At 44.1% G+C, this 144,179-nt stretch overlaps 2 protein-coding genes and 1 non-coding gene across 4 annotated transcripts; 2 read left to right on the forward strand and 1 right to left on the reverse strand.

Moving 5' to 3' along the window:
- Window positions 1-8,574: 8,574 nt before the first annotated feature.
- Window positions 8,575-41,765, forward strand: COPB2 (COPI coat complex subunit beta 2). The gene is made up of 22 exons (XM_006069968.4): window positions 8,575-8,824; window positions 14,223-14,360; window positions 19,876-19,962; window positions 20,166-20,292; window positions 21,216-21,364; window positions 23,179-23,325; window positions 24,269-24,368; window positions 25,028-25,170; window positions 25,415-25,614; window positions 26,963-27,073; window positions 29,075-29,163; window positions 29,256-29,362; window positions 30,619-30,762; window positions 31,627-31,757; window positions 32,015-32,222; window positions 36,704-36,814; window positions 37,804-38,018; window positions 40,337-40,429; window positions 40,515-40,695; window positions 40,881-40,949; window positions 41,092-41,163; window positions 41,401-41,765. The coding sequence occupies exons 1-22, from the start codon at window positions 8,822-8,824 to the stop codon at window positions 41,491-41,493; spliced, it is 2,718 nt and encodes a 905-aa protein (XP_006070030.2). The 5' UTR covers window positions 8,575-8,821; the 3' UTR covers window positions 41,494-41,765.
- Window positions 41,766-42,316: 551 nt separating this feature from the next.
- On the reverse strand, window positions 42,317-56,512 carry MRPS22 (mitochondrial ribosomal protein S22). 2 transcript variants are annotated; one of them, XR_006641311.1, is made up of 9 exons: window positions 56,328-56,512; window positions 52,117-52,280; window positions 50,859-51,023; window positions 48,917-49,060; window positions 48,525-48,608; window positions 47,163-47,308; window positions 45,864-45,979; window positions 43,414-43,522; window positions 42,317-42,445 (listed from the first exon to the last, which is right to left on the reverse strand). XR_006641311.1 is itself a non-coding variant. In XM_006069969.4 (8 exons), the coding sequence occupies exons 1-8, from the start codon at window positions 56,497-56,499 to the stop codon at window positions 42,350-42,352; spliced, it is 1,080 nt and encodes a 359-aa protein (XP_006070031.2). In that variant the 5' UTR covers window positions 56,500-56,512; the 3' UTR covers window positions 42,317-42,349. The 2 variants fall into 2 exon arrangements, 1 of the variants encoding a protein (XP_006070031.2); XM_006069969.4 differs by lacking the exon at window positions 45,864-45,979.
- Window positions 56,513-104,357: 47,845 nt separating this feature from the next.
- On the forward strand, window positions 104,358-104,430 carry TRNAG-CCC. The gene has a single exon. It is a non-coding gene; the product is annotated as a tRNA-Gly (tRNA).
- The last annotated feature ends 39,749 nt before the right edge of the window (window positions 104,431-144,179 follow it).

Raw genomic sequence — 144,179 nt, forward strand, 5'->3', positions numbered from 1 at the left:
CAGATTTTAAAACCCAGGCTTCCATCTTCATGGAAATAAATAATAACCATGGAAATAACTATTCAGAGACTATGAAAAATTGCATACTATATCTGAAAAAAAGAACCAAACTAAAAATAAAGATAATAATTGAAATTTTAAACTCAATGATCACATTTACAACATAGTGACACTATGAGGGAGAAATGAAGAACTGGAAGGTGGGATCAGAGGACCTTATACAGAATGCAGGACTGAGAAAAGAAAATGGAAAAAATTCACACTGGCAAAAGAAGTGTGCAGAAGCCATGGAAAATGTGGTACAAGGTTGGTACAACATTGGCATGCTAGGAAGATATAAAACAGTGAAAAGCAGATGGGATTGAGAAGTTTTCAGGACTTATAAAAGAGACCTATTCTCAGATTTAAGAGACTCAGTAGATTCCAGCAAAATAAAACCCATTCCTAAACAGCTCATACTAAAACTTCATAAAATCAAGACATAGAGAAAACCTTAAAACAATCAGAGGAAAAAAAGATTATCTTCAAAGAAGGAACTGACAATGGACTTTTAACAGCAAGAGGGAAGACTGATAGAGCTTTAATGTGCTCAAAGAAAATTAGTGCTAAACCTATAATTCTATACAAAACCACAAATGAATGAATTTGGGAAGAAAAGAAAAAAATGAATTTGGTCCCTTTCCCTAGAATGTGGTCCCCCATAAAATTCTTGACACTCAGAGAGGGGCCTGAAAAACCCATGTTGGTTGATTGCACTTTAATATGATGGGCTAGGTGATGAGTTTTGTTTGAGAAAGTCATAGAACAAGGCCCTGTAATGGCACACAGAGTTGGTGGGAAAGGGAGGAGAGGATACCTGAGAGGCTGAAGTGGCTGCCAAAGACCATCCAGGCTTACCTTATAATTTAAAATACCTGCTTTCTCCTTTCATTGATTCCTCAAATAGATGCAGCAAGGACCAGCTCATTATCCTTACCTTACAGGCAGAGTTGATACTCAAAATACTAAGGCATCAGCACTCATCAATCAGAAGAGATGCCTAATACCAGACTAGCTGCTGGCTGTTGCATAAGTTCAGGGGTGTATGTTGTTACTCCTTTAGTGGCTACAATAGGGAAAAACCCAGGGGAGACACTTGATCAGCTTCAGCTAAGATGATAGAGACATTCAAGGTAGCAGCTATCTAATAATTGGTATATTAATACATTTGTTGGTATCCTAATATGTACCTGTTAAACATAACCCTTCTAGCCCTTCCACCAGGCTCCTTAGTGGGTCTCATTCTTCCTCTTCTCCCTGATCACTGCCTCATCTTGCCCCACCCCTGCCCACAACTTCAAACGTTTCAACAAAGCTGCTTCCCTGTATTCTATGAGGAATATCTTAGCAAAAAAACCTTTCTCAAAACCCTGTCAGGTATTGCATATTCTGCTTTGGCAACTGCCTGGATATGACTATACCATTTTGTTGCAACTCAAATGGACTTTATAAAATGAAAAGCGAGATTTATGCAGAAAATAAGAGGTATTTATTTGCTTTATGAAAGTGAAAATGCAAGTGAAGTCGCTCAGTCGTGTCCGACTCTTAGCGACCCCATGGACCGCAGCCTACCAGACTCCTCCATCCATGGGATTTTCCAGGCAAGAGTACTGGAGTGGGGTGCCATTGCCTTCTCAAACTAAGGTTCCTTCATATGACAAGCTCTTTTGCTACATTATATATTTGCATAAAGTAATTTATTTTCTTTATTATACAGTTTACATTCATATAAGTTAGAAAATATAAATAACCAAAAACACCTGTAATTTTTTCTATCTCCCTCAGATATTGACTTTACCTCTATATGTACATACATCTGTATATATACATGGATACATATATATATGATTCAATTAACATTCACTTTATATGTAAATCTTTTCAGGATAAAGTTATATCTGTATTCATTGTCAGTGTCAGAGGCACCAAAGTATGGCCATATTTAGCAAAGAAAGCACTTTCTTCTTCTATTTGGATTTTAGTGAACGGATCAAGCACTATCCATGTGAAGTTGCTTTGACATCAAATGCAAAGTCCTGTAACAGTGTGGCTCAATGTGATTTGGGTAATCATCTTCAGGTACAAAAACATATCATGAGTTCAGAGCCCAAGGACTTCATTTTTAAACCTTGGGGCTTGAACTACATTTGAATTCAAATCAAGTAATGCCCTTAGATCAACTTGAGCTGACAAATTCTTTAGAAGAAAGTGCAATAAGGCAATTTGATGGAAATTATACTGTGCAGTGCCTTGTCACTCCAGATATTTCACCTTTACATTAATTTTTTTTTCAATTAACTTAAAGGTAACTGCTATATGTCTGATATTCAGGCTATCTGTCATTATTATTCATTTATTTATAAGCAGAACTGTCATTTACAAGGACTTAATTCTTAAGGAAACATAATTGTTCTAAACTGATCAGTTTGCTTATATAAAACTTTGTAAAATCTTTCCTCTGGAAAGAAAGTTAAACATTGGTTGTCAAAGCATGTTCCCTGGGGATCCTCAAGCTTTTACAGCATAGTTCCAAGCATAATAAAGCTTCAACAAAAATTTGCTGACTTAAGGTGACTTCCTGAAAAAAAAGAGCAATGCATGCCATAAAATATGCAGAAAGAGCTACTTCACTGGCACCCGAATGAAGTAAAAAAAAAAGTCTATGAATATATCCTGCACCCATTCCCTTCACCCATTTCATTTGAAAAGAATAGAGAATCACAGACTTAAATTTCTAAAGAAACTAAATAGAAAGGGAGTTTAGAGTTCATTTTTCCAAAATAAATGTATTTTGTAGGTAACAAAATTGAGACCCAGAGAGTTCATTCCACAAGACCACCCTGAGACAAAAAGAGTCTCCAGAACCTGCTGGTCATGACTTAACCATGGGTAGTCTTAGCACCCCACATATGAAGAACTGATAGGAAGTCTAATGTGTGGACAGCTGTACAGATCACTAAATGACAAACTCCCAAAACTCTGCTGCCATATTTTCAATGTCTAGCAATTCCCACCTATGAAATCACCCCCTTTATTCATTTAAATCTCACTTTAAACTCTGCCTCCTCTAAATATGTTTATTAAAAAGATTTGAAAGTGAACTCACTTGGTCGTGTCCAACTCTTTGCAACCCCATGGACTGTAGCCTACCAGGTTCCTCCGTCCATGGGATTTTCCAGACAAGAGTACTGGAGTGGATTGCCATTTCCTTCTCCAAGGGATCTTCCCAACCCAAGGATCAAACCTGGGTCTTCCACATTGCAGGCAGACGCTTTACCATCTGAGCCACCAGGGAAATCTAAAAGATATGAGGTTAATGCAATTTTTTAAAAGGTAAAGCTATACTTGTATCAAAACATGACTAATGATCTGGATATTTATGCTTTCAGGTAAACAAAAGAAATCATTCCATCTACTCCAAATCCCACAACAAGCTCACATGGAGTAAATTTAATAAGTTTTAAAATTTTGGAAGGTAATCATACTAAGTGTACAGCATATTGTAGTCGAACAATGCTTTTGTAATCAGTGAAAACTTTGCCTCTAGTGTCAGGCAACCATAAGTTTCATTCTTCTGAGAAGACAAGTCAGTGGTTCTCCAACTCAATTTAGTCTCCTGCTGGTTAGTATGTGATTATGTGGTCAAGACTCTCATTCACTTCATGAAGAAATCCACCTGAGAACCTTAACATTTCCTTTAATAGGGAAAGTAACTGACATGCAATGATGAATCAGTAATAGAGCATGAAGATTACCCTACTTGACATTCTTCAATGGTTCCCTAGAGCCTTCAAGGTAAAGTCCTGACTTCTTACACTGGCAGTCAGGGACTTTCAGGATCTGAGCGTCATCTATCTTCCTAGTCCCATTTCTCAATCCTCTCCCTTCTTACTCTTTGGCCCAAGCATGCTTAACTACTTTTAGTTCTCTGGAAAAATCGAACTCTCAAGTCCTTCCACTTAAAATGCCCTACATATACCCTTTTGACATTTGTCTTGCTAGCTCCTACGCAATACCGTAAAGGTTTACTCTATCCGTGTGGAGTAGTTATCACGAGGTAATTAATGTCAACTACACCCCAAATACAGAAACAATCAATCCACTTTCAGTGAGACATCAACATTTGTCTTTTCATGACTAAACTTTTGGTAAAATATTTTATACTCACCACTTTCACTGCTTTATCATCCAATCATTTCTTAATCCTTTGCAAACCTATTCCCTCTAGCATTACTTGACTGGAAAAAAATTTTTTTAAGGCTACTGCTGCTGCTGCTAAGTCGCTTCAGTCGTGTTCGACTCTGTGCGACCCCATAGACGGCAGCCCACCAGGCTCCCCCGTCCCTGGGATTCTCCAGGCAAGAACACTGGAGTGGGTTACCATTTCCTTCTCCAGTGCATGAAAGTGAAAAGTGAAAGTGAAATCACTTAGTCGTGTCCGACTCTTAGTGACCCCATGGACACTGACAATAGTTTTTCTCCCCCCAAACCAAGTTTCCTTAAATTCTCTAAAGCCATCTAGACTATTGTCAATGAATTGAATGATTATGAGTCACCCTATTATATTCTATCTCCCTTTCCTTCTGTAGCATACAGCTTTTCTTGCTGTCTTATTCTAATTGTGCCTTTTCTGTATCATTTTCTGACTCCACTTCTTCCTATAATTAAAGATATTCCTCTTGGTTCACGAGATTCAAAATATTAGCATTAGAATATCTCCCAATCCCTTAACTTCAAAACAAAGTCAAATCATTTGTGTATCTTGTTGATTCTAACTTCTCAGTGAAAAAGAAAAAACTCATCAGATCAGATCAGTCGCTCAGTCGTGTCCAACTCTTTGCGACCCCATGAATCACAGCACGCCAGGCCTCCCTGTCCATCACCAACTCCCGGAGTTCACCCAGACTCATGTCCATCGACTCAGTGATGCCATCCAGCCATCTCATCCTCTGTCATCCCCTTCTCCTCCTGCCCCCAATCCCTCCCAGCATCAGAGTCTTTTCCAATGAGTCAACTCTTCGCATGAGGTGGCCAAAGTACTGGACTTTCAGCTTTAGCATCATTCCTTCCAAAGAAATCCCAGGGCTGATCTTCAGAATGGACTGATTGGATCTCCTTGCAGTCCAAGGGACTCTCAGGAGTCTTCTCCAACACCACAGTTCAAAAGCATCAATTCTTCGGCGCTCAGCCTTCTTCACAGTCCAACTCTCACATCCATACATGACCACAGGAAAAACCATAGCCTTCACTAGACGAACCTTTCCAGTAGAAAAAGCAGTCATTTTGGAAATAAACTTGCGTTCAGATCTCAAGTATGTCACCAGCTTTTGAGCAGTGTGGCACAGAGCTTATTATTTAACCCATTTGGGCTTCATCATCTCATATATTGGGGGCTACCCAGGTAGCATTAGTGGTAAAGAACTGCCTGCCAGACATAAGAGAATGGGTTCAATCCCTGGGCTGGGAAGATCCCCTGGAGGGCATGCTAACCCACTTCAGTCTCATCTATTGGGCTTCCCTGATGGCTCAGACAGTCAAGAATCTGCATGTGAAGCTACAAATTGAAGAAAATAATGACTATATGTTAGTATTACTATATAAATTGTAGCATGCAAAGTGCATATTTCAATTACAAAAGTAAGCACTCAATGAAATTTATTCAATATTACTGTTATTTCCATACCCACTTCCCCCAAACTTGTCTCACTGTTCCAATCCATTTCTTCTTACACAACAATGAAAGATAAATCTTACAGACTGCATACATAAACATGTTTCTTTTCTGGCTTAATTGTTACCAACTGCTTACTGAATCAAAGTCCAATTCCTATTTCAGTAAATTTTCAGATTTTAGCACCATCCTTTCTTTTTAGCCATCTGCTTCATACACTACTAAATGAATACCATTCTTCAGGCAAACTAGACTTTTTGTGGTCCAAAAGTCCAGCTCAAATTTTGCCTCCTTTATAAAAATTATCTCCCCAGTTGGATATTTTATGCTGAGTATTTTCACTCGTACTTCTTATAAATTTGTAATCCCTTTTAGTTTGGCCACACAGCATGCAGGATATCTCAATTCCCTGATCAGAATTCAAACCCTTCACCCCTGCATTGAAAGTACAGAGTCTTAACTGCTGGACTTCCATGGACGTTCCTTAAATTGTACTCCCTTTGAAGGGAGAAACTAGGCTCTTATTCTCCTACTCACCACTTTGCTAAGTGATGAGACATGTATATATTTTAAAAATACCAACTAGATTTTTCCTCAAGGAATTATTCTCACTTCCTCAACTTTTAATGAAGGGGTGGCAACAGAAAAAGGAGGAAAGGATGTATGTAGGGTATTAATAGAAGCACAAGTGAGCTTCCACTTGGAAAAAGGAAGAGTTGAAAAGTCACCCTAGAAATCCAGTTGTGTCCAATCTTTGGGAAACCATTTATCAATTTGCTAAGCTTGTTCCTATTTATTTTCTTCCCCAGAGTTATTTTCTAACCTTCTAGTCTTCTCTAAACCAAAGAGTAAATGGTTTTACTCTTTACTTTTAAACCCACAATTGAACATACAGGGATACACACACACATAATGTAATTTTATGTATTGGTTCATATTTGAGAATCTTATTCCTTTAAAATGAAATTTCTTTCAACCCAAATCCAAGAGGTATAATCTTCAGGCAGCACCTAGTATAGTGCTTTGGATATAGTACAAATTCAAATTCAGTATGTACATTACATGAAATAATGTATAATGCACAACTACAGAACTTAATGGGAAATATATAGTCCAAGTGAGTGTGATACTTGGGGCTAAGCCTCTCATCAATACCAACTGGGTAAACTCTTGGGTGCCTAGTGATGTACAAACATTTTTTTTTTAAGGTGAGGAAAACTAAGACCCACAAAGAAATTACATTAGCAATAAAGCTACTACTAAAAGCCAAATTACTTGATGCAGAGTCTATATGTCTCCCTCTGAATATTACTTTCTACACACACACACACAAACTTTTTTCCTTTCTGATAATTTAAAGGTCTACAAAAGCTCTAAGGCTACTTTCAGGCTTTGCTACACATTTATATGTAGCAAAGGGTCAAAGTTATTTGGCCCACTGTGTTTAGAAAATTAAAAACTAAATTTATTTTAAAAAGTGGGCACTCAGAAGGTGGTGGTAGGCAAATGCTCTAGCAGTTCATTTTGCAATCCCTATGGCTCAGGTCCTTATGCTAGAGTTCAACTACCTTAATGAAGATGTATTTCAGTGAAGGAGAAAGAGCACAGGACTTTGAGGACATATCAAATCCTAACTCTACGATTTACTGTGTGGCCTTGGCTGGGATACTTCTTTGAACCTTAGTTTCCTCATTGGTTTCCTGAAATTCAAAGACGCTTGCTCCTTGGAAAACAAGCTATGACCAACCTAGACAGCATATTAAAAAGCAGAGACATTACTTTGCCAACAAAAGTCCATATAGTCAAAGCTATGGGTTTTCTAGTAGTTATGTATGGATGGAGGGTGGACCATAAAGAAAACTGAGCACCAAAGAACTGATGCTTTTGAACTGTGCTATTGGAGAAGACTCTTGAGAGTCCCTTGGACTGTAAGATCAAACCAGTCAATCCTAAAAGAAATCAGTCCTGAATATTCATTGGAAGGACTGATGCGGAAGCTGAAACTCCAATACTTTGGCCACCTGATGTGAAGAGCTGACTCATTGGAAAAGACCCTGATGCTGGAAAAGATAGAAGGCAGGAGGTGAAGGGAACAACAGAGGATGAGACGGTTGGACGGCATCACCGACTTGATGGACATGAGTTTGAGCAAGCTCCGGGAGTAGGTGATGGACAGGGAAGCCTGGTGTGCTGCCATCCATGGGATCAGAGAGTCAGACAGGACAGGGCAACTGAACTGACTGAACTGACTTCCTCATCAGTAACATGGAGGTAATTCAGATTTGATGTGAAGATGAGAGGAAAGTATTCTGGCACATAGCCGAAGATTGATATATAATTATAAATGAATGAACAATGAGGTCGATGCTCGACAAAAGGAGATCCTGCAGGCCCTGATGATACTCCTATCTCCTCAGTCAGTTCAGTCGCTCAGTCGTGTCCGATTCTTCGCGACCCCATGAATCGCAGCCAGGTCTCTGGGGAGCTCCAAAGCTGAAGACTCTTCGCTGCCCTTCGATCTCAGAAGTATGAAGCTCAGCCCTGAAAGCCGCCCACATCTTTCCAACAGAAATCGGTGCCCCGAGCAGGGCCGGGAAAGGACTACATGGGCCTCATTCTCAGGCCGACCAAGATAAAAGTGGGCTGAGAGCCTCGCTTCATCTTCCCTTCTCTCCTCCGCCCTCTCCCTCTGACAGCACTTCTCTGCTCCTGTGACACAACTCCACTGTGGGGGAGTTTCTCCGGCCGTTAGCACTCGAAAGTAGCATTTCGCTTTTTCTTGTCTTTTTTAACTCACAGTTTGTTTCTACTCCACTGTGAGCTGCCCCAGGGCACTGCAAAGGATTCTAAAGGCCACACCCCGCTTTCTCCGGAGGCGCCAGGTCGGCTTGGGGCAGTTTGGAGGCCCTGTTGCCTAGGAAATTGGGGCGGGGCTTAGGAAACCAGCCCTGTGCCGACTTTGCGCAGGCGCTCGCTCTGGTCTTTACTATCGCGAGAACTCCTCCCGGAAGTTCCACGTCAGTCAGTCGCCTGGTCAGCGGGTCGGTGGGTTTCTCCAGGACTTCTTGGTCTGTAGCGAGTGAGGGCGCCCGGGCTCGGACCGACGGAGCCATGGTAAGTCCAGGCCTTGCAGGAGGCAGTGGGGCCCCATGTGGCCAAGGCCATTTCTTGGGGCTCCTGGCCTGGGACCCGCAGTTGTCCGCGGCCTGGGTTCCTGCTGCAGCCACCGCCTCAGGCCTTGAGGGGTCCTGGTCCAGTTTGAATTCTGGAAGGGAAGAGGCGGCAGGTCGTTTGGGGAGACAGTGCCTGGAGGGTCCCTGATTTCGGTGCTTACGACGTTTGCTAGAGCTTCTGCGGTCTGCAGTGTAGGGAAATATAGGAAGCCGAAAATGTTGAATTCTGTAGAAGGTTTTGATGAAACTACCTCATTGTGCCTTTAAAACGGTGACAGCTGATTTTGCACTCTTCTGCTTGTTTTGGTATAGTATGCCGCAAACTACGAACTTAAACAGGCAGGCGCCCCCATCCCCCCGCCTTTCTAAATGTGAATGGATCCTATAGAGTCAAAAGTGGAATTTCAGATGCTTTGGAATCCCAGCTTAAGTGTCAAGGGAGAAGCGGAGAGTTGGGACGTATTTTATAAAACTGGTTGGCGTGCTTGTCTGCATTTGCAAATATAGTGACTGAAGAATGACCCTGAAAAGATCCTGATGCTGGGAAAGATTGAAGGCAGGAGGAGAAGAGAGCGACAGAGGATGAGATGGTTGGATGGCATCACCGACTCAATGGACATGAGTTTGAGTAAACGGGAGTTAGCGATGAACAGGGAGGCCTGGCGTGCTGCAGTCCATGGAGTTGCAAAGAGTCGGACACGACTGAGTGACTGAACTGAAGAATGACAGTCACACAGCATTTTTGACAAATGACAAATCATCGCACCGTTTTTTTATTATCACCCCCAAATATGCGCTAAAATATTTTTGCACTTAAGTTATAATAGTAAGAAAAACAGTGTGATAGTGTGAGAGTTTCTTTCCAGAAACATGTAAGAGATTGTGTATTTCGTATTTAAACATTTTCTTTCTTTCTTTCTTTCTTTTTTTTAACTTGTTAGGCAGCACAGATTCAGAGATTTTGGAGCTTGAAGGCCTTAGGGATTAATAAGTCCAGGTCCCTCATCTTGCAGTTAAAAGAGGGGGAAAAAAAGTTTAAGGCTAATTGCTGCAGAGTTTTAACTGCAACAGAAGTTGATTCCCTGGGGAAACTTGTGAACATTATGAATATTTCCATAAAAATGCATAGAGAAACACAACATTGCATAAAAATTTAATGGGCTCACTCACAGATACTCTCACCCACCAATGCTCATTCATGAGCTTTCTTGGGTCCCCAGGTAAGAGCCCCAGAACAAAACTTAAGTCCTGCTACCTTGTATTACCAAGGACCTGCTCTGGAGTGTGCTGTGGTTTTCAAAATGGACATTTTTGGAAATAGCCCCTTGCATCTGCCTAATTTAGTTTTCTTTTGCGATTTTTAAGAGTATTTTTATAATTAAATATTTCATTCTTTAATACATTTAAAATCTTTTACAAAAGATTGTAAATTTGTTCACTCATTTACCATAGAGCATTTACTGTGTGCCATGGATTTTGCTAAACATTTGCTTCCTAATTCTCATAGCAGGTGGGAGAGTGAGTTATAAATGTTCATGGAGTGGTTAAAATAGGCAAGGCACTGTTCTTACTGCTTAATACTGAATTTAATTCTCATTACACTAAGGGATAGATAATAGTCAATAGTTTTATATACAACAAACCTGAGGGAAGTTAAGTAAACTTGCCCACTGTCATGCATTTGAGATGAGCGGTGGAACTAAAGCTTGAGTCCATCATGATTCTTTAGATCTTGATTATCCTATCTGTTCTTAAACCTCTTTTGTTGTTGTTTAATCGCTCAGTCACGTGACCCCATGGATACACGGAGGCTCCTCTGTCCATGGGATTTTCTAGGCAAGAATTCTGGAGTTAATTGCCATTTCCTTCTCCACGGAATCTTCTCAGTTCAGGGATTGAACCCATGTCTCCTGTATTGGCAGGCAGATTCTTAAGTGCTGAGCCACCACGGAAGCCTCCCATACCCAAATATATAAAGTGCTGAATATTGCACATGAATGAGCTCTTATGGCACCCCACTCCAGTACTCTTGCCTGGAAAATCCCATGGGCAGAGGAGCCTGATAGGCTGCAGTCCATGGGGTCACTAAGAGTCAGGCACGACTGAGCGACTTCACTTTCACTTTCCACTTTGATGCATTGGAGAAGGAAATGGCAACCCACTCCAGTGTTCTTGCCTGGAGAATCCCAGGGACGGGGGAGCCTGGTGGGCGGCCGTCTATGGGGTCGCACAGAGTCCAACACGACTGAAGTGACTTAGCAGCAGCAGCAGCAATGAGCTCTTAAGGAGCATCTACTCTAGAAACCAAAAAGAGACATGTGCATAAATATTAAACGTTAAATTCTGTAGGATCCTGTAGTAAAGGATACTTCTAGTAGGGTAATCCAAAAGATTGTATGATGGCAGTAACATTTAAGCTAAGTCCTAAATGCCTTCAGCCTTGGGGAGATACAAGGAGATGTTTAGAGTTAAGGCTGCAATATGAGTATCTTTCCTGATAGCTCAGTTGGTAAAGAATCAGCCTGCAATGCCGGAGACCCCGGTTCGATTTCTCAGTTGGGAAGATCCCCTGGAGTAAGGGAAAGGCTACCCACTCCAGTGGAAAATTCCATGGATGGAGAAGCCTGGTGAGCTACAGTCCTTAGGGTTGCAAAGAGTTGAACACAACCGAGTAACTTCACTTTCATTTTCACCCACTCCAGTATTCTTGGGCTTCCCTTGTGGTTCAGCTGGTAAAGAAGCCGCCTGCAATGCTGGAGACCTGGGTTTGATCCCTGGGTTGGGAAGATTCTCTGGAGAAGGGAAAGGCTACCCACTCCAGTATTCTGGCCTGGAGAGTTCCATGGACTGAATAGTCCATGGGGTAGCAAAGAGTCAGACACGACTGAGCCACTTTCACTCACTTTTATGAGTACCTTACTCATCTTGGTATTCCACAGTCCCTAGTACGATGTCTCATTCAAAGTAGGCACTAAAATATTGGGAGAAATACAGCAAGAACCCTTGGCTCTTGAGATTGTGCACTAGGGGCATGTTGTTATACTGGTGTTGCTTTGTACCTTGGGCCACCTTCACTTTTACTCAGTAATCAATCATTTAAAACATTTTTTAATGGTAAAATATGCATAGTTTAAAAGTGTACAATTTCCTCATTTGCTGGAGAAAAAGTATGAGATATGCTGGCTTATGTTAAACTCCCACCATGATTCCTGGCATATAATAGACACATCATGTTTGCTAACTATGGAGAGACCAGAAAAAAAGTTAATATTTGTGAAGGTAATGGGGCAAGATTCAGAAATAGATGAAGTGAAAAAGTCCTGCTTTAGGAAGGAATGTGAAGATAATGGTTTGAAAGTAGAAAGTTTGAGATGGAGAAGATATTTTTGTGGCGATTGTGAAGAGCCAGAGAACTTAGATCTTTTAAAGGAAAGTAAGAGGTGGAGGTTGTTGCCAGAAGTAGGGGAGGCATTTATAGAAGTGAGAACAAGGTTTGAAGTAGTGACCCAGATTTGATAGATGTCCAAAACAATAAATAAGAGCCTTGTAAGGTGTTTGCTATGTCTCAGGAAATTACCTCTGCTGAAATCATTTAGCAGGCTTCATTTGTGTAGAAAAGTAATGTTAAATTTCTCTCCCATTCATGAACATCACAGAAGATGGCAAAAATAAAAATTTGGTGGTAACTCAACTTGCCAAGTAAACTCTTAGGTTGTGTTTAAAACTTGCTGAAGGAGAAACATGTTTTAAATCAGTCTTCCTCATATCTGCTTCCAAGAGAGAACTGAGACTACTGCCATAAGCCATCAGTCGTATAATGAATTAACTTTTCTCCTAAAAAGCCATCCTTGGAAAAACTGAGAAAATAGTTATTCAGATCATTTTTTTTTCCTGTGGTTTGGATGACAAATCCAGGTTGAAAAACGCTGTTTTAAACTATTAGTATTTATGACAAGAGAGTATTTTAGCTTTGGTTCAAAATTCTTCTAATTTCCATTTGGTTATTATAACTTAAATCCATTAAAATATTATAAACATTCCCATTTGACTCCAGAGCCCTTCATGGACATGGCTCTTATTGATCCCACATTACATTGTCTAGCATTTACTATTAATAACACTATTGCCAAAATAAATCTACTATTCTCTGAACTCAATTTAAAAAAATAGTAAAGGTATAATTGACATATTATTATGTTAGTTTTAGGTGTCTAATATAATGATTTGATATTTATATATAGTAAAACAATCACCACAATAAGTCCAGTTAACATTTGTCACCATACATAGTTAACAAAATTGTTTGTTTTTGTGTTTTTTTCTTGTAATGAGAACATTTAAGATCTACTCTCTTAGCAACTGTCAAATATGCAACACTGTAATACCTGCTTTCCTGTACATTACATCTCCATGATTTACTTTATTTATAACTGGAAGTTTGTACCTTTTGACCCCCTCTACCTATTTCTCCCTCTTCTACACTCCACCTCTGGCAGCTACCAGTCTGTTGTTCTCTGTATCTATGAGCCAGTTTTTGTTTTTTGTTTTTTCTCATATAGTAACCAAAACAACATATCACAACATATTGAGGGCCAAAGTAGATACGAGAAATGAACTGTCTTGTTAAGTCAGAATTTACAGAGTTCTGCACAACTGTAAACATTGCTACTCTTATCACTAAATTTCTTTCAAAACTGTATTTTGTTTAAGTTAACATGAATAGGTTTAGTTTGTTTTTGAAAATGAATTAATTCATGAATATTTTAAAGTTGTCTCAGTTTTAATTTTTAACATGATAAATATTAATAAATATAATCTACATAAATAAGGTGGCTCAAACGGCAAAGAATCTGCCTGCAATACAGGAGACTCGGGTTCAATCCCTGAATTGAGAAGATCCTTTGGAGAAGAGAATGGCAACCCACTCCAGTATTCTTGCCTGGAGAATTCCATGGACAAAGGAGCCTGGCAGGCTACAGTCCATGGGGTCGTAAAAGAGTTGGACACAACTGAGCAACTAACCCTTTCACCTTTCGCCCTTCACATAAACAGAAGCTTTTTAGTGTCCTCAAAAATTAATACTGTAAAGGTGTCTGTAAACCAAAAAGTTTGACAAGTGCTGCTATGAGTTAAAGTTTTTTAAGTAGTCGTGTGTTTTGTATGTATGAGTGAATAAGTAGGTGCTTTAAACTTTAAACTGTGGCTACAGTTTCGCAAAGTAAAAACTGAATTGTTTTGTATGCATGTTAATGCACTGTTTTTACTCAAGATCGCAAACATGTTTCATCTGACATGGCAATATAACATTTTGTTTGCTTGTTTTTCATGTTTGTCCTTAGCCTCTGCGACTTGATATCAAGAGAAAACTTACTGCTCGATCCGATCGAGTTAAGAGTGTGGATTTGCATCCTACAGAGCCGTGGATGTTGGCCAGTCTTTACAATGGTAGTGTGTGCGTTTGGAATCATGAAACACAGGTAGAAATTTTTAAGGACTTTATTAGAAATACTGTCTTAGACTAATAATTAAAGAAGATAAATATAATGGTAGTATGTATGTGTGTGTGTATATATATATATACTGCTTTTCCAAATAAATTGGTACAAAGTATTTTTAATAAAAATAAGCTAACATTTATGAAGATAGAGCTTGTGGGAGAAACTGTCCTGGGCTCATTATATCCAATATTGAAGTATTAAGTTCTCATGTAGGTAGTATTAGCTCTTCTTTGAAGAAACTGACCAATATAAGAGCACTTGCTCTAGATATTAGTATTTAATGGTACTTACTTTTCCATTCAGTGAGTATTCTAAAAATCTTAAAAATGGGATTTTTACTTTTACTAATTTTCCCCCACATGCTTAATATAATGTATGGTGCAGATAACTTTCAGGCAGCCATACAAATTATAGACAATATCAGAGAGATGTTTGCAGTCAGCTTTTCATTACATGTGGAAATATGTCTTTTACAGATTATCTGTCTTAAATGCTTTCCTCTGAGTAAGTAATATATTACTTTTATATTCAACTTAGTTTATCTTTTCCAGTCTTTTTTGGCCATCCTTAATCTTTTTCTTTCAATGTATAGAACATATAGTCAGCACTATACTATACAGTTTTGTGTCTATTTATACAGTAATTATCCCCAAAATCCAAGGTTAAGTTTTTAAAACCCAGATAAAATTCACATTTGAGGGGTTTAAGATGGCAAAAATAGGCCTTAGGAGGAACCAAGTTCAAAAATAAACTTAAAACCACCCTTTCAGCTTATATCATTCTAATGAAACAGTAAGGACTGCACATTCAACCAGGACCCCACCAGTGATATTTTATTCACATTAACATTTTGTTTTCTGCTGTATCCCAGTGCCTATGACGTTACCTGACACACAATAAGTGCTCAGTAACTATGTGTTGAACGACTATGTGTTGAATAATAAACTTTCCATTTATCAGTATATCACTAATTCAGAATTTCTATCCTCTGCAGTTTCAAATCTTGTGAATTCCTTTTGCCTTGATGTGGAAAGGATGCTTGCTAACTGCTTTTGGTGGGGTAGTCTATTCTATCCAAATGTTTAAAATCTTTCTGATTTTGTGCTTAACAGATATATTGGTGCCTCCCCCATCCCTGCCATGCTTCCTAGGGGTTCCCTCTGTCAGCTCCATTTCACCATCTCTCACTCTCCTTCCTCTCACTATGGTATGCTCTAAAGCCCAGGTGTACTTCCCTTACTTTTGTAATGTAAGATGTATAATGTAACTGCTTGATTCAGGTCATCTACTTTGCTTCATCTTTGTGTTTGTACCCTTCTGTGCCCTTCTGCAGGGCCATCTGCTTCCCCCTTCATAATTCATCTCATTGGTAATTTTTAAAATTTCCTTCTTTCCTTCAAGAAAAGAAGGTTCTGTGAGGACAGGGCTTTTCCTAGTGTTAATTCCCATTGTTATTTCAAGTGGGCACCTGACAGTCAGGCTCGCAGTCGATACTCAGTAAGTCTTGTTGAATGGTTGATTTGTCTTGGATGTCCCTGCTTTTCTTCCTTTATCACCAACAGAAGTTACTTGGCACTCATGTATATGGAGAGTAAGATGCTTGAAAGAGCCGAAAAGGTTTTAGGGAGTAAATTCAAATGTTCTTGAATTTCAAATGAGGAATTATATACTCTTTGTGGTGATGGGTACAGCAGTTAAAAAATCAGTATGTTAGAATTTGAAGCCATCCTGCTAATTAAATGATGTGGGGAAGACTTAACCGTGTTGATGCTTGATTTACTTACCGAAATGAAAATGATATGTTGCCTTTCTTATTTCACAGGATTGTCAGAATGATTAAATCAAATTAGATTAAATTGTGTATGAAACCTGTCAGGCACCATACAAGTATTTCTTTATTTACTTACTTCTCATTGGTGATTTATATGTTGAGTGTGTAGTATTTCATCCTCTTTATCTTGTTTAGCTTCTGGAGTAGGAAGACCATCCCTTAGGTCATTTGTATCAGCCACAGCACTTAACGTAGACCTGAACCATGACTGTTGGTGCTGTGGCTGCTTTATTTTTTACTGCTCAGCAGATCCCTGAGTTTGTTGCCTCCTTAAGAGGCCTTACAAATAGCTGTGAAAAGAAGAGAAGTGACAAGCAAAGGAGAAAAGGAAAGATATACCCATCTGAATGCAGAGTTCCAAAGAATAGCAAGGAGAGATAAGAAAGCCTTCCTCAGTGATCAATGCAAAGAAATAAAGGAAAACAATAGAATGGGAAAGACTACTGATCTCTTCAAAAAATTAGAGATACCAAGGGAATATTTCATGCAAAGATGGGCTCAATAAAGGACACTCATGGTATGGACCTAACAGAAGCAGAGGATATTGAGGTGACAAGAATACACAGAAGAACTATACAAAAAAAGAACTTCACAATCCAGATAATCACAATGGTGTGATCACTCACCTAGAGCCAGACATCCTGGAATGTGAAGTCAAGTGGGCCTTAGGAAGCATCAATATGACAAAGCTAGTGGAGGTGATGGAATTCCAGTTGAGCTACTTCAACTCCTAAAAGATGATGCTGTGAAAGTGCTGCACACAGTATGTCAGCAAATTTGGAAAACTCAGCAGTGGCCACAGGACTGGAAAAGGTCAGTTTTCATTCCAGTCCCAAAGAAAGGCAGTGCCAAAGAATGCTCAAATTACCGCACGGTTGCACTCATCTCACACTCAAGTAAAGTAATGCTCAAAATTCTCCAAGCCAGGCTTCAGCAGTACGTGAACTGTGAACTTCCAGATGTTCAAGCTGGTTTTAGAAAAGGCAGAGGAACCAGAGATCAAATTGCCAACATCTTCTGGGTCATTGAGAAAGCAAGAGAGTTCCAGAAAAACATCTATTTCTGCTTTATTGACTATGCCAAAGCCTTTGACTGTGTGCATCACAATAAACTGTGGAAAATTCTTCAAGAGATGGGAATACCAGACCACCTGACCTACCTCTTGAGAAACCTATATGCAGGGCAGAAGCAACAGTTAGAATTGGACATGGAACAACAGACTGGTTCCAAATAGGAAAAGGAGTATGTCAAGGCTGTATATTGTCACCCTGCTTATTTAACTTCTATGCAGAGTACATCATGAGAAACGCTGGGCTGGAATAAGCACAAGCTGGAATCAAGATTGCTGGGAGAAATATCCATAACCTCAGATATGCAGATGACACCACCCTTATGGCAGAAAGTGAAGAACTAAAGAGCCTCTTGATGAAGGTGAAAGAGGAGAGTGAAAAAGTTGGCTTAAAGCTCAACATTCAGAAAACTAAGATCATGGCATCTGGTCCCATCACTTCATGGCAAATAGATGGGGAAACAGTGTCAGACTTTATTTTTTTGGGCTCCAAAATCACTACAGATGGTGACTGCAGCCATGAAATTAAAAGACGCTTACTCCTTGGAGGGAAAGTTATGACCAACCTAGACAGCATATTCAAAACCAGAGACATTACTTTGCCAACAAAGGTCTGTCTAGTCAAGGCTATGGTTTTTCCAGTGGTCATGTATGGATGTGAGAGTTGGACTATAAAGAAAGCTGAGCACCTAAGAATTGATACTTTTGAACTGTGGTGTTGGAGAACATTCTTGAGAGTCCCTTGGACTGCAAGGATATCCAACCAGTCCATCCTAAAGGAGATCAGTCCTGGGTGTTCACTGGAAGGACTGATGTTGAAGCTGAAACTCCAATACTTTGGCCACCTGATGCAAAGAGTAGACTCATTTGAAAAGACCCTGATGCTGGGAAAGATTGAGGGCAGGAGGAGAAGTGGACCACAGAGGATGAGATGGTTGGATGGCATCACCGACTCAATGGACATGAGTTTGGGTAAACTCCGGGAGTTGGTGATGGACAGAGAGGCCTGGTGTGCTCCGGTTCCTGGGGTCACAAAGAGTTGGACACAACTGAGCGACTGAACTAAACTGAACTAAGAGCTTTTGTGCATTACCATGTCATCTTGTAGGTTGCATGTTCTGCCTGCTCAACGTGTGTCTGTATCACAGTCAGCTGGTAATGCTTGTGCAGGTTGGAGCTCATGTCCCCACTTATTCAGTCTTTTCTGAAGAATCTTTGAGGTCTTGCTCGGGAAGCCAGATTGGGCTCAACAGTTCTTACGAACCAATTCCTATTTTTACATTTGGTAGACATGGTTAATCAATCATAATATGCTCTTTTCACTATTCTCTAGTACAGAAACAGATATAGAAAAGTGATAGTTTGGGGCTTCCTTGGTGGCTCAGTGATAAAGAATCCACCTGTCAATGCAGGAGACATGGATTCGATCCCCGATCCAGAAGCATCCCACATACCGCAGAGCAGCTAAGCCCGTGCACCACAGCTATTGACTCTGTGCTCCAGAGCCTAGGAGCAACTACTGAGCCCATGTGCCACAACTGCTGAAGCCTGTGCACCCTTGCGCCTGTGCTCTGCTTTAAGAAAGGCCACTGCATTGAGAGGCCCATGCACAACAACTAGAGAAGAGCCCCCACTCTCCACAACTAGAGAAAAACCTGTATAGCAGTGAAGACCCAGAACAGCCAGAAAATAAATTATATACATATAAAAAGAATGAAATAATTTTTTTAAAGGGATAGTTTGACTTTCAGAATTTTAGAGAACAAAGTATCAAAGTGGGAGGACAAAATGCATTCATTGCTGTTCTTTCTGGCACGGTCTTCTAGTTTTCCACCTTTATCCTGTGTGTATAATTCTTTTCTGAGCAGCTTTCTATCCTGTGTGTATAATTCTATTCTGAGCAGCTTTAAAGGACATCTTAATCACTGTGAAGAATTAGGAATCACTTAGTTCATCACTAAAAAGAAACAGCTTCTGTATGGAAGTATATTGCTGAAGTATACAAAAGAATTGTATATTGTTTATAAGTTTATTTTATGAGTTTATGGGTTTAATTTTTAAAAGAAGAAAACTAAGAGCTAATTCATTCAATAAATACTTATTACACATGGGTTGTTTTTCACCCGCTGTTCTTAGGCTCTAGGTATACAGTGGTGAACAAGATTCCCACCCTCAGGGGGCTTAGCAGGAAAGACTGACATTAAGCATGTAATTATGAAAGTGCTGTGTTGTGAAAGTGGAGTATAAGGTTCTTTGGGTGGGTTTTCATGTGGAGGGAATGGGAACAAAGGTAAGGCTGAGAGTAGCTAAGGATGGGGCTAGAGAAGTAGGGAAGGACTGGAGCACAGAGGATGGGGAACTTCATCTTGTGGATATTTGCTTTCTTTTTTCTTTTATAAGTATTTTAGGTTTGAATCTGTTAAAGAAAAGATGATTGGTTAATGTTTTCCATTTGACTGCTTTTATATTTTAGCTAGAGAATATTTTTAAGATTAGAAGTGATCTAAATAATTGGATGTTTTAAATATAACAGAATAGATTTTTCACTTGTTTTTTCATAACTCAAAGTGGTATGTTCTTGTTACATTTTTAAGACACTGGTGAAAACATTTGAAGTATGTGATCTTCCTGTCCGAGCTGCAAAGTTTGTTGCAAGGAAGAATTGGGTTGTAACAGGAGCGGTAAGTAAGCATATGAATTTCTAATCCCATTTCTGAATTGGTCGGTGATTACCTAAATGAGTTGCAGAATTTTGATTCTTGCTTTCTTTTGTTAATTAGTGCAGTGTTTTGAAGCCTGGACTTTATACCTTGAGCCTATAGTATATTTTTTTGTGCAATTTACCTCATAAGAATAATGATGGTTTTTAAATTTTCATTTCTAGGATGACATGCAGATTAGAGTATTCAATTACAACACTCTGGAGAGAGTTCATATGTTTGAGGCACATTCAGACTACATTCGCTGTATTGCTGTTCATCCAACCCAGCCTTTCATTCTAACCAGCAGTGGTAAGAGATGACCCCTTTTGGTCGTGTAGGTCTCTTTGGGTAATTCATTTTCATTTAGTGAGACATGCAATTCATTTACTGCTGTTACAAGTAGAGTTCTGATTCCAAGCAGCCTTTAAACTATTTAAATCCATTAACATGCTATCAGTGCTGCTTGCTTTTGTATTTTAATGAATGTCAGCTCTACTTAGGATTTGTGTAGCAGTTTCTCTGATTCCTGTCAGGGAAGACCTGAAGGTCTAGATGCTGGCACATCTGCTGAACAGAAAGCTAATTTACCTGCTGAGTGAGTGAGTTTTTGGCAGATTGCCATACACTCTAGTCAGTTTTATCTTTATATTCAGACTAGTTTGCACCTTGGTATTATGTATAAAGCAGTGGAGCTTTTTGGAAGGCAGTTAAAACAAGTTGCACTAAATTGGTAATAGCTCTTTGAAACATTTTTAAGTTAGAAATTGAGAAGTATTTCAGAACTTTTTTTAACCAATTGAAGCCTGACGTGCTGCAGTCCATGGTGTCGAAAAGAGTCAGACATGACTAAGCAACTGAACTGATTAAAAGAGAAATGCTTGGTTCTGAAATAGTCATTGTCATCATTATTCAGTCATACTTAGACTCTAATTAAACTTGTGTTACTCTTTTATCATTCTGTAAAACCCATTGAGTCTATTTTACATTTTTTCCATGAAATTTGTATATTTGCTATTAGTAATCTCTTTTATCTCCATTCTTCAGAAAGTTAAAATTATTCTTAGAATAAGCATTTTGAAAAATCTGTTCAATTCTGATTTGGTGTCTGTAAGTCATGGAATATATGATTTGTGTTAGATTTTCTTCCTTAAAAAGGCACAGAGATTCTGCACCTTAGTTCTGAATGAAAGAAATAGATATAGCAACTAAGTGGAGACTTTCTTTTGGTCTAGATGACATGCTTATTAAACTCTGGGACTGGGATAAAAAATGGTCTTGCTCACAAGTGTTTGAAGGACACACGCATTATGTAATGCAGATTGTGATCAACCCTAAAGATAACAACCAGTTTGCCAGTGCTTCTTTGGACAGGACAATCAAGGTAAGGTGCCCATTGTTTGTGTCACTTACGCTCGTTGGTGAGATATATTTGTGTTAGGTATTTTACTGCTGGCTTCCCAGAAAGTTATTCCTATCTGAGAAGTTTCCCTCAAAAGCTCATTTTGAAGTAAAATAGGACTTCTTATTTTGATTCAGAAGGGCATATTCTGTTTAGAAAAATGGTGTGGCAACTCAGTGCTCTTAATGGAGGGGTGTTTCTCCATGTGGAAGCAATATATTGTAAGAGTTTTAAACCTCTGCAAACCCAGAATAAGAAAATGCCTGTGTCTTCTCTAGGTCATTGTTTTCCTCTTTGTTAGTGTATTTGCTATTTCCTTCTGCTGATTATTAATCTATTTCATTTGCCTCCATTCTCTTTTTCTTACTCCATTTCTCCATACCACTGCCAGTTATCTTTCTAAAACATGGGTTCCGTCTTGTCAGTTCCCAATCTAAGGGTAAAGTCCAGATGCCTTGGTGTGGAATACAGGGTTTGCAGGACCAACCTTAGCTAATGTTACGAGTCATGTCCTGTAAACCTGGTCTCCTCACCATTTTCTCGAGAAGCCATGAATGTTCACGGAACCTTACCTCATTCAGCTGGTCCCTCTGCCTACAGTATTCTTTATTCTCCCTTTTTGATTTCTTTCCTCTGGAGAATTACTCATCTTTCAAGGCTTAGCAGTTATTTACTCTGAGAAGCTCCCTTCAGACATCCATTTCACCCCTAGACAGAGCCATTCTCATCCCATTCCTTCCATTCTTTTTGGCCTCTATTATGGCCTTCCTGCTGAATAATGGGAAATCTTTATTCCTGAAATGTTGATGTTTGGGGCAGGAACCGTATGTTACCCGCCTCCCACAAGCAGACACACATTGGCAGGCAGCACAGTGCCCTGTCTGTATTAGATGCATGTTGCAGTGAGTGCAGATATATTCCTTTTCCCACTATAGTATTTAAAATATTTCCATATGCATAGATTTAACTTTGCTTACATGAACAGGCTTACATTTATGTAACATTTTTATTAGTTTTCCTTTAACTTATGTAAACTGTTATCTTCTGTTTGTCTGGCAACTTATTATTAAATAGTACATGTTGAATATCTTAGGGCTTTGAATTACTTTATTATCATTTTTCTTTTACTAAATTATCCTTGTTTTTGACATAGGTTGAAAACTTTGAAATTAGTTTCAAACTTTCTTCACTAAATTACATATAACTTGAGGACAAAATTGTCTTACCTTTGGCTCTAGTCAAGTTTGTTTACGTATCTTTATACTCCCCACGGGGCCTCCCATGTAGTAGTCATACAAAATAAATATTTGTAAAGATAAAGCTCAATAGCAGTGCTGTAGTAATATTTGACTGCTTTTTCATACTTTAAAGTTTTTGATTAAAGCAGTAATTTTTTTCCTTTTAATACATCTTACTAAGTCCATTTTCATTAGCTTTGTGTTATTAATAACTCTCTCATAACATCATTTCCTACCCTTACAGTAGTGTTTCTCAAAGTCAAGACACCTGGGGTGTCTGTTGAAAATCTAGATTCCTGAATTTCATTGTAGTTCCACTGAATCATAATCTCTAAGGATAAAGCCTGGAATTTGGCATTTCAGAGAATGCCATAGTGATTCTGCCCTCTGGAAATTCAAGTAAAGTGAGAAAGAACCCAAACACGTGGGTGAAAAACTGAGCATTCTTCAGCTTCTCTGCTGGGCTTTGGCATTTCTGTGACCTGTCAGGGGTGTGGTGAAGCTGCCTTCTGAAATGAAGGCCCCATGTTGACTGGCAGATGCTGTTGCTCTCTGAAGGTGTGGCAGCTGGGCTCGTCGTCACCAAACTTCACTCTGGAGGGACATGAGAAAGGCGTGAACTGCATTGATTACTACAGTGGTGGGGACAAGCCATACCTCATCTCAGGAGCAGATGACCGTCTTGTGAAAATATGGGACTATCAGGTACAGCTTTTTCATTGCTTACTTGCCTTATGTTAGATGTACGTCTCACTGTTTCTTACAGGACAGTTCGAACTTGGGTTGTTGAACTCTGTTTTGAGCATAATAATAAGGCATCAGGAATTGCACCTAAACTGTGGTCTCAGAATTCCCCATGAAAATAACAACAAATGCTTATTAAGAGTTTAAAAATAAAATGCCATCATGTTCATTTTTCATTTACTACTAGAAATGAGAAATTTCAAGGTTTTAATTAAAATGAATTCTTATATCCTTTAGTATCCTCATTGGCAGACTTCCATTTGTATTTCAAAACTAGCACACTAGTGACCAATGTCAGACATCACAATAGTGCTATCATTTTGCCACATAAACTCTTGTAAACCTGATTATGAACTCTTGTTTCTACACTTTTTATCTCCAAGATTTTAAATTTTTATTTTTTTGTTTCTCACCCACTCCAGTGTTCTTGCCTGGAGAATCCCAGGGACAGGGGAGCCTCGTGGGCTGCCATCTATGGGGTCGCACAGAGTCAGACATGACTGAAGCGACTTAGCAGCACATCAAAATAACCACGAATAGTTAATAAAATGAGGCCTAGAAAACCACTTATAGTGAGATACTCAAATCTGTGTTTAAATGCAGGATACAAACATTAAAGACATCTTAGGAAATGGGGGCACTGATACTTAGATGAAAACCAGCTCTTTCAGGGTGTGTGTGTGTGTGTATGTTTTCTTCTTTAAATATGATAGTTACTTTTGCCTGTACTATCAAATAATGAGAAAACATGTACACAATAAGATGATTCTCTTTCGAAAATCTCTGTATTGAATATTGTTTAGATTGTTACGACCATTATTGATTGTGTATCTGTGCTCTGGGAAAATTAAGGATGAGTTATTGTTTTCCACTAATAAAAGTGTTTTCTGTGTATTGACTATAGAATAAAACTTGTGTACAGACACTGGAGGGACATGCCCAAAATGTGTCTTGTGCCAGTTTTCATCCTGAGCTGCCCATTATCATCACAGGTTCAGAAGATGGTAAGTTAGAAATGTATATTTATTCCTATGCTTATCATTCATTGCTGAGTGGATATTTAAGCCAGCTTAGTGCCCTACACTTTCATTGGAAGTTTCAAAAGATTTTGCTGTTTTTATTCGAGTAGATTACTTAAGCTATAGTAGAGTACAAGGACATTGTTACTGTCATTATCATCATCATGATCCTGATGTGTTTTGACTCTGTTAGGTACATAAGAGGACACCTAGAAGTGCTAGGGGAAGACGGAAAAAGCCTGTGCTTTGGAGTCTGAAATCCCGGGATCAGATTCAGGCTCTGCCACTTCATAGATGTGTGGTTTGGATACATTATGAAATGGGAATAGATATACCTGCCTCATAGGATCGTAGTGATAGGATGTGGAGAAATAACATAGAAAGCATCTGGCATGTAGTAGGCACTGTACCCAGGAATCCTGTCATTATTTCACACATAAAAATGACATTTCTTTGTTTTAGCTTGTTATGTACTTTCTATTATATGTTTATGTTGCTTTATAAAGTCACAGACTACAGATCAAAAATGAAGCTTCCAGGAAGTGTGTTGTGTTTGAATATAAAGACTTCCACGTGGCTAGTCCACCTGACAGTTCACTTTTGGGTATTCAAGTCAAATGGCTGATTCACATTGTTTTTTTCAGGAACCGTGCGTATTTGGCATTCAAGCACCTATCGCCTTGAGAGTACTTTGAATTATGGAATGGAGAGAGTATGGTGTGTGGCCAGCCTGCGAGGGTCCAATAACGTTGCTTTGGGCTATGATGAAGGGAGCATTATTGTTAAGGTAATCTCTCATTGCACTGTCTCTGAATAGGGTATACAGGGGGAGCAGTTTTCTTCTAAGTCACCAGCTTTGTTAAACTGGCACTCTGTCATTGAGCTATGTATTTAAAAGAGATTAGTTACTGGCGAGGAGAGTTAAGTTGAAGAAAGGAGCCCTCCATTAAATGAAAATAGAAAATGTTTATTTTGTTGTAGTTTCATTTGTTTTCCTTTTTGTGGCTAAAAGTCATTTGTCATTCCTCCAGCTTGGTCGGGAGGAACCTGCCATGTCCATGGATGCCAATGGAAAGATAATCTGGGCCAAACATTCAGAAGTCCAGCAGGCCAACCTAAAAGCAATGGGAGATGCTGAAATTAAAGATGGAGAAAGACTGCCACTGGCAGTAAAAGATATGGGCAGTTGTGAAATATACCCTCAGACTATTCAGCACAATCCTAATGGGCGGTAAGCCACCACCAGAATCTCCCTCCGGGCCTCTGTGTGTGTTTGCTTATCCACAGCTTGTCCCAGCCCTGCCCGTGATGCGCATTCCTCATGGAGCTTTTGCCCTGGCCTCACAGTCCTCAACACAGTGGCAGGCAGCCAGGCTTGTTGATCTTGTCTGCATGCATGGTGAAGCATAATTGCCTTCCTGGCCTTTCCCACTACCCAGTTTTGAACAGTGGAATAGTTTTGTGTTGACTCTATTTCATATGTGTTGGTATGCATCCTTATGACATGTCCTTATGCTCCTTCAAGGGCAAGAATCCTGTTTTACCCGAGACTTAGTAGGTGCTCTCTAAATATTTGCTGACTCATTGCTCTTAAGAAGAGTTGTGAGGTCTTTGTCTTTTGAAAAGTTTTGGGAAAGGTAATAATTCTGCTTCTTCTCTGTAATTTGTATCATCAGCTTTGTTTCTCCCTTAAGATTTGTAAAGCACTGAATATCTTGTGAAAGAAAAGTTTCTCATACAATGAGTTTAAACGTGTAAGCTTTAAAAATTATTTTACAGTAGATCTGAGCATTTTATAATGCTGTCCTGAGTATTAAAAAAGACCAAGTATATAAACCAAGTATGCTGCCTTGTTCAGTAAATGGTCTCCATAATTACTTGCAATAAAGTTTTCTTATGAAGAGTAAGAACACATTACATATTTTCCCCTTAATATCATAAAACAATTTTTGCTTAAGTTTTACATTTCACCTTTGGCAGTCTAATAACAGCCAATATGTCTGTTGAGAAAGTTTTGACTATGCAACATTCTTTTTTTCTTATCAAATGTTAAAAATACCCTGTTTATTATAAATATCATAAATTTAACAGTCACTGAAAAGTGGGGTAAGATATTTTCATTTATTTGAATGATCAGCTTTAAAATGATGGTAGCCTTGCAAGAAGGTCATGCCTTCTTATTGTGTAGATGTAATGAGCAAAATGCCAGGTATCTGAGTACTCAACAAATGCTAGTTGATTTATTGGAGTCCTCTCCTATACATCTCCAGCCTTTCTTATCTTCGTGACCCTTTGTTTGTAAGAGAGGCCATTGCAATAATATTTTCAGCAGTAACCCCATCTTCATAATCTGCTTTTGATTTGTTGGGTGTAATATTTATGTCTAGCTCTGTATTCCAAGAAATATATAACTTAAATTATATAACTTATAAGTTATTAGGTTCATTTGTAACAGTCAACTGAAATAACATTTGTTACTAGAAATATTTCACCATATTAGAAACAAGATAAATCATTGTTTCTTCTGCATGTCATTGGTCCTCTGTACTTCTCCCCACCCTGGCTTTTCTAACTTGTAGGTTTGTTGTGGTGTGTGGTGACGGCGAGTACATCATCTACACGGCAATGGCACTGAGGAACAAGAGCTTTGGGTCTGCCCAGGAGTTCGCGTGGGCCCACGACTCTTCAGAGTAAGTTTTGTCTGTGTCATATCAGCTGCCCCTGATAACCAGTGGGCATTCTGTATGCAGCTGTATTGAAGAGGTCTGCAAGGCTCAGTAGGCTGTGCTCCATGTTGAAGACCAGTTCTCACCAGACCTGTGTTGGAGGATTAATCAAGGGCAAATGTGCAGCATGAGCTGCGTTTAACATTTTATACTCGGTTTTGAGCTGGCTCACTCAATCTGACCCAATAATAAACTGGGGACCCAACACCTATTTTTCCTTGGTGGAGCCCATGGCAGGGCTGAAGGCAGAGTAGTCCCTCAGATAAAAACCTTGGCAGGTCCCACCTCCCCCAACCAGAACCTGCATCCTGAGCTGCTGCTGCTGCCCTCATCTGAACCACTTGGAGAGATACTAGATTCTAATGTAATCATGATAAAAAACTTAATGAATCTGTGATAAAACATCACAAAAATGAGTTTTCATGATGTTACTTATCTCCCATTCTTAAATTCTGTCTGAATTCAAATGTTCATAAAATTGTCTCATTAAAAACAGAAAAAAATCTACCTCTCAATATTATACTAGATATTTACTGACTGGTTCCTTTTTGATTCCTGTTTGGTGCATGTAATAAACATGGGGATTTTGTTTTTTTCCAGCCTACACACTGAATTACATCTTCATAGTTTTCTTGGTTTTGTTTTTCCATATTTTGTGTTGCCTCTTCTGCCAGCAGTGGGCAACTTAGGCCTCAGCATTGCTCAGTAAGATGCATGCTTTTTAGTTTTTAACAAAAAGGTCCCTGAGAGGTAAGATCTTTTCATCAATTTCCTAAATAAACTCATTTATGCACAGTTCCATATGCTAAAAAGTACTTTGTTACCGTGAGCACAGTTACAGTTCGTGAATTGCCATACCTCTCTCAGCACACGTCTCCCTCTGTTTTGATAGTTCCCTCTTTTCAAGTTTATCCAGCCCAGACCCTCCCTGTTCAGCATCTTTCCTGTTGGAGCAAAGTACTTATTCCATCCCTTTCTCATATACTCTTGAATATCCAGCCATAGCCCCCTTTCAAGAGAGAGGCCCAAGTATACACAATTTATTAAGTTGTTGCTAAGCATGACTGACCTAGTAAGCCACTTATAAAAGTTTTTGTTTTTTTTAAGTTACTTTTTATTGAGGAATAATTTATACAAAATAAAAGGCACTGCTTTAAGTGTATCTTCCAGCGAATTTGGGCACATGGATGTAACCTGTAACCACCAGCACGGTCAACATTTCTGTCACCTCAAAAACAATCCCCTTGTTTCTCTTATAGGCAGCACCCCACCCTTGTTCCCCACTAGATTAGATTTGTCTTCTTCAGGATTTCGTCAGTGGAGTTGTGCGGTATACACTTGTCATCTGGCTTGTTTTGCTCAGCATAATGTATTTGAGCTGCATCCATGTTGTTATGTGGGCTTCCCGGATTGCTCAGTGATAACGAATCTGCCTGTAATGCAGGTTATGTGCGGGTTTGATCTCTTATCTGGGAATATCCCCTGGAGAAGGAAATGGCTACCCACTCCAGTATTTTTGCCTGTGGAATCCCATGGACAGAGGAGCCTGGCGGGCTACAGTCTGGGGTTGCAAAGAGTCAAACACGACTGAGCGACTAAACAGCAACTTGTTGTTGCATGGATCAATAACTGGTTCCCTTTTTGGCAGAGTAGTATTCCATTGTATGCATAGACCACAGTTGGTTTACTCATTCACCTGTTGAAGGACATTTGGATCTTGTAAAATGGTTTGTAAGCCCTAGTAATTTGTGTAATAGACATTGTGAAGTCTGTTCATTATTTGTCCAACTGTAAGCAGTTCACTGATCTCTTAGGAAAAAAATATATTAGTGAATCTTCAGATATTAATTTTATATTTTTGTGTAATTCACTACTTAAATACATTTGAAGATACTTGTAATATTTGGTGGAATTACAGTTTAGTATATATGTAATACGCTATGATTGCTTTCCTTTTCCCCCTAGATATGCAATAAGAGAGAGCAACAGTGTTGTAAAGATATTTAAGAACTTTAAGGAAAAAAAATCATTTAAACCAGACTTTGGAGCTGAAAGTAAGTGCTGTTTATATATGATACAATTTTAGAAACTTCGTAATGGCTCAAAAACATCTAAAGATCTGAAAATATTTTGTTGTTCTTTGTAGGTATCTACGGAGGTTTCTTACTGGGAGTCAGGTCTGTAAATGGTTTAGCTTTCTACGACTGGGAAAATACGGAACTCATACGCAGAATTGAAATTCAACCCAAACACGTGAGCTTCCGTCTTTGCTGTTTTTGGAATGTACCTCTTTGTGACAAACTCTGGGTCCCTGAGGCCAAGAAATACCCTGGTACCTTGCTGTCCCTGTCCCATTGTGCTAGACATGGGGCCATTTACCTCAGGATTGCTTTTAAAAGGAGGATTGGGGTATTTGAATAAGGTAGTAGATGTTGGGCTTTTTGAAAAGTATAAAGAGTTGTACAAATGCCAAGTGCTAGTCGTATTTTAAATGGCTTTAATGCTTTGAAGAGGAAAAGTCAATGAGTTCTTCACGTGGCAAGACCTGCAAGTCTCCCACTCAGTTCAGAAAGCCTTTGCCTACGTTACCTGATAACAGCTGTTTAAACTTTAGGTGGCCGTTCACCAGTGAGGGTTTTCTACCTTTAGATCTGCATGCTTCTTTGAGAGCTTTCATTGTCAGGAATTTATCTCTGGAGACAGATATCTCCCAGGATCCTGGTTCTGATTTCTAGTGTCTGCATTGTCTCAGCAAGGGGGGCGTCATCCTCAAGGCGGCAGACATCGGTTCCTGAAACCAATTGATGAGAAAAAGTACTCTATTTTATCTATAAAGCATAGATGTTCATATGTTCATACATGTTATGTGTTTGTATACTGTGTGTATGTTTATGTATTACATCATGTATAGATGGATAGTGGGTGTCCCGGGCGGCTCAGTTGGTAAAGACTCTGCCTGCAACGTAGGATCCCTGAGTTGAAAAGATCCCCTGGAGAAGGGAACGGCTACCCACTCCAGTATTCTTGCCTGGAGAATTCCAGGGACAGAGGAGCCTGGTAGGCTACTGTCCATGGGGCCGCAAAGAGTCGGACACTACTGAGCAACTTTCACTTTGAGATGTGTAGTATCTGTGATATTAAAACTTCATAAAGGAAAGTGGGAAAAAATGCCTAAAAAAGGTTTGGGGTGGGGGTCATAATGGGTGTGGGGGGAGGGAGAGACACTGTTGTAGAGCAGCTGGAAATAGTCTGTACTCCTCTGAATCTCACTTACTGCCAGCACTTACTGCCAGTGCTCCTTCCTGCCTCCCTAGGGCTTTCCATTTCTGTAAATAAAATAGCAGTGCCCTGTCCAGCCTCCCAAATGTGTGTGTGTGTGTATCAGATTAAGTGCTTACTTTTTATCCTAATGTAAGAAGATAAATCTTGTAGGAAACAGCATATGCAGTTTGTCACATTCACATAGACTCCAAAATCATTTATCTGTGTTTTTGTTTGTCATGTCACAGATTTTCTGGTCTGACTCTGGAGAGCTAGTCTGTATTGCAACTGAAGAGTCATTTTTTATCCTTAAATATCTGTCAGAAAAAGTCTTGGCTGCACAGGAAACACATGAAGGAGTTACTGAAGATGGCATTGAAGATGGTTTTGAGGTAATTGCATCAGTGAAACTTTAGCTTTGTTTTTAAATGAATTATGTACTTACAGCTGAACTTCACTCAATGTAACATTTTATTATAAATTAGGTTTGGGAAAACTTAATAAACACTTAAGGAGTTATGGTAAAATGTGGAAATTAAAGTCTTGGCTCAAAGATCAGCGTCTGAAAGTATTTGTTAAAAGAGATTTGTGCTTTGATTATAGGAAATCTTTAGACCAGCTTTGACAGTTTTTCAGTAAGGAAGTTAGAAGTTGTTACGGTCCTAAGACAGTTTAGCTAGAGTTATTTAAAATGGGTTTTCAAGCAGAGGGAGCCTATCCTGGTACTCTCTGATGACTTAGAGGAGTGGAACTTGTGGAGGAGGGGATGGAAGCTCAAGAGGGAGAAGATATATATATTTATTATGGCTGATTCACTTTGTTGTACTGCAAAAACCAATACAATATTGTAAAGCAATTTTCCTCCATTTAAAAAATAAAAGAGTCTATAATTATCTTTAAAAAAATAAATGAACTTCCAAATATAAAGATAAATCATCCATGGTGGAGGTGTCTTAGAAGATTTTGTGAAATACTTATTATGCCAGTCTCATGTATGTTAGGGATTTCAATCAGCACTTTCTTAGATTATAGCTTTAATTCAGTGGTAAGACTTTATAGATGCTCATTCAGGAATCTGTTCTTCAATGAAGAAAGAAGATAGACATTCCAAGAAAGATTTTCTTTCTTGAAATAGGATTCTTTCTTTGCATCTCTTTTTCTATCCATCACCCCTAATTATATTCAGTTTTTTGTTATTGAAAGTTTGTTATTTGTTGTTGAATAAGATAATAACAGGCTTCATTTTCTTTCTGTAGGTTCTTGGTGAGATTCAGGAAATTGTGAAAACAGGGCTGTGGGTAGGCGATTGCTTCATTTACACAAGTTCTGTGAACAGATTAAATTATTATGTCGGAGGAGAAATAGTCACCATTGCCCACTTGGACAGGTAGCTGACTATCGTTTTGCTTTTGTTTTTAACATCCTAAATTTAAAAGTATACTTTAAAAATAAAACCAGTTGCTGGCTTGTAACAATGATAGGCCTGGTTTTTCAGTGTTACGGTTTTAATAGGTGGCAATTTGCTAACTAAAACTGCATCAATCAAATGAAAAGATTTTGAGCAAGAGGCAGAGGGAAGGAGGAAGGGAGAGAGTATGTACTGATCTGGGCTTAATTCTAAATTAGTTTCCATTTCTCTTACAGGACGATGTATCTCCTGGGCTATATTCCTAAAGACAACAGGCTTTATCTGGGGGATAAGGAACTGAACATCGTTAGCTACTCCCTACTGGTTTCAGTGCTGGAGTACCAGACAGCCGTCATGCGGAGGGACTTCAGCATGGCCGATAAGGTCCTCCCGACCATCCCGAAAGAGCAGAGGACCAGAGTTGCACACTTCTTGGAAAAGCAGGTAAGGGGGGTTGTTTGTTTATTTATGTGTGTTTTTAAAGCCAGCAATTTGAAAGAATGTTTGTATGAGTTTGAACTTTATTTCTTAATTGTCACTGTAATTGTTTCCTTATGGCAGTGGACTTTCTCTTATAAATTTAAGTCACTTATTAATATGCTTCCTTCTCCTTTCTCATTGTCCTTCATATCCCCTTTATATGTTGAAGGTGATTTATTAGTCTTCCCTTTCTGTAACTTCTTTTCCATTCTATCAGTATTTTCATTTCTATGCTGTATTTTTCTCTATCCTAGCTAGCTTCTCTCTTTCTGTAAAATACACATAAAATTTATCATTAGTGATGAGCGTTTTCCTTAAAGTAGCATTTTTATAATCAAAGTTTGTTTATTCTTGAAACATAGTTGATTTACAATGTTGTGCCTGTCAGCTGTATATGACTCAGTTATACACATATATACATTCTTTTTTTATAATCTTTTCCATTGTGGCTTATCACAGAATATTGAGTATAGTTCTCTGTGCTATACAGTAGGGTGTTACCTATCCATTCTATACAAAATGGTTTGCACCTGCCAACCCCGAACTCCTAGTCCATCTCTCTCCCTCTCCCCTCCTTGGCAACCACAAATCTGTTCTCTATGTCTAGGAATCTGTTTCTGTTTCTTAAATACGTTCATTTGTGCCATATTTTAAATTCCACATATAAGTGATACTATGTGATATTTGTCTTTGTCTTTCTGACTTACTTCACTTAGTATGATAATCTCTAGATCCATTGGCATTATTTCATTCTATTTATGGCTGTGTAGTATACCATTGTATCTATGTACCACATCTTTATCTAGTCCTCTATCGGTGGACATTTTGGTTGTTTCTGACTCTTGTGAAAAGTGCTGCTTTAAAATCCAAGTTATGTGCACAAAAGCTTTGGAAGGCTTAGGAGAACACAGCCCTCTCCCTTCTCTCATTTACACTCCCTAGTGGTAATCACTTAATTCTTTTAGCTGACTATTGGCATTTATTTCCACATGTCTAACGTGCTCATTATGGAGAAGGCAATGGCACCCCACTCCAGTACTCGCCTGGAAAATCCCATGGACAGAGGAGCCTGGTAGGCTGCAGTCCATGGGGTCGCTAAGAGTCGGACACGACTGAGTGACTTCACTTTGACTTTTCACTCTCATGCATTGGAGAAGGAAATGGCAACCCACTCTGGTGTTCTTGCCTGGAGAATCCCAGGGACAGAGGAGCCTGGTGGGCTGCCGTCTATGGGGTCTCACAGAGTCGGACACGACTGACGTGACTTAGTAGCAACATGCTTATTGAATTGCTGTTTCTCAGTTTTAGGTATTTTTTGGGACCTCCCACTCTGTAGAAAATGAAGAATTTATCTTTCTTTCACTCCCCCTGCTTCAACAACCTACATGCCACTTAAATCGTTACATCATAATTTTGATTAGATCAGTATCCATTGTTTATATTATTATGACTATTTAAACCCTGTTGACAGCTGAGCCATATTATAGCTTCCCCTTTTTTTAAGTTGTTTTCCCTGAGTTAATAACTGATTCTTTCATTAACATTGCTTATTTCTCTATGTGTTTAGGGTTATTCTTCCTACTCTGCTGCTTCTCCAGATTTCCTTGCTATCTCCTTTCAGTGTGTTCAGTCTCCTTCAGGCTCAGCTGACTTTTTCCCTCATCATGAGTATCCCCTCCCCATCATGTTGGGGCCTCCCTTTGGCTTGAGCCATTGTTTCCTATATCCCCTATCTTCTTTCCTGGTTTACTCCCTCATTTTGCTGGAGTATGTCCTTCAGTAGTTTTCTGAGAAAAGGGTTTTTTATTGATAGGAAGTGAATGTTTTTGTGACCTTGAATATCTGAAAGTGCCATTGTTCTACCCTAGAACATATTTGGCCACTTAACTGGATATAGAATTCTAAGTTGGAGATAGTTTTCTCTCAGAATTTTGAAGAAAAAATTCTATTTTGTCTTCTAGTTTCTAGTTATTGTTGAAGTCTAAACCATTTATATTCTTGAGTCTTGGTGCCTGATCTGTTTTTTCTCTTTGGAAGCTTTTTGGATCTTGCTCCTGTTGTTCTGTAATGTTATCATGATGGTGGGCCCTGGCTTAGGAGTCAGTCATCATTCATTCTGTTAGGTAATAGATGAGCTCTCTTAATTGGAAGCTCATTCCTTCATTTTTGAGAGATTTTGTTGAATCATGTTTCTGTTGATTCCTTCCTATGTTTTCCATATTCTCTCTGTGGAACTGTTATTCAGATGTTGGACTTCTTGCACTGGTTTTCTCATTTTGTTATTCTTGGACTTTTAAAATCTTGTTTATGGATCAGAGTTTCTCTTCATACCCTCTGTTAGGGTATAAGTGATAGTTGAAGTTTTCTTTTTCCCTTATTGGTATGCTTTCTTCAGATTACTGTTACTGGTCCTGCTATTATTGGTTTGATTTCTGTCTTTCCTTTTAAAGATTTTCCTCAGGTATCTGATGATCTTTGAGCACTCCTTTAAGAGTGGAGGTCTAAGAAGCAGGTCAAAAGATCTGAGTTCATGGGTGAACTTATTGAGTATGAACTTAAAATATGTGATGTGGCTGGGCCAATTGATTGGGAAACCTCAATGTCAGTTTCTTCATGTAATGAATTTGTTCATTTAGTAAATTTAATGAGCACTAAATATTGTACCAAGCACTGCTCAGGCTGGCATATAACCCTCATTGACATTTTAGTATTTTTAAGTCTAGCCCCTTTGACTGGTTAGTTTACAGAGAAGCTCCCCAATCACCATCATTCTGGGGGTGGCGGGGGGGGCAGTGGGTAGAGTACAGCTTGGTGTCTCAGTATTTAGTATTTCAAACATTTAGTTAAGTATCCATTCTCATAATCTCCTGTTTTCCTTTTGCCACTCAGTATTCCTTCTGGGTGTGTAGGTATCCCTCAGGCTGGAGACCCTCTAGTTTACCTTCTCTAGAAATCAAGCCTCGTCTTCCATGTGTGTTGAGAGGATGTGGGGAGGCGTGAGGACCTGGGGTGTCTAACTGCTTCTTATATAGACCTAGGCAGTTTGATTTCTTTGCTGGCTTTAACACTGCCCTTCACGAGACACAGCTGAGGTGTGAATTGAGTTATTTCTATGCTGTCTTGACTTCTGATTTAGTCTTCTCTGGTGTTTTAACTGAATGTTTATTTCAGTAAGTTTAACTCCTTCACCAGCTTTCAAGCTTCACAAAGTGTTGTTATTAAGACTGATTTCTCCTCTGCCTTTTTATGTGTCCTTGGGAGTTTGTGCTTTAAAGAAGAATCCCTTTAGTGTCATTTCAGTGGGGATTTGGCGGAAAACAAAAGTAAACATATATAGTCCACCTCATTTCATTTGCTTTGCCCTCACCTATATATGACTAGTACTATAGATTATCTATCCTCCACTCTTGGATTGTATATTGTCTACATTAGTGCTAGGGGAGAAAAGGAGTAATGCAGATTATTCAGAATTTCTTGTTACCTTGTACCTCAGGGGTGAGTGGAGGGAGGGGCAGCTTGTATAGTCTGGGAACTTATTTTGAACACAGTGATACAGCCATGCTGACTGAGTCTTTAGTGAGACAAAACTGTCCAATTTCTGCATCCTGACTTAACAGCATTCGCCCTCAGTCTGAGGAAGTCTTCTGCAGCTTGAACTTCTTGTCTCATTATACCAATCCCCTGGAGCTGAAGAACTTGCCCATAGGGCAGACCCCATCAGCACCGTCTTGCGGGAGAAGCCAATGTAGTGATTATAGTGGTTGGCTTAAAAGCTTGTTTCTGATGGCTGACTGGAGCATGGGAAGGAGGTTTTAGACTTCTGCCCTCTGGAATACTTGCTGAAGAGTAAATTGGACATGAGACCAACAGTAAAGGCATAGGTAACACCCAGGCAGTGTCTGGACCTGAAGGCAAAATGTTTGCTAAATGACCTGCGGATGATTGAAAATCGTAAAGTTTTACATTTGATTTTCCTTTCTCTGAGGCCCAGGACTAGATCTCTAAGGCCCAGCTTGGGCAATTACAGACAGCTAGGTGTACACTACTGTGCCTTTTCTTTTTTAAATGGTTCTTATCCAGTCAACTTTCTAGAATCATTTTTGATATTTACTTTTATACTTCTGAATTTTGCTAGTTGTTGTTTTACTTGAGTTTATCAAGCATTGGTCAGCTTCCATGCTTAGAAAACAGGCGTGCAGCTGAATTTTGTCTTTCCTGTATGTTCTTACCAGTTGATTTAACGGCTCCTTAATTTTTCTGTCTTCTTATTGAAGAGTAGTTGTTGTTATTGTTACTTTTGTTTAAGTAACAGGGCTTCCAATGTCAGCAGCGTATTTAGTTTTGAGGGGAAAATGGATTATTTGCCATGTGTGTGCACTGTATATGTAGACTACACACACAGGTTTTGCTGTACATAAACACACACATATATCTTATCTGTTCAGGGCTTCAAGCAGCAAGCTCTTACAGTTTCCACAGACCCTGAGCATCGCTTTGAACTTGCTCTTCAGCTTGGAGAACTAAAAATTGCATACCAGTTAGCAGTGGAAGCAGAGGTATGTACTAATTTATCATTTTTTGTAACTGATGGAAAGGTCAGTAGATATTTGTATGTGTTTAGTGTAAGTTGTGTTATTCAACTTTTCTGAAATGCAAATTAGTAACTAATTTTGGTGAGGTTATTGCCTCTCTTTGGTCTTTTTAAAAATGATTAATTCTATATTCTTATTAATATATTCTTAGCATTCTAATTTAAGCTAAAGGTTTTTGTTTTTTTAATCTTAACATGGGATCTATTTTGGAAGAGAAGAAAAGCTGGAAGATAGTAGATAAAGGAATCTGGAACTCTCAAATAATGCAGACACAGCAGTAATGTGTCAGTATCCCAAACTAGTGAGGAAGATGTTAGTTTTAAAGAAGGGTTATGACATTTTGAGACAATTTAATGACATTTTTATGGATCGTATATTGAGGGCTCCAGTTATGGTTTCAGTCTAGCTTTTACAGGTGAATTCATTTCAGATGTACTAAAGAAATTTTAGCTATGTTAAGATTATCCAAATGAGCAGCATTTTATTTGATTTCTGAGACACTACCAAATGACAGAAATAATATTTATTATTAAATATTTAAGGACATAAAATCTTTTTTTCCATTCTTTTTAAAAAAGGGTTATAAATCATTCCTTAAATTACAATCTAATCACCTGAAAACTTATTAGTTTTAGTTTCACTATATAATTACAAAATAAAAATATAATGGGCTAATTATTCATACAGCATTAAAATTGATTTGTGTTTGAATTAATTTTGTGTATGTGAATAATTTCCATTTTCTAATTACATATTTTGTCATTCCGTTCTTATTTTGATTGACAGAACCAACTTAACAAGCACAGCTCAGTATACATAAAACATGTATTTTATAATTATAGAAAATATAAAATTGTCAGCACAGTAATGCTCAGATTAACAGAATAATGTTGGTATTGGAAATTCAGATGTTGATTTAAAAGATATTTTAATGTGGAAACTCTTTCTTACAGTCAGAACAGAAGTGGAAACAGCTTGCTGAACTTGCCATTAGTAAATGCCAGTTTGGCCTAGCCCAGGAGTGCCTGCATCATGCACAGGACTATGGGGGTCTGCTGCTTTTGGCCACTGCCTCTGGTAATGCTAGTATGGTGAACAAGCTAGCAGAGGGCGCAGAGAGAGATGGCAAGAATAATGTGGCATTCATGAGCTACTTTCTACAGGGCAAGTAAGTATTAACCCATGGTCTAAAGGCAGGCAGAGTAATGAGAAGCACTGTCTGCACTGACTTTTGAGGGTGGTCTTTCAAGAGGAACGTGAAGAGGAAACCCTGGAGAGTGCACTGATGCCTGGCCAGGGGATATTGCTGGTAGGTGCAGGCAGGGGGACAGGGCTGCTTCAGCAAAGGATGCTTTTACCACAGTTTGTCTAAATGTTTGAGCAGAGTTGAGCTTCAGAGAAGAGAAATGTTAAACCCCTTTCTCAATAGCCCTGCCACTTCCTGGCTAAGATATTTTATTTAATGACACCAAGAGGCTGTCATTTGGTACCTGAATGGCAGGTGATTTTGCCCAAATTGAATAATTCTGATCTGTTTACAACAAAAAAATCCAAAAGGGGGATCAGGATGCTAGTTACTAGTTACTAGCTAGTTACTTTTAGATTTGCATTTAAAGCATTAAAATGTCATATATTTTCAAAAGTGTAGCAGTTAGTACATATCAGATCTTTTCATTAGTTGACCATTATGAAATAAAATGCAAAAGTATTCATTAATTTTGCCTTACAGACTTTCTGAACCTCACAGTTCATCATAAAAACTTTGAATATATATGTATAAAATACATATACATTCAGTATATTCAATGTATATGTATAAAATACATATACATTCAGTGTATTCAATGTATTCAATGTATATGTATAAAATACATATACATTCAAAGTTTTTATGATGAACTGTGAGGTTCAGAAAGTCTGTAAGGCAAAATTAATGAATACTTTTGCATTTTATTTCATAATGGTCAACTAATGAAAAGATCTGATGACACCCTACTCCAGTAAGTATTCTTGCCTGGAAAATCCCATGGACGGAGGAGCCTGGTGGGCTGCAGTCCATGGGGTCGCTAAGAGTCGGACAACTGAGCGACTTCACTTTCACTTTTCACTTTCATGCATTGGAGGAGGAAATGGCAACCCACTCCAGTGTTCTTGCCTGGAGAATCCCAGGGATGGCAGAGCCTGGTGGGCTGCCGTCTATGGGGTCGCACAGAGTCGGACATGACTGACACGACTTAGCAGCAATAGCAGCAGCAGCATGCATACATTTATATACCTGTGAGAAAAGGTCTGGGCTTCCCTGGTGGCTCAGTGGTAAACAATCTGCTTGCCAATGCTGGAGACATGGGTTAGATTCCTGGGTTGGGAAGATCCCCTGGAGAAGGAAATGGGAACCCACTCCAGTATTTTCACCTGGTAAATCCCATGGACAGAGGAACCTGGTGGGCTTCAGCCCATGGGGTCGCAAAAGAATCCGACACACCCGAGCAACTTAACAAGAATAGGTCCACTGTTTTTTGGCTGCACTGGGTCTGTCGCTGAGCAGGGGCTTTCTCCAGCTGCAGTGAGTGAGGACCACTATAGTTGTGGTGTGCTAGCTTCTCGCTGTGATGGCTTCTTTCACCGGGGAGCAGGGACTCGAGAGCATGGGGGCTTCAGTAGTTGTGGCACATGGGCTCAGCTGCCCTGCAACACGTCCCCCCTGCATTGGCAGGCAGATTCTTAACCATTGGCCCACCAGGGAAGTCTGGTTCTACTCTTCTTATCAATTATTCAAAAACCCAAAAAATTCTGAAGAGAGTATCTGGTGGCATAATCAGACCTAAACTCTTAAGTTGTTAGTTGTTTTTAATGTTTTTATGCCACTTGGTATGTTTTTATTGTATTTAGTAGTCACGTGTTTTTTGCAGAATATTAACGTTTGTGACTTTGGTGCTGAGGATGTTATGTAATATATGGCATATTACTTTGTAATATCTAAGTATTACCTTTTTAAAATAAAAAAAATTCTTAATTCTAAAATACAGTATCCACTTTATCAAACTTACACAGGAAAAAACTGAAATAAAGAGAATGGACACTTGGATATTTTCCTACTGGGCACCACTGCATTGTCTAGCACTATTAATCTTAGAGATGCTGCCCTCAATAATATACTTGAGAAACGAGTTTCTCCTCTGTATCTCCTGAAGCCCTTAAATGTGTGCATATCAGCTACCTTGTCTTAAAAAGCCCCTTTAGAGTCTGCCTAGGACAGTTAAGCAGATTGAAAATGGTCACAAAAGCTATCTTATTTCTCACACTCCTGGAGTCCATTATGTAACTCACAGGTGATAAGTTAATGGCTCAGTGACAGAAAAGAGTATACATGTGGGAGCTGGAGAGGGAATGCTGACTTTGCAGCACTAAATTCACATTTCCCTAATGTGCTAAGTGCCATTATTACGGCGTTTATTCGTGGTAACAGTGCCTGTCTTTAATCTGTAGGCTTGATGCTTGCCTGGAGCTTTTGATTAGAACTGGACGACTGCCAGAAGCTGCCTTCCTGGCACGGACTTACCTACCCAGTCAGGTTTCAAGGTACAGACTTTGCATTTTGGGAGGAAATATTTCAGATAAAAACAGAGTCCTTACCAATCTCCCTTTGATTCCATATCTGTAACAGGGTGGTGAAACTCTGGAGAGAAAACCTCTCAAAAGTCAATCAGAAAGCAGCAGAATCCCTTGCTGATCCAACAGAATATGAAAACCTTTTCCCTGGATTAAAGGAAGCCTTTGTTGTAGAAGAATGGGTGAAGGAAACGCATGCCGACCTGTGGCCAGCCAAACAGTACCCACTTGTCACCGTGAGTGCCTGGGGCGCCTGATTTTGCGTAACTTCAAGTAGAAGGGCATTCACAGCTTAAGGTTTTAAACTGTACCACATACGTTCTGGTTTGATTGAGAGCTAGTATTTGGGATTTGGGCTAAGTTCATACATGAATTATGCTTTCAGAATATTTCATTCCATCATTGCTTCATTCCCTGATAGCCAAATGAAGAAAGAAATGTTATGGAAGAGGCAAAAGGCTTTCAGCCCTCAAGATCTACAGCTCAGCAGGTCAGTAGACTGCTACACAAGATAGTCTGGTTGAGATTTGTTGATTTTAAGTACCATCTCCCACTTCCTAATCCCGATCAGTCTTCCATTTGGCAAAAACTTCGAATTCCTGAACAAATTCCTTTGTTTTGTGGATTTTCAGGAACTTGATGGGAAACCTGCTTCTCCTACTCCTGTTATCGTGACCTCCCAGACAGCCAACAAAGAAGAAAAGGTACTGACATCATACCCAGCTTCCCGTTGGACCCCAGCCTCACCCTGTCTCCACGTGAATGTGTGCTAGCTGCGCAGGCCTGTGTTTTAAGTGATGTAATCAGTTTCAGAGCAGGGGCTTTGAAATGGAAAGATACCCCTTTCCGACTGTTGGTTTAGTTCTCTTTGGATCATGAATCACAGGTAACTCTTCGTTAACACAGTACTACAGAACTCACCCTCTTCCTTTTGTTTGCAGAGTTTACTTGAGCTGGAAGATTTGGATAATTTGGAATTAGACGATATTGACACAACAGATATCAACCTAGATGAAGATATTTTGGACGACTAAATAATATTTCCCGTTTACTCAACTAAACAGATCATTATTATGGACAGGTATCAATCGTCACCCTGACCACCATGCTTTGGACTCTGAGAAACTCCTTACATTTTTTATATGTAGACGCTGTCGCCCACTAGGAGCACAATGCCCTCATCTTCGGAGGAGTTTATGTGCAGCATCTAAATCACTGTTCCCTTATTAACTAAAACAGCTGTGGGCTTTGATTTTTTTCATACTGTCATTGGACCGTATCTCATAAAATCTTTTGAATTAATGAAGATACTTCAGTTTCCTTTCTGCAAAATGAAAACAGGATTCCAGTTTGGCTGAGCCAAAACTACACCTCTTCTAGGTATTAGCCCATGTTCTCTTCTCTTTGAATAACTATTTTCAAATAGCATCACTCATATTTTTCTTAGTATTGAGTATCCGTGCTAGACCTCACTGCATTATTCCCCTTATTCTATATAGCTTTCTTATGCCTTCCTCTGACTTTGTCTGGTAGTACCTATTTCTAGAGTCAGGTCCCCTGACCACATTAAGCTGGGCTCTGTTTAAATTACCAACTGACCCATTTGGTAACACAGAGACATAGTACTTTTATTCTTTCTTTTTACACTGTACTCATCATCTGACATGATTAGAGAAATTCATAACCAGGCATTTAAATATACTTCAGTTATCCTCTCATAGCCTCGGAAAGTGAGTGGAGTAAACAGTTTTTTCTTTGTATTTCTGATAGAGGCACTATTTAGAGTCTAAAAAACAATTTTATAAGGAACTCTTAATTTTGACATTTTTTTCAGTATTGACAGAAAACCAGCTAGAATTTAGTAAAATGAAGTTTATTTAAAAAATATTTTTAGGAAGCTGCAGAACTGCTAATGAATGCTTCTTGGTAAGCTTGCAGTGTTAATTCTATATATGCTCCCTTCTGTGCTTCTGTTTTTGCAAAGACCTGTTTAAAAAAAAAAAAAAAGTTTTAAAATAGAGAATATACTATTGATAAAGTTCCTAGTGAAGTCCCAGTTTAAAAAACCCTCCACATTTCACAATATTTTTCTGATTACCAAACAATAAGCATACTACATGGACAGAAAAACAGTATCACAGTTAAAGCAACCTAATTCCAAACACCAGAAGTTGCCGAACATGACTGTCATTTTTCAGAAAAAAATTAAGAAAACCTGACACTGCTGGATCAAAATGAGAAGCATTAGGTTCAAGAGAAATCCAGAGGATGGAAGTTAGCAAGATGATTTTTCACTTTAAAGAAGGGGCTTTTCCTACTCCACCTATAATGTCATCACTGGTTGTTTTTATCCTCAGTAAGCTTTATAACTGCTTTGCAGTAGCATAAAGTAATATTGGGACAGAAGCCAGATCCACAAATACATGTCTATTCTGAGCATTATAAAAGATGAAAATCATACAACGGTTTCCCCGCATCCTGAAAAAAATCATCGCAACATTTACAGAGAAATCTGTGTGATCCCATAGTTTTGAGAGCGATACAGTTCCAAAATGAGAACGCACTATCCTCCCTGCTTCTGGACAGGAATGTGACCAAACTGGGGGACATGTGCTCCAAAGAGCACAGGAGCTGCCACCCCACTATCTGAACTCCTTGGACTCCAGTGGCAGCTGTTTCTATTGTCCAGGCTGAAGAAATACGGGGCTCTAATCACTCTGGTTTAAGACCACGAATCTGTGTGTGTGTTGGTCACTCAGTTGTGTACTACTCTTTGCAACCCCCACGGGGTGTAGCCCTCTAGTCTCCTCTGTCCATGGAATTCTCCAAGTAAGAATACTGGAGCAGGTTACCATTCCCTTCTCCAGGGGATCTTCCTGACTCAGGGATTGAACCCTATGATTTCTTCACTTCACTATGAAAGTGAATAATGAATGTCAAAGAAGTCCCTTTACCTTAATTAACTGTAATCCCTCAGCAGCCTGCTCTTTGGCCTCTTGAGCTGACTGGCCATCAGGATGGAGGATGTGATAGAGCTGGACCAAGCTGGCGGCATCATCAACTCTGGAGGGAAAGGGTTTACTGTTATAAAGGGTTTGTTGTTTTCGTTTTCTTTTTACATATTTAACTTTATAGTTTTCTTCTTCGGCTTCACAGTCCTATAAAAGTGTATGCTGAACTTTAAATTACATTTCAAACTTCCTTTGGGCCAGAGGGAAAAAAAAAAACTTTTTTACAGCCTTCAGTTTCATATTTTCAAAGATTTTCAGGAATATTGGCTAGTTTAGGTTTCACAGGACACGAGTCGATACAGACGGGTACCCAGATTATGAAAGTGAATATATTAAAAATGTGGCTGTATCCTTCCTGAAAGCAAAGCATCATTTCTCATAGAAACAGTGTTCTAACAGTGGGTGATTTCCAGGCTGGCCCGCATCACCAGCAGATAGTAATACAACTCAGAGGGTGGGTCTGTACTCTCATCCCACATAAGCCAGAGGCTGGTGGACATGGGGATGCTCAGTCCACTTGCCTTCAGGTGCAAACTAGCAGTGACATCTGCTGAGGAGTTTTCATTGAGACTCTGAATTAGTGGATAAATGCCTCTGAGAGGCATCTAGAAGTCCAAGGAAAGACTCCCAAGCCACCTGTCAATTCACAGGATCCCGTTAGTTAAAAACCAGCATCCCAGGGAAGCAAATTTGAAATTATGCACTCTAGATAGAAGAGAATTCAGGTTCTTCCTCAGCAATCTGTCTTGTCTGTCTCTTGTCACACAACTACCCATGATGAAGCCAGAACAAGAGCTCAATTCTTACAGTTTGTACTTAACCTTTTGAGAAACCTACAGGCAATTTTTATCAACATTAAAACTTTGCCTTCCCCAAACTAAATATCACACAGTCAACAACTTCCTACCATTTGCCACCTCAAAGCCCTTCTAGAGTGGAGTGGGAGTGGGGTAGAGAGTTTCTTAAGCCACGGTGACCTTAGAGAAATGCTCTGGGCTCATCCCAAAGCCCGTTCACCCTAAAGGTCATCTCTTGGTAAAACTGAGAAAACTAGAGCTGAGAAACCAAACTTTCCAGAGGAAAAATATTTGTTTAATGTTCATTATCAATCTATTGTGTTTGTTGTACTCTAATAGTTCAACAAACGTGGCAACAAAAGATAATATTCTCTTAAAAGCTAAGCATGTGAGTCCATAAAGAGCTTAACTGGGTTTCTATATCTTGGTCACAGCAGGGCTTCTTTACGTTCATGCTACCGTATAATACCTGTTTCACAGAACGATTTAGCTTCAAACCCAGCCTGTATTTGAAATTAAAAGCAAGTAAATCCTCATGTAAAAAAATGTTTTAAAGCACCTCAATTCAAGACCAACAGCGGAACTTGAGCGTGAAATCTGTGCAGAATTCTGGCATGGGCTCCATTTGCCAAGGATATGCACCCTCTACTGTTTAACCTGGGATTTGCAGCACACTGTCCTGAGAATTCCCACAGGAAGTTTTACTCACACAGAGCAGGAAAGGTTAAGTACTCAAAATTCCCTCCCAGTATGCAAATACGGCCACCCACTCCAGTACTCTTGCCTGGAAACTCCCATGGACGGAGGAGCCTGGTGGGCTGCAGTTCATGGGGTCGCTTAAGAGTCGGCACGACTGAGCGACTTCACTTTCACTTTTCACTTTCATGCATTGGAGAAGGAAATGGCAACCCACTCCAGTGTTCTTGCCTGGAGAATCCCAAGGACGGGGGAGCCTGGTGGGCTTCCGTCTATGGGGTCACACAGAGTCGGACACGACTGAAGCGACTTAGCAGCAGCAGCAGCAGCATGCAAATGAACTGCTTCAGATGTAAAGCTTACATGTGATAAGTATTACTATAATAACTTATGAGTACACATTAATAAATAACTCTAATTTTCAGCGAAATACATTCTGTGTTGCTCTAATTTCTTGCAAAAAGCGTTAAATAATTTCGGAACATTTACAGCTGAGAAGCTTTAAATTCATTCACGGCTAATGTACCTAAAGGCAAGTCATTTTTGAACATGCTCATGATCACCAGCAGCCTCCTGCTTATGTGGGATGAAGGCATATTTCTGCTCTCTGAATTGGATTACATGATTATACACACATGCTGGTGAAGAGGGCTGGCCTGGAAATCATTTCCCATTATGAATGTTTCTACGAGAAATGATGCTGTTTCCATATGGACTTTCTTAAGACAATATGGAACTTTCTAGTTCCAAATGCCTTGCCTTTGTGTGAATGGTTCAGATTACATGGAGGACAGATAGACTGAGTCAAAACTCCTTACATTCAAGGTGACAATAATCACTAACCCTTCCTGTGACCTTCTTACTAGAGCCATGATTGTTTCCTTTCCTTGCCATTCTGACCTTTAACTCAACCAATGGAAAGATCCTCAAAAGACAGCTTTCTCTTCAGTGTCAGTGTCATCACAAATCATCAAGTAGTATTTCAGCTAGAAGGCAGGGCACACACCACTTGTGTACTAAAATACAATAGAAATTCTTTGTTTTATTCAACTTTGAAAAAAACCTGTAACCTTTTTAACACCTTAAAAATCTTGCAAAAACAAGGAGGATCAAAAGCAGGAGTATTTTCATAAATGATAACTTTTACTGAAAAGCACCCAGCAGACCTTATGTCTACTTCTTTGCATTTCCTGTCTAATCCCCTTGTTCACTGGCAAGTTCACTGGTACCCAGAAGCACCAGCAAGGCTAGGGATAAGTAAACATACAGAGTATACAGCACAGGTCCAGAGTCATTTACTCTTTGAAAGAATCTAGCCATGTTTACATGACACAGAAGCAAAGACAGAAAACTGGGTTATACTGGAAAAACAAATCCATAAATAAACTGAAGTAAGTGAAAGCTGTCACTGGGCGTGCACGTGTGTTCAGTTGCTTCAGTCATGTCCAAATCTTTGAGACCCCATGGTATTCTCTATCCATGGTATTCTCCAGACAAGAATACTGGAATGAGTTGCCATGCCCTCCTCTAGGGGATTTTCCTACTCCTGGGATTGAACTCATGTCTCCTGTCTCCTACATTTCAGGCAGATTCTTAACCACTGAGCTACAAGGGAAGCCCTTATCACTGGGCAGTACACTGTTATCACTGGGAAAATAACATAGATTAAATACAGGTTTGCCAACAACAAAGGTCCGTGTACTCAAGGCTATGGTTTTTCCAGTGGTCATGTATGGATGTGAGAGTTGGACTATAAAGAAAGCTGAGCACCGAAGAACTGATGCTTTTGAACTGTGTTGTTGGAGAAGACTCTTGAGAGTCCCTTGGACTGCAAGGAGATCCAACCAGTCCATCCTAAAGGAGATCAGTCCTGGGTGTTCATTGGAAGGACTACTGTTGAAGCTGAAACTCCAATACTTTGGCCACCTGATGTGAAGAGCTGACTCATTGGAAAAGACCCTGATGCTGGGAAAGATTGAGGGCAGGAGGAGAAGGAGACGACAGAAGATGAGATGGTTGGATGGCATCACCGACTCAATGGACGTGGGCTTGGGTGGACTCCGGGAGTTGGTGATGGATAGGGTGATGTTGCGGTTCATGGGGCTGCAAAGAGTTGGACACGACTGAGCGACTGAAATGAACTGAAATACAGGTTTACTGTAATGATAGAATTTCTTTACTTACTAAGATCATACTTACAAATCTCTCTGAATCTGGTCAATCAATAAACCATCAATCTTTTTCTTATTTACAAAATACCAAGCCATTCCACCGAAGTGTCTTGTTGAACGTAAAAGGTCATACTTTCCATATTTATCTATATCTTCATAGGTCTGATGATGAACCTATCCATACAAAATGCAATTTTTCAGAAATACAAAAGTAAAAGTGAGCCAACATTACTGGATATACATCCACTAGCATGCGAGCTGTCCAAGAAAGTATTAGTAAACCAGGTCTCCTGATCCTGCATCCACTATCAATCATTAACTAGCAGGTATGATTAAGGACAGCTCGCCACCGGAAGTGTGTGGAACCTGGAACAAGTCTGCCAGACATTTATAGCCAGATCAATTGCTCTTCAGCAGCCATGCACTATATATGAAGCACCTACTATATATATGGACCACTGGAAATAACGGACTTCCACTTCTCCTTTCCCCTACCCAGTCAACTATCCCATTCCATCTTACTAATTAATGTTCCTTCAGTTCTTCCAGACTGATCTTAAATGAGGACTCTGATGAGGGCATTCCTATATTAAAAAGGCTGCTGACTGAAGTCCAGATTTGTCAGCCTAGCGTCTGAGGTTACCTGTGATATGGCCCCATCTACCTTTCTAGCTTAATCTTGAACCACTTCCCTAGGTATTCACCGCGTGTACAAGCAAAACAGATGACTGGCCATTTCTCAAGTCTACTTTTGTGTCCTGCCTATTGTTCGTACTTTCCTCTCTACCTGAAATACTTCTCCATCCACTTGCCACAATGTTCCCTATCCTCCTAGAGCCCTCTTAGGCCTTCCCTGAGAGCATGTTGCAGCCTTCTCTTAGCAGCTAACATCTTAGACCTATGGTGGTGATTATACTTCCCCACGATCTTTCCTGGACTGCAAGCTTCGACAAGGCTCCCTATCCTAGTTCATGTCATCACCTGTACCTCCACAGTAACACCTTACACACAGAAGGTACTATATGATTATTAAATTGCAACATAAGGCACATACACTGCATTTTGGCAAGCTTTAGTAAATAACTTTCCTGTACAATAAACTGAAGAAAAAATCTCTGCCATCAAGTTTGGGTACTAACTCTATCACTTTTTAGCTGTGCAACTTTCAGCGAGTTACTTGACTCTAAGCTTAAGTTCTCTCATCCTTAAGGGTTGTTGAAAGGATGAAAATATCTATTTTGTGTACATCCAGCACTGGACAGGTGCTCAGGCATTTCCCTTTTCCTCCCCCTGTATTGAAGTTTATAACCTAACTCATTGTGTTGGACTAAAAAATCTTACTCATAACCATACTGACACCCATACTTTAGAAACTATAAAATATACTCACTTTGATATAGTCAGCAGAATCTGGCTCAAACTGGGCAACGCAGAGATTGAGGACATCAACATGCCGGTCCTGACTGTACATGGTCTAAACCCACATAGCAGAGATGGAATTAGATGAGAAGAAAAGAAAGTGCAACACCTGTCTGGACACCATGACAGCCCTGCCCCTCCACACACAGGCCACATCTGTGCCCAGCACGAGGGAAGCAGAAACCACACACAAACCATATGTCACACCTGGATTCAAATCCCAGCTAACCCAACTACAAGACAATGACCCTACTTACCATTAGAAATGCCTGTGTTTATCAAAGCAAAATACCCAGCAGCACCAGAGCCAACAGGTTCAACAAAGAAATCACCACCGCCTCTATGACCCCAAAGTCATCTTACCTGAAGATTTTCTTCCCTGAAAATTACTGGTGTTAAAACTCTACGGCCTTCTTTGGGGAAATAAATTTGAATCATGCGGTCCCGTTCTTCCCAAGAGGCTTTGCGTAGTGTGCCACTTGGTTCTCTGACAACAATAAAACGCTCCTGAAATAGAAAACACAAGGATGAGTTTGTGAGGGCTGATTTTTATTTCCAGTGTCCCACTAAGCACCATTGTAAGAATAACTTGCAATCAGCAATATAAAATGCAACGGGCAAACAAAATGCAATCATGTGTATGATCTCAATAATAATTTTAAACCTCAGATTTGGCGAGATTTGATACTTCCTTCACTAATCATCCCTGATAGCTCAGTTGGTAAAGAATCCGCCTGCAATGCAGGAGACCCCGGTTCAATTCCTGGGTTGGGAAGATCCCCTGGAGAAGGGATAGGCTACCCACTCCAGTATTCTGTCCTAGAGAATTCCATGAACTGTATAGTCCATGGGGTCGCAAAGAGTCAGACACGACTAAGAAACTTTCAGTTTCAGTTCAGTTCAGTTCACTAATCACTGCAGTGCCTCTGACAATCAAAAATCTAATGAAAGTATTCACTATGAACTACAGTCCTAAAGTGAGTTGAATGCATAAAATGATTCAACTAAAAAAAGTTGATTTAAGATTCATCTAAATCCATTTCAGAAAAAAGTGCTATAAACCTTTTTAAATTGTTTTCTTATCCTAAAGTCTCACCCAGATAAGACTTGACTATTTTATGGTCCATATTTAAAGTCACAAGGATAAATGGAACAAACCCAAGAATGTGGAATCTTACTTCCACACCTCTGCGATTCCTCATTCTGGCAAGAGACAAATGTGTCAGAGAGACTGACTGGTGCACCTGCCTCTGGTCTCTTCACTCTTAACTGCCAAATCCCAGGCCAAAGGATGCTTCCTTCACCCACTGGGTGAACTCCACTCACTGTCTGTACCACTCAACTGGCAATCTAATTTAGCACAGGCAGCATTCTTGACACCTCATAGATACTGTTAACATTGTTTCAGAACTAGAAAAGGTCAGGAACTGGATTATAATTCTTTACAAAACCCAGAAGGACTTACACAGAGTTTTGCACACAGCTGATAAATGCTACACATCTGATTAATGTTTAACCAGATGGTAGTGACTCTCAACTCTTCAGAACTTTAATAAGAGTCTCTGAATGTGTTTTAAGCATAATATAATTAAAACTTTCATCAAGCACTGCAAACAGGAAAAAAAAAAAAATAGATGGTAAAGTAACACAATTGTTCCTCAAACGGATTTTGGCAATTTGAATTCCAAGTTCCTTTCTCCCTTTCAGGTTATAGAATGCTCCCATAACCAGCCTTCACAGCACTGCAAACATATATTAAAATACTTCAAAGCAAAAATTCTAATAAAATGAAACTCTGATCCCATTCATTATGTCAGATATACAGGTGACTGACATACAGACATGGACACTGCTCACATCGCGTCTTCTAACCATAATCAATATGATAAAAATATTAGCATGGGGTGGCCCTTTTTTCAACCCTATCACTATTCAATATTCTATTGCAGTTTGTGGGCTAAAATGCAAATTACTCTTTTCACTCATTAATTGAAAAGGCTCAAACACAAAACTAATTATTTTATTTTATAAGTGCTAGAGTGTTCTTTTGGAACTACCAATCAAGTGAAGAGGAGCTAGACAATAAAAACTACAGCAGATGAAGTGGTACCTAAAAATTATCTGGGCAAGTGGGATATTTTTACTGCAAATTCTGAATTTTTACTGCAAATTCTGAAAAGTGAAAATCCTTTGAAAAGTCTGAGCTTTGGGGCATCAGCAAGCATTCCATCTTCTCAAAAAGCTTGAGCTTTTTGAAGTCAATCTAGCTTGGGCAGAATCATTTTGCGATTAGACATATACTTACCCGATGTGGTATGCTGTACGATATATCAGTAAACACATATTTGGCTGTTTCGGTTCCTTCCAAAATTTTATCTTCGGCTAACACATCATTTATTGGTGTTCGCTCTTCCAGAACTGGTGGCATTTTTAATCTGACTTTAGCTGCCTCAATCGCCTGTCTTGTAGCCTAATGAAATAAAATATATCTTAGGGAAAGCCACAAAGTTACAGACCAAAAGGATCATCTGACAAAAGCAGATACTAATAAAGAAAAGTGCTAAAGACTTCAGACAGAACCTGTAGGTACAAATAAGTGAGTGAAAAGCCAAACTTGGGCTCCTGGGCCCTGGCCTTTGTCTCTGTGATGAGAACATCCGTCACAGGCTCAAGCACTCTCAAAAACAGCAAAGGGAGGCTCTGAGACAGAGCCAGGCCACAAGAGCCACCCAAAACAGGACAGAGGACTTCACTTACTGGGTGCTTACTACGTTCCAGATATTGCTCAAATACTCTGAGTGCACTTGGCTCCTTTAATGCCACAACTACCCATATGAGCCAAGCGTTACTATTTAGAGGTCATTTTATGAGAAAGAAAATAGAGGCACACAAATGTTAAGTAAACTGCTAACAAGCTGCAGCACTACAATTTGAACCCAGGCAATTTAACTCCAGAGCCCATGCCCTTAACCACTGAGCACAGTGCTCCATGCCATACCACTGACAGTGGTTCTCTGAGAGATGAAAGGGGCCTTTCACTCTTCATGTGCTATATACTTTTGGGTATTTGAACTCTGCTATGGCTCTCAATGATTTTTGAGTTGAAAGAAAAGCAACAATATTTCACATATTCATACATGAAAGGGTTTTCACAAAGCACTCAATACCCATGACTGCAGGAGGACACCTGCCTGGAACAGAATACTGTTCAGAGGATCTCACAATCTCACCAAGCCTCAGCCTTAAAGCAGCTCACAACCAATGTTTCTACAGGAAGGAGGCTGGAGCAGGGAGGACAGAGGAAGGATGCTAGGCTGGTTTTGGAGCAGAGGTGGTTCCTCCTGATAGCCCGACCTGACCCATATGAGCAGTCTGTCTAATTCTGGCAATCTTCCCTACTCCTCTCTGCCAGACTGCACAAGTTTCTTTTCTCAGTTCTGTGCCTGGAACTCCCCCTCATTAGTACCTGTAGAAGAGCAACTATCAGAATCTGGAGGGACCCTGAAAATTTTGTTTAATCTTTTAAAGAAAGATATTCTACCAATATTCCTGCATTCACATACCTCTTCCAACTGTGCCTGGGTCATTAGCTTGTAAGTTGGTGGCTTCGTTTCTTGTATTGCTGGCTTAAAAATCTTCAGTAAATCCAAGCCTGTCATCTTGATGAGTATGCTTTGGACTTCCTCATCCATAAAAGTAGGTTTCTTGATCTTTGGGTTACCATATTCTGTTAAATAAATTTTAGTAAATAAGATGGCAAAAATGACAAGACAACAAGACATCTAAATGGAAAAAGTCAATGATAAAAATGATTAACACCATGTCTACCTCAGTATGCACAATGCTAATATCTACAAAACTCATTCATTCATTTAAAATTTACTGGACATTCACAATGATCAAGATACAGTTTCTGCCAAAAAGGCACTCAAAGTCTAGTGAAGGAAGCAACAGGATAAAAGTAGTTAATGCAATATTAATGACAATAACAGTTACTGCCAACCAAAGAATTGTTTCCTATCTGACAGGAGTTACACACATTTTCAGGAAGGCTTACAACAAGCCACAAAGTATGTATTGACATCCCAGTTTTGTATATGAGGATATTGGAGCCTTGCTAAAGACAATTAGCTATTAAATGATATACCCAGGATTTAAACCAAAGTTTATCTGATTCTAGAACCTAGCTCAATTTCAATTTACCATCATGTTCCTCAGAGTAAGTGCTACATACAAGGGAGGTACAGGGGGTTGTGTGATAACAGAGACTGAAACTAAACTTAGCTTGGGAGCAGAGAAAGGCATGGTAGAGTCAAAGAATGCTTCCCAGGGGCCCTGAATAGGGCAGAGAAAAAAAGGGAAGGAAATTCTAGGCTGAGGGGTTCCAGTAGGAAAGAGAGGCCTGGATCACTGGACACGATACTGAAAAGGTCATGTGATGTTATGGAAGAAAGCTGGACAGGAGCGGAGATGCAGATCTCAGCTCTGCCCGCCCTAGTATGCCTATCCCTTTGCCCAGCCTCCATTGCCATTGGGGTGGGGGAAGCCATTCGTCCCAACCACCTCGTCCTCTGCTGGTCCTATAAATGCTGGTGTCCCACAGGATTCTGAACTACATTCTTCTCTCCCTTCTCACATTCTTGATGGATTACCTCCTAACCTTCTGTAACTATTAATTACCTAGGGACTCTAAAAGCTGAATCTCCAGCCAGATCATCTTCCATCCAACTACCCAACGGACATCTCACATGTACTTCAATACTGCCAAAGCAGAACTCATAACTTCTCTTCTGTCACAAACCTGCTTTTCCTCCTATCCTTAGCACCATCCAATAGGTCACATGGGCCAGAAACCTACAGCCATTCTTGACTTCCCCACTACCCTCCACATCTAGCCAATAGCATCAGTAATAAAAACAGTAATGTTAACAGCTAACATCTGTTAGATATTTACTATGTGCCAGTACCTACTAATACTTTTACATACTTGGTACATTTAACCCTCATAACAACCCCGTAAATACTATGATTAGTCCCATTTTTACAAGAGGACACTGACACAAATCAATTGCCTGTTACATCTTATAAATCACTCTTTAACTCTCTATTTCCCACTGCCACTACCATAGTCAAGGCCATCCTATCTCTTGCCTCAGCCTTCTAACCTGTCTCCTTTCCTCCATCCTGACCATTCTCCACAGATCAATCACAGTCATCTATTAAATATGTAATCCAAACAACAGAAAAGATTAACAAAATAAAGAGGTGGTTCTTTGAAAACATAAACAAAACTGACAAACCTTTAGCTAGACCAAGGGAAAAAGAGGACCCAAACTAACAAAATTATAACTAAAAAAGACATTACAACTGATACTACAGAATTACAAAGGATCATAAGGGGCTACTATTAGTAACAATATGCCAGCAAATTGGACAACCTAGAAGAAATGGAAAAATTCTTAGAAACATACAATCTACCAAGACTAAATCAGGAAGTAACAGAAAATCAAAGCAGACCAATTACTACTAAGAAGACTGAATCAATAATAAAAAATCCTCCAGTGAAAACAGGCTCAGGACCAGATGGTTTCACAGGAGACTTATCAAACATTTAAAGACAAATTAATGCCAATCCTTCTCAAACTCTTCCAAAAATTGAAGAGCAGAAAGCACTCCCAAACTCATTTTATAAGGCCAGCAGTATCCTGATACTGAAATCAATAAAGGATACTAACAGAAATCTACAGGCCAATATCCCTGATGAATACAGATGCAAAAATTCTCAATAAACTACTAGCAAACTGATTCAGCAGAACGTTAACAAGATCATTCACCATGATCAAATAAGATTTGGGATGCAAATATGGCTCAACATACTCAAACGAATCATTATGAAACATATTCATAGAAAGAAGGAAGATTTCTTTGATAGATGCAAACAAGCACGTGACAAAATTAATGATTTTAAACTTCTAACAAATTAGGTAAAAAGGAACACACCTCAAAACAATAAAGACCATAAATGACAAACACACTGCTAACATACTCAGTGAGGAAAGGATGAAAGTCTTTTCTCCAAGAACAGAAACAAGACAGAGCTTCCCACTCTCACCACCCTATACAACCCAGTACGGGAAGTTCTAGTCTGAGTACTCAGCCAAGAAAAACAAACAAAAGGCATCAGAATTGAAAAGGAGTAAAATTGTCTCTCTCTGCAGACAACATGATGTTATCTATAAAAATCCTAAAGACTCCATCAATAAACTATTACATTAGATCAACAAATTCAGCAAAGTTGCAAGATACAAAATCAATATCCCAAAACCAATACCATTACTATACACTAACAACAAATTACCTGAAAAAGTAATAAAGTACCAAAAACATTATAATATTTAGTACTAAATTTAACCAAGGAGGTAAAAGATTGCTTTGCTGAAAACCACAAAACGTTGATGAAAGAAATCAAACATAATAAATGGGCAGGTACCCTGTGTTCATGGATTAGAGAATTAATATCACTAAAATGTCCATACTACCCAAAGCTATCTACAGATTCAATGCAACTCCTATTGACAGTTCAACAGCATTTTTTACAGAAGTGGAAAAAAACACTTGACAAATCTGTACGGAATTGAAATCACAAGACACCATGTGATTGCCAAACCAATCCTAAGAAGAACAAAGCAGGAGGCATCACACTTCTAGACTTCAAGCCATTAACATGTAATCAAAACAGTATGGTCCTGGCATAAAAAAAGACACATAGACCAAGAGAATAGAGAGTGCAGAAATAAACTCATGTATATACAGCCAACTAATAATTGAAACTGTGTCCTCAGAAGACTTTGTGCTCTCCCAAGGCGACAGCCCTGTCTTGTACTGGTCTCTGGCACCCACGGTCTCTTACAGTGCCTGACACACAATAGCGCTCAGCACCACCTCTCACCTCAGACCACCTCACCCATTCCCCCCAGCTTCTGTTAACATTTTTACTCCAGTGTTTCTCACCTTATATGTAACTGCATATCTGACACCTCCACTTGAATTTCAAAGGCATTTCAAATTTCAAATGTAATGCATCCAAAACAGATGTTTAATTCCACTCCCTTTCCCATCTCATTTCTCCTACCTCCAAAATGGGTTCCCAAACTACCTGGGTTCAGTCTCATTTCTGGACTTTTGCTTATGCTGTTTCCTGCACTTGAAATGTTTCTTGTTTTCTCAACACGATTAACCAAGTTTCAACTGTGGTCACATTTTCTAGGAAACCCCCCCTGCCCTTCCAGCCTAGTTTAAGCGCCACTCTTCTCTCCATTGGAGAAGGAAATGGCAATCCACTCCAGTATCCTTGCCTGGATAATTCCACGGACATAGGAGCCTGGCAGGCTACAGTCCATTCGGGCGGATATAGTCGGACACTTCTGAGCGACTATTATTCACTCACTCCTCTCCATCCCCAATCACAGTCCAGGTCACACTGCACTGCCTCTTCCCACTGGACCACGACTTCCCTCGAGCAAAAACCGGTGTCGGTCTTAGTTCCCCTTAACCCCTAAACTTAGCTTGGTGCTCTACGAAGAGCGGAGCTCAAGCAGTGCTGCTTAGGCGAGGGAACGAATCAACAAACGCGGGTGACGTCCGACAGGATAGAGCCGCCTGGGTCTAAGGACGCGCCACGGGAAGAACTGGGGCCCCCGCGTGGGTCTCGTCATCTGAAGGGCTCTAGATCTCCCAGAAGAACGCCCCAGGGGACGCCTAGCAGGTCACTCACCGGCCTCAGAACAGAGCCCACGGCATGGCGTTCCCGCCCCGCAGACCCCGGGCAGAGGCTGGAACAGGTCGCCGGGCCGGGGCCGAGCGCGGGCCCGGAAATAGACTCGCCCGGCACCCCGAGAACCTGCATGGAGATTCCACAGCGATAAAGACACTCTGAGGGTCGCCATGATTATCCGGGTCACTTACCCCGGAAACGGCTGAGAAAGAGTCTGGGTCTCACGCGGTTCGCACGGCACCCTGGGAAATGTAGTCTAGAGGAAGGAGGAGGAGGAAGCGACGCAATTCCTATTTATAAAACAATAAACTTGTTTACAAAACAATAGATTGTTTCTTGTAAACAGCTCGTTCACACGTAAAAGGTGTTTATATGATCTTTTTTCTGGACCTTTCCTTCGTTTCCATGGCTCTAAAAAACAAATTCCCACTTCCTGCCCAAACCTTTTCTCCCAGCCCCAGGTTTAAATCCAACTGCCTCAGCATCCTACTTTTCCATTCAAAAGTCTCACGTCCCCCAACCCCGCCCCCACCCCGCCCCACTGCTGCTACTGCTACTGCTAAGTCGCTTCACTCGTGTCCGACTCTGTGCGACCCCATAGACGGCAGCCCACCAGACTTACCCGCCCCTGGGATTCTCCAGGCAAGAACACTGGAGTGGGTTGCCAAATAACACCTGATTCCAGACCCCGATTGCCATGGCACCTATCATTCCCCTTCAACTCACACACCTTTTTCTGTCTCAGAATCTTAAGTCTCTTTTGCAGCTCTTATCTTAATTTGTGCTCAATTATTTTGCTCATTTATCTACTTGCTTATTTTTCTCATGCCACGAAATCAATGACATTATATATTGTGTTATAAGATCACCCAGCCTGGTACATATGCACACAGGAAACATTTGTTGAATAAATGACTAAATGAACGATTAGAGGATCCTGTTATGTTCTTCCCAGTTGTCCAGATGTGCAGGTTTTATCCTCCCCTAGCCTGGTGCCCGTGCTAACTTATTCCCAACATCTGACTAAAAAGAGGCATTAAGTAAACGACTATTTGAATTTGCTAGACAGATAAACTCATCTTCTAACCTGACCTCATCATTGCCCAGTTAAGAGCTCTGTTTATGAACTCATACCCTATTTGGGCAGGGAAAGAGAGAGCCCTAGGCTTGGTGCTGCATTCAGGCATGACTGCTGCCCAATATGTCCCAACACTTCCTCTCACACCTACAAGATAAAAGGTGTCAGGGAGTGCTAGTGGGATGCATGCAAGTGTCTCCCAGCCGTGTCCTTTCTCTGAGAATATACCACCTACTTTCCCAGAGGATAGGCTTCTGTGGTTGTGTTTGTCTTATTAACATCCTCCTAGATAAAACTGATTGGACAATGAGTGGACACCTAATGCAGGAGAAATGACTCATTGGATGTTGCATTAGTTCCCTATACTTCTGTAGCAAATTATGACAAATTTGATTACTTAAAACAACAGAAATCCTCTCACAGTTCTGGATACCAGTCATCTAAAATCAGTATCAGTCAGCTAGGTCAAAGTATTAGCAGAGCTGTGCCCCTTTCAGAGGCTCCAGGGGAAAACCTGTCTCCCAGATTCTTGTGACTGCAAACACTCCTTGGTTTATGGCTGCATCACTATAATCTCTGCTTCACTGCACCTTCTGTTGTGTGTCCAACTGCATTTTACCTCACTCTGTAAGGTTATACATATGATTGCATTTAGGGCCCACCCAGATAATCCAGGATAATCTCTCCATCTTCAAATGCTTAATCATTTTTGCAAAGATCCTGTTTCCATATAACGTTCATAGGTTACAGGAACTGGGAAATAAATATCCTTCCAGGAGGAAGAACATTTTCAGCTGACCACAGCTGTGCAGGCACCAAGCAGATTTTATCTCAATATTTAAAACTCAGAAACATAGTTGATGGCAGAAGCTTAAAATGGGTAACTGTTTAGAAAAGTTTGGAGCAGACTTTTCCAGCAATATGCTCACTAATCAACAAGCAGAGAGAATGCCAGTCTACAGAGAAAGGCAGGAAAAGGGATCAGAAACATAAATGGCAAACTAGGGTGCTTGAGGAGAAGGCAATGGCACCCCACTCCAGTACTCTTGCCTGAAAAATCCCATGGACAGAGGATCCTGGTAGGCTGCAGTCCATGGGTCGAGAAGAGTTGGACACGACTGAGCGACTTCACTTTCATTTTCACTTTCATGCATTGGAAAAGGAAATGGCAACCCACTCCAGTGTTCTTGCCTGGAGAATCCCAGGGGCGGGGGAGCCTGGTGGGCTGCCGTCTATGGGGTTGCACAGAGTCAGACACGACTGAAGCGACTTAGCAGCAGCAGCAGCAGCAGGGTGCTTGAGAAAGAGAAGAAGGGAGGGGTGTGCTATCTTGCCCAGAGATGCTCCCACCTTCCTGTATTAACCTCCTTTTCTTGGGCCACACTAAATTACTGATGGATTACCAAGATTCTTAATTTCAGCTGTAACCTTGGGCAGATGCCCACATCTTTCAGAGCCTCGGTCTCTCACCTGAAAACTGGGTATGATGATAGTACTTATTTTGCAGACTCTGAGGACAAAGTATGTTCAGGATCTAATGCCTGGTGTTTCCAAAGGGGATGCAAGAAGCAAAAGGTCATGTGGCAGCAAGTTGGTGGCTTTCTGAAGATCTTCACAGGGAAAGCTTTACAGCATTATATGGTTATCAGTTAAGATTCTCTGGTTGCAAGTGACAGAAATCTTTCTTACAAAACAGAGACAGAAGTGATGGGAAGGATACTTAATATCTCACAGAGTTAAAGAGAAAGCCGAACAGCCAAGTCTCAAGAAAGACTTGAAGGATGGAAGCTCCAATGTCCCCAAAGGCAAGAACTTAAGAGAAATTGCTTCAGGATGTCAGAATGACTTGATTCCAACTCAGTTGGCCCTCTGAATCCACGGATTACAAATCCACAGGTTCAACCAACTGTATGTCAAAAATATTAAAAGAAACAACATTTTTAAAAGTTCCATAAAGCAAAGCTTGAATCTGCCATATGTCAGCAAATATTTACATATCATTTACATTGTATTTACAACTATTTATATAGCTTTGGACAGCAAGGAGATCCAACCAGTCAATCCTACAGGAAATCAACCCTGAATATTCATTGGAAGGACTGATGCTGAAGCTGAAACCCCAATACTTTGGCCACCTGATGCGAAGAGTCAACTCATTGGAAAAGACCCTGATGCTGGGAAAGATTGAGGGCAGAAGGAGAAGGGGGTGACAGAAGATGAGACGGTTGGATGGCACTACCAATTCAGTGGACATGCATTTGAGCAAACTCTGGAAGATAGTGAAGGATAGGGAAGCCTGGTGTGCTGCAGTCCATGGGGTCACAAAGAGGTGGGCACAACTTAGCACAATACACAACAACAATATAGGATTTACGTAGTATTGGGTATTATAAGTAATCTAGGGATGATTTAAACTGTGAGAGTGTGTGTATATTATAAGCAAACAGTATGCCATTTTATGTAAGAGACTAGAGCATCCTTATATTTTGGTGTCTGAGAGAGTCCTAGAACCAGCCTTCTGTGGATCTTGAGGGATGACTCTACATGCTTCCCACCAAATTTAAGTTCCTGGTGAGAGAAGCGGATTGCCCTGGTGGGGCTGTTTACTTGGAAACGGGAAGTTGATCCTCCGACAGTTCCAAGACAACCTGGCTGCATCTAGCAGTAGGATTCATCAGGTAAAATATGGGAGAGGGATCACCAGCTCTGTGGAGCAAGAATGAGTCCTATTATTTGTATAGCAAAAGCATAGTGATGTTTCAATTACTCAATTGTGATTTTACAAGGTCTGAACTTTTCATTATTTCTCTAAAGGGACTAGGATTTTGCCCTGGTCTTTTAGAATTCTTCAAGATAAGGGTGTGAAGATAGATGTCAGGGAGAGGGATGACAGAGACTGAGGGAGAAGGGTAACAGTTTGGACAATCCAAGAACCCTTTCAATCTTTAGCAACACCCTTGCAACTTCCACATAATCTTCAAAACCCTATCTTTGAAGCTGTCCCTAAGGGCCACATGTGCCCCCATTTTTTTCCTCGCCCAGAATGTTTTCCCCTGCTCCTGTTCAAGGTCCAAATCTCCAAAAGTTTCCCCCACACACAAATTCCAAGGCCAAAGCCCTTCTGTGCACTGAGAAGGAACCATTAGCAAGGGAAAGAGTAAAGTGAGAAGAGGTACATGATGATGGGAGGTTCCCAAAGAAGCTGCAGCAAATAAGGTCTAAGTGGGGACAATGGCCTTTGATGGGATGGGGCCTTTGTACCAGGAGGCAGGGAAGTAAAGATGGTGGAGTGTGGATAGGTTTTGAGTGGAGAATCAGAGGGCCTTCCTGATTCTCAGCCTCTCTTCTCTGAGCAGTGGAAAGCAAAGTCATTGGCTGAGAAAAGGCAGGGTTGTATTGGGAGCTGCAGGAGTGAAAAGTCTGAAGGAGCTGGTGGGGGCTGTGCACAAGGCTCTGATGTTAGAACTTGAATCCACCCAGTCCACCAAGTAGTGGGAGGGTCTGAAGCAGTGCTAGAAAGGAATCAAGATCTGGAAGCCAGGAAACTATTCCTGCTAGTTCTGGAGGAAAACGGAAAATACTTGAAGATGTGCCTGGAAGCCTGTGCAAGGCTGTACCTGAGCAGAAAAACCATGAGCAATGGTGAGGATGTTATCAGACATGACAAAGCACCTTCCCACTCACTCAGACCACCTTCCCACTCACTCAGAGCACAGACTTCTCATTAGTCCTGTGTGTCCTCATGGCAGACTGATGAAGTAGACAAGGCAGATACTGATATTCCCATCTTCTATACATAAGCTGAGATTCTGCAGAGTTAAGGGTCTTGCCTAGGGCCACCCGATTTAGAGACAAGGCTATAAACTTTGTGGTCCCTGGCAGCCGTTACAATAGAAAAGCTCTGCTTCAAGTGTGTTTAGTAGGGTGAGGAAAAAACACTGATAGTTGCAGAAATAATAAAGACTGAACATGGCCCAAAAGAGAGCAGGTGGGGAGACTGTCCTCCCCCACAAGATGATGGGCTGGATGAGTCAGTTCTTCCAACCCTGGAATTATCTGTTGATCCTCAACTTTCCACATGACACTCTGTCTCTTTCTTCTGACAGCACCTACTGAACTACAATTATACCCCAAACTGAACACTCGAAACAGAAAATGATTGCCCAAAGCCAAGGCTACATCTGTCTGTGATGATAGGCAGACTCTCTGTCCTATGGCACAAGGACATGGATATCAAAGGCACTTAGGCCAGCTTCTTCCTGCCATTCTGGAGCCCCACCATGATGCAGGCCCAGAGGATCACCGCCTGTCACAGCCACAGTGGATATGATCTATGATAGCAGACACTTGGCTCCCCTACTCGTGAGAGCTGGCTGCTGTCAGGTTTGGTATGTGGAACATTTTGTCTGAGGGATATGCTGGCCTGGGTTGAAAGTAATTCCCATCAGCTCAGAACCGGGTGGTCTGTCACAAGGTTATTTTTCAGTTCGATCTGGACTCAGGAAGTCTTTCGGACTGAGAGCTGATATTTTCAAAGGTTAATAAGCCCATCAGAGATTTCTTTCATGGGAAAATGTGATGCATCTGATTGCCCTGACTTGCATGCGGTTCCCAGATCAGGACCTGAGCATTATTTCACTTCAGACTCAGGACTGCAATGTCCTCAAGATGCTTGGGGCCCAGGATGGGAGAAGCATTGGCTGTTACTACTGGAAAGCCAGATAGGACAGAATGTATGGTCTTAGGACGGCCTTAGTGTGTGCCTGTGTGTATGTGCACATGCAGTGTGTGTGTGTTTGGCTATATGTGTCACACAGATGTTTATGTGAATGTTTGTTTGTCTTCAGGAGACATGTGTTTGTGCATGTGTGTATGTCAGGGTGGCCAATTGGTGTGAAAGTACGTGTTCAAATATGTGTATACATGCATGTATGTATATGTTATTTTGAACATGTGTGCATTTGGGTGGTCTTGTGTATGCACTGATGCACATTTGGTTCAGTTCAGTTCAGTTGCTCAGCCCTGTCCAACTTTTTCCAACCCCATGGACTGTAGCATGCCAGGCTTCCCAGTCCATCACCAACTCCTGGAGCTTACTCAAACTCATGTCCCTGGAGTCGGTGATGCCATCCAACCACCTCATCGTCCATCATCCCCTTCTCCTGCCTTCAATCTTTCCCAGCATCAGGGTCTTTTCCAACGAATCAGTTCTTCACATCAGGTGGCCAAAGTATTGAAGTTTCAACTTCAGCATCAGTCCTTCCAATGAATATTCACAACTGATTTCCTTTAGGATTGACTGGTTGGATCTCCTTGCAGTCCAAGAGACTCTCAAGAGTCTTCTCCAACACCACAGTTCAAAAGCATCGATTCTTCAGCACTCAGCTTTATTTATACTCCAACTCTCACATCTATACATGACTACTAGAAAAACCATAGCTTTGACTAGATGGACCTTTGTTGGCAAAGTAATATCTCTGCTTTTGAATATGCTGTCTAGGTTGGTCATAGCTTTCCTTCCAAGGAGCAAGTGTCTTTTACTTTCATGGCTGCAGTCACCATCTGCAGTGATTTTGGAGCCCAAAAAAATAAAGTCTGACACTGTTTCCATTGTTTTCCCATATATTTGCCATGAAGTGATGGGGCCAGATGCCATGATCTTCGTTTTCTGAATGTTGAGTTTTAAACCAATTGTTTCACTCTCCTCTTTCGCTTTCATCAAGAGGTTTTTTAGTTCCTCTTCACTTTCTGCCATAAGGGTGGTGTCATCTGTGTATCTGAGGTTATTGATATTTCTCCTGGAAATTTTGATTCCAACTTGTGCTTCATCCAGGCCAGCATTTCTCATGATGTACTCTGCATATAAGTTAAATAATCAGGGTGACAATATACAGCCTTGATGTACTCCTTTTCCTATTTGGAACCAGTCTGTTGTTCCATGTCCAGTTCTAACTGTTGCTTCTTGACTTGCATACAGATTTCTCAGGAGTCAGGTTAGGTGGTCTGGTATTCCCATCTCTTTCAGAATTTTCCATGGTTTGCTGTGATCCACACAGTCAAAGTCTTTGGCATAGTCAATAAAGCAAAAGTAGATGTTTTTCTGGAACGCTCTTGCTCTTTTGATGATCCAGTGGATGTTCGCAATTTTATCTCTGATTCCTCTGCCTTTTCAAAAACCAGCTTGAACATCTGGAAGTTCACGGTTCACGTACTGTTGAAGCCTGGCTTGGAAAATTTTGAGCATTACCTTGCTAGCGTGTGAGATGACTGCAAGGTGTGGTAGTTTGAACATTCTTTGGCATTGTCTTTCTTTAGGATTGGAATGAAAACTGACCTTTTCCAGTCCTGTGGCCACTGCTGAGTTTTCCAAATTTGCTGGCATATTGAGTGCAGCACTTTCACAGCATCATCTTTTAGGATTTGAAATAGCTCAACTGGAATTCATACATGTGTTCAAACATCTATGCTGGCCTGGAAATGGGATGGTTTAATGGTTAGACGTTGGAATCAGACAGATATGGGTTCAAATTCTAAGTCTACAATTTACTGGCTATATGAGCCCTTGCTATTCACCACCTTGGCTTTCTCCTCTCAAAGTTGGGATGAGAACAGCTTCCTCACAGGCCCAGGGAGAGGGTTACCAGCCATAGAACAATACAGCCCTGGCACATAGTCAGTGCCCAGCAAGTGGTAGATAATATTACTGCTATGCCTATCATCACCTCCACCTTCATCATCATTCTTGCCTCTTGCCATTTTGTTCCCTGGTTGTGTGGCATTCTTTTTGTCTCTTTAAAACCCACCCAGGGCTGCAAACATTTCAGATGTAAATGAACTGACTTGAACTAGAAGTCCAGAGAAATGAGTGACCACATCAATTCCCCTCACCCACTGTGACTCTGGCTACATCAGTAAATCACAATTTCCCTATCAGCCAAGTGGGACAAGTAACGATCTCCACTCAATGAGTTTTTTTTCTGTGCTGGTACATCTTGCAGAGATGAAGGTAATTAAATGGTTGTCAACTGCTTTCTGCACACCCAGGCCTGGCATAGGGCTCCATGGAACCTATGAAAAAGGAATACACATATCCCTGACGTTAACAATTTCCAGTGGAGTTGCCCTGTTGTTTTTAAAAAATAAACAAACAGACTTATTCAGGAATAACTGGTGTCCAATAAACTACACACAGTTGAACGATTTCAAATCCTGAAAGATGATGCTGTGAAAGTGCTGCACTCAATATGCCAGCACATTTGGAAAACTCAGTAGTAGTCACAGGACTGGGATTTCATTCCAATCCCAAAGAAAGGCAATGCCAAAGAATGCTCAAAATATCACACGATTGCACTCATCTCACACGCTAGCAAAGGAATACTCAAAATTCTCCAAGCCAGGCTTCAGCAATACGTGATCTGTGAACTTCCAGATGTTCAAGCTGGTTTTAGAAAAGGCAGAGGAATCAGAGATCAAATTGCCAACATCCACTGGATCATCAAAAAAGCAAGAGTTCCAGAAAAATATCTATTTCTGCTTTATTGACTACGTCAAAGCATTTGACTGTGTGGATCACAACAAACTGTGGAAAATTCTTAAAAAGATGAGAATACCAGACCACCTGACCTGCCTCTTGAGAAACCTATATGCCATGAAAGTAAAAGATGCTTACTCCTTGGAAGGAAAGTTATGACCAACCTAGACAGCATATTCAAAAGCAGAGATATTACTTTGCCAACAAAGGTCCATCTAGTCAAAGCTATGGTTTTTCCAGTAGTCATGTATGGATGTGAGAGTTGGACTGTGAAGAAAGCTGAGTGCTGAAGAAGTGATGCTTTTGAACTGTGGTGTTGGAGAAGACTCTTGAGATTCCCTTGGACTGCAAGGAGATTCAATCATTCCATCCTAAAGGAGATCAGCCCTGGGTGTTCATTGGAAGGACTGTTGCTGAAGCTGAAACCTCAGTACTTTGGCCACCTGATGCGAAGAGCTGACTCACTGGAAAAGACCCTGATGCTGGGAGGGATTGGGGGCAGGAGGCTGCTGCTGCTAAGTCGCTTTAGTCGTGTCCGACTCTGTGTGACCCCATAGACGGCAGCCCACCAGGCTCCCCCGCCCCTGGGATTCTCCAGGCAAGAACACTGGTGTGGGTTGCCATTTCCTTCTCCAATGCATGCAAGTGAAAAGTGAAAGTGAAGTTGCTCAGTCATGTCAGACTCTTAGCGACCCCATGGACTGCAGCCTTCCAGGCTCCTCCATCCATGGGATTTTCCAGGCAAGAGTACTGGAGTGGGGTGCCATTGCCTTCTCCAGAGGCAGGAGGAGAGGGGGACGATAGAGGATGAGATGGCTGGATGGCATCACCGACCCGATGGACATGAGTTTGAGTGAACTCCAGGAGTTTGTGATGGATAGGGAGGCCTGGCATGCTGTGATTCATGGGGTCACAAAGAGTTGGACACGACTGAGTGACTGAACTGAACTGAAACTACACACAAATAATCTTATGATCTGATAAGTTTTCACCTATGTATGCCGGAGAAGGCAATGGCACCCCATTCCAGTACTCTTGCCTGGGAAATCCCATGGGTGGAGGAGCCTGGTAGGCTACAGTCCATGGGATCGCTAAGAGTTGGACACGACTGAGCGACTTCACTTTCACTTTTCCCTTTCATGCATTGGAGAAGGAAATGGCAACCCACTCCAGTGTTCTTGCCTGGAGAATCCCAGGGACGGGGGAGCCTGGTGGGCTGCCATCTCAGGGGTCGCACAGAGTCGGACAGGACTGAAGTGACTTAGCAGCAGCAGCGTGTACATGCCACATAACCATCACCACAATCAAGATAATGAACATGTCCATCAGCCCATATCTTCCTCCCATTCTTCCTGTACAACACCTTCCCCCAGGCAACCATGCTTTCTTTCTCTACAGAGTGGTTTGCATTTTTTAGAGTTCTATAAGCTCCAGATTATAATCATAAGCATGAATTCTTTTTTTGGATTTTTGCATTCAGCATAATTATTTTAAGCTTCATACATGTTATCATGTCAGCGTATTCCTTTTTATTGTTGAATAATATTCCATTATATGGATGTACCACAATTTGCTATCCATTCACCTGTTGAGGAACTTTGGAGTTGTTTTTCTCTGATTATTACAAATAAAATGCCAATGAACTCTTATGTAGTAGTCTTTGGACATATGTTAATATTTCTTTTGGTAAATTATCTAGGAGTGGGATGGTTGAATCATATGATAGGTGTATATTTAACTTTCTAAGAAACACTCAAACTGTTTTTTAGGTAATTGTGCCATTTTACATCTGCACAAGTAGTGTATGAGAGTTCCGTCTCCTCAACATCCTCACCAACACTTGATATGATCAGTCTTCTCATTTTAGCCATTTTCATATGTGTGTTATGGTGTCTCATTGTGGCTTTTAATTTGTGTGACCTACTGACTAATGTTATTGAATATATTTTCTTTGTTTCTAAAAAAATGTTATTGGAGTATAGTTGATTTACAATATTGTGCTAGTTTCACATGTACAGCAAAGTGACTCAGTTATACACATTCATATATTCATTCTTTTTCAGATTCTTTTCTCATATAGATTATTGCAGAATATTGGATAGAGTTCGCTGTGCTATGCAGTAGTACCTTGTTGATTATCTTATATATAGTAGTAGTTGTTGTTTAGATACTACATCATGTCTGACTCTTTGTGACCCCATGGACTGTAATCAGCCAGACTCCTTTGTCCATGGGATTTCCCAGGCAAGAATACTGGAGTGGGTTGCCATTTCCTTCTCCAGGGGATCTTCCCAACCCAGGGATCAAACCTGCATCTCCTGTATTAGCAGGTGGATTCTTTACCACCGAGTCACCTAGGAAGCCCATATATAGTAGTGTCTGTATGTTAATGTGCATATTTGCTATTCATGTATATTTTTGATAATTTGTCTATTCAAATCTTATGCCTATTTTTAAAGTTGGGTTATTTGTTTTCTTACTGAATTTCAGGAATTCTTATATATTCTTGATACGAGTCCTATATTTTAAATGTTTGCAAATATTTTCTCCCACTTTGTGGCTTGCCTTTAACAATATCTTGTAAAGATAAATTTTAAATTTATCACTGTGTTCTTTTACGGGTTATGCTTTGACTAACCCAAGGTCACAATGTTTTCTTTTAGAAGGTTCATAGTTTTATATTTCATGTTTAGGTCTATGGCCCATTTTGGGTTAATTTTTAAAATATAGCATAAGGATTGCTAAAATATAGCATTAGACATATCCTTAGGGTTTATATATTTGATGTTATTTATAAATGTTATTTTCATTTTGATTTGTGAGTGTTGCTAGTCTATAGAGACACTATTGATTTTTGTATATAATATCCTGAAAAACTGCTCAACTCACTTTTTCAGTTCTACTAGGTTGTCTGTAAATTCCATCAGGTGCTTTACATAAACAATCACATTGTCTGTAAATAAAGATAGCTTTAATTCTTCTTTTACAATCTGGAGGACATTTTTCCTTTTCTTACTTGATTGCCCTTTCTAGAACCACTAGTACGATGTCAAATACCAGTAGCGAGAGCTAACATCCTTATCTTGTTCCTTTGATCTTCGAGGGGAAGCATTCTATCTTTTATATTAAGTGTGATGTTAGCAGTAGTTTTTCATATATGTCCTTTGTCAGTTTGTAGAAATTCTCTTCTATTTCCAGTCAGCTGGAAATTTATTTCAGGAATGAATACTGGACTTCTATAATTTTTTTTCAAACCTGTTGAGATGATCATGGGACTTTATTTATATAGTTTAATATGGTGAATTACACTGATTGATTTTTGTATGTTAAACCAACCCTGTATTCCTGGAATAAACCCATTTGATAAGAATGTATCATACTTCCATAAATATTGTTGGATTGATTTAATAAAACTTTAACAATTTTTATGCTATGTTCATGAAGATATCAGTCCATTGTTACCTTTTCTTGAAGTGTTTGTCTGATTTTAGTATTAGTATGAGAGTAATGCTAGCTGCCTAGAATGAGTTGAGAAACCTTTTCAGTTCAGTTCAGTTGCTCAGTTGTGTCTGACTCTTTGCGACCCCATGGACTGCAGCACGCCAGGCCCTGTCCATCCCTGTCCATCACCAACTCCTGGAGTTTATTCAAACTCATGTCCATTGAGTCAGTGATGCCATCCAAACATCTCACAATGAAGAAACCTTTTAGTCTCTTCAATTTTCTGGAAGTGTTTGTGTAGAATTTGTATCGTTTCTCCTTTAAATGTTTGGTAGAATTCACCAATTAAGCCATCTGGGCCTGGAGTTTACAGTGAGGGAAGGTTTTTTAACAAAATTTTAATTTCTTTAGTAGATATAGGGTTACTCAGGTAGCTTTTTTATTTATTTTTTTTCAGTGAGTTTTGCTAGTTTGTATCTTTCAAGAAATTGGTCCATTTCATGTCAGTTTTCAAATTTATTAGTAAATACTGTCCACAGTATTACTGGTAAATTTTTATTATCTATATATTCTATAATGATATTCCTTCTCTTATTCCTGATATTAGTAATTTGTATATTCTCTTTTATTTCTAATCAGTCTAACCAGAAGTTTATCAATTTTGATTTCTCAAAGATCCAGTTTTTGGTTCTTGTTTTGTTTTGTTTTGCTATTGTTCTTCTGTTTTATATTGATTTCTGTGTTGATCTTCTGTTTACTCTCTTTATTCTGCTTCTTTTTCTAGCTTCTTAAGGTGGAAACTGAGGTTGTTTTGAGATCTTTCTTTTTCTCCAGTATAAGCATTTCATGCTATAACTTTCCTCTTAAGAATTGCTTTGTCAGCATCCCATAAATTTTTATAAGTTGTTTTCTTTATAATTCAAATCAAAATAACTTAAAATTTTTCTTTTTAAAACTTCTTCTTTAATCATGGGTTATTTACTAGTATGTTACTTGGCTGCTCTATATTTGGTATTTTTCCAGATATCTGCCTGTTATTAATTTCTAATTTAATTCTATTATGGTCATAGAATATATTTTGTATGACTTGAAACTTTTTAAATTTATTGAGACTTGTATTTTGTCCCAGAATACAGTCCATCTTGGTAAATATGCAGTGTACATTTGATTATCTTTTTGTTTTTAACTTCTAGTTCAATTCCATGGTGACCTGAGAGTAGGCATTGTATGATTTCTATTCTTTTAAGTGTGTTAAGGTGTTTTCTATGGCCCAGAATGTGATCTATCTTGGTGAATGTTCCATGTAAGCTTGAGAAGAATGTGTATCCTGCTATTGTTGGAGGAAGTAGTCAACAGATGTCAACTATAGCCAGTTGATGGATGGTGCTTTTGAGTACAACTATGTCCTTACTGGATCTGTCCATTTTGTTAAAGGGGTACTGAATTCTCCAGTTATAACAGTGGATTCATCCTATTTTTTTCTTGCAGTTCTATGTTTTGCTTCACACGTTTTGACACACACACTAAGGATTATTATGACTTCTTGGAGAATTGACCCCTTTATCATATGCCATACCCTTTTTTATCCCTGATAACTTTTCTTGCTCTAAATTCTGCTCTGTCTGAAATATAACTACTCTCACTGTCTTTTGATTAGTGTTAACAAGGTGTGGGGTTCCCAGGTGGCACTAGTTGTAAAGAACCTGCCTGCCAATGCAGGTGACATAAGAAACATGAGTTCGTTCCCTGGGTCGGGAAGATCCCCTGGAGGAGGGTACAGCAACCCACTCAAGCATCCTCGCCTGGAGAATCCCATGGACAGAGGAACCTGGTGGGCTACAGTCCGTAGAGACACAAAGAGTCGGACATGACTGAAGCAATGCAGCAGGAGCAGCAGCAGCAAAGTGTATCTTTCTCCATACTTTTAATCTATGTGTCTTTATATACAATATAAAGAGGGGTTTCTTATAGGCCACATATAGTTGTGTCTTGCTTTTTAATCTACTCTGACCATCTCTGTCTTCATTTAGTATATTTAAACCATTGCCATTTAAAGCATTTATTGATAATGCTGGATTAATACCAACCACATTTTTTTTACTATTTTCTATTTGTTGCCCTTGTTCTTTGTTCCTATTTTTGCCTTCCAGTCTTTTTCTGCCTTTGATGGTTTTAATTGAACATTATGTGTTTCCATTTTCTTTTTAAGGGTACAAGTTATATTTCTTTTCATAGTGGCTGCCTTAGAGTTTGCAATATATAGTTACAACTAATCTAAATCCACTTTAAAATAACACCACACAACTTCATGGGTAGTGTGAGTACGTTATAGTAACAAAGGTATTTCTTCCCATCCTTTGTACACAGCCATCATTCACTGCACTTATACATTAAGTATATATAAATAACTCCATAATCATATATAATCTACTATATTGTTGCTTTATTTTGAACAAACTGTTATCAGTTAGATCAATTAAGAATAAGAAAAAGGAAATATTTTCTTTTACCTTCACTTATTCTTTCTCCAATGCTCTTCCTTTCTTTATGTACATCAATCAAGATTGCCCGGAGAAATATCAATAATCTCAGATATGCAGATGACACCACCCTTATGGCAGAAAGTGAAGAGGACCTAAAAAGCCGCTTGATGAAAGTGAAAGAGAAGAGTTAAAAAGTTGGCTTAAAGCTCAACATTCAGAAAACGAAGATCATGGCATCTGGTCCCATCACTTCATGGGAAATAGATGGGGAAACAGGGGAAACAGTGTCAGACTTTATTTTTGGGGGGGCTCCAAAATCACTGCAGATGGTGACTGCAGCCATGAAATTAAAAGACGCTTACTCCTTGGAAGAAAAGTTATGACCAACCTAGACAGCATATTGAAAAGCAGAGACATTACTTTGCCAACAAAGGTCTGTCTAGTCAAGGCTATGGTTTTTCCAGTAGTCATGTATGGATGTGAGAGTTGGACTGTGAAGAAAGCTGAGTGCTGAAGAATTGATGCTTTTGAACTGTGGTGTTGGAGAAGACTCTTGAGAGTCCCTTGGACTGCAAGGGAGATCCAACCAGTCCATTCTAAGGGAGATCAGTCCTGGGTGTTCTTTGGAAGGACTGATGCTAGAGCTGAAACTCCAGTACTTTGGCCACCTCATGCGAAGAGTTGACTCATTGGAAAAGACTCTGATACTGGGAGGGATTGGGGGCAGGAGGAGAAGGGGATGACAGAGGATGAGATGGCTGGATGGCATCACCGACTCGATGGACGTGAGTTTGCGTGAATTTCGGGAGTTGGTGATGGACAGGGAGGCCTGGCGTGCTGCGATTCATGGGGTCACAAAGAGTTGGATACGACTTAGCAACTGAACTGAACTGAACTGAAGCTTCTGACCTAATTCATTTTACTTCTCTAAAGAACTTAACATTTCTTGCAAGCAAGTCTACTGGCAACAAATTCCCTCAATTTTTGTTTTTCTGAAAAAGTCCTTATTTGCCTTCATTTTTGAAGGATAATTTTTGAGGATACAAAATTCTAGATTTATACATTTTTCTTTTCCTCTTAACACAAATTTGTCACTGCACTCTTTGTTTGTTTGCATGGTTTCTGAGGAGAAGTCTGCTGTAATTCTTATCTTTGCTTTTCCATTGGTAAGGCATTTTTCCTCTGGCTTCATTCAAGACTTTGTCTTCAGTTTCTGCAGTTTGTGTATGAAATACTTCAGTGTTAATTGTTGGAATTTATATTGCTGGGTGTTTTATGAGCTTCTTGGATCTGTGGTTTGGTGTCTGACATTAATTTGGGAGAAACGCTCAGTCATTATTGCTTCACGTATTTCTTGTACTCCTTTCTTTTTCTTGTCCTTCTGGTATTCCTGTGACACGTATGTTACATGACTTGTAGTTTCTCCATAGTTCTTGGATAGTCTGTTTTTTTTTTTTTCCAGTCTCTCTTTTCTCCTTACTTTTCCATTCTGCAAGTTTCTATTGACATATTCTCACAGGTAGAGACTCTTTTCTCAGCCATGATAAATCCAGTCTACTTAGTCATCAAAGGTATTCTTCATTTTTGTCACAGATTTTTGATCTCTGGTATTTCTTTTTTACTTTTTCTTAGAATTTCCATCTTTCTCCCTACATTGCCAATTTATTCTTTCATGCTGCCTACTTATCTATCAGAGGCCTCAACGTGTTAATCGTTGTTGTTTTAAATTCCTCTTCTAATAGTTCCAACATTTCTGCTATATCTGATTCTGGTTCTGATGCATGTATTGGCTCATCAAACTTTTTTCCTCTTTAGCATGTTTTGTCATTTTTTCTTGATAGACATAATACACTGAGTAAAATGAATTGTTGTAAATAGGCCTTTAGTACTGTGGTGGTGAGGTGTGGAGGGAGAGGAAGTGTTCTAGAGTCCTGTGATTAGGGATTGGTCTCTAAGTGAGCCTGTGCCTCTGTGAACTTTACATGTACTTATCAGTTTCTCCTCTACACTGTTAGGTGTGGCAGGATGGCTAGCAGGAAATGCAGTTCCGTATTTCCCTTCCCCCAGATCATCTAGGCTCTGATAAAACCCGAGCAGATTCAGTTCAGTTCAGTTGCTCAGTCGTGTCCGACTCTTTGTGACCCCATGAATTGCAGCACACCAGGCCTCCCTGTCCATCACCAACTCCTGGAATTCACTCAAACTCATGTGTATCGAGTCGGTGATGCCATCCAGCCATCTCATCCTCTGTCATCCCCTTCTCCTCCTGCCCCCAATCCCTCCCAGCATCAGAGTCTTTTCCAATGAGTCAACTCTTCGCATGAGGTGGCCAAAGTACTGGAGTTTCAGCTTTAGCATCAGTCCTTCCAAAGAACACCCAGGACTGATCTCCTTTAGAATGTGGTTAGGTTCTGACAAAACAGTTTCTCTTGAGCTCAGGCCTCATAATGAAAACAGTGGGACTTCCCTAGTGGTTCAGTGGTTAAGAATCTGTCTGCCAATGCAGGGGGCCCAGGGTAACTAAGCCCATGCATCACAACAATCATAGCCCATGTGCCCTAGAACCCGTGCCCAGCAACAAAAGAAGCCACCACAATGAGAAGCTCATGCACTACAACCAGAGAGTAGCTCCCACTCACCATAGAAAGGCCACAGAAAGCAACCACAGAAAGGCCAAGTACAGGAATAAAGACCCAGTGCAACCATAAAGAAACAAATAAATTAAATTTGAAAAACTAAAGAACACAGTGTTCTGGTAGATTTCAAAATGGTTACTTTCCCCATACCCCTGAAGGAAGCAGATGGGGATTTTTCTCTGATATTTATTTTGAGAATGTAACAGAGAACAACTCTGACTCCATATCAGATCTATTTCATTAGCGTCTACCTTTGTGCTCTCTTGCCTGGGCTTAGTCTGCTGGTTCTGCACCTTTGTAAAGGAACATTGATTATAGCTTGAAACCCATAGGATAGTCCCTTCTCAAGGCTCCACCCTCCAGGATTGACCTTTAAAAGAATAACACTTCTCATTCATACAGAGATAAAAAGTTGCAGGTCTGAGAATAACATTTTTCTTGTTGGAAGTTTACATGAACACCATGAACAGATCTATGTGGACATCTGCAAGAACAAAGGATTGTCACATCCTCTCTGAGTCTGGCTGACATCAAGGAGTCTGCAACAACCAGCTGCACCCCTCCCATTTTAGTACAAAGCAAACCTGAATTCTAACTCAGGGAAGATGGTTCAGTGGGGCACGAGTCTACCACCTTGTCAATCTGCTGGGTTTCCTGAAAAACTCACTATTCCTTGTCCCAACACCCTGTCTCTTGATTCATGGTGAGCAGTATGAGCTTGGACTTGTAACAAGAACCTGGTCCAACTTCTGGAGGTAAAACTCACAGAAGTCTGAAGGTCACCCTATGATTCTGTCCACCTAGAGTTTTTAACCTTCATGCTTGTCCACACTGAACCTCCAGCCGTTTGTCTGACTTCTGTGCAGGTTCCTACAGAAGTTATGATTCTATGTATCCACCTGTCTCTCCAATTTGGGGGTAGCAGTTTGCCCTGTAACCTCACTTCTCTGACATACCTAAGAAGATCTGTTGATTTTCAGTTTGTTCAGCCTTTTAATTGTTAGGATAGAGTAATGACTTCCAAACTCCTTACACACTAGACCAGAAACCTGTTAGGTTTTATTTGTCTAAACTGTTCATGATCCTTCTTTTCTGCTTTTTTCCAAAGTAATAATTTTTTAATGATCCACTTTATATCCCTTGTTGGCTTATCATATTTTTATTTTAGTAATTGTTTTAGGATAGTATATATCTATTACACAGCACATTCGTGTGATGTTACCTCAGAATATATTTGTTTTCTCCCCTCCAGTATTTATGCTATTATGGCAACCCACTCCAGTGTTCTTGCCTGGAGAATCCCAGGGACGGGGGAGCCTGGTGGGCTGCCGTCTATGGGGTCGCACAGAGTCGGACACGACTGAAGTGACTTAGCTGCAGCAGCATATATTTTATGTATATATCTACATATATTTTACATATAATGCATGGTTACTATTTTTCTTTAAATTTTAATACTTTAGTTTTGAAAGCATTTTTAGGTTTATAGAAAAACTGTACTAGAAAGTACAGAATTCCCATATACCCTCTCTGGACTCCCACCACCAGTTTCCCCTATTATTAACATTTGCATATGTTACCATTAATGAACCAATCTTGATACATTTTTTAAAAGCTAATGCTCATAGTTTAAGGATCACACTTTGAGTTGAAAATTCTATGGGTTTTGACAAATGCATGTTACACATCCACCATTACAGCATCATTTAGAATAGTTTTCCTGACAAAAATGTTCTGTGCTCCACCTCTCCTCCTCCTCCCCCTAACCCTTAACAAACAATGCATTTTTCACAGTGTCCCATAGTCGGAATCATAAAGTATATAGCCTTTTTAGACTGGCTTCTTTCACTTAGTAATATTCATTTAACATCCCTCCATGTCTTTTCATGGTTTGATAGCTCATTTCTTGCCACTGAAAAATAATTCTATTGCATGGATAGTTTTGTTTATCCATTCACCTATTTAAAGACATCTTAGTGAAATGAAGTTGCTCAGTCGTGTCTGACTCTTTGCGACCCCCATGGACTGCAGCCTCCCAGGCTCCTCCATCCATGGGATTTTCCAGGGAAGAGTACTGAAGTGGGTTGCCATTTCCTTCTCCAGGGAATCTTCCTGACGCAGGGATTGAACCCGCGTCTCCCGCATTGCGGGCAGACGCTTTACCCTCTAATCCACCAGGGAAGCCCTAAAGACATCTTAATTGCTTCCACTCAAGGATTCTGATATTAACATTCATATCCACATTTTTGTGTGGACATAAACTTCAACTACTTAGGTAAATTCTTAGGAACATGATTGCTGGATAGTGTGGTGAGAATATATTTAGTTTAATAACAAACTATCAAACTCTCTTAGAGTGTCTATACCATTTTTCATTCCCAAAAATTATCTTTTAAATATATTTAAGTAGTAGGAATATATAGATATATACACATATACCCATACATGCCATTTCTGGCGCTCTTCATTCGTTTGTGGATATCCAGATTTTCATCTGGCCGGTAGGAGGTGCTCTGGGTTCCGGTCCAGGGCCCAGCTCTGCAGGATGACGGGATGCACGTTATCCCAGGACGACACTAGGTGGCGCTGTGGGACTGCTGTCGGGATCCAGGCCCCGGGCCATTGGTCTTCCCAGGCGGCACAGCCCTGGAGGAATCCTTTCCCACCTGGTCCTCTGGGAAGCCAGGGTGGCCCTCTCCCTGTTTCGCTTCTCTCGGAATGATATAGCTCATGTCTTCCCTTTTCATGCAGCTTCTTTGTTCCCATTCCACCGGTCCTGCGGGCAGAGACTCGCCACCCTCCCTCCTTCCCGGAGAGACATGAGGTCTCTGAGGACGGAGGAGACAGTGGGAGCAGACAGGAACAGCGGTTCTGGAAAAGCCAGAGGCACGTCTACTTCCTAAATGCCCAAAGCCCACATCCAGGCATAAGAACCCTCTTTCTAATTCTGGAGGCTTGGTGATTAATTTCTGCAACCCTGTCTTTGGGGAGACTTGCTTTTCTAAAAGGGTCTGTTCTGAGGAGCCAGAGGGCCACCTCCTCCCACCTGGCATCAAGGAACCCTACTTCCACCCACAAGGCTTGGCTGTGGAGCTTTCAGGTTGGGTTAACAGAGAGAGTGGGGGTTGGGGAACGTCAGCCCTGGCAGCAAGTGCAACCTCCACAAAGCGGGTCATTTACAATCAGTCAGCATGACGACTCCTCTGAGGCTCCTGTGCAGAGTGGGGAGAGGAAACCCTGTGCTGGAAGGCTGCAGTGAGGAGTGAGAGTGTCTCCTGGACTGCTCCCTCCACTGGGAAACTCCGGACACCTATGTGATGTGGTTATCACAAAACAGTAATGAATTTGGACAGCACTGAGACATGAACAAAATGGCTGGTGAGGGCAGCTGAGGGCCAGGGAGGCCGCAGGAGGGTGGAAGGGAGAGGTGGGTCTTGAGCCAGGCAGTCAGGATGAAGGGGCTGGGGGTGAGTCCCCAGCAGCAGGGGGATTGCAATGTGTACGGTGAGTGGGGCCTGGTCCATAGGCTGGAAGGGGAGGACAGAGCCTGAGATGGGGCCTGAGTGCCTGGCTGCTGAATCTGAACCATCAGAGAACGTCCACCCATGAAGGGCAGCCCTTGGAAAGAGCCATCTGACGGCAGTGGAGTGACGGATGGGAAGGCGGCCTGGAGGTTATCGTGATCAGTGGGCTTTTACTCTTTTCTTAATTGTGATTTTGGAAACACTGTCCCTCCTCTAACCTTTCCTGACTATGGAAATGGGCTTGAGAGTTGAGGCTTGCTGGGCTTCTGTGTCTCTGGGGGGCAGGACTGGCCAGGATGTGCCAGGCAGCCCTTGACAGATGACCCAGGGCTGTTCACGCACGTGTTCCCATCTGCACTGACTCACAGACAGTATCTCTAAGGCTTCAGCCCTGCATCCCCGCGAGGCAGGGAGCCCAGCTGAGGCCTGTCTGGGTTGTCTCAGGAGACAGGCTGGTTATGGAACCCATGACAGTGCACCCCAACACACACACACACACACACACACACACACACACACACACACATACACTTGAAGACATTGGGCTATTTCTGCCCTGAGGGAAAGCCATACAAACCACAGGGCCACGTGATGTGCCAACACCCCTGGGTGTCACCTCTTCTGCCACCGACCAGAAGAAGGCACTGCAGCCACTGGCCCCTCCTGCGCAGTGTGGCGAGACAGCCTTCCTTGGTATCTCCTCCGCAGCAGCCTTATCGCTGAGCCTTGGAACTGTTGGCCACGAGACCTTGGCTGGCCAGAGGTCTGGGGCAGTGGGCTCTTCCCCTGGGGAGCCAAAGGAGGCACCTGAAATCGCTTGCCTTTCCCAGCCCGTGGCTGATAATTTTTCTGAAAGACCAGCATTCCCATCACTGTTGGTGGCTTTGGGTAAAATGTCCCTTGAATGTTAACTCTGAACCTCAGCAACTCTGACCACAGGAGGAGGGGCTGGGCTGGGCTGGCCTGAGGATGTATTTGAGAGCTACCTCCCTGGCTGCTGCTGCTGCTAAGTCACTTCAGTCGTGTCCAACTCTGTGTGACCCCACAGATGGCAGCCCACCAGGCTCCCCCATCCTTGGGATTCTCCAGGCAAGAACACTGGAGTCGGTTGCCATTTCCTTCTCCAATGCATGAGAGTGAAAAGTGAAAGTGAAGTCGCTCAGTCGTGTCAGACTCTTAGCGACCCCATGGACTGCAGTCTACCAGGCTCCTCTGTCCATGGGGTTTTCCAGGCAACAGTACTGTACATCATGAGAATTGCTGGAAACTCAAATCTGAGTTTCTTTCTGTGCATCTTGGGCCTGTCTCCTTCATGGAGAAGACAGAGGAAGGTGGCAGACTCAGGATGATGGGAGAGTTGGTTAGTTGGGTTCTGGCTTACTGAGATTTAGGTTCTGAGCTCTGGGAGCAACTCCCTGTGTCATGTGACTTTCCCTCCCCAAGGGAGGCAGGCAAGACCAGAAACGAGGCAGAGAAGCCTCTGTGTGCACTGGACAGCCCCCTACAAGCCCTGTGCTCAATTTTCCCATCTGTAATATGGGGACGACAGCACACAAAGGCACTTCATGGGGTCATCGTGGGAATTAATCAGTAGATGTAAAATAATTTGGAAAAGTGCAATGCACCATTTAGTGAAAGTAGTATTTATGTTTTCCAGTGGAAAAAAGCAGCAGTATCTTCTCACTGCAGAGAAGTAAAACCTCAGTCCCCGGAGCCAAGTGAGTCCAAGAAATGAAGCCAAAAGCAAACCTGGAAGGCGGTGGCTGGAGTTCTCTGTGAGGAGGCCTTTGAAGTGAGAGCTGTCCCTCCCTCCAAGGGCTCCGGCAGCTCCCCCCTCCGCACTTGATGAAAGGGGAGACGGGCTCTGTTGTGGTTTGACACATGCCCCAGATGTCGGGTTGCGACTCCACTTGGCAGTTAGCTCCCCGAGGTGGCAGCTGTATGGAGGGGAAAGGCCTGGGTTTGGAATCAGGGTGAATGATGCCAGTGCCAGCCGTGTCCCACACAACTTCTCTGTGCTGCGTTCTTTTGTGAATAAAGTGGGTGTGATACCTGCTCAGGCCACCTCAATAGGGCTGCCAGGTTTAGCAAATGCAAATCAAGGATACCCAGATCAATGAGAATTTCAGATAATGAACATATAATCTTTCAGTACAAGCATGTCTCATGCAATACTTGAGACATACTAACACTAAAAAAATTATTTGATGTGTACCTGAAATTCAAACGTTCCTGTATTTTATTTGGCAACTCTAATCCCTTGGGAGACTTTACTGGGGTCAACCTGGGTGAAAGTGCTTCGAACTGTAAATGCTTTGAAAGTACATGCTGGGAGGTATTCTGAAAAGAGGGTGGACAGTTAACTTTGGTAACCAAAATGGCCTTTTATCTTGAAATTCCTAAGGCCTCCTTCCTGCAACCACAGCCACCCCCAATGCAGTGGAATCTCTTGTTCTCTAAAGGGCTCTCCTGCCCTTCTAACCCCTGCTGTCCTCTGCTCTCGTGTCTCCTTCGTCCCCACCCACTGGAGAGGCTCCTTGGGTTCGTGGAGGCTGAAGTCATTTTCTGCTCTGAGTCCTGCCCACTGGGCTCAATCCACCTTGGGGAAGCCTGGTGGGCTGCCGTCTCTGGGGTCGCACAGAGTCGGACACGACTGAAGTGACTTAGCATGACTTTCATGGAGTGTGTGATGCAGTGAGAGGCTCCTGGGTCCATTCTACAGCCCTGGCTGGAGCGTGTGCTCTGCTGTGGAAGCAGAGACTGTGGGCAGGGTGCTTCTGTCTCAGCTTCAGAGTCCTCATCGATACAATGGGAAGCTCCTAGCCCGAGCTCATCTTTAAGACAGGAAAAGAAGACGATGACAGCAAAGCACCTAGGGTGGAGCCAGGCCCCCAGGGGCACACAGCAGGCTAGTTACCACTTCCACCTGCTCACTCTGCCCTCCACCATGCCAGGCTGGCCTACTGGCAGCCCCCCAAGTGTTCCATCTGAGGCGAGGCTCTCACTCACCTCCCCTTATAAGTCTTCACACTCTCAAGGAGTCCAGGCCATCAGCTTTGCCAGCTTCTGTATCCCCAGTGCCCATCTGTCTGCCTTCCCCACACTGCACTGGACACCCTCACTTATGATGGGAAGCTGGTCACTGTTGTTGTCCCACACATGCAGCAGAGAAACAGACAAACTCAGCAGACACTGCCTCGGTCACACCACCAAGACTATTCCCTTCCCTCCCCAACCAAGACCGTTCAGAAATTCAGTCACCTTAGGGAAGCAGGGCAGGTGCCCGAGGTGGAGATGGGGCTCTCTGCCGCTTCCCTGTGGAACCCAAGTGGCTTTCAGGACAAAGTGTATCTGGAATGGGGGTGGGTAAAGGATGATGACAAGAAGGAGGATTCGGGGTCTCCTGCTTCTGTTCTCTCAGCCCCAAGTGCTGTGCTGTGCCAAGTCATTTCAGTCATGTCTGACTCTGCAACCCTATGGATGGTAGCCCGCCAGTCTCCTCTGTCTATGGGATTCTCCAGGCACGAATACTGGAGTGGGTTGTCATTTCCTCCTCCAGGGGATCTTCCTGACCCAGGGTTCGAACCCGAGTCTCTCAAGTCTCCTGAAGTTGGGGCCAAGTATCCACTAGAAAGGGCAGGGTGAAGGGTTAGGAGCCCTGGCCTGTCCTTTACCCCCACTGGGCTGCAGCATCTCCACACACATGGACTATCCTCCAGAACTGTTCACTCATTCATCCAACACACAAACTTCTGGTGGGACTGGGGCACACACAGAAGTGAAGGACACGTCACTGCTGTGGTGGGACCTCCAGGCCCCAGCAAGAGAGAGGGATGGAAATGAGGCAGATGCAATGCATGTGGGAAGAACCAGGATGGAGGGAGGCTTGGGTCCCTCAGGATAGTGTCAGGAGGATGGTGAGGCTCCCAACAGTGTACAGACCCATGGGTGTGCAGAATAATAGAGAAGCTACATATGCCTCGATCAGTTGACAAAACTGTTAAAGTTGACCATCACAAATGCTAGTAAAGGTGTGGAGCAATAGGAATGCTCACACCTCGCCAGTGAGAGGCTAGTTTAATAGAACTATGCAAAAACCACTGGAGATGCCCATTCCCAGGACTGCAGGAGAAATTCCACTCCCAGGTCTGTGCACCAAGACGGCTGCATCAGGCCTCTCCTGGCCGCACAGAGCACCATAGCCTGAGATCCGAACAGCCACCAGCGCCATCAGCACTAGTCACGTGTGGCAGGGTCACATGACGGAAGGCTGCACAGCTATGAAAATGCACAGGAGATAACAACCTCATGCAGTAGCAGGGACGAACCTCACAGACACAGACACAAAACGGGACATGCATGATTCCATTTCGATCAGATTTTAGCACAAGCAAAACAAAACCATGTTGCTTCAAGGATGCACACATGGGTGTTACAACCCTACACATCGAAGCTGTGACTATCACTAGTCAGAATGGTAGCTTCCTCCAGGGCAGAGCTTTTGCACTGGGGTGAATTTGCCCTCACCTGCCCAGAGAAGTATTTGAACTTCGTGCGGGACGGGGGATTGTGCTACCGGTCAGAGATGCTGCTAAACATAGGATGCGCAGGACGGCCCGTCCCCCCATACACACATCCCCATAGAATTATCCTGCCCACATCTCACCTTTCTGCTCTGGAGACACCCTGATCCAGGGGACCAGGGTGGCAGTGGGGGAAGAAGGGGCTCACCCAGGATTCTAAAATCCTGGCAATGTACAAGGGTGGTCATTTTCTATATAACCCAGGTGGCGCTAGTGGTAAAGAACATGTCTGCCGACACAGGAGGCTTAAGAGATGTGAGTTTGATCCCAGGATCGGGAAGATCCCCTGGAGGAGGACATGGCAACCCACCCCAGTATTCTTGCCTGGGAAATCCCATGAACAGAGGAGCCTGATGGGCTATAGCCCATGGGCTCACAAAGATCCAGACACTCAGTTCAGTTCAGTCACTCAGTTGTGTCCGACTCTTTGCGACTCCATAGACCGCAGCACGCCAGCCTTCCCTGTCCATCACCAACTCCTGGAGCTTACTCAAACTCATGTCCATGGACTTGGTGATGCCATCAAACCATCTTATCCTCTATTGTCCCCTTCTCCTCCTGCCTTCTATCTTTCCCAGCATCAGGGTTTTTTTCCAGCAAATCAGTTTTTCATATTAGGTGCCCAAAGTATTGGAATTTCAGCTTAAGCGTTAGTCCTTCCAATAAATATTTAGGACTGATTTCATTTAGGATTGACTGGTTGGATCTCCTTGCAGTCCAAGAGAGTCTCAAAAGTCTTCTCCAACACCACAGTTCAAAAGCATCAATTCTTCGGCGCTCAGCTTTCTTTATAGTCCAATTCTCACACCCATACGTGACTATTGGAAAAACCATAGCTTTGACTAGATGGACTTTTGTTGGCAAAGTAATGTCACTGCTTTTTAATATGCTCTCTAGGTAGGTCATAGCTTCTCTTCCAAGGAACAAGTGTCTTTAGTTCAATGGCTGCAGTCACCATCTGCAGTGATTTTGGAGCCCCCCAAAATAGTCTGTCACTGTTGCCATTGTTTGCCCATCTATTTGCCATGAAGTGATAGGACCAGACGCCATGATCTTAGTTTTCTGAATGTTGAGTTTTAAGTCAACTTTTTCACTTTCCTCTTTCACTTTCATCAAGAGGCTCTTTAGTTCTTCTTTGCTTTCTGCCATAAGGGTGGTGTCATCTGCATATCTGAGGTGATTGATATTTCTCCCGGCAATCTTGATTCCAGCTTGTGTTTCATCCAGCCCGGCATTTTGCATGATGTATTCTGCATATAAGTTAAATAAGCAGGGTGACAATAAACAGCCTTGATGTACTCCTTTACCAATTTGGAACCAGTCTGTTGTTCCATATACAGTTCTAACTGTTACTTCTTGACCTGCATACAGATTTCTCAGGAGTCAGGTCAGGTGGTCTGGTATTCCCATCCTTTTAAGAATTTTCCACAGTTTGTTGTGATCCACACAGTCAAATGCTTTGGCGTAGCCAATAAAGCAGAAGTAGATGTTTTTCTGGAACTCTTGCTTTTTTGATGATCCAATGGATGTTGGCAATTTGATCTCTGGTTCCTCTGGCTTTTCTGAATCCAGCTTTAACATCTGGAAGTTCACAGTTCACATACTATTGAAGCCTGGCTTGGAGAATTTTGAGCATTAGTTCACTAGCTTGTGAGATGAGTACAATTGTGTGGTAGTTTGATCATTCTTTAGCATTGGCTTTCTTTGGGATACTGAGTGACTAACATGTTCATAAACTCTACGTAATGGTTTATACCTTTAAAAGAAGCACTTCCTGTAAACAATCTGCCTGCAATGCAGAAGTAAAGTGAAGTGAAGTTGCCCAGTTGTGTCCGACTCTTTGCAACCCCAGGGACTGTAGATTGCAAGGCTCCTCCATCCATGGGATTTTCCAGGCAAGAGTACTAGAGTGGGGTGCCATTTCCTTCTCCAGGGGATCTTTCCGACTGAGGGATAGAACCTGGGTCTCCCACATTGCAGGCAGACTCTACCGTCTGAGCCACAAGGGCAGCCACAGAAGACCTGGGTCCAATTCCCAGGTCAGGGAGATCCCCTGGAGTAGGAAATGGCAACCCACTCCAGTAGTCTAGACTGGACAATTTCATGGATAGAGGAACCTGGCAGGCTACAGTCCATGGGGTCGCAAAGAGTCAGACACGACTGAGTGACTAACACAACAATGGTTTATACAAGCCAAGAATAATTCCAGAGCATGCAGTTGGGCAGTTGCAGGATGAGTGGGGAGGCCCATGAGATGAGGTCAGCCTTGTTCTCCAGGTGAAACAGGAGGCCAGGGACCAGTACTGTTGCTGGGATACCCTTTGGAAAGCATTTCGAAGACCTAGGCAGTCTGACACATGTCCTCAACACTCCTCCAAAAAACCAGTACACAGAGGGGCTCCCCATGCTGAGGATGAGTGCCCTACCCAGTGAGGTGGGTTTCCGGGCCCCACTGCACTGTGGGGTACAGCAGGGGCAACGGGGGGCCAGGTGGACAGATGGCCAAGCAGCTGCCTTCTCTCTGCTCAGGAGGGTCTGGGTTTCCTGGGCTTCATCAAGGCATTTGGGGGGCTGTCAGGAAGTAGATCTTTGTGGTCCTTGGATTCCCCCAGACAAGGTCTGAATGTTTACAACCCAAGATTAGTGAGGAAGGCAGCAGTAAAGTGTACTGGAATTCAGACTCAGACCTGGATTTGAATCTGCGCTTGCTAGTTATAAGTGTGATGACCTTGGGCAAGCTACTTGATTTTGTTGAAATTCAGTTTCATCCAGTATAAAAAATAGAAAAAGAGGTGATTTAGTTATAGTGTCGGCAGAGAAAAAGATGAAACAACATAGGTAAGAAGGCCAGGTCATTGAAGAAGATCCTGATACTGGGAAAGATTGAAGGTAAAAAAGGAGAAGAGGGCGGCAGAGGATGAGATGGTTAGAGGATGAGATGGTTAGATAGCATCACCAATGTGAGCAAACTCTGGGAGATAGTGAAGGACAGAGAAGCCTGGTGTGCTGCAGTCCGTGGGGTCACAAAGAATTGGACACAACTTAGCAACTGAACAACAACACACAGATGGCCAGACTAACTTCAAGGGCCCAAGTAGCAGCTGTTAAGTGGAAGCCATGACTGTGGCAGCTGGGAACCACTGCCGCCATACTGAGTAGCACACAGGTGATGGCTGTTTGGGGCTCCACCAACCTGCTCTGTGTCAACTGCCATAGTCAGGCCTCTTGTGTCTGCCTGTTTTCCTGCTGATGTCCCTTTGTATTGACTAATTTAAAAACCACTAGCCCCATTAACGGAGAAGGCAATGGCACCCCACTCCAGTACTCTTGCTTGGAAAATCCCATGGATGGAGGAGCCTGGTAGGCTGCATTGCAGTCCATGGGGTCGCTAAGAGTCGGATATGACTGAGCGACTTCACTTTCACTTTTCACTCTCATGCATTGGAGAAGGAAATGGCAACCCACTCCAGTGTTCTTGCCTGGAGAATCCCAGGGACGGGGGAGCTTGGTGGGCTGCCGTCTATGGGGTCGCACAGAGTCGGACATGACTGAAGTGACTTAGCAGTAGCAGTAGCAGCCCCATTAAGGAACCAAAGAAGGAGTTTAGCTCCAAGCCTGAGCCAAGACTTTGGAAGAAGACTGGGAGCCAACTCCAATGGGTGGTGGCATGAGATCACACATTAATCGGAAATTTAGGGCCCCCTGGTTCTGCTTCCACCACCTTCACCTGCTCCCCAGACTCTAGCCAGTGTCAGAGCCTCTGTTTTGTTTTTACTAAAAAGATCTTGTGTTCTATTAGTCAAGATCCCAGCAGGCAAGATATGCAACACTCAAATTAAGATGATTTGAATGGACCATTCCAATAGACCATTCAAACATCAAACATCATGCACAGGTGTAGGGCCACCACAGAGACAGTGCAGACTCTGAAAGTGGGAGTCTGGAATGGTCACCAGAACCTGGAAGGGAGAGTAGTCCAGACAGGACTGCCTTGAGGAACCTGTGACCTAAGTCCAAAGGTACCCATAGCGTGCAGCAACCCTACAGGATCTGCCAAAGAAAGAAATACTCCCACTAACCTTCCTCCTCCTTTCAATCTTCTGCTGGTGCCTGGCATTGGCCAAATCTAATAGGAAGACAACTGGCAAGGGTATGTCCATGCAGCTCATTCTAGTCAGCCTCCTGGATGGGGAAGACAGTACCCAGAGATATCCAGCACAGGGGTGTGAGGGGCTCTACTTGGGGACTCTGGTGATGGGTCTCTGCCTCATATGTAGATCTTGGGAAGACTCTGTTTCGAGTCTGAGTGATATCTTTAAAATCAACTTTCTAAAGGTATAGTTGAGACACAATAAAATTATCTCATCCATGCTAAGTAATACATTGTGATAATAATGTATATCCATTTATATACCCATGTAACCATTGCCATGATCAACATATAGAACATTATCATCACTTTAAAGTACTCTGTGCCTGTTCCCAGTGATGCTCACTTCCACTTTGGCTCTAAGCAATTGATGGTCTGCTTTCTATCATTTCAAAAATTAGATTCATCTTTTTTAGAGATTCATAAATGGAAGAATACACTGTGTAATTTCCTGTGTCTGATTTCTTTCCCTCTGCATTATTTTGAGATTTATCCATGTTACTGTGTATACCAGCTGTTCGTCAGTGTCATTCCTGATTGGTATCCCATGTACTAATATGTCACAATTTATTCCTTCACCTGTTGATGGCCACTGAGGAAAAAGAAAGAGAGTTCCAGAAAAACATCTATTTCTGCTTTATTGACTATGCCAAAGCCTTTGACTGTGTGGATCACAATAAACTGTGGAAAATTCTGAAAGAGATGGGAATACCAGACCACCTGACCTGCCTCTTGAGAAACCTATATGCAGGTCAGGAAGCAACAGTTAGAACTGGACATGGAACAACAGACTGGTTCCAAATAGGAAAAGGAGTCCATCAAGGCTGTATATTGTCACCCTGCTTATTTAACTTCTATGCAGAGTGCATCATGAGAAACGCTGGGCTGGAAGAAGCACAAGCTGGAATCAAGACTGCCGGGAGAAATATCAATAACCTCAGATATGCAGATGACACCACACTTATGGCCAAAAGTGAAGAGGAACTAAAAAGCCTCTTGATGAAAGTGAAAGGGGAGAGTGAAAAAGTTGGCTTAAAGCTCAACATTCAGAAAACTAAGATCATGGCATCTGATCCCATCACTTCATGGGAAATAGATGGGGAAACAGTGTCAGACTTTACTTTTGGGGGCTCCTAAATCACTGCAGATGGTGATTGCAGTCATGAAATTAAAAGACACTTACTCCTTGGAAGGAAAGTTATGACCAACCTAGATAGCATATTAAAAAGCAGAAATATTACTCTGCCAACAAAGGTCTGTCTAGTCAAGGCTATGGTTTTTCCAGTGGTCATGTATGGATGTGAGAGTTGGACTGTGAAGAAAGCTGAGCACCGAAGAATTGATGCTTTTGAACTGTGGTGTTGGAGAAGACTCTTAAGAGTCCTTTGGACTGCAAGGAAATCCAACCAGTCCATCCTAAAGGAGATCAGTCCTGGGTGTTCTTTGGAAGGACTGATGCTGAGGCTGAAACTCCAATACTTTGGCCACCTCATGCGAAGAGTTGACTCATTGGAAAAGACCCTGATGCTGGGAGGGATTGGGGGCAGGAGGAGAAGGGGACGACAGAGGATGAGATGGCTGGATGGCATCACCGACTTGATGCACATGAGTTTGAGTGAATTCCAGGAGTTGGTGATGGACAGGGAGGCCTGACATGCTGCGATTCATGGGGCCGCAAAGATTCGGGCATGAGTGAGCGACTGAACTGAACTGATCTGAGGTTGTTATTGTGTGTACGCTAAGTTGCTTCAGTTCTGTCCAACTTTGTGCAACCTATGGACTGTAGCCTGCCAGGTTCCTCGGTCCATGGGATTCTCCAGGCAAGAATGTGGAGTGGATTGCCATGCCCTTCTTCAGAGGAGGTTGTTTTTAGGTTTTTACTATTGTAAATAAAGCTTCTATGAACATTTGCATACATGAGAGACAGATATTTTCATTTCTCTCAGGTAAATACCTGTGAGTAGGATTGCTGGATCATTTTGTAAGTGTTGTTAAACTTTATAAGAAACTGTCAAACCATCTGCTAAAGCGGCTGTATCTTTTTGCAGACCACCAACAAAGCAGGAGCATTCCAGTTGTTCCACAGCCTCACCAACACTTGGTATGGTCAGTCTTTTTAACTTTAGGCTTCCTAACCAGGTGGTGGGGAGGGGGTGCAGTGATATCTCACTGTGATTGAATTTTAATTTCTCTATGACTAATGATATACAGCATCTTTCCATGTGCCTGCTGGCTATTTAGATACCTTCTTTTGTGAGGTATCTATCCAAATCTCTTGCTCATTTCTTTTTTTGTATACTTATTAGAGAGTTTGTTGCCCCCCATCTAGTTTGCTTTCTGGCCTCTTATCAATGCATTTGAAGGTCAGAAGTTTTTGATTTTTCATTGAGTCTCTACTTAAACATGACTTTGGCCTGGGTAAGAAGGTGGGTTTCCCTCAGCCGTGCTCTACTCCAAGGTGGAGAGACACACATGTCCAAGTCTTTCATCCCATCAGTTCTCACAGGACTGCCTAGCTGGAAAAACGGCTTCCTTGTCAGATGAGAGGAACCCAAGAGAGCACTCTGCTTCTTCCTTCAGCTTAAGACAGACACAAAGTGCTACGCTGGGAGCCCGCAGGTGCCGAGGCTGCAGCACCCAGACCAAGTCCTCCTTGGGCGGTAGGCTTTGGTGCACGACACCCTTCACAGGCATCTCCTTCCTAAACCCTCATGACCACCTGCGTGTGGGGTCATTGTCCCCAGTGGGCAGATGCAGACACTGAAGTACGAATGGGCATGTCCATCCAGCAATCCCACTACTCGGCATATACCCTGAGGAAACCAAAATTGAAAAAGACACATGTATCCCAGTGTTCATTGAAGCACTGTTTACAATAGCTAGAACATGGAAGCAAGATGAATGAATAAAGAAGCTGTGGTACATATATACAATGGAATACTACTCAGTCATAAAAAAGGAACACATTTGAGTCAATTCAAATGAAGTGGACAAACCTAGAGCCTATTATACAGAGTGAAGTACGTCAGAAAGGGAAATAGAAATATCATATACTGACTCATATTTATGGAATCTAGAAAGATGGTACTGATAAAATTATTTTCAGGACAGCAATGGAGAAACAGACACAGAGAACAAACTTAAGGACACAGTGGAGGGGACGAGGGAGAGGGTGAGATGTATGGAGAGAGTAACATGGAAACTTATATTACCATATGTCAAATAGACAGCCAATGGGACTGTGCCTGTATGACTCAGGGAACCCAAACAGGGGCTCTTTGACAATCTAGAAGGGTGGGATGGGGAGGGAGATGGGAGGGAGGCTCAGGAGGGAGGGACATGGGTGTACCTATGGCTGATTTTTATTGATGTTTGACAGAAAACAACAAAACTCTGTGAAGTAATTGTCCTTCAATTAAAAAAATAAATAAAGTGGCCAAAAAAAAAAAAAAAAGAGAGATGAAAAACATCTTTTTGACAGAGCCAATTTCACATAAGCATTGTTAACAAGGAACTGCAGAACTGAAAAGGCAAAAGGAAATACTGAGATATCACCGAAGTAGTAACAGCAGGGATGTGTAAAGAACTCCTGCAACTCAATAACAAGAAAGCAATCCAATTTCTAAAAATAGGCAGTGGATTTCGACAGACACTGCAAGGAAAATATAGGAATGGCAAAGAAGCACATGAAAAAAATGATCAATATTGGTAATAAGCCCCAGGGCTGGGGAAACAAAGATGAGACTTTGGGGTTATGAAGATCGAGATACTTGGAGGAGGGGCCTCTGGGGTTGGGACCCAGACCTTAAGGGACACAAGCCTGTGTCTGGGCCTGTGGAGGACACAGACAAGGAACTAGCAGTCACTGCTGGAGTGCAAGGCCACTACTGATGGGAGTGGGGAGCCAGAAAAGCAGACAGCACAGAGCTGGGCAACCTAGCTCCCCGAGACACGGCACCCTCTTCAGCTGAAGTCTTCCTGAGGCAAGGCTGTTAGGGGCCCTGATGAAATCTTTATTTGCAGTTTTCTCCTGAGACTAGCCTCTCTGTTGTAACAGCCGCAAGCCAGCCACCACTCCCTCCACCTCTGTGAGTCCTTTATTCTCAGAAGTTTCCAGAGGGTGGGGTCGTACCCTAGAATCTAAGGTGAACGGAAGAGCTGTAAGATGGGGAGTATGGGCTGCTCTACCGGGCATCTGCAGGCAGATCCAGCCTGGGTGGTCACTGGCAGGACAGCCCCCCACCCCCGCCACCCACTTGCTCCACTCCTTCCCTTCTGATCCACACAGCCGTGCAGCTGCTGAGCTGCACATACGGCGGCCTCTGAGCCAGCCTCCACTGCGAGCCCCAAACCCCAAGCTCTCAGGCCCTCTGACACCACCACATCTCTCTAATGAACCCACATGTGGTCTGATCTGTGAAGACTCAAGTGAGGGGCCCCAACTTTGGGCGCAACAGCCTTGGCCTCAAATCCTAACTCTGCTGCAAGCTGGCGGCATGAAGGTGGGCACGGCACCCAGCCTCTCTGCTCCTCCTTGTGGTATGTGTCACACTAGGGGACACTGGTATGTGTGGCCTGGTGGGAGGCCAGGTGTCACAGCCCTGGTGCAGCGCCAGGTGTATGGCTGATGCTCACGCAAGGGCATTGTGGTCATTCGAGCTACCTTCAGATTTAGGACTTCCAGGGCCTCTGTTGGTCCTCTGCGCACCTCCTGGGTCTAAACACCAGGTATAAATGCTTTCCAATTTCTCACCTAGCCCTGCAGTTGCCCCCTTGTCCACGGTTCCACACCATTCAGCCCTGCCAGCCACAGACCAGATGAATTCCCTGGCCCAGCCTAAGCTGCTGTGGTCCAGTTCTGGACAAGAGTCACTGACCCATCTCAGACACCTTGGGCACAGGGCCCATCCAGGTGCCTAGCTGGTCAGCAGCTCCTGGCCATCCCTCTCCCCACCATGACTAGGGGCTGTCAGCCTGCAGCCCGGCTGGCTCCTCCCCCTTTCCTCTCCAGCACCCACGGGCAGGGGACGTCTGCCGCCTCCACTTTGATCAGGACCGGGGGGGTGCTCAGCAGTTGGTTTGGGACCATCTCTATGATGCATTCTGACAGCCTTGGCCAAGCATATGCTTTAAATCCTCAAGAGAAGGGGTCTTTTTAAGTGGAGAGGAAGCCCACCACATACAGCCTTCAAAGGGCTCTCTGGACAAATCAGGAAGAAGAAGACCCTTGGCCCTGTGTCTCCCTGTTGCCTGTGTGCAAGTTCAAAGTGGCTCAAGAGAGAAGATTCTGGGCCTGCCTTCCAGTCCAAACGGCAACACTGGAATCGGGTCACAGCCTTTCTTAGTCTCCCCGCCCCAGGGTTCAACCTCCTGAAACTGTCCCCATGCCCAGTCCCTTTGAGCTGGTCCCCCGATTCTCCTTCATCATCTGCCTTAAGCAGAACTTACATTTCTTCTAATGGCTTTGGAAGAACTTAGATAATTTGTTACTGACACACCTGGAAAAACTTAATGAGATTTCAACTCTGTACTTCTGAAAAATCAATGATATCCAGCCACGAGGACTTGGACAGCAGGCAGAATATTGCAGACAAAGAGATTTCACCCCCTTCTTTTTCTGTTATTAGTCCCCCTGTTCCTGTCAATAGGAACACATCATTGAGAGGCAATGCCACCTTGGGGTCACGGCTCTCTGGCTGACAGCAGGGTCAGCCGCTCCCATGACAGTGCTCAGAGCCAGGCTGGGCCTCCAGAAAGGCAAGGAAGGAACCTTCCCTGGAGCTGGCGTGTCCTTCTGTGTTTAATTTTCCCACAAGTCAGCTCTGATTAAGGGGGACGGCCTCATGTTTCGTGCAGTCAGAGCCGAGTTCTGAGAGCACCTTGCGGGGGCGGGGGAAGCCCCCTGGATGGCGGGTGGGGGCCTGGGGGGTAGCTGCTTGCCGGGTCACCCCCGGCACACACGTCTGCTACCTATCAGAGCTCATCGGAGCAACGACCCTCCGGACGCTGAGATCATCTGACAGCTTCCTCCTAATGAGACCCAGGGCTGCTCCCAGGCTAGATTCAGGAGGCTGGGTGGAGAGGAACCCCCACCGACCTGGAGAAACATCCCCAAGGGAGGCAAGATGTCCTCCCATAAGTCTGTTTCTTGTGTGAAATGGACCCAGCACCCCAGGAGCAGCCGCCTTGTGTTCCCCTTTCTACCTAAGATCACTGCTCCTCGGGTCCCTCCAGGTGAAGACAGAACTCTCAAGGCCTACTGTTCCTGACACTTGGCATCTCTGTTGCTGGTTCACTCCCAATGACTTCGGGCGGCTGCCGGAGGAGGCAGGTTCAGTTCTCACCTCCAAGAACCTGTAGTCCTCCTGGAGAGTCATGATCAATGCCCACAGAACCAGGAGGGCCCATGTCACCACAGAAAAGGGGAGTTCTGTGCACAGTGGCGCCCAGCTAAAAGCATACCTCAGACCATGCATCTTCCTCCCAAAGATGCTCTCCTGCATCTCATTCCACCTGAGAAAAGAATCCAGACTCTTCTCCAAGACACTCCAGTCCCTGCCCAGGTGGGTTCCAGCCAGGGTGATTTTCTTTAATTTTTTCAAATGCAAACTACAACCCCTGGGGCCAGCTCTATTGTCTGGAATTCCCTTTCTCCAGATCATCATAAGGCTGTGCCATCTTGTCATTAAAGTTTCAGCCCAAAATGCCATCTCCTCCAGTTATATTGTCACCCTGCTTATTTAACTTATATGCAGAGTACATCATGTGAAATGCTGGGCCAGATGGACCACAGGTTGGAATCAAGATTGCCAGAAGAAATATCAAGAACCTCAGATATGCAGATGATATCACTTTAATGGCAGAAAGTGCTCTTAAAGCCTCTTGATGAGGGTGAAAGAGGAGAGTGAAAGGCTGGCCTAAAACACAACATTCAAAAACTAAGATCATGGTCCCATCACTTCATGGCAAATAGATGAGAAAAAGTGGAAACAATGTCAGATTTTATTTTCTTGGGCTCCAAAATCACTGCAGAGAGTGACTTGACTGCAGCCACAAAATTAAAAGATGCTTGATCCTTGGAAGAAAGCTGTGACAAATCTAGACAGCATATTAAAAAGGCAGAGACATCACTTTATCAACAAAGGTCCAGATAGTTAAAGCTATGGTTTTTCCAATAGTCATGAATAGATGTGAGAGTTGGACCATAAAGAAGGCTGAGCACTAAAGAACTGATGAGTTTGAACTATGGTGTTGGAGAACTCTTGAGAGTCCCTTGGTCTGCAAGGAGATCAAACCAGTCAACCCTAAAGGAAATCAGTCCTGAATATTCATTATGATGAATACCAATGCTGAAGCTGAAGCTCCAATACTTTGGCCACCTAATGCAGAGAGCCAACTCATTAGAAAAGACGGTGATGCTGGGAAAGACTGAGGGGAGGAGGAGAAGGGGACGACAGAGGATGAGATGGTTGGATGGCATCACTGACTCAATGGACATGAGTTTGACCAAACTCCAGAAGATAGTGACGGACAGGGAAGCCTGGTGTGCAGCAGTCCATAGGGTTGCAAAGAGTCAGACATGACTTAGCGAGTGAACAAAAGACCAACCCCTATACACAAAGCTCTCTCCCCAGGCACTCCTGGTAGCTCCAACTCAATGCAAAGGCCATGATATCTTTCCTACTGATTGCTTTCTGAATGATCTCACAGACTTCCTACTAGAATGTAGCTCCATGAGAGCAGGGACCCCATCTATCTTGTTCTCCACCATATCCTAGAATGCAAGGTTGTTTGATGAGTCTAACAGGGGAGACTTATTAAATATCCCATGAGTATGTGATGGAAAATGGAATAAGGAAATCTATATACAGTAGCTGTTTTGAAATGCTCCCAACTACCCACATCAGCACCCAGAGTGCTGTAAAAGTGACCTCAGTTCCTCCATCTGACAGCACATGGGAATGAGCCTCAATTCATTGTAAATAAATGGGACTGTTTCAAGATTAAGCATGGCCCACTTGGTAAGGATCAAGTGTGACACATAGTGAGTGTTCCACAACTTGGAGTTTCATCTCTACCCCGTCATCGCCACCACCACCACCATCTAACTGCAGTTAGCACGGACCCACTCTAAACCCTCTTTGTTGTCACTGAGCATTTGCTATGTGAAGCTTCCTTTTCTGGCTCCCTCTCCTTGCTTCATCTTACTTGAACCACTAGCAAATACTGCTGGTTTCCTGGCCCAACCTTTCTCCCTGCTAATAGATCCCTGATTAGCTGACAATAGATGTCCTAATCTTAAGAAAAGTGGATGCAGAAATCGGTCTGAGGAGTGGGCGCATAAAGCCATCTCTGGTCAAGCTTCTGGAAGAAGTTTCCTTACCAGAAAAGAGAGGCACATGAGCTAGACTTAAATAAAGTTGAATGAGAATGTGATGTCTGGAGTTGTAGCAGTGATCTTGTGACTGTGAGGCAACATGCATATGGGGACAAAAATGTTAATAACGTGCTGAGGACAAGGAAATAGAGAGCTAGACAGAGACTTCGTGCTTGATGACATTTTAAAGCTACTGAAACGACTTTGAATACCTGTTTCTTCAGTCTTCCTGTTAAGTATCAACATTTTCTAGGTCACCCTTAAGTTGTTGCTGCTCTGCTAAGTCGCTTCAGTAGTGTCCGACTCTGTGCGACCCCATAGACGGCAGCCCACCAGGCTCCCCCGTCCCTGGGATTCTCCAGGCAAGAACACTGGAGTGGGTTGCCATTTCCTTCTCCAATGCATGAAAGTGAAAAGTGAAAGTGAAGTCGCTCAGTCGCGTCAGACTCTCCGCAACCCCATGGACTGCAGCCTACCAGGCTCCTCTGTCCATGGGATTTTCCAGGCAAGAGTACTGGAGTGGGGTGCCATCACCTTTTCCGAAGTTAAGTTGTTACTTCAGCCAAAAGATAAGATAGCAAATGTCGCTTTAGGCCATCCACAGAGCTCTAATCTGGCAGTCCTTGCCACAGTGTGTACCCCAGTGGCCACACACCCTCTCTCTGTGAGGCACATCCTTGTGCCTCTATGAGGCAACCCATGCTTGCCCTCCCTCTGCTCTCTGCCACTGAAGAAAGGAAGCATGCTGGAGAACATACAGTAATCAGAATGGGAGAACAGGGAGCATAGCACACCCTCCTCCCACTTGAAGGGCGAAGGATGTGGGGGATACCTGTCCTCAGAGGCCTACTTCTGGGTATTTAAAATGATAAAATGATTTAAAATAATAAACGGTGAGTTCTCTGAGAGAAGAAAAGCAACTTCATACATGAGATACTATGCCTGAAGCATACATTTATGACCAAACATGAGATTAATCTTGCTTTGTGTTTACATGGTACACACTGCCTATAACCCCAAAGTGAGACTTTCATATTTTCTGTAATAGATTTCCTCTAGCAGGATAGTGGAGGGAAACAGAGGTGACTGAGTTTATTAATGAGAGGAATCACAGTCTCTCAGTACATAGTCTTTATCTCTTTCTTCCTAAATCAGCTTCTAAGAGTAGGAGAAAGCTTGTGTCCTCCTTTAGTGGAGGGAGGGTCCTCAGGAAAGAGAGACATAAGGCCCAGAATTGTTCCCTCTACGTACTGCTGCCTTCTTCTGATGGTGCTTCCGGCTCAGAACTCATGGTTTTTCCTTCAGCATCATCAGTGCTTGCTGATTCCCTACCTCAGCCCCTGGTCCAATTCTCAGTGACGCTGTGAGCCTGTGTCTCAGCCACATGTGGCCCCAGCTCAACCTTCCCATCCTGGTCTCTCCTCTGGGGTCACTTTGACCCTCACCATGGCAACCCTCTGGCTGCCCCCCCACCCCCAACCTCCCACATATCTCAGTGGGAGCTTGTGAACAACTCCAGACTCCTCTAGAGAAGGCAAAGGAGATCGTCCACCATTTGCGTATTTGCCCTGAGGGTGTGATCAACATGGCTGAACTAGACAAGAAAAGCTTCCTGGAGGAGGAGGGCCTGAAGCTTAGCCCTGAAGGGTGGCAATCCTTGGTTGGCATGCTCAATGACTCAGAGGCAGGATGAGTTTACTGAGAACATGCCCTTGCCCTGGGGTCTCCCTGATGAGTCTCTAGCTAAACCTCCAAGACTCAGATCCAAAGGTCTCTGACATTCTGTCAACATCGCGGACATGGACTCTGTGACACTCATGGAAAAACACAAGCCCTCCTCCATCAGAGACTCTGGATATCCCTCCCAGCTTAGCCCTGGCAGCCACAGGTTTGCACTGCAGTGGCCCTAATGCCTTGTAGCTAAGGCCTGATCCTTTGATTTTGAGTAAAAAGACCTTCTCATGGCCCTGTAAAATCCATCCCCTGGGCTTTTTTTTTTTCTTTTTTCTTTTTCCTTTAGCTGCAGCATGAGGAATCTAGTTTCTTAACCAGGGATCAAACCTAGGCCCCTTGTATTGGGAGGGTGGAATTCTAGCCATTGGACTGCCAGGGAAGTCTCCTCCAGGCTTTCAATCAATTGACCTTGCGCCAAACAGGAGGGCTACACCTCCAATCCTTGGGAGGCAGACCCACCCTTGTCCTGATTCATGCTTCCATATTCATCTCTCTGCTGTGTGGCCTTGGCAAGCTTCTTCACCTCTCTAGGCTGGTTTCCTCACTTCTGCTGTATGTCTCCCAAGGGTCTGAGGATTACAAATGTTCACGCACATCACACATACAGCACAGAGTAAGAGCTCAGCTAATGGCAGTTATTACTGTATATCTTCACACCACATCACTGAGGCAGGTCCTTGTCCTTTTCTCCCTATGAGCAAGCCTGTGCCAGGCTGCAAGCAGTCATGACATGTATACACAGAGGAGAGTCTCTCTCAGCTTCGCAGGCAGCTCAATGGTAAAGAATCTGCCTGCCAATGCAGGAGACGTGGGTTTGATCCCTAGGTTGGAAAAATCGCCTGGAGAAGGAAATGGCAACCCACTCCAGTATTTGTGTTCATGGAGAATCCCATGGACACAGCTTGGCGACAGAGCACACACGCACATCTCTCTCATGGAGGCATTGCTGTCCCCAGACCTCCAGGCCCTCTGCACCCTGCTGGGATGCCCCTGCTTGCTCTTTGTCCCTTGTGGGGAGCAGCAGGGCACTCTGGGAACACTCGGCTTGTCTCGTCACCCAGAGTTCTGTTGTGCCCAGCACCCTCAGCTCCTCTGACTTGCCTCCCTGCTCTCGTCTCCCATCTCTCCCCACCAGCACGGGCACACAGCCACATGCACACATGCTCTCATACATGTACACAGATGCACGTGACCACTGGCTTTCTCGTGCACAGAGTGACCTTCTGGAACCCATGGGCTGGGGACTGCCCACACTAAGATGCCTCAAACACACAGGGGGAAATGTGTTTAAGTGGCATCCGGAGATGAAGAGGCAAGTCCCCTCACGCCAGGAGAATGAGAGCCAGCCATGTGGGTGGCTCAGCTCAGAACAGCGCAGAGGTGAGGGATACTGCCTCCCCGCCATACACAGGAGGGTTCAGATCATATCCCCTTCACTTCCTAGTCATGTGGCCTCCAGCACATTACTCACCCTCCCTGAGTTTCCACCACCGCCGCCTCTGAGCTCTGAAGACACGAGGACCCACCTCTGAGCAGGGCTGCAAGACTCAATCCAGATAGTGTGTATAAAACACCGAGCACACAGCAGGCATATGGCGAGCAATCAACGAGAAGAACAGCTTTTTACTATCAGAATCAGGCCCTCCAAGAACAGGAAATAAATGAAGGCCAGAAGAGCCAACAAGGGCTGCGTGGAGGGGCTAGACACTGATCCCCCTTGCAAAGAGGTCAGGAGCTAGTACCATGCAGGTATGGGAAATGGAATTTACACACACAGTCTTGTTTGGCAAAGGGTTTGTCCTGCGGGTTGAAGGGCTTTCAGAGGATGTTCTAAGCCCAGAGGGAATCCTGTTTAAAATCCTCTTACCCCAACCTCCTTTGAAACTGGTCTGAGGCCTTGGTTTCAGTGAGCACATCTGGGAGTGTGACAAGGTCCCAGGCCACAGGGCACAGTCCTACTGAAAGGCCCAACACTACCCACATCACAGGGGAATCCGGAACAACAGACCCTGGGACCCACAAACCTGGTCAGGATCCCAGTTGCCCACTTACTGGCCACCTGACCTTAGACAAAGCAATACACCTCCTTGATGGGACAGGCAAACAGCAGGTGCTCAATGATGGTTTTCAGTAGCCACCACTCCAGTACCAGCCCAGCTCCCGGTTCTGCTTCCCGCCCGGGATTTAACCCCCGCTCTGAGGATCGGCCCCACGTGGTCACTGTCCGCGGTGTGCCTCCCCTCCATGTGAACGCCAACGTTCTACTCCTCTCCGGAAGAATTCAAAGGGCCCTGGAAACTTGTTTATTAGGAAAAGCTGTGGGAGTCTGTCCTGCTTGGTGGAGGCGCTGACCTCTCCCATCCTTCCCTGCATATTTCTCCCCAGCGACATCTTTTCATGTTCCCTGGCTCACTCGGGTGAGTCACAGATCTGTAAATCCCAACCACAGAAAGCTTGGCAAAGTATGTTAGGTGTTTATTGGAAGGGGAAGGAGGAAAATGATCAAAACATTGGCTGTAGCTCTCGTCTCTGAAATTTGCAAGAGCAAGTTTTAAAATCTGTGCTGGAAGCATCTAAACCGACTCATGGAGCAATTTTTTTTTTTTTTAACCACAATAAGGATAAGACCATATCTATTCTTTAGTTACAATCAGATCTTTAGGCTGCCTTTATATAGTGCCAGATATCCCAGTGAAATACCAAGAAATGCAGTTCTGTTTTTAGTTTCCCCATTTAGACAGAACCCTGGTGATACAAACACAGGCTGTAGTTCTTTGCATACCCCCATGCCTTTGCTGATGCTGTTCCCACCGTCTGTAACTCCTTTCCATAAACACCAGTTCAGTTCAGTTTAGTCCCTTAGTTGTGTCTGACTTTTTGCACCAGAGGGGAGTGTTTTTACTCCATTTGCTGCTACTCTGTGTCAGGCCCTGGGCTAGGTCCTAGGACACAGAGATGAACCAGGCACTGATCTCAAGAATTAGTGAAGAAAAGAAGCTAATGGAGGAGGAGGCCCAGTTTGAGCTTTGATGGATGAATAGAAGTTCTCCAAACCAACAAAGAAGGGAAGACCCTTCTCATGTGAGCATATCAACTCATCCTCAAAGACCTGGATTCTGTCTCCTCCTTTGGGAAGTGTCTCCTCTTGCTGAGTTGGTGACCCCTCTCTGTATCCACACTGACCTGGCACAACCCCTCCCTTGCCCACTCCTTCCTGAGTTGTTTATCTGCCTGGTGGTCTAGACTGGGGGGGTTGGCAAGTAGACATTATTTCCTCTCTGCATCTGATGGCCACTCCAGACCTGCCACAGGGCGGGTTCATGAGATGTTTGGTGGTGTTTCTAAGCTGAGCTTCACCACTGTCAGGAGGCAAGAACTGACGTGGCCACAGGGCATTCTGAGAGCGCTGACTGCTGTTTTGTCAGAGAATCTACACCTGAACCCTACCCGCCAAGCCCCTGTGGCTTCAAGCATCTGAGCCCTGAAGGGGTCTGGGTGGGATTAACCCCTGGATCCCAGCCTCATTCCAGCATCCGTGGTTTGGGGGTGGTAGTGGGGGGGTCCTATTCAATCAAGGAAGAAATATGCTTTGAAATGAAAACGCTTCTCTTTCTGATCTGCCTGGGTCTCCTTTCTCCAGCCTCCTTAGTATGCATGAATTCAGCCCCCATTTCGAGGCGCCCCCTCAGCATCTTCTCCATGCGGATGGGGTTGGAGCAGGCTCCCTCCCCTTGCCCGCCTCTGGTTCTTTCCAAAGACAAATTGCTTACATCTGTCAAGGCTTTTCTGATTAATAGAAGAATACGCCATGGGATGTCATCAGGGGTTCAGAGGGTTTTGATCAAAGAGGGAGGGGGCCCGGGCCACACATCCCTGTTGGTTCATTTATCAGGTCAGTTCAGCACCTTTCCTCCTGAGTGCCCCTGGCAAAGGCCTGCCCACCAGGCCACCATCAGCTCCCACGCCCTCTCTGGAGCAGAGAGGGATGCAGAGAGGAAACAGTGCTCCAGTGGGGGAGCCAGAGGCAAGGAGAAAGGGAGAGGAACCAGTCTAGGGTGGCTTGGGTATTGACCAGGGCAGTGGGTCCCAAGATCTTCCTCATTTCTGGGCAGCCACTGGGATGAGCATCTCCCAGGCGATTCCCCAAAGCAAGGGATGAGAGGGAGGGAGGAAAAAAGAAGGGGCCAGAGGATGAATGAATAAATCAAAGAGAGAATGCGGGAATGAGGAATCTAAGAAAAGAACAAATGCAGGAGGGGAGGGAGGGTTGAATTAATGAGTCACTAAGCATCTGAATGGGCGCAAGAATTTATAGTTCTCACAAAAGTTGCTTTTATAACACAGAGTCATCTCTCATTCTTCCTTCCATTTATCCGCTGGCTGGTGTCAACAAGACATGGCTTGGAGGAGCAACAGGAAGGTAGCTTGGGGGAAATTCAGGCTTCCCCTGGGTCAGTGTATCTAACAGCCTCTGGGAGCTGGGTGAGGACAGGTGGGGGGGAGCGGCTGGGTGACTGATGCCAAGTAAGGGCAGCACATGGGCCTGCCTCTCAGCTCAGCCCCCTCCTGCACAGCCTGGTCCCCGAGGGGTGGCTGGTGTCCATCACAGGCTCCGCGTGGCCTCAGCTGCGAGGTCACTGCCACCATTCCCCCAAAGCTCACCTCTGCAGAGACTTTGCAATGGCAACCGCAGAGAGCCTTGTAGGGTAAGACTTCGGTCGACTTTGGAGGCTGCTAAATTAGGCTCTGAGGATTTAGATTAGCCTAATTTAATGACACGGATGACTGGCTGGATTGAAGTTCTTGCTATAGTTTTTTTTTTCTTTCAACTTGCTCAACAATTATTCCCTCAAGTTAGTTGCAGATGCAGCCTGCCTGGCAATTATAATCCATTCCTTACTGAGCAGTGAGGAGACCCAAGATGCTGGCCACATCCGCACGCAGACTGCCTAGGCAGGGGGGCCACAGCTGGAGGGAGGGCAGTGCCACCAGCCGTGACTGTGCCACAACGTGGAACTTGGGAGGGAGGGCCCAGAGCATCCTGCTGGGCTGGGCTAGCTGTCCTGGAGGCTGGCAGGTGACAGATATAGCTGCATGTTTCATGACTGGGGGTGACTCTCTCCACCCCCTGCTCTCAGCCCAGAAGGAGCATCCCACACAGACAGGCAATGCACAGGCACGCAGTCACAAAAGACAGATGGACACAGCCAGGATGAGACACACACGGGTGCTCAGTCACGGTCAGACACAGGCATATAGACCTTCAGACACAGACTTAAACCACAAGGCAGGACACCCATACACAGAGACGCACCAGCCCATCGACCCTGATATCCCCCTGTTCTAAGCCTAGTCAGGGAGGCACATGGGTAAACAGGCCAGAGCATCATCTCATGTCAGGGCTGTGATGGAGGGGGCTGTGGAGTCTGGAGGAGATCAGGGTATCTCTGAGTTCTTCCCAGAGAATGCATGCTAAATCACTTCAATCGTGTCTGACTCTTCACGATTCCGTGGACTGTAGCTTGCCAGGCTTCTCTGTCCATGGAATTCTCTAGGCAAGAATACTGGAGTGGGTTGCCATGCCCTTCTCCAAGGGATCTTCCCAATCCAGGGGTCAAGCCCATGTCTCTTATGTCTCCTGCATTGGCAGGCAGGTTCTTTACTACTCGTGCCAACTGGAAAGCCAGGGATTAGGTGAAAATGGCAGGAAGGCCATTGCCAGTGTAAGGAGGAACCCAGGTCAAGACCCGAGTACAACAGGGAGAAGCTATGTTCAGAGAAGGGTGGTCCACACAGTATGACCTGCCCACAAAGAGGGGCCAGGACCATGTGAAGGGAGTCACATGCTGGTCCCTCTCCCCCAGCAATTCAGCCTCAACCTACAGGCACTGACACCGCTGTGATTCACATTAAAAATACCCTTTCCCTTTGAGTAGGGGGCCAACTGGGGGCTTCCCAGGACTGGTCAATTGTACTGGCTGTGGCTGCCGACCTTCCTCACCACTGCTGGTTTCCAGTCCCTTCAGAGGCTGGATCAGCCCCCAGAGGAAAGGTGCTTTCTGGAAACACTCACTGCTGTCTGTGGGGCCACAGCCTCATACCCTGCCTGAGCCCAGAACCAGGCTGCCAACGGGGTTTCAGAGTCTGCAGTCTTGATTTCATTTGTCCAGGGCACATGCCAGGGGCTCTGCCAGGTGTGAGGCCCTACATGATGGCCAGTTCTTAGAGGGATCTGTCACTCACGTGCCAAGTGAGCAAAGCCAGGCAACTCCCCGACATCCATGTTCCAGGGACTCGGGCCCTAGTCCAGGCTCTCCCTGGAGGGCCCACTCCCAACACTCTTCCCTACCTTCCATCCTCCCCCTAGAGAACTCTTACTTGCCCTTTCAGACCAAGCTGAAGTATCATCTCTTCCACAATGCTCCTCTGAACTCCCACCCTCACTGTCCCCAAGGTAGTTCCTCCATGCTTCCCTCTGTCCAGCCTTATCAAACAGCAGACTCATTGTCTGGTTACTTGGAGGTCTCTCCAGAGACCCTGAGAGCTCTTCCTCTCTGGGGTCAGCTTCTTCTCTGCAGGGTCAGGAACTATGTATTAGCTATCTAGTGCTACATAACAAATTATCCCCAAACTTAGTGACTCAAAACAACAACAGTTATGGATCAGTTTGTAGGTTTCCAGAAGTGAGAAATTTAGCACAACAAGGACATCTTGTCCACAGAATTTGGGGCCTCAGCTTGAGTCTGGAACTGTCAAAAGATCATTCACCATGGCTGGTGAGGACCAGCTGGGCACTTCCATGTAGCCTGGGCTTTCTCTCAATATGATGTCTAAGTGCCAAGGACCAGCATCCCAGGAGAAAGAGAGACAGACAGGAAGAAACTATATCATTTCTATGACCTAAAATTGGAAGTCATATAGCATCACTATTCTGTTGATTAATATGGCCTCACATATGTATCCAGAGTCAAGGGGAATAAACACTTCTTGGTGGAAGGAGAAATAGTCACACTGTAGGAAAAGCTCGTGGGGTAGGATAAACACTGAGGTGTGGCCATGTTTGGAAAATACAATTTGCAGCAATCAGTGGCCAGCAGGTGCTAAATGAAGGGCTGGTGAGTGAATGAATGAGTGAAAGGAATGAATGAATGACTCTTGTTCTGCACTTCACATCTCTTCTCCGTCCTCACGCAATGCTCAGTTAAGATGCCAACCAACTCTGACAAGCCTTAGGGCAAGTCACAGCCCCTTCTTTCATTCTGGAAGCTAAGAGGCCATGAAACCCCTTCCCGGTTCCGAGTTCTCAGAATTGTCCTGGAGTTTCAGTCACTGTGGCTTCAGAGAACAGGGCCATGGAGAAGAGGATTGGTGAGGCTGCCGGGGATGGAAGGGGTGTGATTTCCTTGCTGATCCACAGATAGGGTTTCAGGAAGCAGGTCTATAAAACTAAAATACTAGGAGAAAGTTTCTTTTGCAAGGTCTTCAAGGTTTTGATAACTGTCTCTGCTACTTAATATTCTTGGGAGAAAAAGTGTTACTTGTACAAGTTGATTGTATTTTCTGAACTTGAATTTTTGTTTTTCTCTCTTATTCACCTTTCTAGGCACTCTCTGTTCTCATCTTCCTAGAAGTAACCACTATTCTGATGGTGACAGAGGAAGTGGAGTGGGGTTGACTACTTTAGAAAGTAACATTCATAGTAAGATCTAAAGGAACAAGATGAAGCTATTCAAAGAGGCAAAGGAAAAGTGTGAAGTACACAGGTCCTGAAGCAGGAATAAGTTTGCTATGCTGAAGAAAAAAATTGAATAATAGAATAAGTGGTATAGGACACAGCATGAGTTAAAGGAGGGGAGTTAGACAATCATACAAAGTTCTATAATACAGGCCACAGTGAACTTTGGATTTTACTCTAAGTGTGATCAGAAGCACAGAAGAATTTCAAACAGAAGGACAATATTATTGAGCTTGAATTTTATTACTGTGTGCTTCCTCAGCTTTTCTTACTAATAACAGAACACACTGAGACCTTAAAAGGTCAGGCTCTGAAGAAGGAAATGGCAGCTGGCCAGTATTCTTGCCTGGAAAACCCCATAGACAGAGCAGCCTGGAGGGCTACAGTTATTGAAGTCTCAAAGAGTCAGACATGACTTAGCACCTCAACAACAGCAACACCTTGTTTGCTTTGAAATCCTAACTCTATAATTACAATCACTGTATCATAACTAAACCTGCTGTCTTGCTTTCTGCGGGAAGGTTGATACCACACCACAGCTCTCATCAATGATATTTCTGATGCTATTTTCCTTAAGAGGCATATTGAAACAAATATGGCATCAAGATTCCCTGGTGTAATGCCTTTGGGGAAAGATTTGGCCAGATATTTGTTTTTCGGGCTGTAGGTGACTAGGGAATGTAGGCAAGATCCCTCCCAACAATCACCCAGCAGTTCCATCGTGTGAGCTGGTTAAAAAAATATTTTCTTAGGGGACTTCCCTGATGGTCCAGTGGCTAAGACTCCGCACTCCCAATGCAGAGGGCCCAGGTCTGATCCCTGGTCAGGGAACTAGATCCCACATGCCACAACTAAGAGTTCATATGGGGCAATTAAGACGCAGCACAGCCAAATAAATAAATATAAAAAAAATACATACATATATACACATATACTTGGACATATTCTTAATCCATCAGAAACCTGGAACAAATTAAATATTTGATATTTAAAATAAGGCCAGGCTCTAGCGCTTTGCAAGCACTGTTTCTGTAATAGGGCAAATGTGACTCACGCATGGTCATCAGAGACTCCCTCCACTGGCCATACTATGATGGTAACCAGTGGGAAAGAACAGAAAAGCCTTTGGTGAGGCAGGAGCAGGCTACTGGGAGGGTTGAGGGGAAGAGGAAAGCAACTTTGAGAACCTTTCTGGTGAGCTACGGAACAGATCTCCTGTGACATTCTTGAAGAGATAGAGTGGAGACTGAGATACTTTTCACAGTGACTTTTGGCTCTTGGACCGAGCTTCCTGGCACATGACTGCACAGAATCTGAGCCACAGGGACACTGGAGCTTGTAAGGGTTGCATCTCACTTGGACCTCACGACAGTGAAAGAAACAGAAACGCTCATCCTTTCCTTTCAACAGCTGAGAAGAGTCAGAGGCCGACCTTAAACAACATGCCTAAGGTCACAGCACTGAGGGGTGGCCAAGCCAGGGCTACAAACCCAAGCTCTCTGATCTGGAGGCTGATCTCTTAGTGATATGACCCCGTGTGAGACCACCTCTTAAATGCCCTAGGTAGGAACTGGAGGAGCACAAACATTCCACGAGAAAGCCAGGCCAGGGGTTATTTCCCCGGTGGGAGAGGAGGGGCTTCCAGTCCCTACCCTACTCAGGTGCCACCTTCTCTGGGAGTTACCTGTGAGTACCCCAGCTCACAATGTATAGAAACAGGTGCTGATCTTGTCACCTCTGCCTGGATCTTATCTCCCTGAGTGCAGGGACCACACCTGCCCTCCTCTCTCCCCTATAGGAACAGCCAGCCCAGCCCCAAGCACATGGAAAGGGTCCACTAGAACTCTGGACTGAACTGCGGAGAGGGGCCAGGGATTAATCTGAGCTTTAGAGGGAGCTTTTAAGAAAGTCAAATCTGGTAACACAAATTCCAACATCCCAAATTTAGCCTCAGCTGCTCTAATGTTCTCAGCTCTTCCTTTTGCATTTGCTTTGTTGAATGAAAGTCTGGGGCATCTGTAAAATGAACTAGGATCATCTGATAAAGCCAGGGTTCCTGTCCCTTCCAGACCCAGGCCTCCTCTCAACTAATCATAGCGCGTGCACACACACACACACACACTACATACATTCTAAGTCATGTTTCTGAGGGCCCCACTCTCAGTTCAGTTCAGTTCAGTCATTCAGTCGTGTCCGACTCTTTGCGACCCCATGAATTGCAGCACGCCAGGCCTCCCTGTCCATCACCAACTCCCGGAGTTCACTCAAACTCATGTCCATCAAGTCCGTGATGCTATCTAGCCATCTCATCCTCTGTCGTCCCCTTTTCCTCCTGCCCCCAATCCCTCCCAGCATCAGAGTCTTTTCCAAAGAGTCCACTCTTCGCATGAGGTGGCCAAAGTATTAGAGTTTCAGCTTTAGCATCATTCCTTCCAAAGAACACCCAGGACTGATCTCCTTTAGAATGGACTGGTTGGATCTCCTTGCAGTCCATGGGACTCTCAAGAGTCTTCTCCAACACCACAGTTCAAAAGCACCAATTCTTCGGTGCTCAGCTTTCTTCACAGTCCAACTCTCACATCCATACATGACCACTGGAAAAACCATAGCCTTGACTAGACGGACCTTTGTTGGCAAAGTAGTGTCTCTGCTTTTGAATATGCTATCTAGGTTGGTTATAACTTTTCTTCCAAGGAGTAAGCGTCTTTTAATTTCATGGCTGCAATCACCATCTGCAGTGATTTTGGAGCCCAAAAAAATAAATTCTGACACTGTTTCCCCATCTACTTCCCATGAAGTGATGGGACCAGATGCCATGATCTTAGTAACCCCCAAACTTGTTGGCCTGACACACACAACAGTCTTCCCTGAGAAATGGGATCTGGATCCACTTCTACCCGTCCTCCATCCCCTCTCATCACTCCTTGCTTTGAGTCCTAAGGTAAGTTGCTTAACCTCTCTGAGCCTCCATTGCTGCAACTTAGAACAGGGGCAATTAGAATGCCTGGCATGGGACTTCCCTGGTGGTCCAGTGGCTGATACTCTGCACTCCCAATGCAGGGGGCCCGGGTTCAATCCCTGGTCAGAGAACTATGTACACATGCTGAAACTAAGAGATTACACGCCACAACTAAAAAAGAAAAGTCCCACGTGTCGAAAATCCCAAAGGCGGAAGATCCTGGGTGTGGCAACTGAGACCCAGCACAGTCTAAATAAATAAATAAATATTTTACAAGCTTCCCTGGTGGTGCAGTGGATAAGAATCCTGGCAATGCAGACGTGGGTTCAATCCCTGGCCCAGGAAGATTTCACACGTGTCGGAGCAACTAAGCCCATGCGCCACAACTGCTGAGCCCACACAACAAGAGAAGCCACCAATATGAGAAGCCCACATACCACAACGAAGAGTAGATGCAGCCTTTTGCAACTAGAAAAAGCCTGAGCAAAGCAGCAAAGATGCAGTACAGTCAAAAATAAATAAATCTAAAAAAAAAATGAATGCCTGGCACATGGTAGTAACTGATTCAAGAGTTGTGGAATGAATGAAAAATATTAACATCTACTTTGTAGGGCCATTGAAGGGGCCATGCACACAGGGAGCACTCAATAAGTAGCAGTTGCACTGTTATAAAAGATGTGGAAGGACCAAAAAACACTGCACTGAGAGTCTGTGTTGCCCCAAGAGTCTTCATGCCTTTCACAGCCAACATTCCTTACTGTTTCTGCATAACCACATCTCCCTGTGATCTAAGCATTATGAAGAAACAGTAACAAACAAACAAAACACAAAACCAAAGCAACCAGCGCCAAGTAACTCCATAACTGTCCCCTGTGACCACACACATGCCAAGCATAGCTTAGCGAGGCGGGTCCAGCCACCATGGAGAGGCAAAAGTGGTGATGAGATCCAGTCAAGGAAACCTGAGACTGCTCCCGGGGGGTGGGCACCAAGGCAGCCAGGGTGAGAGGGGTGACAGAGAGCCCTGTGTGCACATCTGCCCAGCTAGTGTCAGGGATACAACTCTGCCCCACGTGTCTGTGGGTAAGCGGGGAGGGGGCTCGGGAGTGAGCTGAACAGGGAATCACTGCACCAGAAGAGGACCATGCAGAGGTCAGGTTTCCACCCCATGGAGCCCACCATCAACCCCCCCCAACCCCCACCACATGGTGGCTGTTGCTTCTCCACTGACTCTTGGGGGTCTTGCTCTGCACCTGGGGCTCTCCTTTCTGCCTTGCCCCACTGCTCATGGTCAATTTCCCCACGGGGCAGGCCAAGGGCTGAGGAAGGTCCCAAGTGGGCTCCAACTGCCCATCCTACCAACATCTGTGTGTACATCTGAGTGGTTCTTGGGAAAGGACCCATGATGACAAGACAAGCACTCAATAGAAAGGTGCTACCATCATTGCTGATGCAGTCCAGCCCCTCTGGAGCCCGCCCAGCTGGGGATCACAATCTCCTGTGTGCAACTTCTGTCCACTCACTCCCTAAGCCAGCAGCCTGCCTGGGGTACAAGTAATTGGACCCTCAGCCCCACACGAGGTGGGTATCTGTGTTGGGGACATAGCCTGGATTTGATGGACCTGCCAAAGCCTGGTGCTCTGGACCCTGCCAAGCATCCTGGACCACGCATGCAGGAGGCTTCTCCCAACTCTCCAGCCATCCCAATGGATCTCAACCCCAGACCTGAACTCAGACCACTTCTAGCCTGGCAGCTTTGCTTTCTCCCACCTATTCAGCACAGCACTTTCTGGGCGACACGGACTTTATCTGGCTTTGCAGAAAGGACAAGGAGAAGGATAACTCTTGGCCAGCAGAGACACCCTCTTGGTGGGCCTGCTCCTTCCTTGGGAGTCAACTCGGAGGCCTGGAGGGTCTAGGCCCTCCCTGAGTAACTGGCAAAGTGGGCTTGGCTGGCTGTGTGCAAAAGTACCCACCAGAAAAGTAGCACTCTACGCCCCTACTCCTCTACGCACATAGCTCTCTCCAGTGAGGGTGGGCTGAAGCACAGCCCCATGCCCCCACACCAGGGCAGAGTCTTCCAGGTCAGTTCAGTGCCTGGGCACCCATGACTGCTCCTTACTCCTCCCCTCCCTGGGCCTGTGAGAGTAGAGAGGGCTTGGGGCTGCCCCATCCTCCCAGCCTGGACAGGCACCAACCCCAGAATGTTCACTTCTGTTCACTGTTGTGGCTGGTTGGTTCATTGCTTTTTTTTTTTTTTTAATCAACTATACAAGTAGAGCTAAATCTGTAGAAAATTATGTAATCAGAAAAGTGCAGAGAGAGGCAAACACCATTATGGGATTTTCCCTTCCAGTCTTTAACCCCCCTGTTCTTTTTTAAAAACACAATTGAAATCCTAAGTATTTCTCATTCTGCTCTTCTATACCTAGCTCCCCTTACCCGCACCCTTGGGCTTCGCCTTATATCAGCAAGATTTCCCTCATCTCACCAAACTCTCTTTGTAAACACCATTTTTAGAGGCTGCATGGTCTTCCCTTACTGGGCTGACCAGGGTGTGTATGAACATTCCCCTCATGTAAGCTTTGTTCACTCGGTTTGTGGTATTGCAAAAGCAATGACATGGAAAGCTCTGCCTGCATTCCAAAATGTTTCCCTGGGATAGATTCCTAGAAGTGGCACTGTTGGGTAAGGTGTGAGGATATTTTTAGGGCTCTTGGTCTCGGTCGCCCAATCGCCTCTCAGTTTACACTTGATAAGCAGAGCCTTCAACACGCTGTGCTTGGTGCCAGTGACCCAGGACCCCCGACCACAGACCTTGCTGCTCTGAACCCGTCATCTTGCCTCCACTATCAATTCTGGGATGTCTAAACCCCAAATAGCCTCCTTTCTCCCATACCCCCAAAGGCCACCTTCCCCCCACACACAAAAAAATCTGTGCTTTATTGACTATGCAAAAGCCTTTGAGTGTGTGGATCACAATAAACTGTGGAAAATTCTGAAAGAGATGGGAATACCAGACCACCTGACCTGCCTCTTGAGAAACCTGTATGCAGGTCAGGAAGCAACAGTTAGAAGTGGACATGGAACAACAGACTGGTTCCAAATAGGAAAAGGAGTCCATCAAGGCTGTATATTGTCACCCTGCTTATTTAACTTATATGCAGAGTACAAGATGATTGAAATGCTGGAAGAAGCACAAGCTGGAATCAAGATTTCCAGGAGAAATATCAATAACCTCAGATATGTAGATGACACCACCCTTATGGCAGAAAGTGAAGAAGAACTAAAGAGCCTCTTGATGAAAGTGAAAGAGGAGAGTGAAAAAGTTGGCTTAAAGCTCAAATTTCAGAAAACTAAGATCATGGCATCTGGTCCCCATCACTTCATGGGAAATAGATGGAGAAACAGTGGAAACAGTGTCAGACTTTATTTTTGGGGGCTCCAAAATCACTGCAGATGGTGATTGAAGACATAAAATTAAAAGACGCTTACTCCTTGGAAGGAAAGTTATGATCAACCTAGATAGCATATTCAAAAGCAGAGATATTACTTTGTCAACAAAGGTCCGTCTAGTCAAGGCTATGGTTTTTCCAGTGGTCATGTATGGGTGTCAGAGTTGGACTATAAAGAAAGCTGAGCACCAAAGAATTGATACTTTTGAACTGTGGTGTTGGAGAAGACTCTTGAGAGTCCCTTGGACTGCAAGGAAATCCAATCAGTCCATCCTAAAGGAGATCAGTCCTGGGTGTTCATTGGAAGGACTGATGTTTAAGCTGAAACTCCAGTACTTTGGCCACCTCATGCGAAGAGTTGACTTATTGGAAAATACCCTGATGCTGGGAGGGATTGGGGGCAAGAGGAGAAGGGGATGAGGTGGCTGGATGGCATCACCAACTCGATGGACGTGAGTTTGGGTAAACTCCGGGAGTTGGTGATGGACAGGGAGGCCTGGTGTGTTGCGATTCATGGGGTTGCAAAGAGTCGGACACGACTGAGTGACTAAACTGAACTGAAACATGTTTCGAAAGCGTTCTGGGCCCAGGAGATTAGAATAGCAGTTCCAGAACCCCTCTGTCACTGGTGAGCTGGGGACTCAGGCCTCGGGTTTTCACAGGTCACAAAGGGCACCTGAACTGGATCGTCCCCAAGGCCCCCGGCCAGCGGCACAGGCTGGAAGTACAGGAGTCAGGAGTCCTGACTGGGCTGTCCATTGGCCTTGGCTCACGTCCCAGCTTTCACCACTTGCCAGCAGCATGCTCTTAGGTAAATTATTTAGTAAAAGCCTTGATCCTATATTCTGTAAAATGGGAAGGAAGGAAATTAAATTACCTCTCAAGGTATTATGATGGTTGAACGTAATTATATACTAAAAAATTTCATATTGGGAAAATAAGAACAGTGCCTGGCAGAGAGGAAATACAACACAAAAGGTTTGATGCTATTGCATTTGCAGACATGAACACAACCAGAGGGGTCCTCTATGGTTGATATGAGCAGTCAGGAGAGGGTCAGTGCTCCCAGCCCACAGCAGCATGGTAACCTGGCAGCTGTCATCCCCATCTCGGTCTGACCAGAGGTCTGGCTGCGCTGTGCCCCTCGGGCTCTGAAACACAATGCTTCCCCGGGAGGGGAGTTGAAGGCCGCTACACCAGGTGGTTATCAAGGCCTAGGCCGCCAGGAGGCTTGGGAACATAATCTCTCGAAAGAGACTGAACTCACTCTCTGGGGAACAAGGACACCAGGCTCTGATAAGCCTGTCAAGCAGATGAGAGGAACTGTACCTGGGGGCTTGGGAAGGACCTGGCTGATGCGGCCCACAGGCATCTCCCTGGGGCTTCAGCAAGTTGGAAGCCAGATCCTTAAACCTAGGTGGTGGAAGGTGGCAGGGAGATGGGAACAGAATCCTCTCTGTGGGCTGGGGATGGAGAGAAAGAGCCAGGATCAGAAACGTGCTTTATCGCCAGGGTCCAGCCACAAGCCCAGCATCCAGCCACAGGGCGCAGCCAGGGCCTTCTGGGTGACTGGGTGGCTGGATCAGGGTGGCTCATGCTCTCAGGGGAAGGCGTCATGGTTTGAGCGAAAGGGTGTCCTAAGCTTCCTAGTGAGTTTGCTCAGCAGCAACAGGAACGCTGCTTCCAGGACAGGATGTCCTCATGGGGGGAGCGTGGGTGGGAGTGACCCTCCACATTTTACAGATTCCAATGGGAAACTGAGGTTGAGAGCAGCCAGAAAAGGTGCCTGACAGGAAAAAGTGAATCAGGGGTCAAACAACATGTGAACACAAGTCTCCCACGCCTCCTTTTCCTGAGCAGGGCTCATGGCTTCACCAGCCTGTCACAAAAGGAAACAAGAACCCCGGAAGCAGTGGATGTGTTAAAGTCGGCAGCATAAATCGAGTGAAATGATTCTATGTCACAGGAATTAAGTTTCTGTGGCAAACTGTTCCTTAGTGGGGAACATCAGAAAGTAGCTGCTAGGAGGTATCTTCTTTCTCGCTGGTTGGAAACTCAACATTTAGGCAACAGCCATTAATGTCCACGTCAATGGGCCCTGTTACCTAGGGAGGTGCCACCCTCTCTCTCTCTCTCTTTCTCTTTCCCAAGAGAACCCTGGTTTTGGTCAAGTCTCCATCTCCCTCATGTCTGGCTCCATCAAGGCACGATCATTAATCTAAGCCAATGGTTCCCAAACCATGCACCAAGGCCCCTAAAGGAGGAGCAGTGAATTCACTCCAGTACCAAGTGATAACTGACATTTTTAAGGGAAATGCAGTGATGTCTGAGAGAATCATGAGAACTGCTAGCTCAAGGCACTTCATAGTTTTCACAGCAATAACACCATACCTTGTAAAGCCAGGTTCTCAGTGATTGCCATCATGAAAAGTACCACAAGAAATCTATATAAATAGGAAAACAGGATGTGGGGTCCAATCTAACGCCTAGATTGAGAAGGTATGCAGTGCCCACCGGGCACACACAACCTACTAGTAAATAGTTGTGGTTAATTAGCCAAAAAGGACCTACTGTATGGCACATGGGATTCTATTCAATATTATGTGGCAGCCTGGATGGGAAAGGGGTTCAGGGGAGAATGGATTCACGTATATATATGGATGAATCCCTTCACTGTTCACCTGAAAACTACCACAACACCGTTAATTGGCTGAATACAAAACAAAAAGTTTGAAGTTTGAAAAAAACAACAAAAATAGTTGCAGTTAATTAGAAATGACATAAAAAGACTTTTTTCAGTTTACTTTTCAAATGGCTACTGAGTTGCTAGGACATAAATACTTATTAAATTGTTCATACCTAATTAATAAGGAAAACTGTTTGGTATTTCTTAATTTTTAAAAAAAATTTTGGCCAAACCCATGGCATGTGGGATCTTAGCTCTCCAACCAGGGTTCACACCCATGACGGCTGCAATGGAAGCTTGGAGTCTTAACCACTGGACCACCAGGCAAGTCCCTATTTGTTGTTTTGTTTGGTTGGCTGGTTGGTTGAAGATGCCATGGAAAACTACTGAGGCACTACAGGTGCTATAATTGAGAAAGTCTGGAAACCTCTGTGCTCTGCTGTGCTTGGTCACTCAGTCATGTCCGACTCTGCAACCCCATGGACTGTAGCCCGCCAGGCTCCTCTGTCCATGGGGATTCTCCAGGCAAGAATACTGGAGTGGGTTGCCATGCCCTCCTCCAGGGGATCTTCCCAACCCAGGGATCGAACCCAGGTCTCCCGCATTGTAGACAGATTCTTTACTGTCTGAACCACCAGAGAAGCCCTGGAAACCTCTGCCCTAAGCTAATAAGAATCAGCCACTTCTGCCTGGCACCTGTCCATGGGGGCCACTGTCCCCATGAGACTGAAGATAGGGACACATGTGGTATGGTTGGGGAACTGACTCTCTCACCCTCCTGCAGGGTGAAAACAGACTGGAACACACACACAAGTGCTACCGGGGAGCACCTTGTGAATTCAGGGAACCGCCCTCACCCTGGCACCTGTACGGAGGACAGCAGAGCAGAGGGACAGGAGACCTGAGCCCCTGATACCATCACTGAGCTGCGGGACCTGTCCCCCCCTGCCTCTAGCCTTCCTGTCGTGGGAAACAAGACATTTCCTACTGACTAAAGTATGTGAGTCAGACTGTGCTGCTTGCAGCCCATAGCATTCCAAGGTATAAACACAGGCACAGTGATTCGGGCCGTGTCGAGAGGACCTGGGGACGCGGAGAGGGGCAGCAGGGCCCTCCCCTCAAGCAGTCACGGGGCAGGGGAGTCGCCGGAAGACTCCCTGTGGTCAAGGTCTATACAAAGCTCTCCTGGGATGGGGCCCGGAGGACTGCTCTTCTCAGGGAAAGAGTGAGGGCAGCAGGTGCAGGAGTCTTTGGGGGGGCATTCTCTCCTGGTACCAACCATGCATGTGGCACTTTGCACTGAGCTCCCTGTTCCCACGTGTTTCCTTCACGCACCGGAGCTCCGTGAGGGCAAGAACTCAGAACTCACATAGTGCAACCTCAGCCAATAAGCTCCTGTACAACAGTGCATTAAGCAAACAGAAAGGACTGTAGGCGTTAAATGAAGAAGGGGGTGAGGGAAGAGAGAGGGCCTCCAGGAGGAGAGACCAGCATGGGTAAACACGTGGATGTGTATTGACATAACATAGTAAGGGCCTGGCCGCTGCTGATGCTGACCATCAGTCCCTTCCCTGGGGCAGCTCACAGCTTAGTGCTGACAAAGGCTTGATGGAGGCTGTATGTCTAATTCCAAACGCAGGGCCAAGGAGGATGTTCCGAGGGAGAATAACAGGGAGCCTGCTTTAGACTGGGGGTCAGGGAAGGCCTCCTGAGGGGGTGATACCCAAGCTTCATTGTGAAAGCATGAGGAGGAGCCAGCCAGGTGGAGCGGGGAAGTATGCTTCAGAGAGAGGGGAAAGGGCAGCAGAGGCCTCAAAGTGCAGACGCTTAGCAAGTGCAAGAACAGAAGAGAACAAGCCAGAGCTGCCAGACTTAGTGGCACCCATGCACACAAGTCCAATGTGAATTTCAAGTCACAAGTCCCAAGCCAAATGAGGAAGCAAACACTTCCCCATTTTAAGTATGGGTTGGTCAAAAAATTTGCTCAGATTTCTCTATACAATGTATCAGAAAAACCTGAATGACCTTTTTGGCTGACCCAATATGTCCCAGAAATGGTATGGACCTAATAGAAGCAGAAGATATTAAGAAGAGGTGGCAAGAATATGCAGAAGAACTACACAAACCAAGCTCTTAATGACCCAGATACCCATGATGGTGTGATCACTCACCTAGAGCCAGACATCCTGGAATGCGGTCAAGTGGACTTTAGGAAGCATCACAACAAATAAAGCTAGTGGAGGTGATGGAATTCCAGCTGAGATACTTCAAATCCTAAAAGATGATGCTGTGAAAGTGCTGCACTCAATATGCCAGCACATTTGCGGCCACAGGACTGGAAAAGGTCCATTTTCATTCCAACCCCAAAGAAATTCTGTGCTGAAGAATGATCAAACTACCACACAATTGCACTAATTTCACATGCTAGCAAAGTAACACTCAAAATTCTCTAAGCCAGGCTTCAACAGTACATTAACTGAGAACTTCCAGACAAGCTGGATTTAGAAAAGGCAGAGGAACCAGAGATCAAATTTCTAACATCCACTGGATCATAAAAAAAGCAAGAGAATTCCAGAAAAAACATTTACTTCTGCCTCATTGACTACACTAAAGTCTTTTACTGTGTGGTCAGTGACACAACAAACTGGAAAATTCTTAAAGAGATGGGAATACCAGACCACCTTACGTGCCCCCTGAGAAATCTGTGCGCAGGTCAAGAAGCAACAGTTAGAACTGGACATGGAACAACAGACTGGTTCTAAATTGGGAAAGGAATATATCAAGGCTGTATATTGTCACCCTGCTTATTTAACTTATATGCAGAGTACATCATGCAAAATGCCGGGCTGGATGACGATCAGTTTTAAGCAGAGTTGTGGCATCAGTAGAGCCAATGTGGCAATGTGGGTAACCGCAGGGACCGAGATCCAGAAAAGCTGGATCTGGTCTGGCTCTGCCACTGCCACTGGCTCTTCCTAGTCTCCACTGAGCTATCAAGCATTCTGTGCATCTATTTCCTTATCTGTAAAATGGGCGTGATGCTACCCCCACCCCCCTCCACTGGGTTGACGTGTGCACACCCATTAGAAGAGTTGCCAAACCTGTCTGCTCTCACTGGCACTGTCTCTAAAAGATCACCCTGGCTCTGTAGGGAACATTGCAGGGAGAGGGAGGAGACCAGAAACGAGGCAGGGAGACCACAGAGGAGGCTGTCCCAGGGGAATGACACTGACCATAAGGTGGAGGCATGGTGGAACAAGGCTCCACATGCATATCAGGGAGGCATGAAATCAGGCGTTCCCTCTTCCCCCAACTGCCCTGGCTGCTCCGGGTAGGCAGAACAAACCCATCCTGCCCTTCCAGTGGCCATTAGGGTGAAGGGGGGCCCTCCCAGATGCCAGGAGCCCTGGCCAGCCAGAGAGTGGCCTCTACCCTCCAGTGGCCTTCACGCTTCTCCCTTCCTACAGAGGCAGGAGTTGGCTCCAGGAGCATCTGTCTCCATGGATCAAAAGGCACTCTACATGCAAATCAAGAAGGAAATTACAACAATGTGAAGCAGACTTGCCTTCTATTTCTGGCACCTTGGTAACTTTAGAAAGTCCTGAAAGATTTACATGGTTTGTCAGTTAAGAAGAATTCTATCCCCCTTTCAGAGTGAGCCACGCCTGCCGAGCTCCTGCCCAAACACTCATGCATTTGAGACGTGCATGGCTGCCAAAGAGGGTGCAGATGGGAAACCACAGCTCACTGCTCACTGCAAAGCCTCAGGCCCAGAGACCCTGGCTGGCCTGCCAGTCCTGCCCCTCTTCGCTCCCCGTGGGTCACAGCAGCTCTCCAGCCACAGCGGCACTCTTACCTGGGATCCAACAGGGGGCGCCAGAGACTGCTTGGGACAGTGAACACAGGCCAGCCAGGAAACTGGCTAGAAAGTTCCAGACCTGGGATCTGATCCCAGGAGCAGCAAAGATGAAGATCACCATACACTCACAGTAAGCCCTTTCTCCCCATCTGCCTTACAACAAAAAGCAGAGAGATACATGCTCTCAAATGACTGGACGAACCCACCCTGGACACACCTTCATCCCCACATACACAGAATATTATAACAGCTTCCAGGTTGCCTCCCAGCTGAGATTGACTAGCAATGTCTGCTAGGGGACAGGAGGTGGGAGTGTGCTAGGCTTTACTCATTCAGACAGGACAAATCTTGGAAAAGAAAGTTATCAGTGTTCATTAGTTCAAAGAGTTACCGTAGTCCCTGCAGCTCCAAAAAAGCTCAGCTTGGTACTGAAGGCCCTGTGCAATCTGTACCCCACTTCCCTGGCAACCTTGATTCCCACCAGTCACCTGCTGGCCTGGCTGCCCCTTGGTGGGCCTCCAACATACCTTCAATAGATCCAATGTAGCTCTGCCCTCTAGGGTCTGCCTGATGGGAACACGTTCTCTTTGCCTTTCCAAAGTCCACTAGCCCCAACTCAAGGCCAGGGACCCATCTGTGATCAGAAGGCCCAAGCAACCCACCTCTGATCGGCTTCTGTATCACCTAACCATTTGTGGCTTTTCTAAGCCACCGCTTGGTTAATGCCTGGAGAATCACTTGTCTTTTGTGCACGTGAAGTTTGCTTATCTAGACCATAAGCTCCCTGATGACAGGAATGCTGCTTTGTACTTCCCTGAAGAAAGGAGGCAAAACACTTAACTCTGTGCCAAGAACATTCCTGGGGATTTTCACCCATCCTTCCACTCAAGTCTGCTAATAATCTCGTGATGTATGACCACCTTCATTTTACAAATGGTGAAATAAAGGTTATATGACTTATCCAAGATCATATAGCTAACAAATGCCAGGGGCATGGATTCAGACTCTGAACACCCTGATTTCAAATCCAGACCTCTTATGCCCTGTTCCAGGATTCCTCCCACCGAGAACCACATTTCCACAGAGGACTCTGAATGGGGCAGTGCTGACCCCCAACCAAAGTGCCTGACACTCAAAAAAAGGTTATGGTCTGATACAGGTCTCAATGCTGAATGGGACATGAGGAGGCAGATGGCGGAGGGGCTTATCGGGTGGTGGGATTTGCCCAGCTCTCTACACATCTCACTTACCAGGTGTCTGCCAATTTCACCTGTTGAAGCCTAACCTGGCTGGTAAGCCACCCAGACCATGCATTTCCTTCTTACTTTCCACCCGCTCCCTCTCTCTGCTCCCAAGCTTCAGTCTTCCACCATCCTGGTGATTCAGCCTTGAACTGCCTAGGCCATACCACTGCTTCAACCACACGGACAAGTCAGAACTACCCGTCACTTGTGCCCTCGGTTTATCTTTAGAAGAAGAATGACTGAAAGGACCTCCACTACCCAGGATGATTGTTTTGACAGTTTTTTATTGTGCATAAAATTGCATCATTGTTTTGTTTAACATTGAAAGGAGTTAAACTGCTATGAACTTAATGCGCCACCCCCTGTAAACCATTAGGTCCCTTCTGTGTTCCTGACTTTATAAGTCTGTTTCCCTCAGAGGAACATCTGTTGTATACTTAAATGACCTTAGTTCAAAGGCACGATCAACAAAAAATTCTTAACTCCACTAGGAAGCATTTGAGGGTATCCGTTACTCCATGCTGGTCGCGGTATTAGGGGCTTCTCCGCCAACAGCTGTGCACATCTGCCTGTGCGGGCCGAGGCCCCTCTCTTTCTGCACATCATTAAAGATGTTCAAGCCCGCTTTTCGGCCTCATTCCCGCTCTGACCCATGCAAGCAAGTCTCGCCAAAATCTCCATTTTATGGGCATCGATAGCCAGGCCTCTACTCACATATAATTTCTACCCTGCGTGCGAAGGGAGTGTGATGAAAGACGAGCAAGGGGTGTTCTGCTAATCCTTGGAAAGAACATGAATGAGCATTAGGAATTTCGAGCAACTTGACAAATGTAGGAAAAACAGATTGTCCTGAGCCAAACACAGAGGAATTTGAGGAGAAAAACGAGCCTGTTGCCGAGAAAGATTACAAGGAGACACCATCTTGGAGGCCATAAAAATCCTATTGGAAACAGAAATGGCGAGGCAGCAGGCTTTCTGGCTTTCGCCTTGATTAGCTCATCCTGATGTTATCCCCATTTTCCAGATGAGTTGACGGACACTGAGAGCTCCTGACTTGAGGAGCGGAGGGCCCAGGCATATGCCTCCTGCCATCCAGTCTACGGTGGCTGCTGCATAGGTTAAAAGGAACCTGGCTCAGTTTAGAGAGAGGAAGACGATGATGGTAAGGGACTTTAAACGTCTCTTCTTCCAGTTCATCTGCTTTGGGCTCGGCTCTCAGTGAGTCTCTATGAAGTTAGCTGACTGTCGCTATTTTTCTTACTGTTTAGTCAGATTTTCCAGGGGATGTGACTTTTTGAGGATGTGCTGATGGCCACTGCACTGAGTATCAGGGACATTTTGAGCTGAGTTTCTCCAGGAGGCTGAGGACCGGTGGGCTGTGCAGGTTGGCCTTGCTCTGGAGCCGAGCTGTCCAGTCTGGCTGGGGACTTGTCCTGGAGAAGAGGCAACTGGGCCCCAGCTCAGGTTTCAGGCTTTGTCTGGGGGCCCTTCCCTAAAAGGGTCATCGGGTTTTCACACACATGGGAACCTTCATGGGTTGTTGAAACTTTTCTGGAAGTTGGTGGATTTTTTCAAGGCTGGTTCATGGAATTATGCCTTCTTACAGTTGGGAAAAGCACTGCTAAAAATAAAGGAGAGTTTGGGTTTCGCCTTATTTGGAGAGGCCTGGCCTGCACAACCTCCCTCTTCCTATGTTATCTTTTAGAGAAAGTTGAAGAGCTTTATTCACGTACATAGACGCGCACGCACGCACGTGCACACACACATACAGTGTCTTTAAAAGTATAGATCAAATTCCATTGCCAAGAGTTTCAGAGATTGCTGGAATCTCTTCACTGGACCACAGTGTTACAATATTTACTCTCTGATGCTGGTAGCATGTGGACCCATCTGAGTCAGAGGAACCTCAAGGGGTTTGTCTGCTTTGGTCACTAAAACGTTAGTTGAAAGAGAATAGGACCCATAGCCCTGTTACTCTTTAATTTGTCCATTCAATTTATCAGTCAGCCAGCCAAAGATGATGGAAGCCCATCTGTGTCAGGCCCCATGACAGGCTTTAAAGAAACAGAGATGAACTGAGTCAGGATTCTACTCTAAAGGAACTGAGGTAACAGTGACTGGAAGTGGAGATGGAAAGGGGAGAGCTGCAGACCACAAAAGCCTCCTGATCTGGCCTGGGGATAAGAGACGGGCTGCCGCAGCTGAGTTTTAGGATCCAGGTGAGAACAGACAGAAGAAGAGACTTCCGGGAAGAGGGAACAGCATTGCAAAGGCCTGGGGCGCTTGGAGGATTGTAAGCGGCTCCCTGGGCTCAGTTGGCTGATGCAGGATGGGGTGGGCACATCTGGACACGTGGCCAGCACTCGGGTGAGGCAAGTGAAGACTAAATAGATAGGATCCGACCCTGCCCTTGTACGATTTCCCTCACTCCCCTCTAATCCTGGCCCTATCCATGTCTTTGTTCAAAATTTCATTTATCATGGATTTTTTGGCATCAATTTTGATTCTAAAAAAGATGGCACTAAAACATTATTTATCTTGATTATTGGGCTTATGGATGCTCTCTTAAATTTTGTTCCAGAGGTGAACATCTTTCTCGTCTTCCCCTAGTTCATTCAAGAGAAGGGGCTTGTGAAGTGGGCAGGATTGCGACCCAGAGGGGGCCCTCTCAGTTCAGAACTTTGTCATTCACCCTGAAGGCAGCAAGGAGTCACTGAAGATTGTAAAGCAGGGAAGGCATGCCATTGGATGTGATGTAGAAAATCTTCCATGGAACTTCCCTGGTGACGCAGTGGCTAAGACTCTGTGCTCCCCATGCAGCGGGCCCGAGTTCAATCTTTGGTCAGGGAACTAGATTCCACATGCAACAACTAAAGATCCCACGTGCCATGAACTAAAAGATCCTGCATACCACAATGCAGATGGAAGATTCCGTGTGCTGCAACTAAGATCAGGTGCAGCCAAAGAAATAAATATTTTTAAAAAGAAAAGAAAATCTCCCAGCAGCAGCAGCAAGGTGGAGGGGGGCAGGGAGGTGGGGTGATTAGAAGCAAGAAGATGGTGAGGAGTGAGTCCTAGAATCCTAGGTGAGTGGTGATAAGGGCCCATGTCAAGGCTAGGGGAAAGGGGTTTGAAAGGAGGAACTGAAGGGGAGCAACACACCCTGCAGACTCTCCAACAGTCCCAGCACCCAGCTTCCCTGGCTCCCCGGGACAAAAGAGCAGACAAAGAATTCCCAGGCCCTCTGGTAGGGAGAACAAGATGTGGGGCTTAGAGCAGCCTGATGACCTGGCTGTAGCTGCCTAGGGCTGCACCAGGCTCCTGCTATGCCCACCCCACAGGGGGCACTGCCCTGCTTCCTGTGGAGTAGAGGCCCCCTGTAGGGCTCCCACCCCCCTCCCCCAGCACCCCACACCACCCCCCACAGCCTACCCAGCAGGAGCCAGGGGCCCAGGGACTGCAAGCAGGACAGGGGTCCAGTGGCAAGGCTCTGAGCCCTACATACAGGCATGCAGACACACAGGCAGGCAGGTGGGAGGAGGTCTGGTCCCCATTAGGAGCCATTTGCTTGTGGTATCAGGCCAGTGGGGCTGCGGGCTGGTTAACAGGCATGGCCGCTGGCTGCTGGAAGGGGCTGCTGCCTTGAAATTGCACTGATTATGCTCTAATTTCCCCTGCTCCATGCAGGGGGCCCCGAGGGCGGCCTAATGCAGGGTGGCAGGCGTGGTAGCCCGAGACAGTACATCCCTCTTCACTAAACACACAGAGTTTCTTCTCTCCAGCCGGTTCCTACAGATAATGCAATTTACTGTCCCTGACGTCTGATTACATTTCACCTCCTCCAAGAAGCCTTCCTGCCCTGCCCTGACCCCAGGGCTCTGCCATTAGACACATCTGGGTCCCTTCCTTCTTTGTCTATGTCCCTCCCCCCACCAAGAACCTCTCAGCCTCTCTCAGACGCAGTTTCTGCAGCAGGAGAGGACTCAGCAAGGCAGACATGGGGTGACAATGACAGGGTGACATAATGAAGGGACACTTTGCTCAGGACAGCCCTGCCTTTCTAACAGCAGGCTTGGCCTTCACATCCAGATGGCCCCTCCACCCCACTCCCCACTGCCCTGCCAAGTTTGACTTATTTCTCTGAAACCATGGAGGAGGAACCTGTACCTTCCCTCACTTCCCCCCCCCCCCCAACCCGCCGCCCCCCCCCCCCCCCCCCCCCGACCTCCCTGCTCTCCCCGCCCCACCCTGCCCCGCCTCAACAAAGAATCCAGACTTCCAGACCGGCCTTGTAGTTCCCACCATACCCACAGGAGAGGAAAGTGGAGATAAAGCCTGCTGGCCAGGCGATGACCTTGATGGTGCTCCCACTGGGGTGGCGGTGGGGCTGGCCTGGGTTTCCGAGGTGCCCATTTGTAGCTGGAGAACTTGAGGCAAATCCACCACCCCTCCACCAGCCTGGTCCTCTTTGCTCAAGGGCTGGCTGCCTCCTTGCTCTCTTCTCTCTCCCCCTCTCCATCACTGAGCTCCCAGTAGAACCTCACAGCCAGCTGGGCTCTCCTTTTCGCCCTTTGGCATTTCTCTGGCTGCTGCTGCTGCTGCTTCTTTTTCTCCACCAACCCATACCTCCCAAGCTTCTAGCTCTTTTCCCTCTTCACTCAACAATACTCATTAAATAGTCAACATACATTTTTTTTAAGGCCCTGTATGTGTCATGGACTCTGCTAGGGGGTGGGCATGGAAGGGTGGGCTCACACAGGGGATGTTCTAGTGGGTGTTCTCCTGTCCTCTGTCATTTACTGACTTGTCTTAGGAGTCTTTCTTGGGCTAAGAGGGAGGTCAGGGCTACTCTATAAACACAGAGGGGAGCAGACAAAGCCAGGCCTCTGGAAAACCATCTTTTCCTCTCTCCCACGTCTGCCCAGGGATGCAGAGGCCCCTGTCTGCCCTTCTCCTCCTCCCCCTTACCACCTTCTAGGGGTTGTTCCTGCCCCAATAAGGTTGGGAGTGAATGGGGAAGAGGAGACCTCCTTTCTCAGGCAACTGCTTCTTTGGGCTAGGATGCTGACTAGCCAGAGAGGAACACGAGGAGCGAGGGGCCGGGTCACCGCCAAGTCAGGCCCAGAAGGCACTGCTTCCCCCGCTGGCCTGGCCGCCAGCCGCCGACCATTTCAAAGGGCCTGATAAACAGCTTGGCGGCCTTGTCTCCCCCACAGGCTGCTCAGGAGCACGGCTGGGAGAGGCAGCACCCAGGGTAAGGTGTTCCTCTGCTGGGTCAAGGTGCTCCAGGCTCCATTCTGGGCCCCCAGAGCTGGCCGCCTTCTGGCAAACAGCTGCGATCCCCGCCTGACCCACAAGGCCCATCTGTTCACAGTTAAGGGTCAGCGCCCATTCAGGAAGCGGGGCCCAGCAGCACACGCTCAGACCCCCATGCGTGTGTTCCAGGGCCTGGGTACACCCGGATACACACGTGGCACCACACAGTCACCCACATGTGTCCACCGTCACAGAAACACATATACATGTTCAGATCATTGAGAACATGTTCAGCCCAGGAATTATACAGCCAAGTAGATTGGAGGAGGCAGGAGGAACGCTTTCAACTGAAAAATAAAATATAGGCTAAGGAGGTTCAGAAACAGCTTTGAAAGGAAAAAAAAAAAAATTGGAAGGAGCTAAGCCAACATCTTAGTACTCTTGATGCTATCGGATTGAACTGAGCCAACACAGGGGCTCAGTCCTGCTCCTCAGAGGGGTGTTCCCTCAGGGCCACACCGCCCCTCCACCCTACAGGGCCCAGCCATGCATTCTATGAAAGTCAAGACCAAGCCTCAGCCTCCACTTCCTTCTTTTTTTAAAAAAATTCATTTATTTTAATTGAAGGATAATTACAATATTGTATTGGTTTCTACCATATATCCACAGGGATCAGCCATCACTATTTCCTTCTAAGGCCTGTGTCTCTGAGCACGGGTGGAGTAGATGTGGGCTTCAGGAAGAGACCTAGGTGTCAAGAGGCCTGCCCAGCCCAAGGTGGCTAGTGCAACCCCTTTAGGTCCCAGAGCAGGACGAAGCCTCTCCAGCTCCTCATTTCACAAAGGCAAAGGCTGCCGAGAGAGTGGCAGAGGCTGTCAGCATAGCCCAGCAGGCCTGCAGCAGTTAGGATGGTAACCAGGACCTCTTGGCTCCTCACCTCTCACCCTCTCCTCCTATAATTCAGCTGGCCTTTGGGAGGCCCTGGCCTGGATCAGCAGCATCAGGGGGCAGAGGTGGCCCTGCCCCAGGCATGCCCAGGTCTATCTTGACCCTTCCATGAACAGGCTCTGAACTAATCCCATGGTTGCTGGCCACTTACTTGAGTATCCTGAGGCATCTGGGAGTATGGTAGCCTAGCACACAGCCTCCAGGGCCAGACTGCCTGCATTCAGGTCCTAGTTCTGCTACTGGCCAGGGTGTGACCACCACCCTGTCTCAGTGTATCCTTCTTTAAAATGGGAGTGATAATCCCATTTGGCAAAGCCCTTGTAAGAATTCAATAAGAGAGAGTTCCCTGGGAGCCTAGAGGTTAGGACTCAGGGTTTTCACTGCAGGGGCCAAGGTTCAAACCCCGGCCAGGGTTCAGTCCCTGGTCGGGGAACTGATCCCGCAAGCCATGCAGTAGGCCAAAATTAAAAAAAATAATAATAATAATTCAGTAAATTAATGTAGGTAAAGTGACTGGGACCCAATAAAAGCTCAGATGTCACTATAGTACTCCTAGATTCAACCCTGATTCGATCAGTGTGAGCCCCCTTCACTTGCTTTAGTGTACGCAGCCCAGCTCTTCCTGTGCCCCAGAGGGTGGAGAGCAAAAGGACTTCAGGCAGTGGTTTTAAAGTGTAAGCCCCAGACCAATGGCATCGCCTGGGAACTAGTCAGAAATGCAAATTATGGGTCCCACCACAGACCTATAATTTAGATGCTCTAGGATAGGGCCCGGAGAAGGCAATGGCACCCCACTCCAGTACTCTTGCCTAGAAAATCCCATGGGCAGAGGAGCCTGGTAGGCTGCAGTCCATGAGGTCACTAAGAGTCGGACACGACTGAGCGACTTCACTTTCACTTTTCACTTTCATGCATTGGATAAGGAAATGGCAACCCATTCCAGTGTTCTTGCCTGGAGAATCCCAGGGACGGGGGAGCCTGGTGGGCTGCCGTCTATGGAGTCGCACAGAGTCAGACATGACTGAAGCGACTTAGCAGCAGCAGCAGCAGCAGGATGGGGCCCAGTGATATTTTAATGAGCCCTCCAGGTGATCTGATGCCTGCTCAAGGTTGGGAAGGCCTGGTGAAGATGTACATGCCACTTGGGCAGCAGGTCTGACACCTGCCTTGTGTCAGCGTTTTATGGCTTTGCCCACAAACACTCATCACTTGGCCCTGCACTTGGTCCCAGCGCTGTGGTCACCATACCTGCTCCCATCCTGCAGGCACCAGCCTTGCACCACCCCCCACGACCTCTACTGCCCATATGCTGGGGCCTTGCCTGCTCCTGCCTCCAGCCTCGTGCACCCCAACCTCTACCCCACACTCAGCCTGTGTCCAGCTGGGCCTGGCCCAGCCCTGGAGGGGGAGATTCAGGCACTTGACTTCAAAGCCTTGTCAGAGGGAGCCTGGTTTGCAGTGGAGGTCAAAGATAAACCAAGGAACAAATCGGCCAGAAAATGTGTGTTGGGGGAAGCTGCCCAGAGCTCTGGGGGAGGTGAGGTAGGGCGGGGGGAGGTGGGCTGGGCTTGTTCTGCACCCCTTCCTGCAGGAGCCCTTTCAGCAGTCCAGGCCACGCTGGACACCCTTCTGCAAGGCAACCTGAGGGGGAGCCTGGACCCCGCCGATCCCACTCCCACCCAACCCCCATCTGAATCTGAACTGCATTTGTTCTGGCCTGATCTCCTGCATCCCCACTCAACAGAAACATGTGCTCAGAGCTGGACCGATGCTTGCCTGGACCCAGGAGCAACTTGGTGGAGGAAACACAGCCAGGTGGGAGTAGAACAGAGTCCAGGTGGACCCAGGTGTCCAGGGCAGGCACTGCCCTTTAGACGGCATGGAGCTGCCTGCGCCACCCACTGCCCTCCCGGGTTTCAGGCATCTGTCCTTCCCCAGTGTGCCACAATGCCCTGCGCTGCTGTGGCTATGTCCGTAGCCCAGGCCCCCATCTATGTTCTTCTGTTATAGGGGTGCCCCTCAGGAGCACGTGAGTGGGGTGAAGGCCTGTGAGTTCTATCCTACACCAGAGCAGGGCACAGCTGGTAGGGTGGGGGACCATTCTAGTGTTAACTACCCACACACACACTGAAATCTAACATGTTTGGCTACGGCTGGGGGCATGCCAGGGGCTGACAAGGACTCTGGGCTTGGTGGGGCCACCACAAGAAACAGGGCTGCCCCCCATGTATCAGTGGGGAGGGAGTGGGGCCCAACCATGGGCTGATAACTTTGTGTGCACAGGTTATTGTGCTTAACCCTGGGGCCCTGTTGCCAAGGTAGGTGCTGCTGTCCCCTTTCACACAAAGGCCACGTGGGGCCCAACGTGGCTTGGTCAGACAGCAGCTGGGAATGAAGCCTCAGTGCTCCCACTAGCCTTTGCTATGGTTGAGTGGCAACAGAGCAGCTTCTTCAGGCGCTGGCTCATCCTGCAGCCTAAGCATTGACAGGGCTGGCACTGTTCTTGGCAGCTACATGGAAGCCCTGGACTTGTGGCTGCTCGCAAAGCCTATGCGTGACTATCATGTCCAAGGGAAGCCAGTGAGGAGAGCTTATCACCACCACTGTTCCCACTTTCAAGTGAGAAAGCAGGTTCAGGGAGGTGTCCTGCCCAGGTCTGCCTTACTGGCAAGCTGGGAAGCTCAAATAGGAGCCCAGCTTAGACAGAGAGACACCCAGGGTTCAGATAAGCTGAGATGGGAGTAGGGGCCAGGGGTCCTGAGGTGGAAGTGGGAGTGTGCTTTTTGCCCTGAGAGTGTGAACCAACAATATTTAAAACAAACTACAAACTGTACAGTCCAGCACAAAGCATGCGACATGCACCCGGCCAAGTCCTCGCCCCTCTCCAGAGGTGACCACTGTCATCAGACGCTGCAGCGCCTTCCAGAGCTTTTCTCTGTACTTACACATATCCACAAGTACCTCAGGGCTTCCCGGGTGGCTCAGTGGTAAAGAATCACCTGCCAATGCAGGAGACGAGGTTCAATCCCTGGGTCAGGAAGACCCCCTGGAGTAGGAAATGGCAACCGACTCCAGTATTCTTGCCTGGGAAATCCCATGGACAGAGGAGCCTGGCCGGCACTTTATCATGAATCAGGCGCCTTCTGAGGACTCTGCCATATCTCACTCCTCAGAACTGACCAGTGGACAGAGGAGGGAGACCAGTAAATTGGCTCAGAGGCCCCATCCAAAGTCCTGGATCAACTGAGTCGAGAAGCCAAGCTGAGAGCCTGTCCCACACCTGCCTGTACCGGGCACTTCCCTTAAGAGGCCCACAACCCAGGGGAGAGACGGGCCCACAGGCACATCTCCCGTCCTGGCTGCCAGAGCTCCTGGCAGGAAAGCCATCCAGAGCGGATGCCGCACACTCAGCATGCCAGCATCTGCCAGTGGCGTGACCTGGCCTGAATCTCCCCCAGTGAAGAAAAGAGAGATGGTCCCTATCCTCACCCATTCTGGCTGTCTTCCTACAGGCCCAGAGAGGGCAACTGCCATCTTCTGCCAGGATCTTGCCTCCAGGAGGCTCCCAGGATCTTCCTCCAGGGTGAATGGTTTCCTCTGGCAGGGCCCATGGGGCATGTCGGAGGCTGCCGTGGGGTGAGGGGTGGGGTGAGCGGAGACAGCTGCCGCCCCTCTGTTGTGGGGCTGGCGGTGAAGAGCCGGCGTGCAGATAATTGGGGTGACGTCCTGGTACACTGACAAGACCCACTTCCAGATGGTGCTGAGGGCCCACTTAGAACAATTAGCCAGGGGAGATGACTCCACCTGCTATTTTTAGAGGGTACCACATCTGGAGGTGGTATCTTTCGGCTGGAGATGTCTGCACCAAAGGCCGGGGGATTTGCATCATCTTCCATGATGGACTCATCACGATTTCTCCACCATGTTTCCAGGCCTTCAGATGACAGGTCATTCTGGTGCTCTGTGCAGGGGGCCTGGCCTTGGGGCAGACTCTAGAAATACCCTCCGATCACTGCTCAGTGCTGTGCTAAGAGCAGAGGACAGGACCTGGGCAGACTGGCTTCCTTTGGAGACATGAATTCCAGCTCTGTCCACAGGGCGTAGTGCTGAGCAGCTGGGCAATCAGGCCTCCTGCGTGGCTAGGGGTGCTTATCTGGGTTCGTATGTTGGGATCTGTATGTTGGGGATGCAGCTGATATATCACCCCAGCATACCCAGAGAGCAGGCCACAGACAGTGAGACCCAGGGATCAGACGGGGACTTGGGGAGTCAGACAGATGGGAGCTGAAGCCCCAGCCCAGCTGTGGCCTTGGAGAGGCAATGTCACCCCCTGTACCTCACTTCCCACCTGTAACAAGGGAGGAGACCTGCTGCAGAGTAGAGCTAAACTAAACATATTGCAGAGGAAAGTGTGGATTTACACACCCAGACCTTTCTTGATCTCACAATCTAATTTGGCTCTTGACCCCTGAGTTCATTGCTGGTAAGCAGTCATCCAGCCATTTCACAGGAGACTCAGTCTCTGTGGGACTTTCTAGCTCCATTCTTGGTCAGCCTAGCAGTCCTCCCCCTCTCTTCCTTCTCTGTCCTCGGGGGCAGGGGGGAGGGGTGAGTGTGAAAGCACCACCCACCAGCTGCCTCTCTTGAAGGCTGCTACTGGCCCTGGAGGTTCCTTATCTAGTCCTTGTTCACTGGCCTCTGGCCATGCTGTGACTGCTGATGCCACCGGTCTCAGCTTACCAAGTACATGTGGTCACTCAATGTCCTTCTTGTTCTGACTCAGGATATCTCCAGATCTGCCCACCCTGCTCTCACCCATGTGGGGCCCAGCAAATTCACAGATGCTCCCTCATACCACCTCTGGCGTCTTTCGGTGTCCCCTGCCCCACCTCTCTCCCCTTTCCCCTCATCACCCTGCTAACCCTCACCCCTCAAAGCCATGCTTGTTCCTGGCTGCCTCTCTACTCCAAACCGCATCCTCCTCTGCAGCAGCCTGGCAGCAGACCCCACTCAGACAACCCATCATGCACAGGACTCTGGGCATCTGTGGGCATCCTCTCATGTCTCACACTAGTGGACCCTGTCCTGTCCTCCAACCTTCCAGGACTGGGCCCCCAGCTGTGCCCCCTACAGTGAAGCAAAGGGAGTGTTTCTATGACCTTCTTCATACTCTCTGGTATTCTCTAAGGTTTATAAATCAACACAGATAACTCAATTTTAACAAAAGTCTTTCTGATTTTTCTTAAAGATAAATATATCTTTGACAAATAGGTATCCCTTCACTCCCTGGCCAGAAAGGTAGGACTGAGCAGTGGTTAAAATTAAGTAGAGATTTGATTAAACTTAGGAGAAGGAAGGACATAACAAAGATAAGAGCAGAAATAAATAAAATGGAGATGCAAAAAGCAACACAAAAGATCAATGAAACTGAGAGCTAATTTTGTGAAAAAATGCAAAACAGACCTTTAACTTGATTCACCAAGAAAAAAATAAGAGAGGACTCAAATAAAATCAAAACTTTAAGAGGAGACATTGCAACTGACACATACCCAAAACAGAGGATCATAAGAGACTACTATAAACAATTATAAGCCAACAAATTGAACAATGTAGAAGAAACTGATAAATTCCTAGAAACATACAAACTACCAAGACAGAATCATGAAGAAATAGAAAATCTGGACAGACCAATTACTAGTAAGAGATTAAATCAGTAATCAAAAACCTTCCAACAAACAAAAGTCTAGGACCAGATGGCTTCACTGTTGAATTCTACCATTTAAAGAACAATTAATACCAATCCTTCTCAAACTCTTCCAAAAAAATAGAGGAGGAGGGAATATTTCCAAACTTATTTTACGAGGCCAACATTTTCCTGATACCAAAACCAGACAAGGATACTACAAGAAAAGAGAATTACAGGCCAATATCCCTGATAAAGATAGATGTAAAAATCCTCAATAAAAACACTAGCAAACGGAATTTAACAACACACTAAAAGGATCATACACCACGATCAAATGGGACGCATTCCAAGGCTGCAAGGATAGGCCACATCTGCAAATCAATCAATGTGATATACCGCATAGAAAAAATGAAGGCTGAAAATCATACAGCCATCTCAACAGATGCAGAGAAAGCACCTGACAAATTCAACATCTATTCATGATTAAAACACACTCTCATTTTGATATTTGGCAAAACTAATACAATTATGTAAAGTTTAAAAATAAAATAAAATTTAAAAAAAAAAATAAAAAAATAAAACACACTCTCACCAAACTGGGTACAGAGGGAAAATATCACAACTTAATAAGTGCCAGGGATGACAAGCCCACAGCTAACATCATATTAAAGCCAAGAGCTTTTCCTTTAAGATCAGGAACCAGACACAGATGCCCACTCTCACCAGATTTATTCACTCTAGTCAGGAATTTCTAGCAAGAGTAATCAGGCAAGAAAAGTAAATAAATAAAAGACATCCAAATTGGAAAGGAAGACGTAAAACTGTCTTTATTTGCAGGTGACATATTATATATAGAAAACTCGATAAAGATGCAATCTGTTGGAAATATTAAGAATACATGAATTCATTAACATTGCAGGATACAAAATCAGTATACAAAAATCACTCGTACTTTGACACATTAACAATGAACTATCAATAAAGAAAACAAACTCATTTAGAATTGCTTAAAATAATCAAATACCTAGGAATAAATTTAACCAAGGAAGTAAAAGGTATGTACTGTGAAAATTATAAGGCAGTGATGAAATAAACTAAAGAAGATACAAATAAATGCAAAAATATTGCATGCTCATGGAGTGGAAGAATTAATAGTTAAAATTTCCATACTACTCCAAACAATCTACAGATTAAATGCAATCCCTATCAAATTTCCAATGGCATTTTTCACAGAAACAGAACAATCCTAAAATTTGTATGGAACCTCAAAGACCCCAAACAGCCAAAGCAATCCTGAGAAAGATGACCAAAGTTGGAGGAATGACCTTTCCTGATTTCAAACTACATTACAAAGCTACAGGAATCAAAATAGTATGGCATTGGCATAAAAACAGACAAATAGATCAATGAAACAGAATAATGAACTGAGAAATAAAACCATCCATATATTGTCAGTTTATTTACAACAAAGGAGCCAGGAATGTAGACTGGGGAAAGGACAGCCTCTGCAATAAGTGGTTCTGGGAACACAGGATAGCCACATGCAAAAGAATAAAACTGGACACCATCTTATATGACATGCAAAAATCAACTCCAAATGGTTTAAAGACTTGAATGTAAGGTCTAAACCACAAAACTCACAAAAGAAAAAAGGCGTAAGGTCCTGGATATTGGTCTTGGTAATGATTTTTTGGATCTGACACCAAAAGAAATGGCAATAGAAGCAAAATTAAACAAGTGGCACTACGCCAAGCTAAAAAGCTTCTGCAGAGCAAAGGAAACCATCTATAAGAGGCTAATCTAAAAGAACCTTATACAATTCAAGAGCAAAAAAATAGATGAAAAAAATTTTAAATAAAAAAACACAAAAACAAAACATTCAATTATAATTAAAAATGACCAAAGGAAGTGAAAAGGCATTTTTCCAAAGAAGATATACAAATGCAGTCCCAATGGAAAAGTGTGAAGTTTCCTCAAAAAAATTTAAAGTAGAACTACCATATAATCCAGCAATTCTTCTTCTAGGTATATATCAAAGAAAACAAAATCACTATCCCAAAGAGATTTCTGCAGTGTTCTCTACAGCATTATTTATAATAGGCAAGACACTGAAGCAACCTAAGTATCCATCAACAGATGACTGGATAAAGAAAATGCAGTAAACACACAATGGAGTATTACTCAGCCATATAAAGGAAGAAGTCCTGTGACAACACAGATGGACCTGGAGGGAAATACGCTAAGTGAAATAACTCAGAGAAAAACAAATACTATGTGATTTCATTTATATGTATAATCTAAAAAAAAAATAAAAATAAAAAACTGAACTCATAGAAAAAGAAGACAGAGGCAGGGGTTGGAGGGAAATGGGTAAATATGCCCAAAGGTACAAACTTCCAATAATGAGATTAAATTCTAGGAATGTAATGAACAGCATGGTGACTATGGTTAACAACACTGTATTTATAGTTGAAAGTTGTTGAGAGTATATAGAAAAAGTTCTCATTATAAGAAAACAGTCTATAACTATGTGAGGTAATGGATACTAACTAAACTTATTATGGTGATCATTTTGTCATATATACATCAAATGATTATGCTATATAACTTAAACTATTACAATCTTGTATGTCAATCACATCTCAAGACTGCGGGAAATAAACAGGTTACTCAACAATCCCACTTTTATGAAAAGAAAAAAAAATGTATATATTAGTTACATTGAATCTAAGGTATCATTGATGATTAAATGCACCATTTTTATTCACCATGAAGATACAAGCCAAAAAATGCTCCCAATTAAACCATAACGAACTATAGATTACAGGATACATCATGATTTCAGAGATGTTAAAATGACATGGGTATCCTCAAATTGGTAAAATACTACACTGTCGTTTTCCTTTCATCCATTGTAAAATAAACGCCCTCCCCACCACCAGCGAAGAAAGGGTGGAATTTCAATTCAAATCCCCATTTGGCTCCTTACGTTGACCTGGGTGGATTCTTACCGCTCTTCAGCTTCAGTGTAGCAGCTCTAAATGGGAATGATAACCATGCCCCCTCCGAGGACTGCTGGGAGAGCCAGCTGCGCTCAGCGCAGCACCTAGCACTGTAGAGGGCTCAGCAGAGGACAAGCAAGGCTGCCACTACTACTGTTGTGCTTGTCCCACCGACAGAGCCAAGCCAGACGGACTCATTCCCAAGAGAATATGGCCTCTCACACTCCCTCCAACTAGGCCCTGAGCACTCTCCATCCATTTTTCTGTAAAAAATGCCATTGTCCTCCAGATGAAATGGGCTACTTTAGGCCAGGGATTTTTCTTTGCAAGAGACAGAAGGGAGACAGGAGTCTAGAAGCACCTGGTTTCCAGGCCACCAAGGGGGGAGGTTCCCTGGGGGCACACAACCAGGTTGTTAGAAGCAGCCTCCTGGGGGCTCAGGACCAGAGGCCATGAGCCCCCAGGGTGGCAAGAGGGGGTGCCAGGCAGGCGGCAGTAGGATCTATGCCCCCCAGGCTGCAACCCACAGTGGGTGCACAGCTGAGCCATCTCTGAGAGCCTGACATCACCCAAGTTAGGACCTGGCCCCAAACAGGAGGAAATAAAGAGTTACATTCTCACCCAAACCCACTGGAGCTGTGGAGAGACCCGGAAGTGGGCGGCACAAGGTGGAAAGAACTTCCTCACCAGTTCACACTCTCCAGTCACACCTGCTCTAATATCATCCACTCTGGGCGTAGGTAGAGCTTGTGAGCCCTGTAATCAGATGAAAAATCAGAAGCTCAGAGACCTCCAGTGATTTGTCTGTCACAATACAAGTGGGGGTGGGGGAACTGGAGTCCATGGGCACACTGGCCTTTAGGTATGTAATTTTCCCACTGAAAAGCCAGTCAGTAATGTGTCAGCAAGAAGGTGAGCATTCACTAACAGGAATGTAAGAGATGGCCATTTTTGTCAGGCAAAACTTGTAAAATGCCCAGTAGTTTCTTATGTTTTAGCCAATATTTAGGGTGATATGCTGGAGAAGGCAATGGCAACCTACTCCAGTACTCTTGCCTGGAAAATCCCATGGATGGAAGAGCCTGGTGGGCTGCCATCTATGGGGTCGTGAAGAGTCGGACACGACTGAAGTGACTTAGCAGCAGCCATACACCACACTGCCCTCGATGCTCCAAAACTGAATTCAGAGACATCTTTTAGCCACCTCAGTTTAGTCACATCCCTTGTTTTCAGAAGCTCAAAGGCACTGGTAATTCTTTATTGTGAAATCTCTATACAGAAGAGTGCATTAACATAAGTATATAACAATAGGAACAATAACAAATGTATATATACTTAAAAGTAATGTCTTTGATGTTCTGCAGTTTTACCAAAATACATGTGGTTGTGAATTATTACTTGTTTGAAATTTCTTGTGTTTCTTAGATCTGAGTTTTGGTGTCTTTTAGCAATTCTTGGAACATGTCAGCCATTATTTCTTTGAAGACTGCCATTGCCCTATTATTTCTACAATTATCTCCTTTTGGAACTCCATGGAAATATGTGAGCTCTTCACACCTATTCTTTATGTCTCTTAACTTTGCTTTCCTCTTGTCCATTTCTTTGTCTGGATTGCATACTAGATTGTTTCTTAAGAATTATCTTATCAGTGCATTCATTTTCTCTTCAGCTGTATCTAATTTTATTGTGTCTACTTCTGTGTCTATTGTAAATTCATCCACTGAATTTTCCACTTCGATTATCGTATTTTTTCCTAGAAATTTTTTCTGATATTTTATAAATCTGCACTAAAAATAATGTCCTTGGAATTCCCTGATGGTTCAGGGATTAAGACTCTGTACTCTCACTGACAAGGGCCTGGGTTCAATCCCTGGTTGGGGGACTAAGACCCATTTGCTGCACAGTGTGATTGGAAAAATAAATAAAAAACAAATTAAAAAAACTGTGCTGTGATAATATTCCAAACCTTTCTTTTATAGCTTAAAACACACTGAGTGAGTGAGTGAAGTCGCTCAGTCATGTCTGACTCTTTGCGACCTCATGGACTGTAGCCCACCAGGCTCCTCCTTCCATGGGATTCTCCAAGCAAGAGTACGGGAGTGGGTTGCCATTTCCTTCTCCAGGGGATCTTCCCGACCCAGGGATCGAACCCGTGTCTCCTGCACTCCTAAAACTCATTAGGCATAGTTATTTCTCATGTCTGCTCATTTTAGTATCTTTAGTCCTTGTAGGTCTGCTTTTGCAGTCTGTTGTACCTGCTGATTCTTATTCATGGTGCCTGTTTCCTGGTGTGATTCTGGAACTCTTTGACTTGAACTGAAATGTTCCTTGGAACTATAATCTACCAAGAAAATTTTGAACCTGGGCTGAATTTGGCCTCCTGCAGAGAGAACCTATCTTTGTTTTTGCTGGTCACTTGTGGGAAGCATTAACATAGGACCATTTTAAACTAGATTCTCTACTTCAAGATTTCAGATTACACATGAATGTGTTGTGAGAGTCAGCTTTTAATTACCAGAGGGGTATTTTCTCCTACCCGCACAGGGCCAGGTTGTCCTTGCTCTCACTTCTATGGAGTGAAGTTCATTTCCTGGTTACTCTTATACTGATGGTGTAGCCTTTGGGGCCCCGCTCCACATGGAGATTCTTTAAACTGCCCACTTGGGCAGGCCCTAGGATTTACCTATATTCTCCCATTCCCCACTCAGCATCAACAGGGAGCCTTAAGATCCTGGAACAAAAGCCTGCACTGTGCCCCATGCCTATGTCCACACTCTTGGTTCAGTTTCGATTTCTCTGATTCCTTACTTTCTTGCCAACTCAGTAGTATAATTTTAAAAACATTTTATCTGATATATTGTTGTTTTCATTTGAAAAGTTGTTCAGGACATTTAAGGCATCACTGGGACTCCCGGGCAGTCCAGTGGTTAGGACTCCATGCTTCCACTGCAGTGGGCACGAGTTTGATTCCTGGTTGGGGAACTAAGATCTCTCAAGCTGCAAAGTAGCCCCCCCCCCCAAAAAAAAAGGCATCACTGCTTCAGAAATGAGACCTCCACAGACATTTTGGGTAAAATACAAAACATTCCGTGTCTCAAAGATAGATTTAAGCAAATTTGGGCTACTGGCAAATATTTTTCTAAAATACCACTTTCCCTTCTCTTTCTTCTTTTCAGTAACTCTCCCCGAAACTTAATTCTCATTGTTGTTCTTTCCCTCCCCTTGAGAGAATAAACTAACTACTGCTAATGTATTAATGACTTAAAACAGTTGATCCCCATCCCTTGGAATATCACAGATCATACTTAACTACGTTACATATTAGGAAGAATCTTAAATTTTTTCTTCCTTACAGATTTACAATCTGATTTATTTGTTTATTTATTTTAGGGGGACTTTCACTGCTTTTTTTAAATTAATTTACCTTAATTGGAGGCTAATTGCTTTACAATATTGTAGTGGTTTTTGCCATACATTGACATGAATCAGCCATGGGTGTACACATGTCCCCCATCTTGAACCCCCCTCCCATCTCCCTCCCCATCCCATCCCTCTGGGTTGTCCCAGTACATCAGCTTTGAGAGCCCTGTTTCATGCACTGAACTTGGACTGGTGACCTATTTCACATATGGTAATATACATGTTTCAATGCTATTCTCTCACATCATCCCACTCTCACCTTCTCCCACAGAGTCCAAAAGTCTGTTCTATATGATTTATTTTTAATTGAAGAAAATTGTTTCACATATTGTGTTGGCCTCTGCCATACAACAACATAAGTCAGCCGTAGATATACATGTGTCCCCTCCCTCCCACCCCTTTAAGCTGTCACAGAGCCCCAGTTTGAGTTCCCTGAGTCATATAGCAAATACCATTGGTTATCTATTTTACACATGGCAATGGCACCCCACTCCAGTACTCTTGCCTGGAAAATCCCCCTGGTAGGCTGCAGTCCATGGGGTCGCTAAGAGTCAGACATGACCGAGCAACTTCACTTTCACTTTTCACTTTCATGCATTGGAGAAGGAAATGGCAACCCACTCCAGTGTTCTTGCCTGGAGAATCCCAGGGACGGGGGAGCCTGGTGGGCTGCCATCTCTGGGGTCGCACAAAGTTGGACACGACTGAGGCAACTTAGCAGCAGCAGCAGCAGCAGTGTATATGCTTCCATGTTCCTCTCTCCATTTGTCCCACCTGGAGAGGACACAGTTTGAGTGAAGGAGTGACTCTGATTTCCATTCCAGAATACTGTCAGTCAGGGACTCCACACACACACACTCCCCTCCCCCTGCCCATAGGCATAAAGACCACTCCCTTGAGAGAGCCCCCTCTGTGCTCTAGAGACCGGGCTGTACAAGGCAGGTCAAGGATGCATATGTTCAGCTGTGAGATGGGCAGCCACACTCACAGGTTCCTAGGGGCATGTAGACCCCTCACCCAGCAGACCCACCATGGCCATGGAAGGATGCACATTAGCACAGCAGATCTTGCCAAAGCTGCCAGCACAGTGGATGCTGAGCTCACAGCAGGTGGCTTTTCACAAACCCGTGTACACAGCCTGCTCTCCTCCCCCAGCTCTGACCAGCTCTTCCCATCCTCTTGCTCCTGGCAGGGCCAGAGAGGTAGAGTGACTGATGGATGCAGGAAGAAAAATGGATTCTAGTGTTCTCAGCATGGAGAGCTTTTAACTCTAGCTTCTGAGTCCTGCTTAAAGTACATGTGTGAATGTGAGAGACAGGGAGAATGTACGAGGCCCTCACACGGCCTCTGGTCCATACAGTGATGAGAGCCCCCAGTACTCTCTGCCCATCCCTGTGGGGAGCTGCCCTTTCATCCACCCTGGCTTCCTATACGAGGCAAACTTGCGGGTCCCAGACAGCTGCCCTATCTGCTCCTTCCCCAGTAGGAGGGATCCAGGGATGTAATCTTGGCAGACTTCCAGCATTCCCTTAAGGGATTTTAGCACTTCCTCTCACATGCACTGAAGCTGTTCTATTTATATATTGCTGCATAATGAACCACCCCCAAACTTAGTGGCGTATAACAGCAATTATCATTAATTTTGCTTATGAATATGCAATATAGGTAGAGCTTGGTGGGGAAAGTTCATATTTGCTCACCAGCTGGGGCAACTCAACAAGGGCTGGAGGATCCACGTCCAAGATAACCTTCAAGGCTGGAAAGTCACTGCCACCTACTGGCCGGGGCTTCCTCATGGCATGGTGGCTGGGTTCAAAGAATAAATGTTCCCAAATGTCCAGGCAGAGACCACAAGACTTCCTATGATCTAGCCTCAGAAAATCCAGGACATCATCTCTGCTGAATCCTCAGTCACTAATGGCCAACCCAGACTCAAGGGAAAGGCAGTTAGACACCACTCTCAATTAGAACAGTAAGAAATGATAACCCTGTATGCAAGACAGCAAAAGAGACACAGATGTACTGAACAGTCTTTTGGACTCTGTGGGAGAGGGCGACGGCAGGATGATATGGGAGAATGGCATTGAAACATGTAAATTATCATATGTGAAACCAATCGCCAGTCCAGGTTGGATGCATGATACAGGGTGCTCGGGGCTGGTACACTGGGATGACCCAGAGGGGTGGGATGGGGAGGGAGGTGGGAGGGGGGTTCAGGATGGGGAACACATGTACACCCATGGTGGATTCAAGTCAATGTATGGCAAAACCAATACAATATTGTAAAGTAAAATAAATAACTAAATTAATTTTTAAAAAAATTAAAAAAAGAACAGCAAGAAAGAAGATGTAGCCATCTTTAATTTACTACACATGAGTCTGGGTGATCAGGACTGTTTCAGAATTTCAGTGTGAGTGTGTGTGTGTGTGACAGAGAGAGAGAGAGAGAGAGAGAATTGGGAACAGGCAATCATTTATTCATTTCTTCAACAAGCACTTTTAAGCATCTCCACAGGGTCATTCAAGACATGTCCACACTCTCCAGGAGCTCCCGGTCATGTGGGAGCAGCAGATACGGATGGATGAACGTGGATATTTATCCATTCAATCTACATTGTTTGAGCACCTATTAAGCACTAGGCCTGGTGCTGGGGTACAGGGTGACCAAGTTGGGCAGGCCCTGTCCTTACAAAGGTCACAGTCTGTCAGAGCAGATAGACTTAAAGCTGTTATTACAGTGAGTACTGTGAGGGCTTGGAGCAGAGCTGCATGGGGCGGGGATGGTCGCTGGCAGGCAGGTGTGCTGCTGTCTTGCTGAGAAAGTGGCGTTCAGCAGAATCCTTCAGTAGGCGTCTATGCAGATGAAGTGGGGGAAGCAAGTGGGTTGCTGGTAGGGGGGATCATCCACATGAAGGCTCATGTGCAAGAAGGGGTGAGAAGCTCTTCAGGGCTTCAGAGATGTTCAGTGTGGTGTGTGCTTGCATGTGTATAGATTGTATATGCCTGGGTGTATATATCCATGTGTGTGCACATGGGAAGTATGTGAGAGTCTATGTGTGTACGTGTGCATGTAAGTGCATGCATGTGTGTGTTTGGAGGAACACCAGGACCTCCTCCCCTGCACCTGGCCTAAGATGAGAAGTGTGCCCACTCTGCAATCCAGAGGTCTAGGGAACAGCACTCCCACTCTGCTGCCATACATGTCAAGGGCACCCATGACCCATCTCTTTTTACACTCTGGCCTGTAGTGGACAGATGCCACTAGCTCCCCCCTCAGGCACCTGTTGACATGCCATGATTGGCATGTAGCATGGAAAAGGGGAGGCAAGCTCTGGGCCCAGCCTCAAGGTGACCAGTCCACCTTCTCCTCCAGCCTCCTGGGGCATCCTTGGGACCTCCCACCTCCTCCACCTCCCACCACCTCCTGGAGCTGAATCTGACCCCAACTCATGGAAGTGACCATGCCTCTGATTAGACTGGCCTGCCAGTGGCAGCCTGGACCAGGTCTTGTGCATCTCTGGACTACCGAAATCTCCATTTTGAGAGAGGAGAACCCACCCTGTGAAGAAGAGGCTCATGCCCATGTGAGTCAGGCAACCCTACCCCAAAGTCATGTATATACAAGCTCTTCAAGACCCATTCTCTAGTTTCAGGTCTATATCCCCCTTGTGAGTGGGGTGAGGAGCTAGAAAGGGGTAGGCAGAGGAGGTGGGAAGGTGAGGCACGAGGCTGGGTCTTCCTGGGTTCAGTCTGGTAGATGGCCCCAAGAGAAAGCTGTCCCAGTCCCACGTTTCCACTTCGCCTACTCCTCAGCAGCACATCAGGGTGAGAAAGAAGAGGGGATAGATAATAATCAGAGTAGTAATAACAGTCTCAAAACTGTTCTAATCATTCTTCTTTTTTTGCCCTTCTATTACCCTACAGGCATTGTCTTTCTGTCTGGACTTGGTTCAACTGCATGTTGATCACATGATCAATAGCAAAAGTTAACATGACTTTCACTACATAAAAGTTTCTCTCTCACACAAAAGAAACTCAGCATCAGGCAGCCTAGGTCTGGTTAAAATGACTTCATAAAGTTGGCAGGGACCCAGGCTCCCTCCAGTTCACTCCTCTGCAATCATCTTCATGTCCAAAGATGGCTGCTAGAGCTCCAGCCATCACATCTGTAAACAAGGCAGCTCTTGAAGTTGTTGTTGTTAAAAAAAAAAAGATTTACTGAGGTATAATTTATCTAAAATAAAATGCATATATGTTAAATAGTTTTGTAAATTCTGACAACTTTAAATACCCATGTAATCACCACTGCAATTAAGACATAGAACATTCCCATCTCCCTAGAGGGCTTCCCTGGGTGGCTCAGATGGTAAAGAATATGCCTGCAATATAGGGGATCTGGGTTCAATCCCTAGGTTAGGAAGATCCCCTGGAGAAGGAAATAGCAACCCACTCCAGTATTCTTCCCTGGAGAACTCCCTCAGACAAAGGAGCTTGGTGGGTTACAGTCCATGGGGCCAAACACAACTGAGCAATGAACACTTTCACTTTCACCTCCCTAGAAAGTTCTCTCATGTTCCTGTAGTCAGTGTCCCCTTTGACATTTCCTGTTTTAGAACTTTATACAAATGCAGTAATTTACTATTTACTCTTCCGTGTCTGAATTCTTTCACTCAGCATAGTGCTTTTGCGGTTTATCCATGTTGTTGTTTATATCAGTGGTTTGTTCCTTTTTATTACTGAGTGATAGTCCACAGTATGAATGGTCCATTGTTTATTCACATGCTAGTAGACATTTGCTTCTTTCTTCTCCATCCTTTTTAGGAGACTTTCTAGAAGTTCCATGTAACATTTCCTTTGGATTTCAAAATAGTCACATGGCCACACCTAGAAGTGCAGCTCTTTAGTTGGGTGGAAGTGAGATTTTTTTCTAGGAGGAAGAGGGGGTGGATATTGACGACAGGAGTGGGCTCATTGGACTGACTGAGAAACCAAGATCCAAAGAAGCAGTGATTCCCCTAAGGTCACCTAGGTCCTCATGACATAGGTGGGTCAAAGCTCCAGATTTAGGGCCTTTTCAATCTGTCCCAAGAAGACACTTCACATCTAGCAGGTATTCCCCATTGGCCAATGCCCACAGAGCCTGGGGCATGGAGTGAGAGCACCATGAAGGAGCTGGCTGGTGTCAGGGAAAAGGGATTAACACTGATGTCGGGGAGCATTTAACTGGGCATTCACTAACCACCAGGCCCACATAACGGTAAAGCCATCCAGTAGGCTAGTCACTCCTGTTAGCCCCATTTCTCAGATGAGTAAACCACATTTAGAGAGGTTAAGCAACTTGTCTGGGGTCACACAGCTAGTAAATGGCATTGATAGGTTCTAGACCCTCAGTTCTGTTGAAGGCAGGATCCAACCACCGAGAGAAATATCCTTTCCAAGAGGTAGAGGAGGTTCTATCTTAGACCTGTAAACAAACAGCCCGTCCAGAGGCCTGCCTATGGGCCTCAGGGGCCTGCCACAGGCTCCTACTCTCCTAATTCACTCAGGACCTTTTCTCATAACTCTGCTTTCCTCCGTTTCATGCCTATAACGTATTAACATAAACAACGGCGCTGACAGCAGCTCAGTTCTAACTGGCTCATGCTGCGATCTGACTGATGATTTTCATCAGGGAAAAAGACTAAACAGGTTAAGATGATTAAATTTTCTTAAACCTACAGCTAAGCCTAATCAAAGCCATTTGTGCAGAGGTGTGTGTGTGTTTTCCTTTGCTGGAAGGTTGATTGGCAGTTTAGAATAGACGAGAATGACTGCTGGGGGAACTGAGTTAAAATAAAGCATTTTCCACAACTTCCAGACATGAGTACAGGCCACTTCCACTTCCCTGTCTAGGCTGGAAATATCATTTTCCCTGAGAAACGTCTGATGATGAAAATGAAATTCAGAGTCTACATTTCATCCTCTCCCTGTTTTCCCCCTCAAGTTGAATCCTTTTATAATTAGAGCTGTCTGTGTTGAAGGACCAGGGAAGGGCCAGAGCTTCCTCATTTCCAGGAGCTGGAAGGATAGGCAGCCTCCCACACAGCCTGCCCATATCGTCTTTGGCAAAGCCCTTCCCCTCTCTGGGCCCTAGCCACCCTGTCTATACAATGGGGAGGCTGGCCCTCAGGATTTCCTGTTTATGATGCCCAGTCAGCAAAATCAACCCCGTTATGTATGATGTTCTTTGTCACACAAAGCTCTTAAGAGGACTTACTAATTATGTCATAACCTACCTGGATACTGAAGGGGCTGAATGGGCCACAGGGTCCACATGGGTGACTGCAGAGAGAAGGAGCCTCTGATTGTGGTTCTAAGACATTACTGGCTGAATGTTTCACCTTCTATAACGTCAGACATCAAAACGTTAACCACCCCGTCTATCCACTGGGAATGCTTCTGTGGGTGCTTATAGACACCCACTCTCAGCACAGTAGAGCTTCCAAAGGATGGCTGTGCACTCCCTGACCTCTTCAACCCCTTTCTCAGTGCCCCCTAAGCTGTTCTCCTCATAGTCGCATACTGTTCAGGTTCCCTTGTCCCAGAAGGCAGGTCCTGTCAAGAAAGTTTGAGTCCTGGTACCTCCCTCTGCATTCACACAGCCCACAGGAAACTCTCACGTGAGGCTGCTATACTGCCACTGCCCCTCCCCCCACCTCCATGGGCCCCTCCAGCCAACCTTCAAGTCCTTGGGGAAAAGGCAGCAGTCTCCATGTTCAAAATCATCCCCCAACTCCAGGGGATGTATGCCATAATCAATCTCACTGCCTTCCCTTTGTTTCATGAAGCAAAATAGCCTATGGGTTTCTGAAACTTGGCAAATATTTCGCCAGGGACTGGTGTTGGACTTTCCCTCTGACAGCTCATTCCTAATTTCTGTAAGTACTTCTGAAGCCCTATTAACCTGTTTGGGGAGGGCACTCCTACTGCCCCCATGGAGTAGTAGACAGAGAGGACACAAAAACTCCTGAATTCCTTTCACATCTAGATGCTCTTTTACATAGGCTGGAGGCAGATAATGAAGGTGAGTATTCACGGGACCATTTCTGCTACCTTTCAGTAATCTGCACAGGTGTGACTCCCATCTTACCTTGTAATGTATTTTTTTCAACTTTGGGACTTAAATCAATCTTCTAAAACATATTATATTACATAGTTTTGAGGGTATTTTCCAGTACTTTTTCCTGGAAAAACAAGAGCAAACTAAACCCAAAGCAAGCAGACGGAAATAAAGACAGTGAAGATAAATAGAGATTAGAAAAACAATAGAAAAAATTCAACAATCCAAAAGTTATTCTTTGAAAAGATCAACAAAATTGGCAAACTTTTAGCTAGCCAGGCCAAGAAAAAAGGGAGAAAGCTCAAATAACTAAAATCAGAAATGAAAGAGGAGACATCACTAACAGGTTACCTTATAGAAATAAAAAGGACTCTAAGTAAATACTACAAATGACCATATGCCAACAAATTAGATAATTTTATTGAAACAAATTCCTAGAAAGACAACTATCCAAACTGACCCAAGATGAAATAGAAATCTGAATGCTGCTAAGTCGCTTCAGTCGTGTCTGACTTTGTGCAACCCACCAGGCTCCCCCATCCCTGGGATTCTCCAGGCAAGAACACTGGAGTGGGTTGCCGTTTCCTTCTCCAATGCATGAAAGTGAAAAGTGAAAGTGAAGTCGCTCAGTCGTGTCCGACTCTTAGCAACCCCATGGACTGTAGCCTACCCAGGCCCCTCCGTCCATGGGATTTTCCAGGCAAGAGTACTGGAATGGGGTGCCACTGCTTTCTGAATAGACTATAACAAAAAAAGAGAGTTAATCATTTTAAAACTTCTCACAAAGAAACATCCAGCTGCAGATGGCTTCGCTGGTGCATTCTACCAATTACTGAAAGAATAATTAATATCAATCCTTCACAAAATCTTCCAAAAAATAGAAGAGGCGGGAACACTTTCCAATTATGTGAGACTAGAATTTCCTCTGGAGAAGGCAGTGGCACCCCACTCCAGTACTCTTGCCTG

Source organism: Bubalus bubalis, chromosome 1 (assembly GCF_019923935.1).
Source record: "Bubalus bubalis isolate 160015118507 breed Murrah chromosome 1, NDDB_SH_1, whole genome shotgun sequence".
NCBI classification, from domain to species: domain Eukaryota; kingdom Metazoa; phylum Chordata; class Mammalia; order Artiodactyla; family Bovidae; genus Bubalus; species Bubalus bubalis.

Excerpts from the sequence above, each read along its gene's own strand:
- COPB2 (XM_006069968.4), top strand. Across the intron at positions 21,365-23,178 it reads CTTTGGACAGGACAATCAAG|GTGTGGCAGCTGGGCTCGTC; the intron begins GTAAGGTGCCCA and ends TGCTCTCTGAAG. Across the intron at positions 32,223-36,703 it reads CACACTTCTTGGAAAAGCAG|GGCTTCAAGCAGCAAGCTCT; the intron begins GTAAGGGGGGTT and ends TTATCTGTTCAG.
- MRPS22 (XM_006069969.4), bottom strand. The coding sequence starts at position 56,499 with ATGGCGACCCTCAGAGTGTCTTTATCGCTGTGGAATCTCCATGCAGGT. Across the intron at positions 52,281-56,327 it reads TGGGCTCTGTTCTGAGGCCG|AATATGGTAACCCAAAGATC; the intron begins GTGAGTGACCTG and ends TTTATTTAACAG. Across the intron at positions 48,609-48,916 it reads TCAGGGAAGAAAATCTTCAG|ACCATGTACAGTCAGGACCG; the intron begins GTAAGATGACTT and ends ATGTGGGTTTAG.